Source organism: Sarcophilus harrisii, chromosome 1, assembly GCF_902635505.1.
Source record: "Sarcophilus harrisii chromosome 1, mSarHar1.11, whole genome shotgun sequence".
NCBI classification, from domain to species: domain Eukaryota; kingdom Metazoa; phylum Chordata; class Mammalia; order Dasyuromorphia; family Dasyuridae; genus Sarcophilus; species Sarcophilus harrisii.
The window spans coordinates 366,843,489-366,987,667 of NC_045426.1; the positions used below are offsets into that span (position 1 = coordinate 366,843,489).

The following is a 144,179-nucleotide window of genomic DNA, read 5'->3' on the forward strand; positions in this document are numbered from 1 at the left end:
TTAGAAACAGAGGGGATGTCCACATGTTGTGGTATATGAATATAATGGGATATTATTGTGCTATAAGAAATAGATGAGCAGATAGATTTCAGAAAAACCTGGAAAGACTTACATAAACTGATGCTGAGTACATTATATATAGTTAGTCAGGGTTAAGTGACTTGCCTAGGGACACACAACTGGGACGTGTCTGAGGACAAGTTTGAACTCAAGTCTTCCTGACTTCCATATATATAATAGCAACATTGTGCCATAATCAATTAGGATAACTTAGCTCTTCTCAGAATGTAATGATCTAAGACAATTCCAAAAGACTTGTGATGGAAAATGCTATCCACATCAAGAGAAAGAACTATAAAATCTGAGTGAAGATTAAAACATACTATTTTCACTTTTTTTCCCATGTGGTTTGTCCCTCTTGTTCCATTTCTTCTTTCACAGCATGACTTAATATGGAAACATTTTTAACGTCATTGCACATGTATAACAAATATCAGATTGCTTACCACCTCAGCAAGGGAGGTAGGGAAAGAAGAAATAGAATTTAGAACTCAAAATTTAAAACGTTGAAAAATTGTTTTAACATGAAATTGGAGAATAAAATATTTTTTATTTTAAGAAAACGAGAGTCATAGAAGAAAGAACTAGGAAAAAATGAGAGATGGAAGAAAGACTTGGATCTAATTGCTTAGGATATGATGTATCAAAGCTTATACAAACAATAGGCTTCTTGAAAATTGTTTTTGTTCAGTTGTGTCTAATTCATCATTAACCCCATTTGGGTCTTTTTCTCCCCCAAAATACATGAACAGTTTGCCATTTCCTTCTCTAGCTCACTTTACAGCTGAGGAACTGAGGCAGTCAGGGTTAAGTGACTTGCCCAAGATCACAGAGCTGGGACGTGTCTGAGGCCAAGTTTGAACTCAAGTCTTCCTGACTCCAAGCCTGATATTTTATCCACTGTGCTACCTAGCTGCCTCTGAAAACTAGAATGAATTAAAAAGAAGTTACTGATTCCATGAAACATCGAGAAATATGAAAACAAAGTCAAAAGACTAAAAGGAATACATAATCTTATTAAATTTTCTTATGCCTGATGTACAGAGTGAAATAGCTATTAAGAAAAAAGAATATACATATTCATGTTACAGTTTAGACAATCTTGGGATATTAAACATGGAAAGAATTTAGAAATTATCTGGTCCATGGCCTTACTTTCCAGATGAGAAGATAGAAAGTGACTTGTACAAAGTCATAGAATTAGAGGCAGAATTGGTACCAAAACCCAAGTCTCCTCCAAGTCAATAATCTTATCCACAATAGCTTTTCATCCTATCCAGAGGCTTCTCTGTCTCTCCTTCCTGACAGATGTTCAGCTGAATTTGATTTCTAATCCTGAGCTCAACATTCTATTAGAAGCAATCATTAAGAACTAGAGTTGGCCTGAGGTTTTTTCATCTCTCCTTCTGACAATTAAGAATCAGGACTTTGTCCCTGGCTCCTCCCTCACATTTCAAGAAAAATATGGCTGGGCTAAATTTTCTTCACTGAAGTACCAGTAGTAGTACTTACTTGCTCTGTATGTATTTAATACACTACCAAAGGTCAGAGTTTTCTAACCATTAGATAAGGATCTACAGGTAAGCCTGAAGTCTTACTTAGTATGTTAGCAAAGGTGTTTCAGTCAACAAATCTTTTTTCTGTGTCTTGCTGAAATTAAGAGTACTGGAATGGAGAACTGCAAGCTTTTCCCAATTCTACTTAAAGAACAGCCTTCTACTCCTACCCAGAAGGTGAAAAATAGATCTTCATAAAAAGACAGAGAACTTTTGCTAAAAACCCACCATCTCATCTTTAATTCAATTTTAATACTTATTAAAGGGTTTCTTTACTGCAAAATACTGTGCTGGGTGCTAGGAATACAAGACCAACTCAAAATAATCCTTGCATTCAAGAACTCAAAAGCTGAGTGAAACAAATTTTGGGGATAGGGGATTGTGAAAAGCTGCACCTAGTGCTTGAAAGATTCTAGGATAAAGTTTAGGTGGTGATAATCTTCTAATAACAAAAAATCAAGAGTTCCTTAAATGTAAGAGGTAAAGGCAATGATGCAACTAGGACTTAGCTATTAAAAAATCCTTTTTTTACAAGAAAGTGAAGTCCTTCAGTGGAAATAAGAAAGAAGGCTAGCAGATATCATATCTTAAGAAAACTAATGTAGAGCTTCAATTTTTTAATAAAGGAAAAAATTTAAATCTAGGTCTCCCTGGTCCATCTTCCACTTTGCCTTCCTTTCATAAATGTGCACTAAGTAGGAAAAAACAAACATAAAGTGCTCAAGAAAACAAAACTTTCAGATATCAAAAATGGTAGTGTTTTTCTTTTATTGATTTCCTCCAATTTATCCTGAATCTTGTCTGTACATAATTGTCTATATGATCTATATGTGATCTCTTCCATGAGCTCCTTGAGAATTTTTTCCTTTGGCTTTTTTTTTTTAATCCTTGATACTTAATACAGTATCTGACACAAAGTGGGCCCCAATAAATATCTTGTTGATTGACTGAAATAGAAGATTCTTTGACATTAAATAGGACCTAACTTGACATCTGGTAACAAAGAAATTAAGAAACTAAAAAACTAGATGTTGTTAATAAGGAAAAAGTCCAGGCTATTTTTGAAGTGTTACAATTTTTGCTTCAATAGCAAAAAGGAGTTATATAATTGCTCTCAGTGCTCTGGGAAGCAAAAACAGATTTCATCTCTAGCATCTGGAAATTAAGTGGAAGTGCCAAGTTCAATTCCCAGAAAGGTAAGGGACCAACATCTTATTAGAGTACCAATCCTGTTCTCTGTAACTTCTCTGTAGGCAATTTTAGGCTTTCAATGCCAAACAGAGCATTTTGTATTTGATCCTAAAAGCACAATTTATTGGGGAGGGGAGAGGGCGGCAGTAATATGATCAAACAAGAATCTTAGGAAAATTATTTGAGCAGCTGAATGAAGTAGAGTGAGAGAAGACTTGAAGCAAGAGGACTCACTAGATGTCTATTGTAGTAATCAAGGCATTAAGTGATGAGAGCCTGTACTAGAGTGATGGGAGTGACAGATCAGAAGAGGCATATTCACGAAATTTTGCAAAAGTGAAATCGCCAAATTTTGGGAGCAGTTTGGTTATGGCAGAGTGAAGGATAGTAATTAGTCCAGGATGTCTTTCAGACACAGGAAAGATGGTGTTGCCCTTTACAGTAATAGGGAAGGTAGGAGGAGAGAAAGGTTTAGGGGGAAAGTTCTATTTTGGACATATTGAATTTAAGTTTTCGCCTGGACATCTAATTTGAGATGTCTGAAAGGCAGGTGAAAATGTGAGACTGAAAGTCAGCAGAGAGTTGGAAATCTTGAATGCTAAAAAATAGTCATCAAAATTGGAGATACTGTATACACTACCCTATTATGTGAAGCAAGGGAGAAAAAAAACCTCAGACAAATATTATTGTTTAAATACACTCTATTTTATTTTGTCTTAAAATAGTTTAACCTTTATGCTACAGACTTATTTCAAAAAACAGAAGGTCTTATCTTGCACCAAAAAATATATATATAACACTCTGTTTTATTATTTTTTTCTCAAAGACCATTAAATACTAGATGGAAACAAGAACTAAATAATGAATGTAAAGAACCAAATTTCTTTTAAAACTAGAGTTGCACATTTTAAAACATTAATTCTAAGCAATGATTTGTCTTCACTGCATCAAGTTCCAAGTTCAAACTCCAGCAACAGTAGATCTGTTAAACCACCAAGTGCATTGGTTCCTAGCCATACAATGGCTAACATTTCACTTTCCTGGTGAGAGGAGCAAAAAAAAAAAAAAAAAAAAAGAAAGAAAGAAAGAAAGGGGCTTTGTTGCTGCCCTTTGCTCTTTAAAATATAAAACAAAAACAAACAATAACATTTCCTAACTATCCAGTGATTGTGGGTGTGTTTTTTAAAAGATCACTACCCTTTAAAATTTGTTAAAAGAATAAGAAATATGTAGTGTTTTAAATAAAATGGAAAACAAACCCAACAGCATGAGACTAAGATACGTGATTATTTTAAACTATAAACAGTGCACAATCTGAGGAAGTTTGGTTAGGGCGCAGTTGTTTTTATATATACATGGAAGTCACATCATATACATACTGGAAAACAGGAATTTAGGGGTTCTGCTTATTTATTTATTTTTAATAGGAAAGACTAAACTATGTCCTCAGTTCCCTCAGACACCTCATGAGATAGGAAAAAGCAGGTTAACTAACATATTGTTTTCCCTCTCAGTTACCTACAGTGCTAACTTGCTAAAAATGATGCACATTACTAAATTAGGAAATCAGGAAAAGATTTGTATTCACAATTGGTACAATGATACCAGCATTATGGGATGCTCAACTGCAAAGGAAAGGGGATCCATTTAATTTGGCCCCTTCAAATAAAATAAAAAGAAAAAAAAAATTAGCAGATACCAAAAAGCAGCAACTACATCTTACAGGGCATGATCATACAATACATAGGTCATTGGTTCAAATTCTAATTTATTTTTTAAGTTGGGATAGAAACCAATCTGTAGCCTACCTGTACCATTTAGCACAAAGATAACTCTGAAAAGAGAACTGTCTCTGTGATCTATTGCTTTGGGGAATTTTTCCTATGCTTTGTGCTACCAAATGAAAAATTCACATAAATAGAATCCCTTAAGAAGAAATTCCAAAAACCATCTAAATTGCTTTCTCACCATGGAATTTTGTAAAAATCAGAAGACTGCTTAAAAGTACATCTCCAGTCCTTAGGGGCTAGCATTGAAACAACTGGTGCCCAAAATCTCTGAAGAATCAGTATATAAAAAGATGGGCTCCAAATACAGTAGAAAAATGATTATAATGTTCATGACATTATCATCTCTCTCCTCTTCTTAATTCCTGGATCTCTATCTCCACTACTATTTTGTTTTGGAGACTATTGGAAAGTTTAGTCAGTTGGGATGTCTAAAGAGGGAAAGGGCAATGAGATTTGAAAGGTACCACTTGTTGATAGGACAAAAGTATAAAGAGCTTAGGGTCAGTTCAACTCTCCTTTTCTTACTTAAAAAAAAAAAAAAAAAAAAAATATATATATATATATATAATATATATACGTATATTACATATATATATATAAAAAAATACAAATGAGCCTCCCCTCCCCTCCCCCCCTTCACCCAAGGAAGCACAAACAGATGCTTATGTATTATGTATTATATACTTATATGCTATTTAGAGAATTTGTTGTAAATGGTTCAACAGTGTATTGTTTCTATGGCCCATTTATAAAGGACTACAGAAATAACTTTATTAAATAGAACTTTCTCTGTAAAGTATTTACTTCAAAGGAGTTTTACAGGTGTCTGAGACAATAAACAAATTTCAAGTGATATAGCATGACCCACCCTATATTCTTCAAGTTGGTTTCCTTGAAAACACAGATCAGGAATTGTGGATTCAGCTTGGCAAAATACTTTAAGCTAAGTAAATTAATAGCTTATAATAGCACAAAGTACTTAATAATGCCAAAATTAAATATGAACAGTCTGAGGACATTAATAACAGTCAGATTGGAATATAATTCTGTTTCGGCCTCATGTTTGGTCTTTGGTTTTGCCAAGAGGCCCATATACAAGGATAGAATTAAGCTTCATAAACTGGAATTATCTCAAAAGCCTGAATCTGAACTGATGGAAAACAAAAGCAAATAAAAAAATATCAGAGAAAGGTGCTGATCAAAGAATATGTGATCAAAAACACATCCCTGATGGAAGAGAGCATTTAAGAGCCCAAAAGTAGTAGAAAGGATTCACTAAGAAACTATGCTTTAGTAAAAACAAGTATTTTAATGTTGGACAAATAGGGTCAGGCAGACTATTCTGACTGTGCAGTTCTCATGCATGCTTTTATGATAAGCAGCAGCCACTGATGCATTAAGGGCTACAGGTTAAGTAGCTTATCAACAGATAAATTACCAAAAAACCAAAAAGGAAAGACTTAAGAAAAACATAATGAGGAGGTCATGAAAGCAACATCACTTTTCCTTACCTCTGTACATGATGTTGTTAACAAAGCTATTGCTTTCAAGAGATGTGAACAATAAGTGAAATAAATCCCAGATACCAAGTAGCTTAACAATGCCACAAAAACCTCAACTTTGGCATTTCCTGAATTTTCCTATATTTTTAATTATGTAAAATCTAGAATGTAGCATCATGTGCTTCTTATGGCATATATTATTATTTTTTTAAAGGTAGGAAGGAGAAAAATACCAAGCACACATCAGTTCGGCATCAGTTTTTGTAATTAGCGCTTATTGGCTATGCCCTACATGGAGAGACTTGCTATGAAAGAAGGCACTTAACACTCTTGCCAAATGCCATGCAAGCTTATGAGTTACTATAGCCCTCCCAACTTTGGCCTCTGTCTGTTTCAGGCCAATGTAATGGGTTCCCAGTTTCACCTTTATATATTTTCCAGTTATATTTGAGTAGACTAGAAAAAAAAGAAAAACCAATAGAATCAGAATGGAGATTTTTTTTTTCCATTGATACCAATCCTCCTCAGAAAAATATTATCCTGGAAGTTTCTACTAGTCAAGAAATTCTCGTTTTTCAGAATTAAAAGTTATTGCAAACAAGGAATCAACAGAAGTCAACCTAACAGCATTTGTGATCATAACATCAGAGCAAAATCATTCAAGTTGTGGCAAGTCACCAGTCAGGAGAGTAGTCAGGAAAGGGAGCAGAAAACTAAGTTAAGAGAGAAACAGTAATGCTCCTGTTTTCTGCTTCAAAGAACATGCTGTTAACACACATGTCCTACTGAGTGCCAATAATAGAACCTGACTGAGAAATGTGCAAATGCCCTGGGGCAAGAGGGCCAGTGGGAAGGAAAGGAAGAGCTGACCCTGTAGGGTATAATTTCACTCACAGAGAGAAAAATACAAGGCTCCAAAACCCCAGTTTAAATTCACCTTGTAATTAAACTAAAATTATTCTATCAGGAGTGAGGAAGGCAGAGCTGGATAGCATTTCCTCAGATTAATATTCACCGCATATAACTGCAGTTCTTTTTCCCATAAAATTCATCACTATCTCTCATTTTCCTAATGAAGGAGGGAAAGAATCCTTCATTTTCCTAAATGACTTTTAAAAGATAAAACCTCAGTGTTAGGGGTAATTCTCCACAAGTTTCAATTCCACAAATGCCAAGAGCAGAGCTTCTGAAGTTGAAGCAATGACAATGAACTTCTGTGCCAAAGAGAAAAAGGAAGGGTACAGTGGGGAAGAAACACAGTGACATCGTATTACAGTAGGTATTTGCGTCTGCTGTCTTCATCCAAGGTAAGATCAACTACTTCCGAGGGCGAAGACCAATTCTGCTGGGGAGTCACAGATGTCCATGATTGTGTTTGCCGGCTGCTAAAATATTGTAAGCCTGAGCCATCCTTCCATGAAGACACGCTCTGAATCACACCACCTCTAGGATGTACACACCTGCAGAAGAAATAACAAAAGCAAAGTTAATTCTGCAAATGTTTACTCTACATATTGTTGATGTACAATGATGTAGTCTCAGTTGTATTGGCTGATAATTTTACTACTATGACAAGTCTTATATGTATACTCATGTAATCCAAAATATATCATGTGTGTATTTAACAGATATGATTTAACATAGAAAGGTGAAAGATCACAATGCTGGACAAAAAATATACATGTGTATATTCAAAACTTCTGAACTGTCATAGCTCTGTCACTGGTCAACTGTCAGAATATGTCATATCATTTCTGGGGAGACCCATTCTTTTTTATAATTGAGGGGGATCTGGCAAGGAATGACAATTCTGTTCCCTTCTCATTCAAGGGGTGACTTATTTTTTGGTAAGTTTTTGTTTTAAATATAATTTCAGATACTTGGGCCAAAAGATACACTGGATAAATTATACTGTTAAAGGGGAAACAATTAAAATCATAAGAAAATTAAGAGCTAATATTAACTCAGCTTTGTACTCAAAAAACAGTGTCAGAGCAACAGAGGATGCATGCTCACCAATAATAATAATAACAACAATGATGATGACGATGATGATGATAATGATGATAACATTAACAACTACAATACCAATTTTGGTAATATGATTTAAAAGGCAATAACAGCAATACCATGACACAGATTAGATTTCTGTAATGCTCTTCTTCAGTGAATTTGCATAAGGAGTCAATTCCTAGTCCTAAAAAAACAAAGAATAAATATGGCATCTTTCTGCTCTATCACAGCCCATAGATTCTATGGGAGACTAGATCAATGGAGTCTTGATTTACTGAACTCTCAAAAAAGTTCAGGTTGGTGGGACAGAACTATCCATCGAGAAATTCCTTCAGAGGCTATTTGGGAGAAAAAGAATCATGAACAGCTTGGATTTCACATTCCTTGAAAGACTCTGTAAGTTTCCCAGGATGAAATACTGAGTCAGATATGAAGAGGGCAACTGGTGGAATCACCACCACTTGTGTCCTTCCATCTTAAGTACTGACTATCCCTAATTAAGCTTAAATGAGATCCAACAGGTGGCCTGACTAGTGAGAGCAGTGACCAGTGGCACTGGTTCTCAAAGCAGGGTTCCGAAGATGCTTAGACTATCTATATACAAAAAAGTAATGTTGGGGCTCTTGGAACTTTCAGTTCTGACTGAATACTATCAGCCCAATCTATTTTAGCAGAGCACTAATACTAAGGTAGTAACAACAACCAGGGATCAATGCCAGAATTGACTCTGTGAGTAATTATATTTTAGCCTGAATACCAGAACTTTAAGTTCCTGAAACAGGACTCTTGTTTCTTTTGGAGAATTAGCCTGAAAATTACTCCTCTGCCAATGGTTTACTATAGAACAATCTTCTCCTCCTTCCCCCAGTCAGAGCGATGGCATTATTTAAAATTGTTGCCAAGACACTGTTAACATCCTTTCTGAAATCAGTGATTTAGCTATGAACTTGAGAGTACCTATATTTTTAAAGATAATTCTACTAGAATCCAAGAAATCAGGGAACACAACATCAAATTAATCAGATTAAGTACTCCTAGTCTGACTGGCTAAGTCACAAAAGTTTTGATCTAAGAATCTTGACACTCTTTCAACCTAATGGTAGCTAAAAGTGTTGAATAAGGAAAGAGCAAGGAAATAATACAAGACTTAACAATGGATAAATGTGAAATTAAGAGGGAACTGTACAGGAGAAACATATGCTTGAAAACTGTGGAATATCAATGAAATAATAAAGAGATTTTTCCCTATAGTTTCACACAAAGAGTATCTGTTATTGGGATGACTGAATTCATACCAGAGATAGTTAAAAGCTTATAGAAAAAACAAAGAATACACAGAAAAGGAGTGGCAAGAAAGATAAATGCTGTGAAAGGCCAACTTAATAACAATCACAACTTTATGGGAACCTTAATATAAAAAGAAATTTTCATGTAGTTAGCATATTTCTTTGTGATGTAGATCCAAAGATCAAAGAGGGTCAAGGAGCTAACTGAAATGCACCAGTCCAATGATTACTTCTTCCCATCTCCCACAAGAAATGCCTAGTGTCTCAAAAGTCTGAGTGCTGTTTGAGCTTTAATGACTTAAAACTCTACTAAGATTTTTGGATCACTCTCTTTTTATTTGCATGTGACAAGAGGCGGGGGTAAGGAAAAAGCACAAGGCAATAAAACTTTTGAGTTCCACACTGACATATTAACTCACTTGACCAAAATAACCCAGAAAACTTTCTTTAAAATTTCCCCTATTTTAGAGAAACATAATCAACTTCATGTGCTTCATCCACTGGAATCAGATTTTTTTTTTTTAAATACAAGTTTCACAATGTTGAAAAGAAAAAAAAAAATGCAAGGAATCCCAGTTCAGATTAGCTAACTTATTTGTAGGAAATAATACCTTAAAAACCAGGCTTTTATGCACTTATTTAAAGACTATTTTACACTATTTTTGTGGTAATATTCCTTATTTACTTTTCCTTCTACAACACTAAGTAATTGCTTGTCATTTTATGGACATATTTCTGATCATGGCCTCCAAGTCTTCCAGTTTGCCTTCTTCAATTTTCACCATTTACCATTATTAGGTATCTTAACTTTTAGGAAGCCTTCAATTTATCATACAAAAGTTTTCCCATTTCCCTTCAATTATTTGGTTAAGAGCCTATGCTGTCATTAGTGTTGATGACTGAAGGTGCTAAAAGTCTGAGAGTAGACGCTAACTGCAATGGAAAGTTGCATAAAAGCATCTAGAAAAACTGATAGAGTTTAAGGAAGATGGGAAGGTTGGAATATCTCTTAACATGGCTCAGTGATATGAAACTCAACAGATTTTTCCTGCAACCATCTTATTACTGGTGCTAGTAAAACAGGAGTAAGACAATTTATATAAGCTTATTTCCTGGGGTCAGAAACTCATATATTTTATCAAAACAAGGCAGCAGACAAAACATCGAGCCCAATATATGGCTGATTAAGTTCCAGGCAACACTAGGAAAAATGATAATACTTTCATCCAATTAAAAGAAAAATCTTTAATTGTACCTTGATAATCTAAAAGATAATAAATATCTCATATTGAAAATAAGTTATCTATGAAACACTATATGGAAATGATGATGTTTGGATAAAGAAAAGAAATTCAATGCATCAACCATCAACACAAAGCAGCCATCAGCTTAGTTTCATTCAACTATTAGCTCAGAAAACATGCTTTCTAGTCTAGGACTACATAAAGGAAATGTGGAATCTAAATAAATATATCACAATTACAAATAAAAGAGCAAAGAAAGAGTTTAACATGCAAGGAAAATGAACTAATATATCAAATTTAAAAAACACAAACATCACAACCAAAATGACTCAATTCAAATACCAAAACACTTCCAAGGAGGAAACATGGCACCAAGCCCCCAGACTCAGAGCCACCACACCCCCCAAACACCACTCAAGAACAAAACCTGAGTTTCAGAAACCCTCAAAACTCCAGTAACAATGTGTAACATGAATAGGAAAGTACAATGAAAACAGGACGACTAAATCCAAACAAACATCTGACTGAGCATGCACATCAAACTAGAACAAAAAGATGTGGATCAAAACCTAAAACCTTTTTCCATGCGATAACCCTGCCAGAAGCCCATCAATACTTCATAACTGCAACCCTAGACCTGCAAGAGAAATAAATTCCAGATAAGATACAAGCAACCAAAAGGTCCAATTGTGACGCAACCAAAAAGAAAGCCTCCCCAATCCACTTCACTGCCCTTCAAGCTTCGTGTTTAATATGGAAAACACTGAAAATAAAGCAGGTTATAGGAATTGTGGAAGGCTTAAAGGAAGTAATCAATGAAAACATCCTGACAGCCCAAAGGGCTGTATCCACATGCATGTGCGTGGGTCAGTTAAAATGCCTTGGTTGTATTTTAAATGAAAAAAACAAAAACACAGCACCTCTGGTGAATGGGCTCTGAATGCCATATTGTTTTTAAGATGGATTAGCCATCTATAAGAAGAACAACATTTCTGCAGCAAATACATGTACAGATCAGAACTAAAGTCTCATTCTTTATATTCCAGGGTTTAAAAGAACAAAAGGGAATGTCCCCTGACAAAAGTGTTGTGAGATACATTGGCATTTTGCATTTACTCAATCATCTGACTTTATACAAAATCAAGACCACGTGTTTCTCACAATATACTTACAATCTATTAAATAAAGGAAAAAAAAAACCCATAGAAGTTACCAGGACTAGTAGAAATGAATGAACTTGTCTCTGATTTCCATAATTTTATAGAACTATTGTGATTTTTTTTCAATTTTTCCTGAGAGCCCTGATCTTCAGTTTAGCCAGTATAGGCAAATAGTGTTTAGGCATGGAAATAAAATAAGGTGTTATGATGGAAGGAGTATTGAAAAAGCAAAATAGAGGAAGAGAGACAGTTGAGATAATCTAGGTTTCTAGACATAGAAAACTATGGAGAAACAGCAGCCCCCAAGATAGAAATGAGTTATGGTAAGAAAGGGGAAAAAAATGGAAAATTAGGAAAGAGTAAAGGTAAGAATAGAGAGAGTACTATTTTTATTGGGAACTGAATAAATTAAAATTTGAAGTATTAGACAAGAGGAAGTCAACTAAGGGAATGTGTGTTGATGGTATAATTTATGGTAGTTCTGCCAATGTCATTCCAAATAACATAAAGAAGAAAGGAAATAATAGGGAAACTAAAATTTAAATAACAACAACAACAAAGATATTTAAGATGGAATTAGCTCAGCCTAAACAAGTCTGGATGGCTTGAAAGTGAGATTTTAAATACAGAAAAATTTTAGAAGGAATCATATAAAAATGAGAAAAAGAGGAACTCATTACAGTTAAATACTATAAAGATAATAGCTAAAAAGGCAAGAAAGATTAATATGAAAGAAACTGATGGGAAAGAATACAGTGATATGAAGAAAAAAATGATTAGTTCTAACTTCTCCCTAGTAAAGTCAAGTTATCAAGAAGGAGATACTAAAACATCATTAAAAAATGTTAAAAGAAAGAGGGTAAACCTAATGGGAAAATGTAAAATATGAACAAGAGAAACATGCCAGTTGAGAAAAAGAAAAGATAAGCAGATAATGGAGATATTTTAAAAGCCAAAATAGGGGAAACTACTACAAAAGAAATTCAGTATAAAATAAAAAAGAAGTGGCTAAAATCAAAGCCATTACTGACTGTCAGTAAATTGTACAATAGAATGCAATGGAGAAGGAGTGGTAAAGACAATAGAGTTCACAAAGGAAAAAAGAGTGAAAAAAACAAAACTTAGAGATGCTTAAAAAGCTAAGAATGAAGTGACAAAAAATAAGATAGGCAAAATACAAGTGCTAAAGCAATATGTAGAATCAAAGAGGATTCATGATGTCCTCTGAAGAATTCAGTCCTGGCCATCAAGGAGAAAATTCTATGTCAAACCCTAAATGCTGAAATTATAACTTCAGCAAAAGAAACCTCACTGCAGCAAGAAACTGATTTCTCTGAAAGATCAGTTCTACACTAGCTCTCATTGCATAGAGATCTCAAAAAAAATTATCTCCAATAAATGGAGATGATATATGTGATATTCCCTCTACTTCAAATTTATTTGAAACAAGAAGAGGAAACTAGATTAAGTTTTCTAGGCTTTTCTGAACATTCCAGATCTCTGTAAAAGCTTAGTGGGAACAAGTAAGCAAAGCCTACTATGTACCAGGCTAATTATGCTAAGTGCTTTACAAATATTAACTCATATATCAAGTGAAAAGTAATAGAAAATCAAGTTCTTGAGGACAGGGACAACTGCACTGTCTTTGTATACCCCAGCACCCAGCTGGCACAGAAATATGGCACTTAACCATAAAGGTTGGTGTAAAATAGAACAGACCTTTATTTTTATTATTTACTTTTTATGAAATATATTTGAGAGTTTAAAAGATATGTTTAAATTTTAACTATCAATATCAGTTAAAAGAAGGCAAAACTGAGTAATAAAATAAAAATGAAAAAAAAATGATGGTATTACTTCATTCATAAAAAAGAGAAGGTTGTAACATTCTCTCAGCTTTAAAAACTGGCCCTTTTGTTCAGTCACTTTAGTCATGTCCTTTAAGAACTGAAAATTAAGGGGGAAAACAGCAGCAATAATCCACAGAGATATACAGGGCATCCCAAAGGTATTGAATTTTAAAAGAAAGGCAACTGTATTAGTTGATCTGTCAAAAGGTACTATAGGCAAAGGCAAAATTGTACTATACTCCCAAACTTAGAAACTTCTGCATATTTAACCAAGAAACATCTCATTAGGAAGAAACAGTTGATAGACAATATCCACTACTCATGTAAATCAGACCATTTGGCCAGTCCTTTCCTAAATCTGTTTTCTTGGGAGAGAAGAATTTTAAAGTTAGGAAAAGGAGGTATTTGGCTTTAGGATTGTTTTTTTAACCCTACTAAAAAAAAAAAAAACCCTCAAAATTTAAATTGCAACAAAATTACCATCCTACCTTGCATGTTCCTGAACTCCCACAATCTCTACTTCACTGTCTGAAGAGGCAATATTAATCTCTTCATTGAGTTGTGCATTGCCAGAAGTTGTTTTGTCACTTGTAAGGAATCCTGGATCCAAATGACCTAGGAGAGGAGAAAAAAGCAAAGCACTATAATTTGACTTTTCACAAATAACAGAAATTTTTTGATAAAAATTTTTAATCCAATTTCAATCACAGAACCAGTTACTCAGTTAGAATAAATTGCAATGGTGCTTTAAAGTTTTTGAGGTTCAATTTAACTTGCTTTAAAAATATCCCTCAGGACAGCCGTATCTCTAAGTAGAAATTTGCCAAGGAAAATGTTGGATTGATTCTTTAAAAGAAAATAAAGTTCTAATCCTGAAAAATTTTAGTGGTGACAGGAAGAAACAGAATAATAATTAGAATTCATTACCAATGTTATACTAAAATACTTTGTGGAAGTCAAGATATTTACAAATTTTTCAAAAGAATGAACCCTTAGCAATACTGAAACAAACTCTACTAAGGAGGAAAGAAAGATTTCTTTGGTCTTTTACACATTTTCTAATGATAAATACTCATTTTTACATAGAACTTATAAGTTTTTGAAGAGCTTTCCTCAAATTCATCTCATGAGATCAGTAGCATTATTCAAGAAAACAAGAGTTCAGAGAGGTGATAAATTATAATTCCATGAGAATAGAGACTATGTCTTATCTAAATTTATTTTGCTCAGCACTTGCACAATACTTTTAACTCAAGTGATCTTTCTAAATTATGATGAAGCAAATAAGTTTGATTTTATGGCGTTTACTTAAGATTGCAAATAGAAGGGAAATTCAAAAGTAATGACCTTTCTTATTTGATCTAAGACTTGTAAGCTCATAATAATGTCTCCTTTTTCTGGCTAAATACCTATTAATAATAGCAGAGGTAACAAACAATTTTATGAAACTATAACTGAAATATGCATACTGATGAAATATCGATCGAAAAATGTGAAATTTTATGAAAAAAGTCTTCAGAACAAAATTCTAAAGCATTCAACCACAATAAATGCTCAAAGGCCACAATTAATAACTTTTTACTAGTAGCTGTATAAATGAATTATGCTTTGTACTCTTCAATTTTCCAAGGACAAGTGTCTATGGAATTAAGAAACACCAACAAAGGAGTAAAATCAATTCCTGGATTACCTCAAAGTACTTGGGTTTTCCAATTTGTCAAATTTGGCCATTATCACCTGCCACCTTTTTACCTTCACAGATCCATAGGATCTAAAACTTGGAAGAACTCTCCAGGGGTCAATTAGTTTAGCCTCTGTACACAAAAGAACCACCATTACAGCATGCTAAACAAGTCCATTCCAATTCTGGGCAGCTCTAATCATTAAAAAGCTTTTTTTCCTGACTTCAAGTTTAAATTTGCTTCTTTGAAACTCCTGCCCATCAATCCAGGGCCAAATAGATGAGGTCTAATCCTCCCCTACATGACAGTCCTTCAAATACAGGAAGCCAACAATCATACCCTTCCTGTGTTCTTTTTTCTTAAGTCTAAATATGCCTGCTTTAACCAATTTACATATAACATGATTTTAAGGACTTTCATCATCTTGATGGTCTTCCTCTTATCAATGTCCTCCTTTATAAAGAAAAAATTGCAACTTTTTGCTTAGTATGACTTATTTTTTTCTCCAAATTTCATTGCTTCAATCCTTTAGGAATCTTTTCAAAAGCTTCCTCCCAAAGGAAATTTCCTAATTAATTCCTAACTAATGCAGATCATAGAATTTTAGGTCAATATCTTTAGAACTGAGGCTAAAGAAATCGAGTGGCTTGTCTACTACCACATAATTCAACAAGGCTTTTTAAAAAACCTGATACTTAAGAAAAAAATTAATCATTAATCTGCAGATTTCTGTCCCCCATAAAGCTCTCCTTTGCCACAACTAACTAGTTAAGCAAAACAAATCAACAAATTAAGCATACCTGAAAATGTATGCCTTGTTCTATACTTCTAGTACATACAACCTCTCTATTTATTGAAAGGCAGGAACAATATTTTTAAGGCTTCACAACTTTTCCTCATCTAACTTCCCCATTGAATGACAAATGCTTTTCCTGAATTCTGCTATTCAGCCAAACTGGTCTTTTCTCTGTTCTTCACACAACATTTCATTTCCCAGCCTTTGCCCTGACTCATCCATCCCCAAAATATACTCCCTCCTCGTCTCTACCTCTTAGTCTTCTTTTCCATCGGATTAAACAGAGTTCAAGCTTCTATATGAACCCTTCCTGATGTTCCTTGTTAGTAAGTACCCTTCTTAAAATACTCTGTATTTAACTACTTTGTTTTTATTCTCTCTATATATGTGTATGTGTGTATATACATATATATATGTATATACACACATATACACACACACACACATATATATATAAAATTATTCATCCACTTATATCTCCTATTAAGAGTGCAAGCTCCTTAAGAGTAGGGATAGTTTCTTTCTCCATTGTGGTATTTCCAGTAGCTAACAGTACTTGGTCTTTAACAAATGTTTTCTGATGGAATGTCTACTATGTAGAAGAAAGTATGTGAGAGAAAAATGATACAAAAACAAACCTGGTCCCTGTCCTCAAGAAGCTAATAATCTAACACAGGGGTTCTTAACATTTTTTTACATCATGAACCCACTGACAATCTGGTGAAGTCTTTGGACACCTCAGAAAAATGTTTTTAAAAGCATAATAATTGCAAAGAGAACCAATTATATTAAAAGAAAGTTATTACTATTGTATTTTTAAAATACAAGTTTACAAACCCCAGATTGAAAACTCATTCTAATAAGTAGCATATACCCAATTATAATGCAAAACAACAAATATCTGAGGAATTACCAAGGTGCTATATTTTTGATATGATACTTAGGTGAAAAGGAATTCTTTCCTGTAGTCAAGGAAGGGAAAAGTGAAAAAAGACTGGCATTTTGAGTTGGACCTTAAAAAGCAGGCAGGATTTCAATAGACAATAAAAGAGAACACATTCCAATGTGTTCTCAAAGCAGACATGGACAGCTTCATGGCACAGCAGGATAAACCAAGCCTGGAAGATCCATCTTCCCAAGTTCAAATCTGCCTCAGACACTTACTAGCTGTGTGACCTTGGGCAAGTCACATTAAGTGACCTTTTTTATTTGCCTCAGTTCTTCATCTGGAAAATGAGCTTGAGAAGGAAATGACAAATCACTCTAGTATCTTTTCCATGAAACCTTAAATGGGGTCATGAAGAGTGACATCTGAAATAACTGAACACAAGAGTGCCAGATGCATTCAGGAGACAGAAAACCAGTCTTCTGTGTGATTGGAGTTTAGGACAATGATTTTAGGATTTAGAGCTAAAGAAGTCATAGGAAATAATGTAATCCCATGGTCTCATTTATATATGTGGAAACTGAAGCCTAGAGAAATTAAGGTCACATAGTTATTAAGTCACAAAGGGTTCAAATCTAATTCCTTTGATTCCAGATCTAGTAGTCTTTCCATTATATCACTCTATATATCAATGAGGGAGAAAAATCCACAAGGTTCATATTATGTATTAAAGAATTTGAATCCAAGTTCCCAAGTCCCCAAGTCCATCACACCTTCTACTTTATCAAGAAATATTTAAAAGTGTGGGTTAGAATCTGTAAGACTTGACAATTGACTGAATGTGATGGGCCAATGAGTAAGAGGAATACAAAGACAACTTCGAAGTTTTAGAAAAATTATGATGACATTAAAGGGAGTGGGAGAGAGGGAATTCAGGAAAAGGTTCCTAGGAAAAATTAATTTGAGTTCTGTGCCTCTTAAACTTGACAGGACACCTTGGCATTGATAGCAGCTAACAGGCACTAAGAAATTCAACTCTGGAGTTTGGGAGAGTGGTAAAGGCACTTTAGATTTGGGAATCAGAACAGCAACAACAGTAACTTAGGTCACATTTATATAGCATTTTAAGATATGCAAGCACTTAACACATATAGTCTTATGTGTTTTTCATGACAATCTTTGGGAAATTTGTGCTATTATCATCCCAATTTTGGGAATAAAAAAACAGAAGCTCCTGGTGGTAACGGTGATGGTAGTGGTTGTTTAGTGGCAATAGTAATAGTAGTAGCAGCAGCAGCGCGCGCATTTTGCATTTTATGGTTTTCAAAGTGCTTTACAATTCTTGTCTCATTTTTTCCTCACAACCTTATTATTATCTCCATGTTAACAGATGAGGAAACTGAAGCAAAAAGAGGTTAAGTAATTGGCCAGGGTCACATAGTAAGAATCTGATTTAGAATTTGAACTCATCTTCCTGGTTCTATCCACTATGATACCTAGTTTGCTACTACAACATAAAATGACTTTCCCAGAGAAATGAAAGTTGCTGCCACTGCCAAATGGTTCAATAACAGAAACAGATATGATTTTTTCAGCTGAACTAACACTAAGGATGTGTTTGTACATCAGCCTTCTCTTTCCTCTATACTTGCCAGCTGGCCCACTACAAGAGACCATCTGACTTGTCACTGTGCCATCCAGAACCTGGACCTTGCCATTTGTCCTGTTGTAGGGAAGGAGGGAGGAAAGCAGGCACATTATAAAACACCATGGAATATAAAACTAAGATTAAAATGGTTTACTTTATCAACTGAAATTCAGGCTTGGAAAACCTTTAATGTGACACAAAGGAAATTCTACTACTAATGTCAGGATCTTATAAAGGGATTAAGATTCATACTTCAAGATACCATGAAACTTACAGCTTCACTGAGAAAAGCATTTATTATTAACAGAATCCCAAGATTTGATTTGCCTACCACTTTCTGAGAAGCACTGAATAGTTTCCAGAAAGACCACTAAGTTACTGCCCTGAAAAACAACAAACAGGTTATAACGAACATGGACCCATTTGGCAACTCTTTCTCCTTGACTGTTCTTGCAAAAGAAAAATACAAGAAGAAAAGAATCTGACAATTCTTAGTGCTTTTACAACTGAATCTATTCACAGCAGGAAATGGTTATGGAAATTACTATTTGGTAGGATAATTTGGAGATTTAATTGGTCAATGATATTGTTAAACAGGGTCCTCTTTAATTTTCTTAATCTATTCAATGTTTACCTATTAAATACAGCTGTAAAAGTTAAATTATAATGATAGTGGCAAACCCAGCTTGAACACAAAAGACTACTCTTTTTGGAAACTAATATGCCATACTTTATCTATAACTGTGACTTTTTAATGATATTTGAAAAACATTATAACCTTTTAAGGAAATTTTATATCTCCCTATGTTCATTCAGCATAAATGCATTAATCAGTAAGTGCAAACTTTACCAAAACATACCCACTAATTCAACCCACCAAAAAAAAAAAAAAAAAAAATTGCGTCAGTATATAAAAATTGCAAATCAAAACTGCCACATTTGGTTCAGTTAATTGAACTTTTACAACTCAATAAAAATGATAATGGAAAAAGCAGGACTCTGTTCTTTTGTGGTTAGCATTTTTTTTTTATTTTTTAATCAAAGACAATCATCAACAAAATAAAATAAGGCAAAATTGAACAAGTGCTCGGAGATAGAAATGTGAAAACACAAATTTTATGGCAAATGCTGGGCCTTACAGACTAGAGTTATGAGCTAGTCTGCCACATTTCCAGCATTAAGGCAAGGAAGATGTGTTATATGATGATAAGGCAGCTGGGATCTGTTTCAGGCCTGTGGGATGCTGTTCTCCATAATGGGACATCAATCGTGTTCTTAAAGAGTCAGGGATGTAGCCCCACTCCCATCTGCTTTCAGCTGTTTGGAGCCACAGCCTAGAGGTTCTTCCTTTCACTGAGACTCTCCTAATGTCATGTTACAAATTTAAGGACTTTCTATGCAAGCTCTAATCTCCTCTGGCCTCTTTACTGGCTCCCTCGTAGTTTCATGAGAGCCCATTGGCAAATCAGATGTCTAGAGCAAGCAGGGAAGTCAAAAACTCTAAAATGTTCTCTGAGACACTGCCAGTGATGATGGTAGTCTTCTCCAGCTCTGATGCAAGAATCAGGCCTGCAGAGAAAGAAGTGTAAATACCACAATTATCATATATTAAACTGTATAACAAATCAAAAGGCTATATTTAGCTATGGTGGCAGTTGGCTGTCTCTGTTTAGTGTCTCTGCACTGCCCATATACATCTTTGAAAAGACAATTTTCCTAATTTATATAGTTGTCAGAAAATTCTAAATTTTAGTCCGCTCACAAGGGAACTTTTCAACTCACATAAAGAAGTCAGGACAGACAACTACTACAGAAAGAATACCATTAAAGAAGGGTAATTAGATTACATTGTGAAAATTATTTCTTCAAAAACAAAAATGATAAATGTAAATATATTGAGATTTTCAAGTCTACTAGGCAAGGACCAAACCTAATTTGCTAGATATCTTCTACATTCATTCCTTTTGGTTTCTTTAGACATCAAAAATTAAGAAAGCAATGATGGTTTTTTATTCCTGTAATATCCACTTTGCTTTATCATCACTTGGCCCAAAGCAGTAAAAATATTTAAAATGATATAATCTTTTGGTTTTTTAGTAAGAATTCTTTAAGAAGGAAATTCCTATATACTAGGCAAATAATTCTAGATATAAAATATATTTTTCTTCTCATAACTAACTGCATTATTCAAAACATTCACGTCATATCCTTTGATTTAAATTTTTTTAAAAAGCAAAATAATACCATTGTTATGCCTGAATCTATTAAACAACAACATCCAAAACATTTTAACTCAACACTTATCAGAAAGATCATTTCTCAAAATCACGTCATTCACAGAAAGTAGGCAATCAATCTGGAAAATATTTTGTGTTCCACTTTCATCTAAGTTAAACAAAAACCCCCAAAATGAAGTTAATATAGCCTACTGATACTTCCCAAAAACATGTTACAGAGAATTACTCCTCCAGATAATTAAAATCATCCACACTATTTTAAATATTAAGAATGTTATCAAAAATTAATGACTTGACTAAAACCATCTATCATTGGAATTGATTTACCATAGATCTAACTCTGGCCTAGAAATAAAAAAAATCTAATGTTAAAATCTCTATTCTACTACTAAATGGCTGTGACCAGAGGATAGCAAATCTTTGGGCCTTAATTTATTCATTTTTAAGAAGACAAACAATACTTGTCTTTTATTTCCCTTATACTAAAAATGTTGAGGGAATGAGAATATAAATAAATACACAAACACATACATACACACATGCAAAGTCTTGAATTCTTTTAAGAAAGGTTTCTGAATAAATTCAATTATCATAACAAAAAAGTGTGTCATTCTCTAAGTCTATCCAGGCTTTAAAAAAATGCATTCGGAAAGATTTTCATTCAGACTAATGTATTTAACTAGAGAGATTAATCCCCAGGCACAATGAAGAATCTACCCCAGTCAATTTACTACTGTTTTTAGTAACAGCAACAAGCAAGAAAAAGGAAGCAAATGGTAAATATAGTACCTGAAAGTTCCAATTCCTTTGATGACTAGTGGCTGGCCTGACTTCTACTTCATTTTCCTTAATTTGTTGATTTAGTTGTTCTGTCTTGGTTTCAGTGACGTCCACTTGGGTCCCAGAACATCAACTCTTTTATAAGAATGGGTAGGTTATTCTGACCTCACTGAGGTAATAACTATCTCAAATATGCTCCAATTTTAGGATTACAGGTATGCAATCCAAGTTGAAAGGTTTAGCCTGAGATATATGTTTTTTTTTAATTAAACTGAAATTTCAAAGAGTTTTTTGAAATAAAGGTTCACATTTGGATTATTTGATCCCACCACACCACCAGCTTTTTTAGATCCAGAATTACAAGGCAAATTAGGGACAAATATATAATATAAGTATCTTTACATTATAGCACAATAGATATAACACTTTCAAATTATTAATGCTGTTTTCTGTACCTCAACAATGTACTATCTGTTGGACAGGTACTATAAAAATGAGAAAATTTTGGTTCTAAAACGGGGGGTGGGGGGGGTTTGGGGGGGAGGTTTAAAGGAAGTGTGGACAAAGTTTGTTAAAATTGTTCATAAATGACCAAGTTCTCTGACCTAATCTAAACTTTACAAAAGAATTTATGTTGAATGATCATTGCAAATATTTAAACTAAAAACAATCTGAAGCTATCATTTGAATGTTAAACACAGATGTTGAATTCTTTAGTTTTAGTACAGATACATGAAAGAAAGCTCAAACTTAAGCTTAACTAAAAAGACTTAAGAGGAGGGAAATTATTAAATATTAGCAAGGAATTCCAGTTATATGAAATTCCAAATTAACAGTGGTGTTGGATTTTTTTTTAAGTATTAAAAGTATTCACCACAGAGTTCCTCTTAACTAACAGAGGAGGGAAAACTATATTAGGAACCACACACAATAAGAAATCATCCTTCAAATAACTGACCCAAAAGATTCAATTAAATTAACAATTTACATGACTGCATAAAGTAAAATATAAATAAACAAAATCCTGTGATTTCTTCTCATACTTAAGATAAAGGCAACAATGTCAATTACTTATACTTATGCAATGCTTTAAATTCTTCAAAGTGCTTTCTTATGTTACCTCAATGTTACAATATAATGACGTTAACATACTTATTACTAACCAGTCTACTGATGAATGCCCAAAGAAGCGAAGGTAACTTCCTTTAGGTTTCACAGTTCATAAGCAAAGACTCAGTACTAACCTCCAGACTGCTAGTCAAATGCTATTTCTAATAGTACCTCATAGTAAATCTCAATTTAAGTATAAAAGAGAAATTTAGAAGAGAAAACATTTCCAAATAAATTTTTTAAGAAAAAAAAATCTCTACAACAATCTTCTTTTGACCTCCTTTTACAATTCCTAAAAATTTCAATAGTAGAAAATATTTGATACAAAAGAGATGGTGTTCTAAACATATGATTATAAATTCATTATTTGGAACAATTTATTTCCCACATAAAACTATATTATAAATGATGACTGAGTTCCCAGGTTACCTACAAAAGCCTAGTTAGCTTATTCTTAAATAATGTGAATATATAATTTTAAAAATAGTAGAAATCAACAACAAATAAGTATAAAACATCAAGTATATGAAAGGCATTAAATTTGACACTAGAAAGGGCTACAAAGACAAAAATGACAAGAGACCCTGCCCTTGAGCTTACATTCTACAATACTGTTACATTAAGAACCTCTAGGCAAAATTGATTAACAAAGTTTTTTTTGTCTTAAATTCTGGTGCTTGAGAAAATTCATGCTTACTTTTAACGAGAAGGTACATTGAGAATTTTGAAGAGAATCTAAAAGAAGATTTCTAGAAAAGTTATAGAATTTAATGACATAGCTTCTTAAGTCTATCTTCATTCAAACCTTAGGAATTTTGTCTCTTTGACATCCCTAGTGATATCTCTACATAGCAACATTATCAAGTCACACAATTAGGATTTTTTTTCCTCCTTAATCCACAAATGAAAAAACAGGGAGAAAAAGAAGGGAGGTGGGTGAGTTTATGCGAAGTGGGGGTGGAGGTGCTATTCTTCTGAGATAGCCAGCCAAAAACTGGAAAAGAATAGCAGCAAAGAGTAAAGATGGAGAGATATATATTTATATATTTATATGAGAGAGGCTGCATGCAGGTGAATCTGTGGGAGGTGAAAGTTGGAAGAATTGAGGTCTAGTTATGAGCACAGAACACCAAATTAATAGAAAAGAGAACTGTCTATAGCAAGTAGCTCCTGGGCTTAAGAAATAATTGTCTCAGAATAGTTGATGTGGAGTTAGTATTCATAATTTGAGGATAAATGGCTTATCCCACATCACACAGAGGATAAGTGAAGGAGTCAGATAATTTGCTGCCATCACATTATTCTGGTGGAATTCCCAACAGCCTTCACAAATCTGACACAATACTATATCCTGGACAAACATTTGCCAGTTATTATAAAACACATCTTATCTGACCCATTCTGTCCTACAGGCAGGCTACAACTAAAAGGAAAACTACTGCCAGGACACATGCATGTTATGGCATCAGAGAAGTGGTTAAAGTTGACCAACCTGCCTCAGCATTCAGTTCCTCTAGAAGCCCGCTGGTCCTCCAGGTAGCTCCTGTGTCCTGGCTTCCTATAGAATTACTGTGTTCTTGAACTACTGCAGCCGCCAATAAATTGTCCACATTTACCACTTCTGGGTCAGAGTTGGTGTCAGATATATCATAATGAGCTACAACTGAAGGTCCATCTGGGAAAGAAAGAAAATGTATACTGTATCTATATATGGGGAGAAAAATATTCCTGGAAAAAAAAAAAAAAAACCAAAAGAGCTCTCTAAATGTCAGATTCCTTTTACTATCTTATTGTATTTGTAGTAGAAGAGTTGTCCTTCATAGAACTAAAATTTAAACAGAATATGATACAGGAGAGATATCCTAAGTTTACAAAGGTACATAATTTCAGAACAAGAAATAGCATTTACTCAAAGAAAAAAAGACATAATTGTACTAAACAACATTATATTAAATTCTTTTCACAATCCTAAAGAAAAAAAGTTTAAGAGTAAGAGGAATGATTCCACTCTGTAGAAGATAAATGTGAAAGTTTGTGGAGATTTTTAAAAGCATAAAGTTGATATAAACCATTAACTGAAATTAACTTTCAACAGATTATACTAATCAAAAGTTTAGCTTAGCAAGAAAAATAAGGAAATCTTTCTTACTTAATATTCATGGGGCATGTACAATGAAGTTTGAAATGTATGAAATTCCAGAAGCTTCTAAAACAAGGTGAACAAATACAACACAAGCAATTCATGACTGACTTATCTATTCCAAGCAATGCACTGTGACAACAGAATGTTTATAACATCTAAAATATAAATCTATTTTTTAAATCAATAAATCTTACAAAATCCATTATCAGGATTTTGTTTTGAAATGTTTATAATGGAGAATACATTGTGCAATTTTTTTTCTCTTTACTCAAAAGACAATTTATATTTTTCAGACAAATAATGAGTAATTTGTGAAATTAGGGAATGCAGCAAAAAAGAAATCATATTAAAAGATTTTCATATTTTTCATTCTGACTGACATTCCTGAAGAAGATTACTGAGGTACATTCTAAAGTGAGTATACTCATTCTAATGCAAAACTTCTTAAAGTGTGGGGCACAAGCCCACATGGGATCTACTAACTGAGTGGGGGCCACAAATAATGATTTATTATCAGTAAATGTTTGATTTGTATCCCTATTTTACATATCTATATATTTGGGGTCACATAAAAAATTTCTCAAGAGAAAAGGGATCACAAATGAAAAAATGTTTAATAAGTCCTGCTCTAAATGATATAGAGTATAGAATAACTCACCCTTCATGCTGATTGGCTGCATGCTAAAAAAGAAAAATAAAAACCGCTACTTTTAAGTCCTCTCAACAACAATGCCTAAACTAAAAATTTTCCTTAAAATAATAAGAAAAAAATAGATAATGAATTTAAGAGTTTGAAGTAGCTTCAGAGGTCACCTTATCAAATCTCTTCCTTTTGCAGATAAGGCTCTTAGGTTGAGACACTAACATTAAGAAGTCTGTCGCAGGTCACATATTAAGTAACAGAACCTATATTTGAATCCAGGTTCCTCTGATTCAAAAAGCAATGCTTTTTCCATTGTACTACTTGCTTCTAATTGTACAGAATCGTACAAATCTCAATCCCATCAAATTTAGAGTAAAGCAGTCATAAAAAGAATGCCATTTGTTACTAAAAGCAATATTAGCAAGTCTAAGAATGTCTCCATAAAGGACATTTTTCTGTCATCCCACAAATGGATATTGTAACAAACACTGACTTTTCAAAAAGGAATAAAGCCTCAGCTAATTATAGTAAAATATGACTCAAAAAGAAATTATGATTTAAAGATCAATATCCCATTTTAAAAATGAATTGGCACTGAAGGAAAAAGAAACAATGCTTTTTGTGCTCTTTGTTTCTCCAAAGTACCTACAGATTAATGAAATATGTTACAAACTTAAAAAGAAAAATTTAAACCTAATATGAAAGTAAATATATAATTAGATGCCAGCATATAAAGTGTAAACATGCCACAATATGAAATTCTGACGATTATGCTTAAAATCAATTTCTGATGATTTAGTAAGAAAATTCATCTTCACTCCCCAAAATGAAGGAGAATAATTTGAGCAGAGACCTTTTAATTAAATAGTTGAGGATATCCCATGATTTATTGAAGGGGATGCATGTTAGTCTAAATTAAAAAGACTGGATCATGATAATTTTTTAAAGAAAATAAAAGACCACTGTTTGATATTTTCCATAATTTTATCGTCAGAGTTCAAAGTGATAGATATGTATATACATGGATATACACACACACCATACATATATATCAACATGTGTGATCTTTAAAAAAAAAAAAAAAACACTTCAGTGCAGAAGATACGAGGGTCAAGTACAATATTGACTATTTGACAACATTTTTTTTTAAAGAATTCATTTTAAGTTAAAATATTTAGTTCCTTCAATGAACTTTTTTAGTGAATTAAATTTTTAACCATTTAAAACCATTAATCACTGAGGGAAAAAACTCATCAAAATTTAGAGCTAGAAATTTCAATTAGGTCTAAACAAAAAGTCATTATCAACTCAAAATGGACTTTAATTAAAATTATTTTATTATGTAATTGGTAGAAAATATTATATTAAAAAAGTAATTATCAGTCAAAGTCAAAATTGTACCACTCCTACATGTATAATCATGCAAAATATATAATAAATGTATATACATGCAGAGTGATATTTCTTATCACCTACCCATGGAAATAACTTGTGTGAAAGTCTTCTTCGGTAGGAAATACAAGCATAAACTTGTTATCTGTAGCTCCACTCTTGTATCTTCCACACTTCCAAACAGCACACCTTATAACTTAGCTTAAATTTAGTATATATTATAAACAAAAACAGCAACATTTTTTCATATTTCTGCATTCCATGACAGTAATAAATTTGATCACTAACCACATTTTTAGTTTTCAGAAAGCTCAAAAACAATGTGATCAATATTTTGTAATCCTCTAATAAAGGAAATTGCTTTTCAACATCCTCTGTCAGATATGAATTTTAAATTCATGGTTTTTGTGTTCTATGGACAAAGTAAACTTTATTGTCAAGGAATCTTAGCTTCATCACATTAAATCATTCATATTAAGGAATTAAATATCTAATAAAGTAATTTGTTTTCATAAAGGATATTTCCCCTCTGAAAAACGATTCTGAGACTACATTGGGGTTAAAGCAGTTTTAACTTGAGATATTTATGCTGTCAGCTTGAACCTACTCATGTAACTATATTAAATAATGAACAAATAATCTCTGTCCTATCATTTGATTACCTCTCTAAATAAGCTCTGTGTGTATGTATGTTTGGGATAGGTACAGGGGTGGGGAAAGAAAGGAAGATCAGGTTATCGCTGATGAGAGAAAAGATGATTTCAATTTTCATGAGATTGTCAACAAAGAAATATTCAAGGGAAGATTCACTAAGGTTTACTTGTCACTCTATGAAATCAATGATATATCTATTCCATCTCAATCTCTCCTATTTTGAATTTTAGCATCTGTTGTTACTTTGATTTTTTTAAAGCTTGTTTTTCCCCCTTATGTTCATTATCTATAAATTATTTTCAGTGAAGAAATGACCATCAACAAGATTATTGTTAAGAAAGGGATTGTTAAGTTTATCCAATTTTCTTGTTTCGTTTGTTCTTTGTTAAGAGGACTTTTAGATATTTTCTTACTGTTAATTATTCTTTATCAAAGAGAGAAAAGGGGAAGAGACAAAGGAAATAAAATAATTTTTATTCATTGACTTTTTAAAATAGCAATTAAAAAAAAAAAAAGCTTCTTGGAACAAAGGATGCCTAACTTTTCTAATAGCACAAGGCCTGAGGATCATCTATATACTTCTTTTTCTTTTCTTTCTTTTTTTTTTTTTTTTTGGCTGAGGTAATTGGGGTTAAGTGACTTGCCCAGAGTCACACAGCTAAGAAGTGTTAAGTATCTGAGTCCAAATTTGAACTCAGGCTTCAAGACTGGTGCTCTATCCACTGGGCCACCTAGCTGCCCTTATCATCTATATATTTCAATCATCCATTAGCATGGGAAAGAGAATTAAGTGATTTCTCATCAAGTATTTTAATTCCTGTAATTTTCCATCTTCATTTCCCCTATGAAATCACCAAAAACTTTATGATTCTCAAGCTTTTGTATCTTAATATTAGTACCTATTTTATTTTTTCTCTCAGTTTTGAGTTTTCACTGATCTAATACTATTCTTTCATAAAAGCTATTCTTAATAATAAAATATTTCCAAAATGTTCTTTCATATAAGTTTTTCTAATATCACAGACTTTACTCTTTTCCAATTATTGGCTTTCTTCTACAACATTCTTTTGACAGGATTTAATCAGTTAACTTTACATTCAGTCAGATCGGCCTATCCTTCATAAGGACATGAAAACCAGCTTGAATAAAGCAGAACAGAAATAAGAGCCTATTATCAATCTACCTTTACTTAGATATTCAATTCTTGAATAAAACCTTGGTTGTCAACTCTTTATTTCTCTTTTTATCTTCCTAATCAATGAGAATGATCTTTAGATTAAAGATTAAGTTAAATTGCAAAGGAATACATATCAGCTTTGATTTTTAAAAAGATAAATAGAATAAAAGCTGCTTCCCTAGGTAATGAATTCTCAATCACTGGAGGAGAGTCTTCAAGTAGAGAGTGAATTAACCTCTTGTCAGAAATATTGTTGAGTAAATTTCTACTATATATCTAACAGGTTGAATTAGATGACCTCTGAGGTCCTACAAACTCTGAGTTTATGGGTGTGCTACTTGAGAAAAGAGAACAAAGATTTAAGAAGGAATTAAGACCCAAAATAAATTGAGACTGAAGTAGTAATGCTCAATATGTTCAAGTCACCTGGCCTAGGACCATAAGGGACAGAAAAGACTCACTGATGTGAATACTATCTGTGAACTGTAGAGAAGAAAGGAGGCCATTTAGGATTAGAGTCAGAAAAGCATCCTAATTTTCAAAGACAAAGAAAGCTGATTATACAAAGTATATCAGCAAGCAAAAACAGTGGTTTCTGAAAAAATTCTAGAAAGCATTATTTCAAAGGGGGTGATTCATGAACAGTCATTAAAAGATGATTACTAAAAGTCAAAATATTAAGGATGTAATGTTAAAAAAAAATCTTGGTTTTGGTTTTTCCCCTGACATAACTAATAAACTAGTAAATCAAATGCAAAGACAATGCTTACCCGAGTTTCAACAAGGACAATTCTGTCATTATATCTTTATGGATAAGATAGAGATAAGTAGATGAAATAATAGTATTATAGCTAGATATATTCAAAACTGGCTGAATGACTAAATCCAGAGCGTTGATTAAAAGACATTAACCTAGAAGGAGCTCTCTAGTAGAGATTCATAGGGCTCTCTCTACTTGCTCGTTTCTGTTAAATAATTTTATCAATGAGTTAGAGGACGGTTTAGATCAAATTTATGAATTCTGGAATGTTGAAAAGAATGGCCAATGGAATGGATAATAAGATTGAGATCCAAAAACATCACAACAAACTGTAACAATAGTCTAGAACTACTAAGATGAAATATAACAAAGATGAATGTAAAATTCTTATATTTGGGTTAAAAAAATTAGCACAATAACAGAATGGGAAATGTATGGCTAAGCATTTGTGTTAATAAAGACCTGAGATTCTGGACAATTTCAAGAACATCAGTTAAAAAGAAAATCAACAACAAAAATGAAATCTTAGGCCACTAAGAAGTGGCCTTCTTCCACTTCTTAATGGAATTAAGTAGTGGAAGAGAAGTAAGCAAAAGAGGAAGAAGGCAAGTGTAATAAATATTGTATGATGTACTCTGGTAAGACCATCTTTAAATATCATGCTTGGTTCTTTTTTTTTTAGTAAAAAAATTATTTAATAAGTCAAAGTTGTCTCTTAGAAATTGGATTAGAGTGATGAAGGGAATTAAAATTGGGCTTTATTATCAAAATTGCAACATGACAATCAACTAAAGGAACTGGACGGAGTGATTGGAAAGGAGAAATCAATCAATAAACATTAAGCATCTACTATGTACCAGGTACTGTATTAAAAGGGGGGATACAAAAAGAGGCAAAAGGCAGAAACATAATCTGCCTTCAAATATCTAATGAATTATCATGCAGCAGTGGAAAACAAGGCCAGAAGTCAGTCACATAGGATCACCATAGAGAAGGGAAATTTTGTACCAACATGAAAGGTTTCCTAATAATTAGAAATCTATACAGCTGTAGTTGCTATCCTTATTCTAGATTCTCACGTCAAAATTCCACGTTGCCCCACTCCTTTCCAAAGTCACAAATTCTCCCATCTAAACCAGCAACTAACCCATAATCAACTAAAAGCAGGTGCAAGACTCTTCACTATTCTTCATTCACACTATTAAGTGTGGCAGGTCAGCAGGTTAAGGAGGTGAGTTCCTGACATATTGATACATATGGTTATTAATGTCTATATTATAATTTAATAAAGAATCCAGTATAGGTGATTATTTCTTCTGCTTCTGCTTCTCCTTCTTCTTGTTCTGCTGCTGCTACTTCTTGTTGCTGCTGCTTCCAGATATAAAATTGGTTCAACAGATTTTTTTTCCATTTAATATTTGCTGAGATTTGTGTATTTGCTATAATTCAGTATTATATACAAGACACATTGTTGGAGGGCACAAAGAAGATCAAGCCATATTTCTCTTTCTTAAAACTTACTATGAGGAAATGGATTTTGGAGTATCAAGGTACTAAATATACTTTTGGAACACAGATTGTTTATAAATTATTAATATCTGAAAACTGTCATTATAATTTTACTTTTACAAGAGGAATAAAATTTGGTAATAGTATTTATCACTATATATCAAAATATCAATTTACACAGGTCAAATTTTAAGTTTAGAAAACAAGAACTGGCATCGGAAGGAAAATGCATGTTTTTCTTTTCTATACATGTCATTACTGTCAAGAAAGAAAAAAATGAAAATAAAGGCCAATTTGGGAATAACTGATTTTTTAAAAGAAGAATTATATATACGAGGTCTTAAGGAGATGGAATAATATCAACTGAAGTCAATTAAACAAAAAAAGTAAAAGTCTACCATATACAGCAAAATAAACTTCTATGACAGATTTTGAAAATATACACAAAATCTGATGTGTATTTATTTTCTCAGAATTGCACCACAAAACTATTTTAGTAAAAAGTTAATAAACTATCATATGAACAGATATAAAGACAAGACTAGAGAAAAATGAAAGATAGCAAAATAATAGCTGGCTCCCCTAAACAATAACAACATTGACAGTAATATAGATAACATGGGGATTGAAATAAATCAATGTTCAATTTATTTTTCTACTTCACTAACCTTTTACTTGGAAGTGATATAAACTCATGTTAATTAAAGCCACTATAGGAATGAAGGGTTCTAAGGCAGGCATAGCTCTTCAGCTATGTATCACAATGACAAATTGGATCTACCAGTGAAATAACTGCCTAGAAAGAAGATTTTTTAAAACTGTTTTTACAGTTTTAAAGACTCATAGAACAATTTTAAATAAGCAAGAAAATACTGATAACTTTCAAGGTACTCTAAGTGAAAGAAGAAGCTGTAATTCTAATCTACTACTAATCAAGAAGTGATGAAAGGAAAAAGTAGAGAACTAAGTTTGATTTTCAAAAGAGGTGAGAGCATAACATAAAAGGTACCAGCAGATTCTAAAGTACTCTAATTATTTTGAAAGTCATATTTAAGTATTCAAGAGAATCTATCCTTAAATTGGATTTATACCTTGAAAAATTCATTCTTTTTAAACACATCCTGCTATTTCTGGAACAGAAAAGCTATTGAAGGAGGGAGTGGAAGACAAGGAAAGCTAGCAAAGGAAACTACATAGATGAAACAACTGACCAAAAAAGGTCTTAGAACTAGCTTAGAACAGGTCACACAGTATATTATGTCATAAAGTGCTTCTAAATTCACCTTATGCTAATTTAGATTTTACTCATCATAATTTTCAAGTCCCTCCTAAAAAAAAAGCTTGCTACATTATATTCACTTTTTTTTTTTGGGGGGGGGGGGGGGGCATTTACCAAATAATTTTATTTCCTATAGCCTGTCTTTGGTCAATCTACATTGAATGAAGGAAAAAAGTAATCCCTGCTCTCTTACAATATTTCTAATTCATTTGTTCCTTCATTATTGTCAGCTAGTGGAGTCAAAGACAGCTTCTATCATTTAAAGCCAAAGTAAATGTCCTTGTATACTTACTTTGTATTTAATTTATACTTTAACATATTTAACATGTATTGGTCAACCTGCTATCTGGGGGAGGAGATGGGGAGAAGGAGGGGAAAAACTGGAACAAAAGGTTTGGCAATTGTCAATGCTATAAAATTACCCATGCATATAACTTCTAAATAAAAAGCTATAATAAAAAAAAAAAAGTAAAATGTCTTTTTAGCATTAAGTAGCACAACTCTGAGTTTTCAAAACATGTATTACTATTAAGAAACTTCAATATTCAAGAATTGAATTAAAACCTATTACATAAAATACAATTTATGTTTAATTTGCTTCACAACTCAAGAACACAAGTATTTTAAAGCTGAACATATATTAGCTATTACCATAGGAATGAACTAAAATATAGAATATATTGCCCATTTTATAAATATAGTAACAAGAATCATTTAATCACATTTTATATTTATTTAGCTCTAAATTACAGTAGTTACAATTCAAATATACAAGGTTAGTTTGGCAAATAATACATACTGAAAATACAGTAAGAAGAATTTTAATAGTCCTGTAACATTCTCCCTAGAACATTAAAATTGAACTTCATTATTAGAAAAAACACTCCTGATAGTTCCTCCATTTTATATACATCTATTTTATGCTATAGTAACATTGCATTTAAATATCTTTCAATGAATGGATTCAAGTTTGATTTATGTTTCCCACTACCATTAATTTTTGTGAATTGGGGAATATTCAAAGAAAAGCCAAGAAAGGGAAATGTGTTCATAAATTCTAGATTAGATTAAGTCTAATTTTGCCTTATAATACTTATTCCAAAGACAATCTTCTCAGTTGCTTTTAAAGGAGATTGGAATACATTTTCAACAGAAATTCTTCTGTGTACCATTTCTGAAATACAAATTATTACAATTTAAACTGCCTGCCAGGGATTTTGATCCACATACAAAGTGTCCCAAAAGTCACAGTGCAATTTTAAGCTTTAATAGCTATGTATACATATAGTTTGGTGGCTTAGTGATTAGAGTACCACACTTGGGATAGGGAAGACCTGAGTTCAAATCCAGCCTTATTTGATACTTTCTAAGTTATGTGACTCTGGGCACTTAACCTTATTTGCCTCAGTTTTCTCATCCATAAAACAAGTTGGACCAAAAAAAGGTAAATTACTTCAGTCAAAAAAAACCCCATATGGGATCATGAAGAATTAGACACAATTAAGCAAAAACAAAAAATATATATTTAAAAGGGAGATGAAATGTGTGGAATTTGCATGAATTAACGAGATCTATTAGGCACAAAAATTTACCAACCATACCCTGTGCAAGGCACTCTCAAACTTTTTTTTTTTTTTTTAAATTTCTAGGTATGCAGCACAAGACAGCAGAAAGAAAACTGGATTTGAAATTAGAATACCTCATTTCAAATTCTACCACTGCCACTTCCTATCTGTGAAAGCAAGTCAATTAACTTCTCTAGTTTCTAAGTTGTAGAATGAAGATCAAGAATAGATGACCTAAGTAAGTACCATGAAGCTCCATATCTATGATTCTATGATCTGGTGATGGTACCTAACCCCTCCTACCATTACAAGTGTACTCTTCTCCAAGCAGACAATCTCAATATTGAATATGAAAATTCAGATTACAAAATAAAATGACATCAGACATTGTTCTGGGTTTTACAAAGGGATCTTCATAAACATTACTTTAAATCAAAAGACAAGAAACAAGCATTTAAGCACTAATCATATGCCAAGCACTTTAGCTGCCTCTAATTATAGTTTAAATAATTTCATGCATAAAATTTTGTTTCACACAATTTTTCAGAACTAAAACCCCTATGTAAAGTGAGGTATCCTACATCTGAAGATAGGCTAAATTTTTTATTAAACATTAGGAAACTGGAAATTTAGAGTAATATTACAAAATGAGTTAACAAAATTTATCCCCTGCTTGCAAGATGGAGAAAACTCATTAAGCCCAAAATTAAATTTCAATTCTTCATTTCTAAGAAATATATTTAAACAGGCTTGGGGATAAAAAATTTGGCATGGATAAAAAATTTGATCAAGGTATCATTCAAATTAATAAGAGCTATGTTTATATGAGCACAGATTTTAGCTCACATACAACAAAAAGCTCATAATTAAACCAATATATATTAAAACATTTTAAAATCTGTGTTCAATTAAATGATCAGGATCTATCAGATTGTGAATAACTTATTCCATGGTATAGTGAATATACTGTATAGGTCATAAAAAAGAATCTAGAGTAAAATCAATTAAGAAGTAGGCATGTTCTTCCTTCATATTTCTTATTAAACTTTCCATTACAATTTACAAATAAAATTTATCTCAAAATATATGATGTGTGAAATGAAATTAATTTATAGAAATATTTGGTTACAAAGAAAAAAAGTGTTAATTGGCTGTGTTTAAATACTTATTAGCTTGCTACTACAATGAAGCCTCTCAAAAAGTTTAAACTTTTAATCATCTACTCAGGAAATTTATTCATGCCAAATATATACCCAAAGGAACTCCTATTAAATTCAAGTAAACTAGCTTTGCTGGTCATCTGTCTCATCAAAAATACTATATTAAATTCAAATTTTTGGTTTTGGTACAAATTGGTTTTATATGAAGGAGAAACAAAATTTTTAGGAGGCTAGTTTTTGGTTTTATTGTGTGGGAATCTCACCAGTGAAGAAATTCCCTTTACCAATATACAGCATAAAGCAACTATGTACAAGGATTGTATTTTTGCCCTTTTTGCATCACCACCTGTGTGTATGTGTGTGTTTGTGTGTGCGTGCACACACATGCACTAATATCATATGTATATATCATTTTGCAAATGTTTGTTATTTCTTGATACAGGTAAATCTAAAAGTGATGGTCAAAGATTCTAAACCCCATGGGCATAATAAAATAGCTGAAGGACCAAAAAGTTGCATGAAAAAGTGTTCAACTTGTCCATATTTTAGGGCTGTTCTGTTGAACAGTCCAATTTTTCCAAAAGATCATGAGTTTAAAAAACAAAAAACAAAAAACACAATGCTGCTAGGTATAATGGAGGGATAATTTGTTTATTAATCTGAAAAGCCTCTAGAGGTGAAATGAAAACAAGGGATGCTTATCTGAAAACTTGGATGAAGTTGTCTAGGACCACATATTTTCCTTCTAGTGATCCAGAAGATAGCAAAATGATGAGTGACAGACAATATGGTCCTATCACTTTTGGCAAAACAAAATTCAGAAAAAGCGTTTTTACGTCATTAATGCTGAAGCTATACTTTATCTTTTTCTCCTTCAATGAGACAAGACTTGGAAGCCTTAATTTGGAATCTTCTATTTTATATTAGGAAATCCTTAGGACCCCACTAATTCAGGATTATTACTTTAAAATACTTTTTAGGCTAAAGCTCATTGCAATAAACTGTAAAGTATTATACAGACTTACGTCAGCAGCTTGTCCAGCAAGCTGCACTAATTTAGGTTAACATCTATATATACAAGATATAATTATAAAGCAATGAGATTAGAGTTTTAAACATCCAAGAGTTCAAACCCCTTAGCAAGAAGGGTTAGTAGAAAACTATCTTTATTTCAAAGATACTGTCACTGCCCAAAGCACATTTGATACATGATTCCAGAATTAGGGACAGTATGATTCAGAGAGAGAGAGAGAGGCAGGCCCCTTTACTTCATAGTCATATCCTTTTTCTAACCAAAGATAGTAGCTACTTCCAAATTCAAATCCAACTTTTAAAAATGCAGCTTTACCATCATTAAAGATATATAAAACAACACTATGAAGGCACTAAAGGCAAATTTCAGAGGGAGTTCTCAAGATGCTTTAAACATTAGTAAATTAAGTGTAGCGTCCCAAAGGGCCTCATTTATAAGGTAAACACTTAATTGGGTGAATGTTATTTGTTTTTAAAGAATTTATAGTCTCATTTTGTACTTGGGAATAAACGATATTTACTGACCACTACTTCAGGCTGCCATCATCCCTTCCCCACAAATGAACTATTGCTTATTATACACCAAAATTTTAAGTTACTGACACTCTTCTAAGGAAATATTTAATTCAAACTGGATAAACAAACAATACTTTTTAAAAGAGAAATAGAACAAGTATATGCTATATGTACTCAATAATATAAAATTTCCAATTTAATCAGCAAAAATTATGCAAAATAATTACTATAATTTGTAGAATTGTTCTTCAAAGAAAGATTTTTTAAAAATTAACAATTCCCTGAGAATAGCCTGTTGAAATCATGATTTCAAGTCTGATTTCAACTTTCTTATTTAACGTTTCTGAGGCTCAAGCTAAAAATCAAATTCAGAATTATAATTTGACAAATCTAACATATTCTGTGTGAAATTTAAGTTGAGCTACTAAGATATATTCAAAGGATTATCCCTCAAGTATTGTAGAAATCAACGTCTTTCAGAGTCATTTTGATTTGCTGTTTAAATGCTTTATTATATTAGATAGTTGATGTACTAGAATGTCTACATGGACCAAGCAGAAAGAAAATTGTGGCTTTTGTATTTGCGGGAAGTGGGGGGAGAAGAAGGAATTCACCATATCAGTATAAGGATACTTTGAAAAATTAGCAGCCCTGTCATTTCAACTTTTCCTCTCACATAAAACAAATTGCTACTATGTGAAACAACTGTGTCATAGATTTTTCCACTAAAATGCTCTTGAATTTTTAATGTATCCATAAAGGAGGAAAAGGAAAACTATACAAATAGGATTTTATTTGCAAATACTTCAAACAAACAAACAAAAACTGGATTAATTAAAAAGCTTTAAGGAAGGGGAGTTTTTCCCTACCGTCAGATATTAGAACTAACAATAAGAATTGGGCACATTTCTAATATTTATGAGAACATTCCCCAAAAAGAGGGATATAAAGGAAACAGAATCTAAATTACACTTTTATCATGTACTTAAAAGAAAATGTTTTCTTAGACAGTTAAATACTAGAGTAAATAATGAATCACTGAAGTAATCACATGTATTTTTCAAGTTTACAATTTGAAGTTATAATGATGTATAATAGGGTAAGCAGTTCCATCCCAATGGAAATATCAAGTGCAAATTCAAATAATGCAACCACTTCAAGAGGGTTCATTATTAGCATTGATAAGATGCCTGGTTGTATTTTAATTATAGGGCCACAGAAATACCCCACTGTGAATAATGAGGTAATGATAGGGACATTATTTCACTTTTATAATTCCTTAATAGTATTCGTGTACCACCAAAAAAACAAACAAACAAAAAAAAAAAACCATAAATGATCTCAGAAATAATATAATCATCCTTAGGAGAATGAGGAAAAGATCATGAGCTCCAGCATCTAGCCATATGAACATATGACAGAGAAAGTAAAAAACATTGAGCCTATAAAAAGACTTGGGACACACACACACACACACACACACACACACACACACAAAGTATATAAAGGGCTATCAGAAAATAGATGAGATTTGTTCTATTTGGCCACAGAAGACAGATAAGAGATGAATGGATAGATCACTGTATAGAGGAAAATTTACATTTGGTATAATGAAAAGCTTCCTAACAATCAGAACCGTCAATAAGGGGAATGGGCTGTCTTCTGGAGGTAGTAGATTCTCCCTCAATCATGAGTTCTTCAAGTGGACCATTGAGTATGTTGCAGATGGGATAATTAATTGTTCAGATTTGAATAATCCTGGCCACTTAGATTCTTCCGAGTTTGTTTTTCAAACCAATATTCCTTAAAACAGTAATATATTAAGACATATTGAAGGCACAATAAGCAAAATTGATCAGATTTTTAAAATTACATCAATTAAATGTTTTGGCTACAAAATTATGGTAATGCTAAACTTTTACATAAGAGGAAAAAGTCAAGACCTATTTTTGAAAGGTAAAAAGTTATAATGTTCTAGTGGAAGTAACCTTAACTATCAAGTGTTATAATTTTTTTTTAAGTCTCCTTTATCCTTTTGCAGTAAAACTTTCACTACTATTTCTAAACAATGTGTGGTAGGAACTTCACAGTACATATGTCTTTTTAATATAAAAAATATTATTCCTATTTAAAATGATAATTAAAAGAATTACTTATATTTAGAACACATTCCATCCATTCCATTTAACCATGTGCTTTCGAACAACAAAAAGAAACCAGATGAAGATACTCTATATTCAGTGATGCAAAGCTACTGTCCATTACAGATAAAATCGATCAATAAAAAAGTCAATATAATACTAACCACTACTTAATTGGTTCAAGTGTACATGCCAGCCTTTCTTTTGAAAGATGTTTAAATGTTTTTTTTTTTTTTAAATAAAAAGTATTTCTGGACATGCTTAATATACTAAACATTAGTTGATATACCAAAAAAAAAAAAATATAATAATAATCATTTAATTGTTTAAAGCAGTTTGTGCATATATGGAAAAATCAGTAGTGTTAGTTAACATGCTTTAAAAAAATAATTTGGTTTACATTTCTAAAAATTTATACATAATAAAATCTATTATATGCTTAAAAACTGAAGAGGGGAATAGGAAAACTTTCCTGAAAAATCTCAACATCATGTGAGGATAAATGAATTAAATTTTAGCCATTCAAAATCAGTTACATTTCTAAGTTTACTTATAACTATAAATACTTAAATGAGATACACAGAATAATTTTAGAGAAATGCCCATATAATTTCACTCAAAGAGATGTATAGACTACAGTAAAAAAAAAAAAAAAAAAAACATACTTAGATCTTATCATCAAAAATTATCCACAGGGGGAAGAGAAGAGAAGAGAAGAGAAGAGAAGAGAAGAGAAGAGAAGAGAAGAGAAGAGAAGAGAAGAGAAGAGAAGAGAAGAGAAGAGAAGAGAAGAAGAGAAGAGAAGAGAAGAGAAGAAGAGAAGAGAAGAGAGAGAAGAAGAGAAGAGAAGAGAAGAGAAGAGAAGAGAGAAGAGAAGAGAAGAGAAGAGAAGAGAAGAGAAGAGAAGAGAAGAGAAGAGAAGAGAAGAGAAGAGAAGAGAAGAGAAGAGAAGAGAAGAGAAGAGAAGAGAAGAGAAGAGAAGAGAAGAGAAGAGAAGAGAAGAGAAGAGAAGAGAAGAGAAGAGAAGAGAAGAGAAGAGAAGAGAGAAGAGAAGAGAGAGGAGAAGAGAGAGAGAGAAGAGAAGAGAAGAGAAGAGAAGAGAAGAGAAGAGAAGAGAAGAGAAGAGAAGAGAAGAGAAGAGGAAGAGAAGAGAAGAGAAGAGAAGAGAAGAGAAGAGAAGAGAAGAGAAGAGAAGAGAAGAGAAGAGAAGAGAGAAGAGAAGAGAAGAGAAGAGAAGAGAAGAGGAAGAGAAGAGAAGAGAAGAGAAGAGAAGAGAAGAGAAGAGAAGAGAAGAGAAGAGAAGAGAAGAGAAGAGAAGAGAAGAGAAGAGAAGAGAAGAGAAGAGAAGAGAAGAGAAGAGAAGAGAAGAGAAGAGAAGAGAAGAGAAGAGAAGAGAAGAGAAGAGAAGAGAAGAGAAGAGAAGAGAAGAGAAGAGAAGAGAAGAGAAGAGAAGAGAAGAAGAAGAGAAGAGAAAGAGAAGAGAAGAGAAGAGAGGAGAAGAGAAGAGAAGAGAAGAGAAGAGAAGGAGAAGAGAAGAGAATTTAATAGATCTTTCCGAAGGCTAATTAGAGAGAAGTTCTAGTCTACAAGAGACAACAGAAAGAAGAGAAATGACACGAGAACTAGAAGAGTCAATATGTCAAGTTTATTTCACATTGTCAAACAGTTTCATGTTCAAGACTGAAAGGAGTAATAAAGGAAAGAGATGAGAGAAGAGAATCAGCAAGAGAATGTACTAATGACACAACACAAAAACAACATTAAAACAGGAGAGACAAATAACTGAGTAGGAAGGAATTAAAATTTTCAGTTTAATCTTACACTACAATAAATGTCATTCTAATTTCAAGAAAATATTCTTGTCACACAGTATGTTGACAGGTCAAAACCTAAAAGAACAATAATGATCTACTGTAACACTCCAAGATAAATCCAGACTATTATCCTTAGACTGAAATATATAAGACATTTCCTCAAATCACAATTGCAACTTTATCATCCAATAAAATAATGTCCTTCGAAAATGGCACCAAGAGAAAAGAAAACTATTATAAAGGCCCAAAACAATTTAATCCTATTATATACTTTCTCCTGGAGGGGAAGGGGGAATCAATATTCTCAATGTGTCTCTTCATAAAAATCAGTATTTCTGAATCTTGTATATTAAGAGTAAATTCTATGAAGCATAATAATTTAAACTTGTGATAAACCATCCCAATTATCTTAATGTGTCCTACAGAAGTTGCAATATGTGTGTGTGTTTAGGTATGTATTTCTTTGAGTTACTAATTCCAAGTCTAATAAAATTAAATCCAAACAAAGGTCACCTAGCTAACTGACCCCTTCACTCAAAAGTGCCTATTAATAAATGATATTTTTACTTAGACTACTCTAAAAAGACTATAGAAAACATATGTATTTTACATCAAAGTACAATGGTGGTCAGTAAAAATTTAGTAACAGTTGCCTAGCTTCTGCTCTGAATTCTAAGTTGAAAATAAAAATTCATTTATGGACCAATATATGACACAATTTTTTTTTTTTTAAATAGAAGTCAAGGTTTTTGAAGGAAATGACTGTTATTTTATTCATTCATCTTTAAGCCTCGTAGAACACCTAATAGGTACTCAATATTTGCTGAATGAATTTAATGCTTTTTCTTTCATATGAATAATTAATTATATAGCAATGAAATTCATAAAAGACTATTTAATAAAAATGAGTAATTAAGTGTTACCTGGATTAATGGGACATCATATTGTCATGCACATTCATTATCTATACAAGCTTTGAGGTAAGATTATATTATATGATCTGTCAAATTGGAATAAGGAGGGGAATAAGGAAAGGAACAATGATATTTAAGGAAATTTAAATTGCAAATTGTAATTACAAACAGATAAACATGGAATTAGCAAATGCTCATAACTACATGGGGGCAAAGGGATTTCTTAAGTGTCAAAATTTGAAATAAAATTTTTGTATAATTTTGACATGCAAAATGCATACAGATGAATATTACTCCTATTATAGTATAATAAACATAACTGTAATGTTCCAAGAATATATAACAAGGATTCTAAAGTTATATCTAACAAAGCTTTGGTGATTTGGTTTTTTTTTTTGTTTGTTTTGAGCACATAAAAATTTCTTAAAATAAAACATTTATTATTATTGTAACTTAAAACATCAAAGGGGAAAACATCTCACAGGGAGAAAAGTATGTTTTTCTTAACATAATCCAAAGAAGCTTTTAGACTTGTTTTAAGTTTGTGACTGATTCAAATCATGCTCTGCAATATTTCCATTTTCTGAAAAGTTAGTTGGAAAATTGTTATTAAAAGTTGTTGGAAATTCTAATGTAGTATCAATATTTTGACAGCTCACATAAGAACTGAAGGGCTGCTGTGGAAGAACGTGGCTCTCAGGGATCTGTACAGATGCACCTGATTGAGTGGTAGGGGGAATTCTTTGGCCAACTAGTTGCATTTTAGGTTCCCTGGGTTCCAGTTGCTGCTTGCTTTCTTCCTCAGTGTCCAGGCGAGTTAGCTTTTCTATCCACATGCGAAATTTCTCCTCTGTCTGCCTCTGCATCTCGGCAAAGCAGTTCATGGCCTCTTCCAGGACATTGCCTATGCAGTTCCTATCCCACACGGTGCCCCTGTCAAGCAATCCTGGAATTTCCCTGGTCGCTCCTCCAGATCCCCCAGCACGACTGAAGCCAGCTTTAAAGACATTGAGGCCATTTGATAAGACATCATTAAGTCAGAACATTATATTTATTAAGACATGCTAACTCAGGAAAACAGCATAAACAATGCTAATGGCCAGGTGGATACAAAATTGATGAGTAAGTAGCCTGTAACCTTCAATTATCTGAAAGATTTAAGTACTTTAAAAGAAAAACAAATGGGTGGAGGGGGCACTAATATATCACTTTTTCAAAAATGGATGTGTATAAAATCTTTTTTCAACTAAAAGTGGCTTATATTTCTATTGCCACAATTAATGGATTTTGAAACTCTAAGTCTTTTTATCAAAAATAAATTTTAGATGTCTTCACAGTTAACAAATGTCCAAAGCAGCATGCAATATTTTTATGATTAAAAATTACTACCTTTCTTGACACTGCAGGATATCATTTAACTTATTACTAATTGGAACTTCAAGAATACCATATTTACTTTAAGAAGTCTGACCACAAGATAAAGATTAGACAAATAAAACCAAATGAACAGTTTAAAGAGTAAAGTGGATGTTTTTGTCTACATTTATTTCCAAAAGAATGCAGAGCAATGGAAGGGAGTGGAAAAGGGAGGCGGGGCAGCTGGAGAATGGAGATAATCTGCAAAGATAATTAGTTGTGGATGGCAATAAATACGTGTTAAGTCACAAAGGCCAAAAAGTAGGTGAAATCTGTCCTCATCTCTTAGATTCATATACACAATTTGCTATCAATTCTCTCATATTTTTGAGGGAAAAAATCTTTTGCATTCTTATATAATAAAACATTAAGAATAATTTGCTTTCTTTATGAATTATCTGTGCTTACACAAACAGGTGAGGAAAACAAGGAACTAGCACTAAAAAGATTAATGTCAAAAGAAATAAGTTAGCAAAAGACTTCTACCAAGTAGTTCCCAAGGGCTTGCAAATCTAAGACATTACCCAGATGTTATCACATAAAAGAATTCCCAATATCATTTAAATAAAGCATAATATTAAAGCAAAGGGTAAGGAAAAATTACCCAAAAGATATCTTTTTTTAAAATAACTATACAGATATAGGGGAAATCTTCATTTTTGTTTTTCTCTGGAAATCTTCTAGTACACATCACTATTTGGCTTCTCCAAAGCATTAAATTTTTTGAGTTCGGTCAAATTCTATCTTTTCCTCTCTGTGTATATATATTTTAAAGCCATATGAATTAAACATAAAAATTCTTTTCCAAGAACTGTCTTTGAGAGTCTAATTATAATCTAATTTACATTCAGGATTCTAAAAAGCAGCTCCTTAAACACAAGAAAATTGTCAAAGAAACTAACAACAGAATAAGGAACAATCTATTAATCAGACTATTTTTATAAAGAACTTTTGTTCCTCAAAGATAAACCTTTTATAAATGTGCATTATCATTATACTAATATTCACTATAAAATAGTTTATACTATCTTTTTTACAATTCTACAAATCAACTAATTAAAATATCCAGATAATCTGAAAAACTTGCCAAAATTACCCTTAAAAACAAACATCTTTTTTGGTAATTCAAATACAGGCAAGACACAATCTAGTTCTAGCTGTCCAGCAAATAATTAAGCCTTTGCACTAAGTAAACAGTTCTTACCTCTGTAATAATTTGTTGGCCCAATCATAAACACAGTTCTTAAGGACAAACATGTTTGGAATCTCAACCAGTAATTATTTACACTCCTAAATTAAAAGCCCATTATTCATAAACTATTTTAGAATCACTGAACATTTAGAATCATGCTGGAGTTTTAAAAACACATACTATCCCCTTTGACTATCAAGATCTTTTCTAAACAAGAAAAACTTAAAATAACAGCTATTTCTACTAAAAGATATGTTTAAAAGATTGCAAACAACAAAAGCCTCAAACAACCTGTCCTTGGTTTTGAAGCTGCACAAACACTCTACTGGACACAGCTGTTGACGAGGTTCTGTCAGCCTAGCCACATTTTTTCCAGCTTATCTGTATTTTTCATATTTTTGTATGAGCTCTTTCAGAGTGTATCCAAAATGCTTATATTTACAAATGGGACTTATAACAAACATTTGTCTTTAGGGCAAATAAGGCTTAATATTTCAATACTAAAAATCACACGGATTCGTCTTGGGAGCTCTGAGGTTTATCTATGTCAAAATAATAAGCACATCAAAAATAAATGCATGCTAGTAAAATGATTTCAGCAATGACATTATGATTTTGTTGAGGTGATTAATATTAAAGACCCACATGACTTAAGTTTTATAGTTAAAAAGCATAATCACAGACTAAACTGAATTCCCATTTACATTCTAAGTTATACAGTACTAGTATACACTGTATACTATTATACAGTATCTATACAGCATACAGAAGTACACTGCAGTATACAGAAAGAGACCTGAGTTCAAATCCTACCTCCAACAATTACCAACTTCATGACCGTAGTCATTTCACTTCCCTATGCCTCAATTTCTTCATCTATAAATAAGAATAAATACTTGCATTATCACCTCAAAGAGGTATTATAAGGAAAGCATTATGACAATCTTCTAGCATTATAAAAAATGTTATTATTATTATTTCTCTCATCTTTTAAGGATTTGCTTCTTAGTAATCACTACAAATACCACTGCATTATTCTAAAACTCACTACATGCCATTCTTATTCAATATGAACTGCAGTGAGTCAGAAAATGTATTCAGAGAAATGGAACCATACTTTTTATTTATTGATTTAAAATAGAAGTAATGAAGTTAATCCACTAGCAAAGCTATTAGAAAATAGAAACATATGAACTTGGCTTTTGCATTAGGTGCAGCAATAGGGAGAATTAGGTCATGCCTCACTATCTTTATAAGGACTTTGCCTTTTAAAAACCTGAAGAAAAAAAAAAAAACACAAAACTGCAGGGTAAATTATAGCTATCTTATGTCACAGAAGCAATTTATAACTCTGAAAACTATATATTTGATAAAATTAAAAGAATAAAAGTATCAGAAAGCCATCATAAGGACAAACTGAACTGCTGGACATAAGCAATAAAATTCACCAACAGAATGTATGAGGAAAGATTTTCATAGTTGTTATAAGGTGTTCCTTTTTTCTACTTGTAAAATCACTATTAAGTATAAAAAATTTAAAAATCACTTAGAGTAAGGGTTCTTTTCCTGGCATCTCCAACCTTGTTTAGGGAAAAGACAATGTATTTTTTTTTAAATATTCTGACAAAAGCATTTCAATGTAATTTGCTTCCTTTGTAATCCTATGCATTTATTTTTTACATTCAAACACATTCTAAGGAAGTCCATGATGGAAAAAAGATTAAGAATTCTTGATCTAAAGTCTACCTTATAACAACTCAAACATCTTTGCCTCTCTCTTGTATTTAAAGATTGGGCTTCATTTTTTTCAATTTAACCCACTTCCCAGTAGGAGCTCCAGGGTGACAATATATCAGAGAGAGCTCCCATAGGGAAACAAACCCCACTTACTCAATAGAGATAGTGAAACAGTGACAAATATTTCTAAAGACTCTGAAAAACTCATCTTTAATATGCATAACATTTTACAGGTGATACTATGTTTTATTCTTATAATCATTTATACAGCACTTTAATATGTATAAAGTGCTTTACAATCATTCTTGTTATGCAATATATATAGGTTTGGATCTTTATGAATTTAGCTAACCAATACGGTTTTCCTTTAAATAACTCATTTTACATCAGCAATATGCTGTTTTCTATCATGTGGAGGTAAACACACCCCAAACATCTTTTATAAAATTAGAAAGTAATAGTATGACTACCCATAAAAAATTTGGAAAACCAAAACTTCCCCCTCTTTAGGGTTGCAAAAACAAAGCTGAGATCAGATAAATGCTAAGTAAGCAGTTTGCAAAATATTCTGATCATGCTATAGAAGTCTCTTCAGAAAAGAAGATTCACCAATTAAGAAACTTTCAAGACCTAATCTCTCTTATTCCATGAATTATAAGGCTGCCTGTAATAGTTTTGCATACCCAATTATATGGTGGAGGCAGACTTAACAAATTATAGATCCTTACAACATGAAAGCTAATATCAACAGATTGGCTGAGAATTTTTAAAAGCTTAAAAGGTTTAAGGGGGAAATTTTGCAAAAACAATTTTTTAAATGAAATAAGTGACAGCTTCACATAGAAATAATGCACAACAAGAGCAACTAATCTTGTCATGCACTGAAATGTATATCAGAATCATAAAACATAAAAGGAACAAGCACTGTATTAAGCAGTAAGGGAGTTATGAGAAAACTCAGATAAAAGATGAACATGTTATTTCAGACACCATAAACTTAGTTGCAGCTGCATTATAATCAAACAAGGTGCCTATTCTTCAGGAGAAAGTTTTTAGTAATGAAGCTGTATAATGATTATTAAATCTAATCAATACTATAAAGCAATGATGGGAGTTCATTTAATGGGTTTACAGAGAAAAATATCTGTGAGAAATTCCGTGACTTAAAAAGTCTTGTCCCTATCATTTACCATTAAAATATTTTTGTTGATGTGCAAAAATGCACAAAAAACCTCAGAACAGGTTTGGTTTTTGTTTTGTTTTGTTTTTAATTGGCCATGTCTTGTTAATACACTGCAGTCTTCAAATTTACACAGAGCTGCAGTTCTCCTGGTTTTTCTCAAATGTCACTCATCTAACTGAGCCAGACAGCTGAGAAACGGTGTCAGGCGATTTACCGTTCAGTTTAAAAAACATCCTCTACCTGGTATCTCTGCAGTGACTGTCTTGCTGCTCCCTGAAACTTCTTCGTCATCATCTGACGAACTCGTGCTTGAGTCACAGGTCAGGTCACTATCACTGGTACTGCTGTCCTGCAGCAGGTTATACTTCTTGCGAGCTGCAAGCTCCCGCTTCTGCCTCAGTAGCCGGATTCTTTCTTTGTGCTTTTGGCTCCGGTGACCTTTAACCTTGGCAACTCGGCCATTTTGCTTATCACTGGACTGCCTGTTTTTCTTGGCAGCCATTGTTGATGTTTCACTTTCAGATCGGGACCGTCTAGACTTGCGACCAACAGCTGATCCAGACACACCAGAAGGATCTCCTTCTACAGTAGCTTCTGTCTGGGAGGGCTCGTTCTCTTCTGCAGAAGACAATGTATCTGAATCTGCTAGATGTCCACTGGAAGAAGGTGAAAGCATGCAATGATTAGAAGAGTCACTCTCATAAACTCGACCAGTTGTTGGTTTATCGCTTTCTGTAGATGCCAGTTGAGACTCTGAGGAGTCCCGTCTTAATTCCATCAGCAAGCAAGGCATTGATGAAAGAACTGCAGAATCACTCACACCATCTTTCTGAGAATGAGACTCTAGTTCTATAGGTCCATCTTCTGTCTGGACTGTTTCTTGTTTTTCAGACGTTTTTGGTGGGACAGTAGACTCACTAAGTTCTTCAACTTTTCCCACAGCCTCCTCCATCTTCATTTCAAAATCCTAAGCCTTTCCTAGATTTAGATCATGGGGCAGGGCTGGGGACTGGAAACTAGATCAAGGATTCAACAGGAAAGTGACCTGTACAAAAATAAACAAAAAAAGAAAGAAAGAAATCAATGAACAGAAATGGCATATTATTTACACAATAGAATGATAATAGTTTTCTGAATCAGATGACAGAATTAGCTAACTTTAGTTACCAAAGTAATGTATAACTGTTTGGGGTTTGTTTTGTTTTGTTTTTCTAATTCAGATCAGTTTTATTAATAGGAAAAAAATAACTTGGGTTCTGTTTTTTAATTAAAAATTTTGAAATTTGGTTATTTTGCATAAATAATAAAAAGGGAACAATGTTAGCAGATATAACTCTCATGTAAGAGATAAGCACAATATAATGGATACAGAGTTGGTTTCAGGGTTGGGAAAACATGGGTTAAGTGATGAGCTGATGCACCATGTTATACCACTTAGCCTCCAGTTTATCTTAAGTGCAATAAGATGGTTATATATAAGGAAACCTAGATTCATAGTTTTTAGAATGACAGGGACTTTAGGCCATTTAGTTCAACCCTCATTTTACACACAAAAACAAACATTAACCAAGTGACTTACCCAAAGTCACAATGACAATAAGGAGCAGTGTTTACATTTTAACTCGAGTCCTCAACTACAAATTCAGAACTTTTCACTACATTATGAAAAAAGTCTTTACATTAAAATTCTGAAAGATATTTTACAAACACAAACATATTATTACTGGGGACAGAGAATAATCTTAATATCTTTTAAAATCTTCAAGACACTAAAGTAAAAATCTTAATAACTAATTAACTGCTAATAGGATGTTGGAGACGTCCATTACTAACTTTGAAAAGGTAATATTATGTTAGGCAATTTCCAGTACAAGCACATAAATAAGCCCAGTGTGAAACAGAAAACATTAAGGTGAGTAGGTCACTAATATATACCTAATGAGGTATTTTCTGGTAGTTTAATTTAGAGCAAAGAGCAATTATAAAACATTTTAAAGAACAAGGTGGTTTGAGGAAGAAATCTTATTCTTCAATTTCAATTCCTCCTCCTAAATATGTTAAAAAAAGGAAAAAAATCTAAAACTGCCTTAATGCCCCTCCTCCACTTTCATAAATGCTTTCATCACCTTTCATTCAAATTTCTCAATAATGATAACAATAATAAATAGACAACATCAAGTTCATTGCCATATAAAGATTCAACAATTACAGGTATTCTAATATAATCTTAGAAAATGAGGAAGAAAAATATTAAACATTAGAATATGAAAACATTTTAATAAAAATTTCAATTCCTAGATAAGATCAATCCATTTATGAATGAGCAGAGCTTTTTACTGATTCTTATATGAAATAAATGACAATCTTTAATGATTCTTGTCTTAAAAAAATTATCCCCTAACTCTATGTAACATCCTTCAAAAACCAGCAGAGGGAGGAAGAGTTAATCTAATCATAAAAACAGACATACACAGTCCCCAGATTAGTCACCCCCAAATTTGTTTTCAATAATGAAGGTCAATTCCATAACTGCTACCAAGAAATCTTTTTTCTTCAATAAGGAAAATATTTCCAACCATTTAAAGAGTGGGAGTTTTACATTTTGAACAATGAGGAGAGGAGAAGGAGAAAATCAAATGTTTGGTTTGTTTTTAAGCAAGTTGATTTTCTAAGCAAACTACTCTAATGAAAAGAAATTTAAAACCTAAGGTAAAATTCAAAAGTGTAAAGGTAAAAATCAAAGCTATCATGAAAATGAAGATCTAGACTCTTTTCAATGTGTAACATATCAAATGTTTTTAATTTTTAGTTTTTTAATTTTAAAAAAGTAAAATTTTTAAAATTAAAATTATTCAAAAATTTCCTATAAATCATTAATATTTGGTTGGGGAAATAAAACACAAACACACACACATTTGTTCTCATTCTCCCTCTCAGCAAAAAAAGTAAGCTAAGAACAAATGTGAGAATATCCTCAGAAACTACAACAATGAAAAACAGTCTGACTGATTTTCACTGATAACTCTTTTAAAACAGGCAGCTTTAAAAAATAAATAAATAAATAAATAAAATAAAATAGGCAGCTTTTACCTAAGCTGTTCAAAACATCTTATAAATAAATGTTGACTGAGATAATATCATTGAGTTCTCACATTTACTATCAAAACAGATAGTCATGAAGCAAAAATAATCTATATCTCCAAGTTACACTCTAGAGTTTCCCCATCGTGTTCCAAAAACCTCTTTATCCTAAAGGCTCACTCCAGACCAGGCATTCACAAATTTAAAATAAACTCTAATTCTGCAGCCTCTATCTCTGATTGATAAGCTTCTTCCAGAACCTTCCCACAAAAGTGAGTTCCTACGCTAGCTACAACTTTATTGAATCTTTCCAGACTGTTCTCTGGATTTTCTCTACCATGACTTTTCTCATCCTTTCCCACTACTGCCTTCCACCTCTGCCTATAGGTGCCTGACTTAATAATTGCTATAACAAATAAATTTAATAATTATAAATTTCTAACTTCACCTAGATAGACTTCCTCTTCCCCCAGTTGTCTCCTAGATGTCAATCTATTTAGAATATTTAGAACAAATTTATTACAGTGAACTCTACCCAAGCATCAACTTTTTCCACTATTAACAAAGTTTGTCATAAAAGTTTCAAAATAATAGAAAATGGAAATATTTAAGAATCACTTAAGAATCAATTTCTTCTGAGCATCTAGTCTGGCAATCTGGCTTGATTCTCTTCATTTTACAAATGAGAAAACTGAAGCACAGAGAGGCTAGATGACTTGCTCAAAAGCACACAGGTAAGAAGTATCAGAGCAGAATTCAAACTCAGGTCATCAAGATCAAATTCTGTACCTTTTTCAGTGTAGAAAATAGAACTGAATTCGTTTTGAACTTAAACTAAGATATTATTTATATATCTGTATTTTGCTAATGAATTAAGCCAAATTGTCCTGGGTGGTGATTATTCTAGCCATTAGAGACTAGACAAGATGATGGCAGTAAAAAGACAACTTCTGATCAGGAAAAAAAAGTTTAACTCTCCAATTCAAATTTCAGAGTTAATTTGCAACTACTATGAAAAGCACTCACCATTCATTCCTTACAAATAAAAAATCAAAAAATCATAATAGAGAAGAAAAAACTCACATGTGCAAAAATGTTTGTAGCAGCTCTTTGTAGTGGCAAGGAACTGGACATTGAGTGGATATCCATAAGCTGGGGAAATGACTGAATAAGTTATGGTATATGAATGAAATGGAATATTATTGCTCTGTAAGAAATGATCAGCAGGCTGATTTCAGAAAGGCCTGAAGACTTACATGAACTGATTCTAAGTGAGTAGAATCAAGAGAACAATGCACACAAAGTATAAGATTATGTGATCAACTGTGATGGACTTGACTCTTCACACTAATGAAGTGATTCAAGAAAATTCCAATAAACCTGGGATGAAAAATGCTATCTGTATCCAGAGAAAGAACTATGAAAATTGAATATATATCAAAGCAGAGTATGTTTGCCGTTTTTCTTTGTTTGTTTTTTCCTTTCTCATGGTTTTTTCCCCCTCTTTTGGTCTGATTTTTCTTGCACAACATGACAAATATGGAAAAATGAGGCTGTATCACATACACACACATACACACACACACAAATAAAAGAATATTAGAATATTAATTAATTGAAGTTGTTCTTAGAAACATGAACTGAAACCAAAAAGAGTGACTAAAGAATTTATATAATCCAAACACTCTACCGTATGATTTCTTGAAACTACATTAAAATCAAAACCAAGCACTATTGTTCTGGTATGCCTACATACAAATGGAAATGCAGGAAAATCTCAATTATCCAAATTCAAACAGGATGAAAAATATGATAGAAGTATGAATAAGGAAGATATATTCCAATAATATTCTTAATTATCAGAAACACTGAAGAATGAAATAAAAGGAGTTTGTAGAGATAAATTCTAGGGTATCAGAAATAACAGAACAAAATTATTTAAAGCTAAATAAAGTTAATGACATAACTGATAAAAGTCCATTAACAGCATCTGTCTTGTTTTTTACAGACAGCTCAATAACCAATAGCTGAGGCAGGATTCTGGTGAAATGGTAGAATAGGTTAGTTAATTTCAAGCTCTCCCAATTTCCTCTACAAATATAACAAATTTGCGCCTCAGGGAGAACACAAACTGGTGAAAAATCAAGAAGACTTGGGTCAGAACAGGGGTCTTCCAGATACAATCTGAGAAGATCTGAAAAAATACTCCAGGTCAGGATTAACCTATCTGAAGTACAAACACTTCCAGCCTAGTTGCACAGAAATATCAAGTGGGGAGTCCTGGAACTATCTGGATATGGCTGGAGCCTCAGAAGGAACCACAGACTTTCACTTCCTGGACTGTTTGTAGAATCCAGATTTGTGCCCAAGAAGTCAAGTGAACCTCAGCTGATTGAGAACAAAAGGTCCAGCTGTGCTGCTGAGATGCAACCCTGGGCGAGAAGAAACTAGCACAAAGGGAGTGTACAAGCAGTGGGGCAGGGGCACTGCTGGCTGAGGGCACTTACAGGATGGAGGAGCTCTTGGTTTGGGATTCCTGGTCAGAGTGGAGAGTTGAAGGGAAGCTACAGACACCATACCCCCATTCCACAATTAGAGGTACTTACAACTAATACCTCTTATTTAAAAAAAAAAAAAAAAAAAAAAAAACTGGCAAAGAAAAAAGAACCCTACCATTGAAACATACTGTGAGAACAGAAAAGGCTGGGGTTCATCTTCAGAGGAGGACACTTTAATTAAAAAAAAGCTACTACCCCAAAGAGTAATATGAAATGGCTCTCTGCCCAGAGAGAATTCAAAGAACTCAAAAAAGAATTCAAAAATCAAATGAGAGACATTGATTAAAAAAAAAAAAAAAACTAAACAAGTAAACAAACAAACAAACAAAAAATCCGAGAAAAAGAAGACTATTAAAAAAAGTTAACCAACTAGAAAAGGAGATACAGAATCTCAAAAATGAAGATAATTCTTAGAATTTGGCAAGGGGAAGCCAGTGAAGTTATGAGAGACCAAGAAATAACAAAACAGATTATAAAGAATGAAAAAACAGAACAGAATGTGAAATGTAAGAAAAATGACAAATTTGAAAAACAGATCAAGAAGAAAAAAAATAGAAGAATTGGGCTGCCAGAAAGTTATGATCCAAAAAAAAAAAAAAAAAAATCTTGACATAATAATGCAGGAAATAATCCAAGAAAATTGTCATAATATAGATAGAACGTGAGGGGAGAGTACAAAGAGAAAAAATTTGCTAATCACCACCTTAAAGAGATCCTTTGTGGAAAACACACAGGAATATTATTGCAAAATTTTGAAACCCCCATATCAAGAGAAAATTTTGCAAGAAACTCAAATACACTGGAGCTACAATTAGAATTGTACAAGATTTTATTAGCAGCTATAATAAAAGACTGCAGATCCTGGAATCATATCTATCTACAATTACAAGGACTAGGCCTGTAGCCAAAAATATCATATCCAGCAAAATTATCTATAATTTTGAACGAGAAAAAATGAACCTTCAGAAATGAACTTGCAGATTTTCAGGCTTTTCTATCAAACAAACCCAAACTTAATAGAAAATTTAAAATATGAGAGCCAATATCAAAGATCAATTTCAAGGAACTCAACATGGACAAATTGTTTATGGGTTTTTTTTTAAACATAGGAAATGTATAGCATATGTTTAAGATTGACATCAACAATAAGGCAGGTCAAAAGAAAGATTGGGGCAGAGATAAGGCAAAAATAGTAATTATGTCATACAAATGAGGTTCAGAGAAAGAATAGACACGGGCATTAGAGAAGGCCCCTCCCCCCCTTGTTGTAGTTCTGAAAACCTACTCAGATCGGAAATGAGTTCAATAGGTAACACTACATAAACACCATGAAGTATAGCACTCTCCAAAATCTAAAAAGAAATAAGGGGGAAGGGATGGACGGAGAGAGACACAAAGGGTGAAGGAAGGAAGACAAGGGAGAGATCCTTGGGTAGGACAAGTTTAAGTACTAGTAAAAGAAGTTATGGACCAAAATTCAATTAGTCAACAAATATAGGAAAGGTGTGTGTATATGGGGTGTGTGTGTGTGTATGTATGTATGTATATATAAATATACCTTTTCTAAGTGCTCTAAATCACTATTGATCAAAGAAACGCAAATTAAAACAACTCTGAGATATCACTACACACCTCTCAGATTGGCTAAAATGACAAGAAAAGATGATGATGAATAGTGGAGTTGTGAACAGATCCAACCATTCTGAAGAGCAGTTTGAAACTATCAAACTGTGCATACTCTTTGATCCAGCAGTGTCTCTACTTAGGGTCTTTATCCCAAAGAGATCATAAAAACTGGAAAAGGATCCACATGTGCAAAACTGTTTGTGGTAGCCCATTTTGTAGTGGAAAAGAAACTGGAAATTGAATGGATGCCCATCAGTTGGAAAATGGCTGAATAAGTTATGGTATATGAATATTGTGGAATATTATTGTTCTGTAAGAAACAATCAGCAGGATGATTTCAGAGAGGCCGGAGAGACTTACATGAACTGATGCTAAGTAAAGTAAGTAGAACCAGAACATCATTGTATACAGCAACAAGAAGATTAGGCAATGATCAATTCTGATGGACATGGCTCTTTTCAACAATGAGATAATCTAGGCCAGTTCCAATGATCTATATATTTTTATAACTTTCTTTGTAGAAATGTTTTTTAAAGACACAGACTTAAATCAACTAATACCCTGAATAATATCCTGAAAAAAATGAGTTATCAGATAATATCAACATAATTTTGATGGTGGCAAAGAACTAATAACTAAGGGCATAACTACTAATTTGTGAATTATTGAACAAATTATGGTATGTGAATACGATGGAATATTATTGTATTGTAAGAAATTATGAAAATGATAGTTTTTTGGGAAAACCTGGGGAAATTGCTTCTACTAAATTTCCAACCGCTTATATAAGTCTAATTTAAGAGCATTACAGACCAAAAATTTAAAAGGCCCTCACAGGCTATCTAGTCACATTACTGCATAGATGTTATACTCATCTTTCTAGAATATTTTTATATCATTTTTCTTAACAAGTTTCTATGCCTAGTTCAAACTCATTAGCTCAGCATCTAAAGTCTTCTACTAAATGATCCCATGTTAACCCTTTCCATGTTCTACAATGAGAATGCTCCACTTCAGACCAGTTTACTATTCCCAATACATACCATGTTTATTACTCCAGGGGCTAGGATATGGTCTCTCCCACAATGCAACTTTTACAGCTCCTTTAAAGTTCAGAGCAAAATCTACTTAAAAATTCCATTTATCAAGATCATTTGACTTTTGCTTCTATCTTTTAAGAACATTTAATTTAGCATTACTTACAATGTAACAAACCTATCTATATGATCTCAGTGACATAAGTATTCCCCACATCAAAGGCATAACTCAGAAAAGATAGCACCAAAAAAGATAGTAAGCAGAACAGGTTTGCAGATGAATCTTTTAAGATACCACTAAGTGTGTTTCCTCTATTAATGTTGTTTCTCCTTTATTCCTTTTTTCTTTTCTTTCTTTTTTTTTTTTTTTTTTTTGGCTGAGGCAATTGGGGTTAAGTGACTTGCCCAGGGTCACACAGGTAGTAAGTGTTAAGAGTCTTGAGGCCAGATTTAAATTTAGGTCTTCCAACTTCAAGGCTGGTGCTCTATCCACTGCATTATCTAGCTGCCCCATTTGTCCTTTATTCCTGAAGAAGCCCCGAACATCAGAGAGGTGATGCCATGCATGATATGCAAGTGAAATGGACTTAAGTGAGAGAGGGCTGTGCAAAGTCAGCCAGCCTCACTATCTCACCATCTGGGGCCAGTGGCAAGATGTAAGGATATAAATCAGATTCAACCTCTAGGTTGAAACAGAACCACTGATAGCTATTGATAGCAGGTAGTAAACCCAGTTATTATTCATGCATCTAATCCAAGACTCATGAGAACACAAAGTATTTGTGTCAAAAGCACACTGTTTCTATGATCACTGATGATTTTATGATAGAAAATCAAAAGTCTAGGTGAATTAAGTTAGAAATAATTACCTCCAATTATTAAACTACATGTCATCTTAAGTTGAAAATGAGAAATAAAAAGGATGAGTTCTAATAAGGACCTACTTTCCAGTCAGTACCCATAAGGAAAAACATTTAATAAACTAAAAATAAAAACAGATATTCCACAAGGACAGCAAAAGTAGATCCTCAGCACCCCGCATTCAAGTTTCTATCTATTCCCTTTAGTTTTCCCACTCAATAAGTGTTTATTAATGTTGGTAATAAGCAGATGTAGTCTCCTGGGATATTTTGTTCTGCATTCTACTGCCAACCTACTGCTTTTTCAGGCTAGATTTTTGCTGTTGTCTTTTGTGACATGGTACTATCACAATAGCATTCTGACATGTATTCAACCCACAGAATCCAAAATTGAACTGTACTTTTAATCACTTTCCTTAGGATGTAATTCTATAAAATCTCTACATAAAAACTACTCACCAAGTCGCAATATAATAAAATACCCTATAGTATATTAAACTATAGGAGGCATAACTCTCATGCATGATGTTGCCTTGTATATGATCTAGAATACTTAGGATTTGGGTAGGGTTGACACTTTTAGATTAAAATTTTAAAACCACTAGAGCAGAGTAAAACTCCTTATTGCCAGATTAAAATGCTGAAAAGAGGGTCAATTTTCCTTTTTTTTATTTTTCTCTCAACCAGAAGTGACACAGAATATAATTATTTGAAGCTTTACTTTTTGTCTAACCTATCTTGAAGTGGTGGATTACAAAATACATAGTCGTGTTCCTTTACAACATAAGGAATGCAGATTAAAAAAATGAGAAGTTAGTGTTTTTTGATCTTCTTTAATGGTTTAGCTAGTTCTAATGGTCTTATGATGAAGAATGCCATCTGCACCCAGAGAGAGGACTGTGGAAACTGAGTATGGATCACAACATAGCATTTTCACTCTTTTTGTTGTTGTTTGCTTTTTTGTTTTCTTTCTCATTTTTTCCTTTTTGATTTGATTTTTCTTGTGCAGCATGGTATCTATGGAAATATGTATAGAAGAACTGCACATGTTTAATATATATTGGATTACTTGCCATCTAGAGAGAGGGTGAGGAGAAAGGAAGGAAAAAATTAGAATACAAGATTTTTGTAAGGGTAAATATTGAAAACTATCCATGTATATATTTTGAAAATACAAAACTTTAATTAAAAAAAAAGTCATAATACTGCAATAAGAGGGAGTATAAGATATGTATCTGCAGAACATCTGTGATAGTCCGTGAAGGTTTCAATATTGCTTATGAAGAACATGGCCAAAGATCATGATTTTTCCATAGCTAGACAATAGTGTTATAAGAAGGCTAAAATGTCTAACAGTGTGATCGTGTGATTACACAGGTGATGAAATTTGATCATGGGTTAATGAAATGAAGGACCTACTCTGGCATGGTGTATAGAATGCAATTAAAACTATGCATGTATGTCTGATTATCCATTGGGAATCAGTTTGTATTCAAATGTTGTTTAGGAATAATTTGATGACAGGTTGAAAAATTGGGGGGGAAAAGTTACTTTTAGTGAGAAGTGGTAAGAGCTTGATATAATCACTGTACAAAGATTAAAATTGTTATGGTGGTGATCATGACAATTTCAAATCATTAAAGAAACAAATCTATAAAAAAAATTGTAAAGAAAGAAAGAAAGAAAGAAAGAAAGAAAGAAAGAAAGAAAGAAAGAAAGAAAGAAAGAAAGAAAGAAAGAAAGAAAGAAAGATGTATGTGATGAATACAAAGAAGAATGGAAGCATAATGCAGAGTGAAACAAGCAGAGCCAAGAAACTAATTTTTCTCATCAAGACCAAATTGTTTTGACGATTATAGCTTTGTAGTATAGTCTGCGATTCGATACTATATTTGCATAGTCTCTCACTATTTTGAATTGTACTGGAAGTCCCTGACTAAGAGGAAAAACTGTGGCCAGACTAAGTGAACTGAAACATAAAGGAAATTAAGAAGAAATTGGAGCTGGAGACTGCAGATCACGAGCACCAAGTAATATTGATGAGACATCAAGAAGAGTTTCCAAAAATGGAGAAATTACATAACAAGGTGATGTAGAAATCAAACAACTGAGCTCAATTAGAGGAATGTAAACATATGAGGAAGAGAGAAGATAGTAACAGGAAAAAATGATGCAGGGGAAGCAGGATAATTTTAATTTCAATTCTTATTTGAAGGAGCAAGAGGTACAGATGGGTTAGATGGTTATAAAAGAAATTATGGATCTCCACAATAGAAAATCCTTATAAAATGTGAAATGTGACAACTCATGGCACAAAGGCTGTAGGGCCTGCTTCAATAATGCCAAACAGAAGCACAGGAGCAACCCCATCACCCAATGACCATTTTGGCCAGAGTGGTGCAATGTTTAGATTAGGAATAATGGATGGAAAACTGAGAAAATCACCTATTCCTCTCTGTAATTTCTTTCTACTTGATTTTATGAATGAAAAGAAGAATTATTAAACAAAGGATAAATGTTCAAATAAAACATAATATAATCTTGATTACATATTTCTAAAAATTCTGCATAAATAAAATTAATTTAGAGTATACAATAAAGGGAGCAGTAGAATGGAAAATAATCTTGGTATCAAATGTCTCTAGATAAGGATTCAGTAAGACATAAAACTAAAACCCATTTCCCAGGAGATAAGTAGTCAAAAGATATCAACAAGCAAAAAATTTGCAAATTACTAACAACAGTTTTCAAATAAAGAATTGCAAATTATTAACAAACAACAAGCAGTTTTCAAATAAAGAATTGCAAAGTATTAACAACTAACATGAAAGATTACATCAAGCTCAAAGGCAAATATGACACATGCAAATCAAACCAATCCTAGGATTTCATCACACACTAAGCAAACAAAGATAACAAAAGAGAAGAATAATCAATATTGGAGGGCTCATGGAAAGACTGGTACACTAAAACACTTTTTATAGAGCTGTAAACTCATACATCTATTCTACAAAGCAAATTGTGACAAGTAGATGACTATAACTATGGAATGGCTTAAAAAAAAACTGCTACATGAATGTAACAAAAGTATTACTTTCCTGATTGAAGATCAATGTTGTAAAATTATGAATAATTTAGTCTCAAAGAAAAGATAGAAAGACATCTCATTGTGGTCCATTTCAGAGGTAGAAGAGTACACAGGTAAGATCATTCGTGTGTGTGTGTGTGTGTGTGTGTGTGTGCATACACATATATATTCATCAATTTAACTGACTTTCTAAAATCTTCCTCTTTATTCTTTTAAGAAAAATTCGTTGTTATAAAAGAGGGCTTGGGGGGAGATTCAAAGGAAATTTAGGCAATAGAAAAGATATCAATAAAAACCTATTTTTCAAAGGAAATTAGATAGAATATGAAGATCAAAACTAGAAGAAATGCAGAAACAAAGTATTTGAGCACATGATATTCAATAAATAAAGACATTTTAATTGATTTGTATCCTGATAATAATGAAAGCAATCCACAATGTAGTTGTGGGATCTTGATGGGACAATCCCCTAGATTTTATTGCATACTTCCTCCATCAAGCACACAACAGGTGCTTAATTGAAGTATTCATCAGATCAAAAGCAAATCTATTGAAAAAAAAAATGACAATACATTCTACTAATTTTATCCATACTGTTATTTTCCTTCCAAGAGAATTATTAATAAAATGAGGTTTGATAACCATGCAACTTCTACAACTGTTAATATTTTCTAAATTTTATCTAAAAATCAGTTTAGAATTGAGATCAAAAGCTATATGGTTTGAATTTTTTTATGGGTAAGGAGTTAGTTTTCTCTACTATCTTTGAATTTTAAAAATTAAAATATATCTGCATAACAGAATTTATATTCCTCTAAAAAATTAAAGCTTTTCACGTAACAATTTTTAATCTGGTGCCCAAAGACACATAACCTGAGAATTCTGAACAAAGGGCATAGTCAAGAAAAATGATCAATATGACCTTGAACAATACATTAATACTGAAGCCTGGTGATTAGTCCTGTCTTAATGCTTGTTTTTATCCATTAGATACTTTTATAAGGAAATTTCTTTTAAAGCCCTTGGTTAAGCTGTTTTTCAACATACATACAAATAAGGCTTGTTTTTTGTTCCTAAATCACAATCCCTACATGAAAGTGAACTAAATCAGTCATTATTATGCCATCTGTAAGCCACTCTAACCCCAAATCCTTTAACAGGTACTTGGTAACCTTATTTAAATTCCCTTTAAAATGAATGACAGAAATCTGAGAACTGCACCTTCCTTCCTAAAATTATAAACATAAATTTAAAATTTTGGTAGTTAGAAGTTTATTTGGTTGCCACAAGCACATTTCTGTTAAAACCACAAGTTGGCACATGCATAGCCCATGAAATGTTGCTAACAGAATAGTTTCTTTGTGTGTGTGTGTGTGTGTGTGTGTGTGTGTATTAGACAATATAAACACAGGAGTGCTAACTTACACTAAGTTGCTCTTACTTCCAAGAAATCTGTCTCATGTCCCCATCTTTCCTCAACTGCTAAAATCTTTAACTTATCTGAATGAATTGGTTAATTTCAATGGCATCTCTCCAAATTTCTCATCACGTTATTAAACAAAACTCTGGTAAACAGAAAATTGCAAGGTTTCATTTAAAAATTAGCAGAACAACTTCGAAGGAGTTGTCATTGTGTTGAGATTAACTACAAAGCTATTTTTTGATCTTCAGAATTAACTAAAATAATATTTTCCAGGCACAGAAATTTTATTTGAAATTTCTTTGCCAATGCAGAATTAGTCCAAATTGAATACCTTATACAGGTTTTATCTAGTCTAGTTTTAAATGTCAGTTAAAGAACTTCCACTAATTTCCCTTAGGAGAGTACTGTACTGGTTGGAATGTAAGACACATTTCCCCCTAGGATTAACTGTTGTTATTCACATTTCAAGAGGTTGCTAAAGATATTGAAAGTTTTATTCCAGTGATTGAAAAGATCAATAAACAACAGTCTTCAACAGACATACTAAAATCAGGCTTTTGGTATGGGCCTTTTGGGTGTTTTTTTTTTTTTAAGACAAACTTTAAAAAAAAATTTTTTTTTTTTTTTTTTAAAAAGGTCTTTGCTCTTAAATAATGTATATTTGGAAATCAGGACACACAGATTCTCCCAGATAATTTTAGTAAAAAATCAAATGGGGTAGTAGATACAGAATTCCCCTGTTTCCATTAAGCTTTACTTGTCTTCCAAGTATGTAAACCTCAATGAAAGATCTCGCCCTTGAACTTCCATAGCTCATGGTGACTCATAAAAATGGCTCTATATTTTCTTTTCTATTTAGTTATTTTGCTTCCTTCCTTACAGGATTGGCAGTGACATCCTAGCTATGTGATCTTGAATAAATCACAACCATTCAGCTTCAAGAATTTTTTGGTTTTTTGGTCAACATGTTAGGGATAATCAGTCCAAGGATTACTTCTAAGGTACATTGTGAAAGCTATATAAAGCAAAAGAGTTACATGAGTGTGAATTATTATTATTATTATTACATACTTCAAAGAGAACCTCTAAATTTAAATTCCACATTCTAGCACACTAACATCTTTACAGCAGTCTCTGCTAAATTCTCCAGAGGAACTACCCAATCCCACGAATTTTTCTTTAGGTATTAAGAAATTCAATGCTTTGAAATAAATATAGAAGGAAAGGGAAAGAAAGGAGAATTAAGGGACAAAATGATTATAAGAAAACTATCTATAGACATTAATAAGTTGAAAAGAATGCTGAGATTTATGTTTTCAAGTTTGCCTAATCAAAGAAAATTTCTTTAATTTTTCTTGTCACAAAGTTTATAGAAAATTATATTCTTGTATTGAAAATACTTTGAAAATCAGGTGCATGTCTAATTTTTTTAAATACTTTAAATAAAATCTAAAAGTTAAGTTATACAAGAATAAGATATGGTCCTGGCCACAAATGTTCAGTCTAACTTGAGAGAACTTACTTAAATTATAATTGTACAATTTGCTTTTCTAGAATATGTTCCCTCACAAATTAGTTTCATTGAGATGACTTTATAGATTACAGTATTTGTTGATTTGCTTAATGTTGAAATATAGATAACCATTATTAGTCAATCTTCAGTGTTACTGAGTCAAACACGAGAAATATGGAGTTGGCTTCATTTCAATATTGTTTTCTGATTATTATTATTATTGTTATTATTATTTACATTAAAACCAAACCTAAACTTAAAAAAAAAGAATGATTCTATATGTATATATAAAAATTCATTAAGATTCTTACCATGTCAATAAGCATTTATTAATCCCGTTCTACCTGGGTCATGCACTGTGCCAAGTACTGGAGATTCAAAGAAAGAAAAAAAAAGGCATTGCTTAAAAAGAGCTCACTATTTAATGGGGGAAGACAATATGCAAATGCTTATGTATGAATAATATAAACAAGGAAAACTAGAGGTAATTAATAGAAAGAAGGAACTAGAATTTAGAAGGATCAAAAGAAAGGTGGCATAGAAAGTGGAATTTTAGATGAGGCCTAAAGAAAATATAAAAATCCAGGACATGGGAAATAAAAGAAAGAATTCCAGGCATGGGATACATCCAGTGAAAATATTCTGAATTAGAAGATGGGAGCATCCCATAGGAGGAACATCAAGGGGGATAGTGTCACTTGATCATAGAGTGAGTAGAAGAGAGTTAAGTGTAAAAAGATTGAAAAAGTAAGAAAGGAACGGGTTATAAAGGGCTTTAAAAGCCAAACAAATTTTATATTTGATCCTCAATACAACAGAGGGTCAATAAGCATTAAGGAGGAAAGGCATAATCATAGAAACGATAAAATGATCAGTTTGACAGCTGAGTGAAGGAGGATAGATTCAAGTGGGGGAGAAACTTGAAGCAGAGAGACCAACCAGAAAGTAAGCTATTTCAATTGTTTAGGCATGAAGAGATGAGGGCCTTGCACCAGAGTAATTGCACAGTTAAGAGTGACAGAAAAAAGAGAGGGCATATATAAGAGAGCTTATAAAGATAAAAATGATGGGTCTAAACCACTGGTAAACATAGACTGGTGAAAGATCAAGAGCACTTGGAATAGTACATTCCATAATTGCAGAAGCAGAGAGGCAGGAACACTGATGGCAACCAGCACTTTACAGGAAGGTAGAACTTTTGGTTTGGGGTTCCATATCAGAGAAAAGAGCTGAGCTGAAACTAAAAGGCATCATCTTCCCACACACACATAAACAGAGGTAGCTACACTAATACTCATAAAAATAAATAAATAAATAAAGCAGCAAAAAAGAAAGACCCCAACCATAGAAACTTACTATGGGAATAGGGAAGACTTGGATTCATCTTCAGAGGAGAATACTGAAGTTAAAAAAAAAAAGTTGCTTCTACCCCTTCCTTAGGGTAATTTTAAATGGCTCCCTGCCCAGAGAAAATTTATGTAGAAAAACTCAAAACAAATTTTTTTAATCAAATCAAAGATATTGAGGAAAAATTAAAAAATAAAAATCATCCAAGAAAAACAAGATTATGAAAAAAAGTTAACAGACTAATAAAGGAAATTCAAAGTCTAAAAGATGAAAATAACTCCTTGAAAATTAAAATTGGGCAAAGTGAAGCTATAAAAGACCCAGAAATAACAAAATAGCATATAACAAAATGAAAAAATAGAACAGAATGTGTATGTGAAACATAAGAAAAACAACTGACCTGAAAGGGGTGGCCAAAAAATAGAACCCTGACATTATAATGCAAGAAATAAACTAAGAAAATTGTCCTGGAGTGATAGAACAGGAGAGGAAAGTAGAAATAAAAAAAATCCACTGATCACAACCTAAAAGAGAGCCTTTGTGGAAAACAAAAATTTCAAAACCCCCAGGTCAAAGACAAAATTCTGCAAAAAACAAGGAAAAAACAATTCAAATATACTGGAGCTACAATTAGAATTGTACAGGATTTATTAGCATCCACAATAAAAAAAAACCGCAGGCCCTAGAATCAAAACTACTGACAATCAAAAGAAGTACAGCCTGGAGACAATATCTATATATACATTTCACATAGATCTGTGCTTAACTGTAGCCTACTCTGGGGGATAGTAGAAGCTACTACTGTAGAGGGAGAGAGAAGGGAGGGTAGGAGGGAAGAAGAGATGAAGGAATGGAAAAATAAAGTTAAAAAAAACTACACATCAGAGAACAAAAGAATAACCTATAAAAAAGCAAAGTAAAGATGGTCACCCATGATTATAATTTCTTCTACTATTATATATCCTTTCTTAGACTGGCAATCTATTGTTACATATTTTGAATTTTCCCTGATGTTCTATTGGGCACTTGACTTTTCTTAAGAATAAAATTAAATTAAGAGGGGGAGGGAGAAAAGAGAATGAAAATGCAAGGATGACACTCAGATTTTGATTCTGGATGGCAGGGAAGGCACCTCACACTAATCCAAAAGATTTGGAGGGAAAGGACCATGAGTTCAGATTTGGGCATGTTGAATTTAAGATGTCTATGGAATATCCAGTTCAAAATGTTCAAGAAGCAATTAAAGATGTGAAACTAGAAAATAAGGTCAGATAAAGATCAAATGAGTTAACCCTAAAAATGAAGGATTATGTGTTCATATTAATTTGGTGTGAGTGAAAAATAAACTATCTTATATAATGGTTATAACTCAACAAACTAAACTCTCAAAGAAATATTGGCAGTCAAAAAGCACTGTATTAACATCAATTTCCAACTGAAATGCAGCAGAATCAAGAGAAATGATTGGTGGTTATGCCAGGGTAGGGATCACATTTATTTAAGATCTTACCAACAAAACTTCTCAAAATCTCAATTTAGGAAAGGCAGACTCTTCTATTCAATATCTCTCAACCACTGCTGATTTAGCTGTTTCATCCTTCCTTGATTTAAGCAGTCATCCCCGACTACTAAATATAGAGTAATTGAGATCAAATCATCCAAGAGGACACATTAAGTAATGAAATAGCAGTACTTAGGGTAAATTAAGGCAACATGAACCAAAGAAACGAGAGAGAGAGAGAGAAAGTGAGTGTGTGTGTGTATGTAAACTGATGAAGCATCCTAACAGCCCAGAAAATAATCTATAGGTGTTACTATTCCTCCTAGTGCTAAGAGTTTTCAATGTCAGCACTAGCTCAGAATAACATGGTTCTATATATGAATTGGCCAAAAATAACAACAATAATCTAAACCCCTGAGAACTCTTAAGTTAGAAAATTCTATTTCAAATCATTATTAGATAAAAACCATATCCTTCCTTTCCCAAGCATTTTTCTAATACTATCAGAGTTTAAGTTGTAGGCTACAATTCAAAAGTGTGGCTTGCTGACACTCTTCACTTAATATTACCAGGCATACATATATACAGTATAAAGCTAAAGGAAAAAAACCTTCTTTTACTTGTATGCATCACTGGATAAGGCAAATAAGGATATGAATAATTTTTATTAAACATGCTTTTTAAAGCATTTTAAAATTAAACCTCAATTAAGAAAGATAAATGGGGATACCAGCATTAATTAATTGAGATATATGATTAACTAAGAGTTAACACACTACTTTGTCTATTATATTTGGAACCCTTTCTACAATTGTACTAACCTAACTTTGGAGGTGTAAGTGGATTCCACTTAAGTGGAATTGAGAAGATGTGAGGCCTTTTCAGAAAACTGACCCCTAATAGTTTGGGGCTATAGTTCCAGTGATGGGAAGACAGAGTATAGAGAGGTCCTCCTGACCTTGAGGTGCTTCTGTTCTAACAATGTGTCAGTGATTCTAAAGTTTTCTGGCTTTGGAATCGGTGATCTCCAGTCCCCCTGATCTTGGAGTGCTACTGTTCTGGCAATTTGTTGTAAAAATCTTCTGGTCTAGGAATATATTAATATTTCTTCCCTTAGATTTTAGGGAAGATATATTAATGATCTTGAAGGCCTCTGACTTTAGAATGCTATTATTCTAACAATCTGTCAACAAACAGACTGACAGATAATCTGCTGGTCAGTGATAACCAAGTTTCTAAAACAGTAATTAATAGATTACTCCTCAATTCTACCTTTGATTCATATAATTAGCATATCAGTGACCTGAAGAACTGGATACATTTGTCTTCTTTCTTTTGGTTCTTTGCTAAGTTCTTTTGAAACTTGGCCCACTTCAATTGGCATTATAATTACAATACATTTTGCCCACTGACTTGCCTGCAAATTCTCTTGAGACACCTCTCAACACCAATCTTTAGAGGTCTTCTGAACCTCAACACCAAGAAAACCCCTTTGCTTGTACCCTTGCTTAATCTCACACAAACATGCTGCTGTGTAATCTATAGTGCCCTTGTTCTTGTACCCTAAGAATGGAGTACCTAAGCCAGGAACATCTGGGGCCTAAGATATGATAAAGTATTAAAAAAAAAACCTACCCTGTTGCCTATCCTTTGCCTCACTTCACTAGATTTTGGTGAAGGCAATGCCCCTTTCCTGCAGGAACTGAATAAACTCCTTTGCTTTCTGTTCTGGCCCTGAGAAACATTTATTTGAATTATTTTGGGTTAGTGATCACTTCCCCACACTTTTCTAGGGGCTCGACTGGACTTGTGCTCTCTCACTGGCAAGTCTCTCATCATTCCCAAAGGCGCTTGCCTTGGGGGGGGGAGGGAGCAGCCCTTATAGTCTTTGGACTTGACGGGGGGGGGGGGGGGGAAGAATCCTACTATGAGGAAGTAGAAACCCAAAGAGATAGACTCCAAAAGAAGCTTCAATAGACTAAGAGAGAGAAAGCCCAGCAGGCTGGTGAGGATAAAAGCTGAAAGGGGGCCCTGAAAGGGGGCCCTGAAAGGGTCAGTGCCTAGTAAACCAAGCAGAACAGGGGCCCTGGGATCATTAGGAATCCAGCAACAGGGGCAGCACCTAGTAAACCCCTTCGACAAACTGAAGGAAGGGAGCAAGCCCTCTGTTGTACTAAATTTAGTATCGGCATATGAAACAAATTGAAAAATAAGAAGAAAATGATAAAATACTGCTGCTCCATATGGGAGAACACGACTAGGAGGAGGTATTATTTGGCCCAAGTATGGATCCTCCAAGGATTGGGTATGTCAAAAGTTAAATTCATATGTAAATGCTAAGGAGCCCTCTATGCCTCACTTTAGGAATTTGTGTTTGTGTGTGAGTCTGTCTTTTTCTCAGTCAGCTGAATTACAAAGTAAAAGAAATGTTTTTAATTTGTAATTTAAAAGAGTTTCTTTTGTGCATATTGATCGAAAGTAACTTGAATTTTTCTTAACTTTCAAGCTTCTCTCCCTAGAAGAGATCGGGAATGACCAGGACTGCTGCATGTGGACTTATGTCCAATCAAATTCTCCAAAGAATGGTAGACTTCCCCAAAACCCCATTTCTCTCTAATTGGGTCCCTATGTTCCCCAACCTCTAGAATTCCAACTTCTCAGAGGACTCTGGGTTCTGTAAAAGGGTATGGTCTATCACCACATGGCTTGGGGAAACACAGGGAAATCTCTTTTACACTTTAAAATCCCCCTTCCCAATACTTTAGTTCATAGAGAAGAGTACAAAATTTAGGGGGGTGGTAGGGGAGGATAAGCGCCATTGCCATTTTGCTCCTAGAGGCCTGTATCTCTATCTCAGGTTTCAAATAGTTTACTGCCATTTCAGAGATTTCAGGCAATCTAGGAAAATGAAGTTTTTGAGGGACAGAGGAGTTTTCTCTCAAAATTGTGACTTAAATTACTTTATGTTTGAATTTAAATGGTATATCATAGAATTACTTGCAATTGATGCATTTGGGAATAAGATCTTAGAAATATGTGTGCATTAATACTGTAGTATTGCTACTAGAATTTTAAATCTATTTGATTATGGTTATTAAAACAAAGTTCTCTTGTAACTTACCTAAAGGGGTCACATGTTTGTATCTCCTAATTAGATGAAGTATGTTGCTTTCTAAATTGTATATTGGGTAATTTGTAAAAATTATTAGCTAAGTTATTTTTAAAATTGTTTTATGAAATTTGATCCAAAGTTACTTAGATATTATGTATATTGTGAATCTTAAAGGTTTTTTTGTTTTTTTTTTAAAGAGGTGGTTTTAAAAACAAAGGACAAGAAAGAATGATTTGCAAAAGCAATCAATAGTTTGAATGGAACATCCTATTAGAATTTCACAAGCTAAAGTATTGATTTTTAAATAATTTTTTCTCAATTGGATGTATATGTTACAACTGAAAACTTGATGGTAAATTACATGAGATTTTCTATCCATTTTTGTGATAAGCTATGTTATATCTATTTGGCTATCACTTACAAAAACTGTGAAACTGCATGCCCTTAGCTGTCAGGATAGGTGCTGAGGGGGACTTAGCACCCTAAAAGAGTTAGTTATAAGAAGAGGACTTAGAAAGCATTGTAGAGTTAGGAGAGACATCTCATAGCATGGGGGAAGGAGAAAGATATGTTGGCTTGGAAAGGTGAAGGTAAATTTAGTTCACCCTTCCCCCATGCATATGGCTGCTTTTTAGAAGGAAGAAAACAAACCCACTCATTACAACTCACACCCTCCCCCTAACTTCTGCCACCCCCTTGCTGGTTAAATAAAATTACTTTAACATTAATTGCTTCTATTGTTTAAAGGAATAGCTTACATTTACATGAAATTAATAACTGAATGTTTCTTTTTATTTTTCAAGTCTGTGGTTATTTTAAGGCAAAGTCATTTATTTATGATGCTATATCAAAGGTTCAACCCTTAGCAATTCAAGGAACTTCTAAAAGAAGTTAGTTAGATTTCTGGTTAATTGCAAATTCTCTGAAAGTGGTTATTTCAAAACCCATTTAGCAAATTATCATTATAGTCTCATTGTTTAATGAGTATATTCTATAGCTTTCTTGCTCTATAGGCACATGGGATAGTTTAGGATTTAAAATCTAATTAGTGAAACTTGTTATTGAGATGAAATCTCTTGGGATTATAATTTATTGTTTTGAGTTTTGAATTTGGGAATGATTATCTGATAAATTATTAAGTTAGTAAACCACAATTTGAGAGCTGAATTGGCTAAAGTGGGATTGTTATTACATGACTGATTGTCAACTGTACTCTCAGACTGAGGCCCTGAAGGATCAATTTTGATGCTATTATAATTATACCCTTGCTTTTTTCTCTTAAAGCAAATTTCTATAATCAAAGTAAGTGGTCAATAGAAGTCATAAGCACAGATATTTGAATCTAATATTTTGCTGTTTTCGATCTGAAAATATGTACTCATTATATCTTATAATTAGGTAAATGAGTATTTGGCCTGGTCATTTATCTGTTGCTAGATATGTGTCTGTATGAAATAAGGTCTTTTAAGGACCTTATGTAAATGTAAAAACAATTAATACAAGTGTCTGTCTGTGGAATCTGATTTTATTGATTATTGAAACTTAAGCTGAAATATCTTTTGTATGATTTAGAGAAGAAGGTTTTAGTGTATTCATATTTTCTTAGAGGGATGTAATTTATGGAATGTTTTGTTAAGTCAATGGAAAAATTTATAGAAATCTGAGTGGTTTTTAAACACCTTCGGACCATATTCTAATCCCTAAGCCAAGCCAGTAGAATTTCTTAGGCTGCAAAGGCTCTTGAAAAATCTTTTTCCCTGGTCTCAGTCTAGGAGCCTAAGTGACTCCTGAAAGTGCCACTGAAACCCCCTTCTCTTGAAACCTGTTCAGAGGTATAGGGATACTTGTCTTTAAAAAAACATTTATGTGTGTATATATACTGGCAGAGGCTTTACACATATGCCTTATGTAAGAAGTTGAGTTGTGAGATCTGTGAAGAAAGAATTTTATGAATACCTCTATTATTCTGATGGGATTCCCCTTTCTGAAAACTGCTTTGGGGGTATAATGTAGTCTTTATTAAAAGAAATGATGCCTAACTATTTACAGAATCTTCAGGAAAGGTATAAGCACATCTCCCAAGAATGAGGGTTCTGATCTTTGTATTTGCTCTCGACTCAACCACTAGAACTTCAGTTAGCTCAAGCCCCTTCAAATGGGACACTGAAGGATGACTCAGCTCAATGTCCATTCTCAGCAGCATGACCCCATACCCTAAAAGACTTTGGGCTCCACTTGTCTGGGAAAGAACTGGAACTGATTGGTGAATGGACTTCAAACTACCCAGTGTCTGAGTGTAGGAGTCCATCAATTCTGTTAAGGGGGGAGGTTAATGCCATTCCCTGCTGCAATTGTATTTGGAACTTAAGATGGGGACACTGGGTTTTGAATATTAAAGCATTACATAAACAATTCAGTTTGATGCGTCAAATTATAGACTTATAGAGGTTTATCTAGCCTTGACAAGTAGGTACAATTGTGCCCTAATAGAGAAAGAAGTTTTTATGAACTGCATATCCAATTTTGAATAATGTTTAATTTGCTATAAGAGCTAGACATTTAGAAAATGCAGATCAAAGAGTAAGTTGGTTATACATGTGATAGGTATATTTCTCTTAGGAAGATTTGGAATCAAATTAAGGACTTAAGCAAGTGATAGACACCAAGCCTGGGAAGAACTGGTAAAATACTCTGTAAAAGAATTTGAACGAAAAACAGTTTCTGTGTCTGTGCTACATACAGGTTGCCTCATCTCCAGATAGTACCATTCCCTTTGAATATGGAAGTACATGAAAGTGAATTTCTTTTGTTCCCAAAATAACATTCCTGTGGAGAACTGTAACGCTTTATACTATTCCTTACCTCTGGAGATCAATCAACTTGCCTCCTAAAATCTAGGGTCTGTGGTAGAGTGTACCAAAGTCTAGAATGTAACTTGAGAGGAGCTCTGGCCATTTCTCAGATGAGCATACACTGAGCAAACCTTGAGGTGGAAGCAGCACTCTCAAACCTGCTTTGCCCAAGAACTGAGTAGACCTGTGCACTGATCCAATTGGCTATTCCTTTTACCTTGGCATTCGATGAAGTAAGAAAGACTGAATCAGGAAGAATAAAGTCAAGGATAGTAACTGATGGATTCAAGGATAGAAATCTAGATCTGGATTTGGGTCATTCCTACTCTGGTGAGTAAATATTATTGGATAAGTTACTCCAAGGAAGCAGTGAAGGGAATAACAGGTTAGATGCCATTAGCACAATGGCATGGCAAAATAGAATAACTCTAGAAAATGGCAGGAAGAGAAAAAACAAGTTAAAATTGGGAGTAATTCCACTCCTAGTACAGTCCTATCAAAAGAATTAGTAGAGAATTCAAGGATTAATTATGCATATGCATTATTATTTGCAGCCTAAGATCTTCTGTGTAAGGAGATCTGTGCAAGGGTGATACGTAAAAAATTTTAGCCAAATGTGAGGGGTTAGAAAAGGATGTGGAAACCAAACTATTAAAAAGAAAAAAGTGGGATTGTGGGAAATGGATGAGCATTACTTTTTCAGTTACAAAAACTAAATTAGAGAAATGAAACTTAAATTAGAAAACTGAAACTCATAAGGACATCAAGGAATAATCAAGCGTGGAATTTATTTTCTCTCAAAAGAATTTCTCTCTCAAAAGTCTCTGCTCCAAAGTATTCATGCCCTGTAACTTCTGTAATATCTAATTAATGGAGAACTGGGGATGAGAGCTCATAAGTCAAAAAGATAAAGGAAGTCCCAAAGGTGAAATAGCTATAGAAGTTGGAAAACTGTATCAGGATTGGTGTGAGAAGTCCTCAAATGGACACAAAAAGAGAAGGGATTAAGTGGAATGGAGAGGATATGAAGCCTTCTCAGAAAACTGATCCTGGCCAGAGTTTGGGGCTACACTTCCAGGAAAAAAAAACCCTTGCTTGTATCCTTGCTTAATCTCACACAAAAAAACTGCTTTGTAATTTATAGTTTCCCTGCTTTTGTACCCTGAAAGTGGAGTACAAAGTCAGGGATAGTTGAGGCCTAATATGTGATAAAGTTGTTTTAGGGTATAAAAAAAATCTACTCTACTGCCTGTTCTTTGCCTCACTTCACTAGATCTTAGTGAAGGTTATGCTCTTCTCCAGTAGAAATTGAATAAACTGCTTTCTGCCCTGGCCCTGAGAAACATCTATTTGAATTATTTTGGATTAATTGTCACTGTCCCATACATATTGATGAAAGTTCCAGTGAGAAAAGAGAAATGGTCAGTGAAGGGAGATGGAGACATTATACTGAATGCAGCCTGGCAAATTTGATGCTTTAAAAGTCTACTTGTCCTGAAAAAGGGGATAAGTGGGGAATGTGGAAGCCCTGCGGGGTACAACCAGTATTTATAGGAGAAGAAAAGCATGGATCCAGGAAGGATATTTCCAGGTAAATGGTAGGGTAGGAGGGGCAGGGAGGGGGAAGAAGAAGGTCAACAAAAGAGAGTATATAGAAAAATGGTAGATTATATATTTAGAAATGTGAGGGGGAGGGACTCTACCATCAAGCAATGTCCTCTCAGACATCTCCAATAATCAGCAATGTTCTGGAAATGATGCACAATGGTAAAGGGGAAGCTATGGAGGAATCTATGCTATATATGGCAGTGGCAGAAAATATCTAGAGGGAAAAGCCTGGAATAGGTATCAATACCTAAATGGATATAAAGAACAAAAGAGAAATAAGAGAGGAGCGAGAGTTCCAAATCATCAATAATGAGAGAAATGAAAATCAAAACAACTGAGAGATTTTACTTCACACCTTGCAAATTAGCAAAAATAGCAAAAAACAGAAAGACTATGTTGTAAGAATTGTAGAAAATAAGCACACTAATACATTATTAGTGGAGCTATTAAATATTATAAGCATTTTGGAATGCAATCTGGAATCATGCAAAGAAGATGCTAAAAATGTCCAATATGCTTTAGATTCTACTACTTTCTATTACTGAGCTTATACAAGGAAGCCACTCATGAGAAAAAAGTCCCCAAATCTTCTAAAATATTTATAGAAGCACTTTATGTGATAGCTAGAAATTAGGGGGAAAAAACAGATGCCTATTAGTCGAGGAATTGCTAAATACATTATGGCACATGAATGTGTAACGGAATATTAAAAATGATGTGTTATGAATCTGTAGAAAGAACTACAAGAACTGATGTATGGTAGGGGCATCTAGGTGGTGCAATGAACTGAAAAGCAGCCCTGGAGTCAGGAGGACCTGAATTCAAATCAAGACTCAAAACTTATTAGCAGTGTCATCCAGAACAAGTCACTTAACCCAATTGCCTTTAAAAAGAAACAACAACAACCAAAAAAACTAATATACAGAATAACTACAACAATGTAATTGGAAAAAACGATGCAGCAAAATACCAAAATTATATGTAACAAAATTATAAAAATCAAGTGGGTTAGAATGAAGAGATATGAGAAGACACACCCAATTTGTGTTCAGGGAGGTGTGAAATCAGTTGTTTTCAGATTTCTTTTCAATGGTATACTTTTTTTCCCCTCTCTAAAAAATTTTTTATAATTGAGAGAGAGGGACACACAGGGTACTACAGTGATGTAAGAAACTTAAATAATAATAGATAATAGAATAGAATAAAAGAATAGAAGACATGAAGATATTACAAATAAATTACTTAATAAATAGAAAAATAAATAAGTGGATAGATGAATGAGATCTACTGGGGGGCAAGACAAAACAGAGGCAGAGAATAACGTAGGTATCTATCTATCTATACCAATATCTTCTTCCCACAATCTACTTCTTAATGAAAAATCTGGCTTTCCCATAAAAATATCATATCCTTACCCTTTCTTATATTAATAAATCCTCTCATCTCACTAAAGTTTAGTAGCTGTATGAACATGGGAAAGTCACTTCACCTTTCTATGCCTCAGTTTTTTGTAAAGTCAGTCAGTCAATAAACATTTGTTAAGAGCCTACTATGCGTCAGGTATTATGCTAAGTGCTAGGGACACAAAAAGAAGCAAGAGATAGTCTCTACTCTTAAGGGGCTCACAATCTAATATAAGAGACAAAAGCAAACAAAGATGCCAAAACAAGTTATACACAGGACAAATAAGAAATAATTAACAGAAAGAAGGTTCTAGAATTAAGAGAAGTTGGAAAAAAGTTTCCTGTAGAAAATGGGATCTTGGTTGGGATTTAAAGGAGTCAGAGAAGCCAGTAAACTTAGGAAGGAAAACATTCAAGAGACTGGGGATAGCCTGAGAAAATAAGTGGCAGGAGAGTTAGAGAGTGTCTTGTTTATGGAACAGCTAGGAGACCAATGTTACTGGAACAATATTATGGAAGACTGGAAAAGTAGGAGGAGGCTGGAATCTGAAGAGTTTTGAATGCAAAATAGAATTTTAGTCTATGTTCTTGGAAGAAACAGAAAGTCAATAGCTTACTGAATAGAAGGTAACATGATCATACTGGCATTTTGAAAAAGTCACTTTAGAGATGGACTGGAGTGGACAGACACTTGAGGCAGGCAGACCAACCAACAGGCTATTGTTAATAATCCACCACTGAACTAATGTAGGCCTCATCAAAGTGATGCTAGTGTCACTGGAGACAAGGGGGAGCATTTGAGAGATGTCAGAAAGGGGAAACCAACAGGCCCTAGCATAAATTGGATATATAGAGATGGGGATAGTAAAGAGTAAAGAATGATACCTAGGTTGAGAGCCTAAAGGATTGGGAAGATAGTCTTGTCCTCTACAGTAAAAGAGAATTTAAAAGGAGGAATAGAGGAAGGATATTGAGTTCCATTTTGGACATGTTGAATTCAAGGTGTCTCTTGTAAATCTAGTTTGAGTTGTCCAAAATGGCAGTTGGAAAAATTAGACTGGCAGTCAGCAGAGAAGCTAAGGAAAAAAAGGCAGTTGAAAATCATCAAAATAGGGATAGCAATTAAAACCAAGGAATTGGTAAAATCAATAAGAAATAGTATAGAGCCATACCAACCAATCAAATTCCCAAGAAATTAATTTATAGAGCTAAAAAAAAATAATAACAGAGTTCATCTGGTCAAAAATTACAAGAGAATTAATGGGGGGCAAAAAGCAAATGAAGGTGGCCTAGCTATACCAGGCCTAAAACTATATTATAAAGCAGCGGTCATCAAAACCATTTGGTACTAGCTAAGAAATAGAGCAATTGATGAATGGAATAGGTTAGGTTCACAAGACAAAATAATCAATGACTATAGTCATCTAGTGTTTGAAAAATCTAAAGATCTCACTCAGCTTTTGGGATAAGAACTCATTATTTGACAAAAACTGTAGAAAAATTGTAATTGGAAACTAGGCATTTAGGGGAAAGGCATTGACCATTAACACCCCATACCAAGATAAGGTCAAAATGAGTTCATGGTTTAGACATCAGTGATATCATAAGTAAGTTAAAAGAATGAAGGATAGTTTCCCTCTCAGATCTGTGGAGAAGGAAGGAATTTATGGCCAAAGAAGAACTGGAGTACATTACTGAATACAAAACAGATAATTTTGATTATATTAAGTTTAAAAGTTTTTGTACAAACAAAACCAATACAGACAAGATTACAAGGGAAGCAATAAACTGGGGGTAAGGGGAAGGAGGGGGGAGGGGGGATTTATATTCAAGGGTTCTGATAAAGGCCTCATTTCTAAAATAGAGAATTGACTCAAATTTATATAAATAAAATATTTAGCAGGATGATTTCAGAAAGGCCTGAAGAGACTTACATGAACTGATGCTAAGTGAAGTGAGCAGAATCAGAAGATCATTTTATAATGGCAACAAAAAGTTTATATGATGATCTATTCTGATGAATGTGGCTATTTTCAACAATGAGAAGATTCAGGCCAGTTCCAATGGTCTATGATGAAGAGAGCCATCTGCATCCAGAGAGAGGACTGTGGTGACTGAGAGTGGATCACCACAAAGTATTTTCACTTCTGTTGTTGTTTACTTACATTTTGTTTTCTTTCTCATTTTTTCCTTTTTGATCTGATTTTTCTTGGGCAGCATAATTGTAGAAATATGTATAGAAGAATTGCACATATTTAACATATATTGAATTATTTGCCATCTAGGGGTATAGGAGGAAGGGAGGGAAATTTAGAACACAAGATTTTGTAAGGGTCAATATTGAAAAATTATCTACGCATATATTTTGAAAATAAAAAATTTTAACTAAAAAAAAATTAAATGATCAGCAGGATGATTTCAGAGAGGCCTGGAGAGACCTATATGAATTGATGCTAAGTGAAATGAGCAGAACCAAGAGATCATTATACACAGCAACAGCAAGATTATACAATGATCAATTCTGATGGTCATGGCTCACTTCAACAATGAAGTGATTCAGGTCAGTTCTAATGGTCTTGTGATGAAGAGAGCCATCTACACCCAGAGAGGACGGTGGGAACTGAGTGTGGATCACAATATAGTATTTTCACTCTTTTTGTTGTTTGCTTCCATTTTGTTTTCGTTCTTATTTTGTTTTCCTTTTTGATCTGATTTTTCTTGTGAAACAAGATAATTGTGGAGCTATGCAAAGAAGAATTGCACATGTTTAACATATATTGGATTACCTGCCATCTAGGGGAGGGGGTGGGGGGAAGGAAGGGAAAAAATTTAGAACACAAAATGAATATTGAAAATTATCCATGTATATATTTTAAAAAATAAAAAGCTTTAATTAAAAAAAAAGGGGGGGGGGGGGGGGGGGGGGGAGAGGAGGTCCAGGACAAGAGCCCTGTGAGACAAGACACTTATGTTTCAAGAATATTGAGCTGGATGAGGATCCAGCAAAGAAAACTAAGAGATCTGAAAAGTAGGAAGAGAAAGCAGAAAGTAGTATCCTGAAAAACAAGAGATGAGTTATCAAGGAGAAGAGGCTGATCAATAGTGTCAAAGGTTACAGAGAGGTAGAGCAGAATGAGGATGGAAAAAAAAAAACTACTGGTTTGGGCAATTAGATCTCTGGTAACTTTGGAAAAAGGAATTTTAGTGGAATGATGTGGTCAGAGGTAGATTGTAAGGGCTTGAGAAGAGAAAGTGGAAACACCTATTGTAGATAGCCTTTTCTAGTTTAGCTACAAAGAGCAGAAGAGATATAGTCTGATATAAAATAGGGATAAGATGAACATATGTCTACTCTGAGAGTTGTTGTAAAAATTAACCAAGAAAATATATGTAAAGCACTTCAAAGGAGCTATCATAATTATTACCATTAATGTCTAATTATTATTAATGTTATCATTATCATTCCAATGTTGAACCTACTTATAGAAAGACTAGTCCCTATTTTTCCAGCATCACTTAACAATCTCTTTAAGGATGTCTTCTTCAGCATCATCAGATTACATCCCAGCACTCATCTTCAATCATAGTCTTAGGTCACAGGAACAGGAAAAGGGAGAAGGGAACAAATATTTATTAAATACCTATTATGTGTCAGACACTGTACCAAGTGCTTTACAAATATTGCCTCATTTGATTTTTACAACAACCCTAAGAAAGTAGGTATTATTTTCCTCATTTTACAGTTGAGAAAACTGAAGCAGATATAAAGGTTAAGTAACGTGCCAAGAGCCACACAGCTAGAACTGTCTGAAACTGGATTTGAACTCAGGTTTTTCTGACCTGCCTCCAGGATGAAGAATGTATTTTTTTAAGCTTTTTATTTTCAAGACATATGTATGGATGATTTTTCAACACGGACCCTTGTATAACCTTGTGTTTCAGATTTTCCCCTCCTTCCCTCCCCTAGATGGCAAGCAATCAAATATGATATACATGTTAAAATATATGTTAAATCCAATGTGTAAGCATATTTATACAATTCTCTTGCTGCACAAGAAAAAGCAGGTCAAAAAGGAAAGAAAATGAGTAAGAAAACAAAATCCAAGTGAACAACAAAAAGTGAGAATGCTATGTTGTGATCCACACTCAGTTCCCATAATCCTCTCTCTGCATGTAAATGGCTCTCTTCATCACAAGATCATTTGAACTGGCATCAATTGCCATCTCATTGTTGGAAAGAGTCACGTTCATTAAAATTGATCATCCTATAATACTGATGTTTCCATGTACAATGATCGCCTGGTTCTGTTCATTTTACTTAGCATCAGTTCATGTAAGTCTCTGCAGGCCTTTCTAAAATCATCTTCCTGATCGTTTCTTATAGAATAATAATATTCCATAACATTCACATACCACAATGTATTCAGCCATTCTCCAACTGATGGGCATCCACTCAGTTTCCAGTTTCTTGCCACTATAAAAAGGGCTGCCACAAACATTTTTTGCACATGTGAGTCCCTTTCCCTCCTTTAAGATCTCTTTGGGATATAAGCCCAATAGAAACACTTCTGAATCAAAGGGTATGTACAGTTTGATAACTTTTTGAGCACAGTTCCAAATTGCTCTCCAGAATGGCTGGATCCGTTCACAGTTCCACCAACAATATATCAATGTCCCAGTTTTCCCACATCCCCTTCAACAATCGTCATTATCTCTTCCTGTCATCTCAATCAAACTGACAGGTATGTAGTGGTACCTCAGAGTTGCATTTCTCTGATCAATAGTGATTTAGAGATCACTTTTTATATGACTTTTTATATGACTAGATATGATTTTAATTTCTTCATCTGAAAATTGTCTGTTCATATCCTTTGACCATTTAGTAATTGGAGAATGGATTGAATTCTTACAAATTTGAGTCAATTCTCTATATATTTTAGAAATGAGGCTCTTATCAGGACCCTTAAATGTAAAAGTTTTCCCCATTTATTGCTTCCATGAAGGACGCATTTCAAAATGAATGTGACATAAAATAAATGATATTGATAAAAGTTTGGGGTTTTTTTAATTGTTTTCTGCTGAGACAATTGAAGTCAAGTACTTGCCCAGGGTCACACAGCTAGGAAGTGTTAAGTGTCTGAGATTGGATTTGAACTCAGGTCCTCCTGACTTCAGGGCTGGTGCTCTATACACTGTGCCACCTAGCTGACCCAATAAAAGTATTTTTAAAAGAGAAAAAGTTTGCTGATCTCATGTAGATCAATTTTTTTTTCCAAATTTACTTTATTTGAAGAAAACAGAATAAGCAAAAAGAAAAACAGAAAAGCAATACAAAACAAAAAGAGAACATTATCATGTGCCCAAAAGAACATCAGGGAAGATTCAAAATACATAACAACAAATACCAATTTAAATAGAAGAAATTATATGCATAAGTGTCCATCTTTTCTTTACTTCCTTGTAAACTGTTCTTTTCTCTGCTTTACACCTTATTTACTTTATTCTTTTTTCTTCCCTTCATTCTCCCCCCCAACACACCCAAACAGGCTATAGTTAAGAAAAGATATATTTATATAGAGAGATGTAGACACATACATACATAGACAGACTCTTACACACACATACTCCACATAGATGTTTCCTATCCCTGCTGACTCTTTCATTAAATTATGCACCATAATTTGGCTTACTAGTACTTAACCTCCCCCGATGCAGGGATCCCTCCCTTGTGTTTTTCCCTCTTTGCTTCCCCATCCCCCTCCACCGCTTATTTCTTCACAGATTTTGAAGAGTGCTAAGACCTTCATGATATTCATATATATGCATATATATGTGGTGTTGCCTATTGAACCCATTTCCGATGTGAGCAGGTTTTCCGAACTACAAGCCCTTCTCCCCTCTCCAATGCCTTTGTGTCTATTCTTCCTTTGCACCTCATTTGTATAACATGATTATAATTTTTACCTTTACTCCAACAAATTTTCTTTTGAGTTTGTCCTATTGATGTAAATCTTCAACATATTTCCCATGTAGGAAAAAACAAACATTTTGTCCATGTTTAAACAGTTTTTCCATGTTGAATTCCTTAAAACTACTCTTTGATACTGACTATTAATGTTAAATTTTTTGTTAAGTTCAGGTTTGATTGATAGGAAGTCCTGAAAATTGGAAAGTTGGCTTAATGCCCAATTTTTCTCACTTAAAATTATAAATAATTTTGCCGGATATTATATTTTTGGCTGCTGGTCTAGTTCTTTTGCTTGTCTGTAGCTATGATTCCAAGACCTGTGGTCTTTTATTGTAGCTGCTGATAAGTCTTGTAAAATTCTAATTGTAGCTCCAGTGTATTTAAATTCTTTTTTTCTTGTTTCTTGCAAAATTTTCTCTTTGACCTACAGATTTTGAAATTTGGCAATAATATTTCTATGTGTTTGCCATAAAGGATCTCTTTGAAATGGTGATTGGTGGATTTTTTTTCTATTTCTACTTTCCCCTAATGTTCCATCATTCCAGGACAATTTTCTACGATTATTTCCTACATTATTATGTCAAGGTTCTCTTTGGTCACAACTTTCCAGCTTTTCAATTACTCTTATATTTTCTCTTCTTATTCTGTTCTCCAGATTTGTTGTTTTTGTTATGAATTGTTTCACATTCTATTCCATTTTCTCATTCTTAAAATCTGTTTTGTCATTTCATGGTTTCTCATAGCTTCACTGGCTTTCCTTTGCCCAATTCTAATTTTCAAAGTATTATTTTCATCTTTGAGACTTTAAAATCTCCTTTCCTAATTGGTTCACGTTTTTATATAATCTTCTTGTTTTTCTTGGTTGGTTTTAATTTTTTTCTTTAGTTTTGCCTTTATGTCTCTCATTTAATTTTTGAATTCATTTTTGAGTTCTTTTATAAATTCTCTCTGGGCAGGAAGCCATTTCACATTAATCTTTGAGGACAAGATTTTTTCTCCCTAAAGTATCTTCCTCTGAAGATGAATCCTGATCTTCACTATTCCTATAATATATTTCAATGATGGGGTTCTTTCTTCTTCTGCTGGTTCATTTCTTTTAATAAGAGGTGTAAGTCTAAGCACCTCTAATCGCGGTTAGAGGGGGATTGCCTCAAACTTCCTTTCAACTCTTCCCTCTGACCAGGAACCCCAAACCAAGAGTTCCACCCTCTTGCAAGTGTCCACAGCCAGCAGTGTCTGCTGTTTCTGCACTAGCCTGATTCTGGTTCCTTCTCACCCAAGCCCACTTCTCAGCAGCACAGCTGAGCTTGGCATTCCAAATCACTCTGTTTTCCAGGACTCAAAACCTCCATGCATCAAAGTTCAGGAGGTGAAAGTCTCTGTGGTTCCTTTAAAGCTCCAGCCATAACCAGCTATTCTTGAGGAGTCCCCACTTGATATTTATACTTCAAACAAGTTAATCCTGGCCCAGAGTCTTCCTTTAGATCTTCACAAGTTTTATCAGGAGGACCCTTGTACTGCCCCAAGTCTTCTTGATTTTTCACCAATCTATATTCTTCCTGAGGTACAAATTAGTTATACTTGTGGGGAAATTGGTTGACCTTAAAATTTACCAACCTACTCCACCATCTTCCCAGAATCCTCCCTCTAGATCAATTTTTAAAAAGAAAAAAATCTCCAAGACAAATTTTACAGCCACTGAGCAAGTAAACACAAGGACCTATTAAAACTATTCACTCTCACACAAAAATACTCACTTACCCAAAATATGAACATTTGGATTACGTAAATATAAAGTTCCTTGCTTATATACAATTTCTCAAGTATTTGTAAAGCCAAGCACATAAAACTAATGCCCAGAGAACTGAAGTAGCTTGCCTATGACTGAATAGCTGGAGAGAAGGAGGACCAGGTTTTGCTACTGCCACCACATCATAGATGTTAAAATCAATACTAAACTGAAACACCTGAAAAATTAACTTCATTCCACCAGTATCTATGTATATAATTTGATGCCTAACCTGTTTTCTTCCTTTAGAACGCTGAAAGAAATCCTATTCCATATCATAAAGAAGGTAGTCACATTAGACATAGAATCATAGGATTTTAGAACTGATTTGATTTTGAAGTGTCAAATGGGAGATGTAGGTTCTAAGTAGGCACTTATATTACACAGATCTGTTAACAGATGTATACAGAGCTAGAAAGAGGACATCAGAGGCTAAGTGGGGAAAGGAGGTACAGGTCTCAGAAGGCACAGGATTAAAGGTGGAAGGAGCAGAGAAAGAAAAGAGGGTTGAGGAAAATAGGATGGAGACATACCCAGTAATTAATCGTAAATGTAAATGGGATGAACTCACCCATAAAACAGAAGAGGATAGCAGATTAGATTACATGATTTAGATGTAAATGATGATAATTTAAGCAAATTCAAGGAGCAAATTAGTTTACCTGTTAGATCTATGGATAAAGGAAGAGTTTATGACTAAATAAGAAATAGAGAGCACTATCAGATATAAAATTTGATAACTTTGATTGTATTATATTAAAAAGTTTTTGCACAAAAACTAATGCAGTTAAGATTAGAAGGAAAGCAAAAAATTAAGGGGGGGGGGATTTAAAGAAAGGTTCTCTAATAAAAATCTTTTTCACAAATATATAGAGAATATAGTCAAATGTATAAAAATAAGTGTTACTTCCCCAACTGAAAAATTGTCAAAGGAATGAAAGGATAGGAAATTAAGAAATCTAACCTATCCAGTCATGTGAAAAAATATCCTAAATCACTAATGATTAGAGAAAATGTAAATTTAAGTGACTCTAATAAACCACCCCACGTATATCAGATTAACTAATATGACAGAAAAGAAAAATGACAAATGTTAAAGGGGATATGGGAAAACTGAGACACTAAGCACTGCTGATGAATATGTGAACTGAGCCAATCATTTTGGAGAGCAATCTGGAACTAGATCTAAAGGACTATAAAAATGTGCATATCCTTTGACCCAGCAATACTACTGCTAGATCTCTACCTCAAAAAGATCAAAGAAAAAGGTTCTATCTGAGTTCAAATGTGACCTCAGACACTTAACACTTCCTAGCTGTGTGACCTTGAGCAAGTCACTTAACCCCAATTGCCTCAGCAAAACAAACAAAAAAAGAAAGAAAAAGAAAAAGGCCCTGTCCTATATGGACAAAAATGTATATTACATTTCCTTCTGTAGTAACAAAGAATTGAAAATTAATAGGATGTCCATCAATCGATGAATGGCTGAACAAGTTTTGCTATATGATGGAATACCATGGTGATATAAGAAATGAGAAAACCACTTTCAGAAAAATCTGGACTTACATGAACTGAAACACAGCTTACAGAACACTGTACACAGGAACAGCAATATTGTAAAGTGACCAACTGTACAATGACTTAGCTACTCCCAGAAATAAAATAATGTACAACAGTTTTGAAAGACTTAGGATGAAAAATGCTATACACCTCCAGAAAAAGAACTAATAAAGTCTGAATGCAGACCAAAGCATACTTTTATTTTTTACTATATTTTGCTTGATTTTTCCCCCCTTGGAGGTGGGAGAACATTGTGCTTTTTTTCATAACATGACTAATACAGAAATATGTTTTGCACGTGTATAATCCATATCAAATTGTTTGCCTTCTCAATGAATAGAAAAACAAAAACAGAAGGGAAAAAAATTTGCAACAAAATTTTTTTAAATTAATACTTAAAAATTGTTTTTTTTACTATAATTAGAAAAAATAAAACATTTTATAAAAAGAAAAAAAAGATGGGTATCAGGGTATGTGAAATACTTGAATGGCAGAGATACAGAAAGTATTTCAGAAGTCAGACTTAAGAAGAATCAGGGGTTGCCTGCATTAAAAACCAAAATTAATATCTAAGATTAAGAGCAGTTAATACTTCCTTTTAAAAAAAAAAAATCATCCCTGCAAAATAGTACTATTTGTACTTTTTGAAGCAAGTATCTTACTAATTTAAAGAATGTATAATTTATGATCCCATATTTATATCTGGACTTAACTACAGCTTATACAACTAGGCAAAAGTTAATGTATTCCTACAAAAGGAAAAATCCTCAGGGGATCAAATTAAGTCAAGAAAAAAGACTTCTTGACTGAAGCTGGGTGAAGTGAGCAAAACTAGGAGAACATTATACACTATAACACATCAAGATTACATGATGATCAGCTATGACAGATTTAGCTCTTCTCATCAATACACTGATTCAAAACAAGTCCAATAAATTTGGGATAGAAATACCATCTGCATCCAGAGAGAGAACTATGGAGACTGAAAGTGTATTGAAGCATACTATTTTCACCTTTCTATTTTGCTTATTTTTTCTTTCTCATGGTTTTTCCCTTTTGTCTGATTTTTCTTTCCAAACATGAATAATTGAGAAATATGTTAAAAATGACCGTATATCAGACTGCTTGTTGCCCTGGGGAAGGGGAGGTAGGTATCAAAAGGAAAGAGAAAAAAAAAATTGGAATTCAAAATCTTGTAAAAATGAATATTGAAAAAAAAAAAATATATATATATATATATAATTGGAAAAAAAATACTATTGAATTTTTTAAAATGGAAAAGAAAAGAAATACTTCTTGGATGAGCCAAGTCCTTAAAGAAGCACAACAATTAGAATGAATATTTGTGTTTAAATCTGAATATGGTTGTTAATTCAGTAAACTCAAAATATTTCAGGTAAAATAAAAAAATTAACCACTGAAGATCTGATTAGGTAATATACCACTATCTTATTGTCCAGCACAATTCTTCCCTGTTTCTATCTTGGTTAGATTATATTCCAGGCCAAGAATGATTGCTTTATCTTCTTCTAGGTACAATGTTTGGCTTAAACAACTGATAAATTAATGGTTTTATTTATAAGATCTTCTTCCCTAATTCTGTCATGAGCCTGATAGGGGAAGAGGAGAAAAAATAAAAGGAAAAAAACACAAGTCAGATATTTCCTTTCCAACTTAGTATCTTTAATCAATACAATGACCCACTACAATTCCAAAAGATTCATGATGAAAATTGCCATCGAGAGACAGAGAGAACACACGAGAACTGATGGGCCCAGAATAGAGACTTAAGCACATTTTTTTTTCATACATGTAATGAGTATTATATTTCATTCTAAATGGGGGAGAACAGGTATGAAGGGAGAGAGAGAATTTGGAATTGATAATAAAATTAAAATTTTATAATAAAGGAAAAAGAAGAAATCTAATTTCTTTTGCTCCTGTCCCTAATCTGAGACTGAGCTTAACTGGCTAGTAAATGCAAACTCAGTTAAAAAAACTACAATATATCTAGCTGACCAAAGCCCATTCTGCATATTTATCCATCCAAACAGCTTGCCATTCAATAACAAAAATCCCTCTCCCAAGAAGTTCTCCCTCTTTATATGCTGTTTCTTCTTACCAAAATATGGGATCTTTAAAGGCAAAGACTATCTGTATTCCAAGCACCAAAAGAGTTCTTGGCACACACCTGGTGCTTAAAAAATGATTTTTTCATTCATTTCTACTTAGGCATATGGTATTATAGTATAAAATTTTACAAAATGAAAAAATGTCAAGACAGTGTGGACAAAAACGTTGAAAGAAGCAAGCTTAAAAGATTTCCACATATTTATACCAGAAATGCAGGGCTGATTCAATAGTCAATCAAATAACTGACTATATCAATAACCAAACTAACAGAAATCATAAGATTATGTCAATAGATGCAGAAAAAGCATTTGACAAAATCCAATACCCATTCCTATTAAAAATACTGGAAAGAGAGGAATAAGTGGAGTTTTCCTTAAAATGATCAGTAGCATTTATCAGTAGCAAGCATCATAGATAATAGGGATAAATTAGAATCATTCCCAATCAGATCAGGGATGAAACCACTGGAGTTTACTATTTATGAGTAGGGAAAGTGGCACAAACAGACATGTTCTTTAGGAAGATCAGTTTGACAGCTGAGTGTAAGAAGATAGATTCAAGTGTGGGAAACACTTAAGGCAGAGAGACCAACTAGTAGGCTAATGTAATTGTCCAGGAATAAGGAGATGAAAGCTTTGCACCAGGGTGGTTGCATAATTACAATGTCAGAAAAGAAAAATTGATCCAATTTACTTGATTCAATTTGAAGAATTAAGGACTGATTCAATTTATGGAATGAGAGTAAAGAGACAAGAATGACACCCAAGAATTGATCCTAAATATCTAGAAGGATAGCAGTACACTCTCCACTTATGGGGAAGTGAGAAAAAGGATTCAGGAGAAAGATGAATTCAGGCTTGTACATGTTAAGTTCAAGACATTTGCAAGATGTTCAAGATGTTCTGAAAACAACTGAAGGTGTGAGACTGGAACTAAGACTAGAGATTGAAGTTGGATAAGCAAAACTGAAAGTTATCTGCATAGAAATAATAACTGAAAGCATGGGAGTTAATGAGATGACTAGGTAAAAGTATACAGAGGGAGAAAGAGCCTAGGGCAAAGCCACTTTAGTTAATGCCTTGTCAACTTAAGTTAAATAGAATACAGAATTGTAATTTTAAAAATAACAGATCCTTTTTTTCAGAGCAATATGAGAATGGAGTACATTCCAGGAATAGGGAATTGACTATGCAAAAACACAGTGACAGGAATTGGAATACTATCTGTAAGGAATAGAACAATCAGTTTTGCTGAATCACAGAATGCATGAAAGGGTATAAGTAAAGGTGACAAGGATGGAAAATGAGGAGGAAAGCAGGTTGTGTTAAATACTAAATTAAGAAGTTTATATTTGTTCCTAGAGCTAAGAAGGGAACAGTAATTTATTAAACAGAATGATAAGGTCAGACCTGTATAATAGGAATGTCATCTGGCAACTGTGTGGAAGATAAAAAGGAGATGTTTATTAAATAGAATAAGGTCAGACCTGTATAATAAGAATGTCATCTGGCAACTATGTGGTAGATAGAAGGAGAAGGGAAGGGCAGAAAGCAAGGAAACTAATTGGAAAACTTATAGTAGTCCAAGTGAGAGGTAGTAAGGGACTGAAATAGGATGGTGATTAGGTAAGTATAAAGAAAGGGTTGGATAAAAACAATAACTTTTTTATGTCAAGGAGGCATGTATCTCCTAATAATAACCCTAGAACAACAAAAATCCTGAAAATCATTCAGTAACTCGGAAGGAAAATAAAGATAAATGATATTTCTTATTTTATGCATGTACCTTGTTGATGAAATAATCTAAGTCCCTCAAGTGTAGGGACCAAATTTGATACCTTTAATATATTCCAACGGCCACAAACAAAGTCCTAACATCAATAAGAATGGCAAGTGTAGTGGAAATAAGAATGAAACTTGGAGTTAAGAAACTGGGATTTGAATTCTACTTTAGGCATTTAATAACTGCTGTGTGAAGATGGGCAAGTCACTTAACCTTTTCCAAGCCTTAGTTTTCTCATCTGCAAAATGAGGATAACAAGGTTTACCATACCTGATCCAGAGGGTTATAGTAAAAATCATTCAAATGAATGAATAAAGGATAAATCTAAAATACACTGCGAATAAACTTTAAAGCCTTACATAACTGGCAACTGTTATAAAGAAACACAATAAATATTTGTTGATGGTGATACATTAAGCACTGTTAAAACAGATGCTTTAACACAAATCTATTCACCTTTTTATATTCTCTTTTTGTAGTCAAAAATAATGCTGACCTATATTATTTAGTACATGGGGAAAAAATTAAGTATTTACTGCATTACTTTTGTTAGTGAACAGAAAACTTCTGTTAGAAAAGTCTTCTGTTTAGCAGAAAAGGTCAAAAGCTTATAGTCATCTCAGTGGCTCTGCCTCTAGATTTCCTGGATAAAACTTGTACTTTAACTGGGCCACCCCATCTTTATCTCTTGCTTCCCAGCAAGGTCTTTCAAGATGAGAATATCCTACGGAAGTTTCAGAGATAGAATATTATAAATACTCTGCAATAAAATAATCAGAACAATCTCAAAACCTTTCAAGGGTCATTTAATGATCAAGAGATCAGGTCTTTTGGCTAATTTGTCATCTAAAAGATCTTGATGAATAAACCAAATGTTGCAGCCACGTACAAGTTAAAAATATTTGGTTAATGTTTCCCTGCATGCTTGTATTCTTTCCAAAAAAAAAAGTAATTGACATTGTTAATGGAAGAGTCAAGATGGAGGATTAAAAGTAGCCAACCAACTAAACTCTCTCAGCCTTCCCCTCAAACAACTCAAATTAAATTTTGGAGTGGCAGAATCAACATAAGGTCAGGGCAAGAAACTTTTCCAACCTAAGATAATTTAAAAGGTTGGCAGGAAAAGTCTATAACCAGACCTTTGGAAGTTTGTCTGAAAGACATACAAGCAGCCACTGTTGACTCTTTACAGCAACAGAAGTTTTAAGAGTTCTCAATCCAGAAAACAGGAAAAGGAGTCAACCAACTGGTCAGAAAGAGATTATAGAGGACCCTTTCCTAGCATTGGATATCACTGGCAATAGTAACTCTATTGTCCATACACAATTCTAAGTCAAAGTCTCAAGGTTCCCAGGAACACTGGAAGTTGATCACAAAGGAGTAGGATTCCTGACCACAGCTTGAAAGCAAAGAGTTGTACTAGTGCTGGCAGTCCTTCCTGGCTAAAGACCAGAGTGCAGATCAAAACAGCAGCAACTATACCTCTTCCAGGATCACACCAACTTGGAAGAAGCAAAAACTTGCAGACCCTCAGAACTAATTCTGAAAATAGAAGTTGGCACAGTCCTACACTCACCCCCAGTCAGGCAGAGTCCAGCACATAAAGCTTAAAAGTCAAGAAATAGGCTAAAAAATGAGCAAACAACAAAAAAAGAATCTGACCCAAATAAGCTACTATAGTAGAAAGTAAGAGTAAGAAATAAATTCAAATAAAACAACAAGATGAAAACAGTCTCAAAAAACAACAATGTGAAAGTAGCTACCCAAGACCCTCAAAGAAAAATGTTAATTGAACCCAAACATTAAAAAAAAAAAAAAATTGGAAGAATTAAAGAACAGGATAAAAGTGGTACAAGAAAAATTGGGAAAAATGAGTGATGCAAGAAAATTATGAAAAGAGAATTAACAGCATGGTAAAAGAGGAACAAAAAAATACATAAGAAAATAACCTTAAAAACCAGACTTGACCAAATGGGGAAAGATGTACAAAAACCTATTGACAAGAAGACTTCTTTAAAAAGCAGAAATTTAATTTAAAAAAAAAAAGGCAAAAAAATTTTTTTCATGGAAGAAAAAAGTTCCTTAAAAATCTGAAGTGAAAGTTAATGACTCCATGAGACATCAAGCAACAATAAAACAAAGTTAAAAGAAGAAAAAAAAAAGGAAGAAAATCTTAAATATCTCATTAGAAAAAGAACTGACCAGGGATTAAAGAGATAATTTAAAATTATTGGACTACCTGAAAATTATGATCAAAGAAAGGAGCTAGACATATTTATTCCAGGAAATTATCAAGGAAAATTGCCCTCAATATCTTAGCTTCAGAAGACAAAAAAGAAATCAAAATAATCTATTTGTCCCTTTTGAGAGATTCCAAAATGAAAATTCTCAGAATATCTCTCAAGTCAAGGAAAAAATATTTCCAAGTAGCCAGAAAAAAAAAACAATTCAAAACTGTAGTATCACAGTCAGGATCACATAAGATTTAGCAGCTTCCACATTAAAGGAGGCTTAGAATATGATATTCTAGAAAACAAAAGCTAGAATTACAACTAAGAATAACCTACCCAGCAAAACTAAGTGTAATCTTTCAAGGGGAAAAAATGGATATTTAATGAAATAGAAGTCTTTCAAGCATTCGTAATAAAAAGACCAGCGCTGAATAGAAAATCTGACAATCAAACACAGGATTTAAGAGAAACATGAAAAGCTAAATAGGAAAGAGTAATCATAAGGGTTCCAATAAAGTTAAACTGTTTATATTTCTATGTGGAATTAAAGGTAGTTAAAAAGGAGTTTACATAGAAAGGGGTCATGAGTCTAAGTTGATTATATTGGAATGATCTCCAAAAAAATGAAAAGATGAAAAAAAGGGATGCACTGGGAGAAGGGGGAAAAGAGAGATTTGTTTTTAATTTTTTAATTAAAATCAATTAAATGAGACTTAATTTTCTCACATAAAAAAATGCAAAGAGCTTTTTACATAGTGGAAGAAATGGTGAGGGACAGCAGGCAATGCTTGAACCTCATTCTCATCTGAATTGGTTTAAAGAGGGAAATATAATACACACACACACACACACACACACACACACACACACACACACACACACACACTTGTTTATGTATAGAAACTTATCTTTCCCAAAAGGAAAACAAGGAAGGAAACACTTAAAGAGTAAGGGTGAGGGGAAGATAAGGCAAGACAGATAAGGAAGGCAGTGGTCAGAAGCAAAATAAGCTGACTGTTGAGGAGGCAACAGGATGAAAAGAGAGAGAACACAAGAAAAATGGTAGGGAGAGAAATACAATTAGTAATCATAACTGTGAATAAGAATGTGATAAGCACAAAACAGAAGCAGGACAGCAGAATAGATTGGATACTAGAATCCAACAGAAGGTTGTTTACAAGAGATACACTTGAAACAAAGATACGCACAGACTTAAAACATAGGGTAGGAACATTATATTTCATATGAACTTTAAAAAAAAAAAAAAGCTGGGGTAGTAATCATGATCTCAGACAAAACAATCATTTTGCCAAAATGTACCATAAACAATAAAATATATCAAAAAATGTTAAGGGCAAATTTCTCTGACAAATGGTTCATTTCTAGAGTATATAGGGAACTGACTCCAGTTTATAAAAATAAAGAGCCATTTCCCAATTGTAAATGATCAAAGGATATAAACAGCAATTATCAGAAGAAATCAAAGTGCCTATTGTTATATCAAAAAACTGTTCCAAATCACTATTGATTCTAGAGAAAAGCACATTAAAACAACTCTGAGGTACCAACTCATGTATCAAAAATGACAACTGCTACAGGGCATGAGGGGGAAACAGATACACTTAACAGTAAACTGATCCAACCATTCTGAAAAACGATTGGAAGCAGATTAAAAGGGCTATAAAATTGTGCATGCCTTTTGAGCCAGAAATATCACTATAAGATCTGGATTCCAAAGAGATCAAGGGAAAAAAAGGACTTATATGGACAAAAACAGAGCAACTCTTTTAGTGTTAGCAAAGAATTTGAAATCAAACAGGATGCTCATCAACTGGAGAATCCCTGAACAAGTTATTGCATATGCTTGTGATGAAGTACTACTGTGCTTTAAGAAACTACCAAGGGAATAGTTTCAGAAAAAAATGGCAAAACCTATATGAACTGATAAAAAAAAAAAAAAAAAAAAAAAAAAAGATCAATTGTTTAAGATTTCACTACTGTGATCAATACAATGATTCAAAAAATTTCCAAGATTCATGATGAAAAAATGCTTTCTACCTCCAAAAAGAGAACTGATGACCTCTCGGTGCAAATCAAAGTATAATTTTCTGTCTTTCTTTCTTTCTTTCTTTCTTTTTAATAGCCTTTTATTTATAGGTTATATGTATGGGTAACTTTACAGCATTGACAATTGCCAAACCTCTTGTTCCAATTTTTCCCCTCCTTTCTCCCATCCCCTCTCCCAGATGGCAGGATGACAAGTAGATGTTAAATATATTAAAATGTAAATTAGATACACAATAAGTATACATGACCAAACCGTTATTTTGCTGTACAAAAAGAATTGGACTCTGAAATATTGTACAATTAGCTTGTGAAGGAAATCAAAAATGCAGGTGGGGACTGGGAATTCAATGTAATGGTTCTTAGCCATCTCCCAGAGTTCTTTCACTGGGCGTAGCTGGTTCAGTTCATTACTGCTCTATTGGAACTGATTTGGTTCATCTCTTTGCTGAGGATGGCCAGGTCCATCAGAATTGGTCATCATATAGTACTGTTGTTGAAGTATATAATGATCTCCTGGCCCTGTTCGTTTCACTCAGTATCAGTTCGTCTAAGTCTCTCCAGGCCTTTCTGAAATCATCCTGTTGGTCATTTCTTACCGAACAATAATATTCCATAATATTCAGATATCACAATTTATTCAGCCATTCTCCAATTGATGGGCATCTACTCAGTTTCCAGTTTCTGGCCACTACAAAGAGAGCTGCCACAAACACAAAGTATTATTTTCAGATTTTCCTTTTCTTATTTCTTAAAAAACATAAGGCTAATATGGACATATGTTTTACATGATTTCACATGTATAATACCATATTGACTATCTTCTCAGTAGTTATGGGAAGGCAGTAGAAAGAAGGGAGAAAACTAAGAACTCAAAATTTAAAAAGAAAAGAATGGCAAAAATATTTTTAAATAGGTTCAACTTAAAGCTACTGCATAGTTTGAACAAAGGGCTAAAAATTACCATTATATAGTTATATATCACTTTATATATGTATGTTTGCAGGATGTTTTAATGATTTTTATTAGTCATTTATAAGAACTATTTCTTACTTATAAAAAGCTAAGTAGTAGGTAAATGATCAAGGAATATTTAGAATTGAGTTGAATAAAGATTGCCATTTATATAGGCTTTAAGGGTTTGGGATTTTTGCTTTTATGTATTGTTCTGTTTTGAGGGGTTTTTTGGCTTTAATGTTTTTACACAGTGTTTTACATCCATTAAGTCGTTTAATTGTCACAGCATCACTGCAAGATAAAGTCATCCTCATTTTCTTTTTCTTTTTTTTTGGGGGGGGGGGGGGGGGGGGCTGAGGCAATTGGGGTTAAGTGACTTGCCCAGGGTCACTATTAAGTATCTGAAACCAGATTTGAATTCAGGTCCTCCTGACGTCAGTGCTGGTGCTCTATACAAGTCATCCTCATTTTACTAAAGAGGAAACTAACATTGAAGACTACTTGACCTGCATCAAATTACATACCTAAGTTAAGTGGCAGGGATGAATTCAAACCCATAAAATTATTTCCTGTCTCCAAATCCACTTTTCATTATATCGCAATGTCTCTCACATTCCTATATATATATCTGACATTCATGGTAGTATATATCCTTCCTCCATCTAACAGGAAATTCAATGCAATTAAGTATTTATTGAGTCTTGTCCCTCCATCTCAGTGGAGAGACAAGACACACAAATTCTCGCTATCTCATCCAGCCTTAGGTTATAACAGACCTCAAGTCTCTCCTGTTTCTACTTTTTAATCAGTTCAAACTGACAAAGTCAAAATAATGCCTTTTAGGCATTCTTTTAAACAAAATATGGATTGAATAACTATGTATTTAAAGCAATAATCAAAAAAAAGCAATGCTCATTGGCAAGGAAAAAAACTTCATTATCTACACTTATTGAATTTTTCCCAAAATAGCTAAGCATCCAAAAGCTCTTTTAGTGGTTGCCAAGAAGTGTTCAATATATGTGACAATCAAAAACCATCATCACATTTTCTAATAATGAAGAAGAAATAGATACTTGACAATTAGGCCCACATTGTTCCAAGTTCTATTCAGATCCTATTAGACCACCCTAGAAGGAAAAAAAAAAAAACTTTAAAAGGAAAAGAGAATACCAAATTAAACATGAGATTCCTAAATCTTTACTAATATTGGTTATGCCAATAATTTCTACAACTATTCTAATTAAGTCTACAGGAACAAAGAAACAAATTGCTACAGGTGGTCAGTTAACATTTCCCAAAACAATGCCATTTATGGGCTTTCCCATCATACAGTTTCTTTAAGATATCAAGTACCTTTAACATATAGCTAACAACTCTTTAAACTAGCTCCTTCTCCCCACTCAAAGAAATCAAACTATATACCATACTATATTCTTGATTATATTCATAACTCACCCAATAAAAGATGTTACATGTTGATATGATATAGATAGAAAGATATTCCATTAGTGTATCAAATAATCTTATTGATTTAGGTCAGTAAAACAAAATATTTTTCCCTGAAACTTTTTGATTCATTCTATTAAATCCACTTAGAACATCTCCTTAAAATCGAAAAAAAAACAAACAAAAACAAATACAGGTATCATTTCTTTGATACTATTAATTTTTCAATTCCAGCAAAGGTATGAAAATTTTTTATTTAAAAAAAGGAAAATTAAGGCTTAAGAGAATCAGAATTGACAAGATTTTTATCTGCTTGGCAACCAATCATGGTAAATAATGAACATTATAATTAGGAGAGCTTTATGAGTCAATTTCAGTCAATTTCTTCATTTTTCATCTGGAAATTAAGATCTAAAGATTTTATAGAACCTGCCCTGTCAGGTCAAATTGTGGCAAACCTAATATTAAAACTTGATTTCTAGGTTTATGATTGATCTACATCTTTATCATTCAAGTACTATATACATATAATATCACAGTAAGCATGCTTATGAACGCTCTTCCAGTTTTCATTTAATCTAGTTTTAAAAGGCCTAAATATCAAGATTTTTAGCATTTAAGTTGTACTTAATATAATTCAGCATTTACCATAGTCAAAGTATATTAAACTTTTTAATGTTATTTAATAAGATTCTTTATATAATTATTAGTGGGTCTGCATTTAAAATTTCATCATGTTTACTTTCCTGAATTCAATTGATTTGAAAATAATATTTTTAGCATCTTAGATAACAAAAATTACAGTTCCAACACAGCAAAAGTACTTTTGCTAAGTAAAAGGTATTAATGAAATAGAAACTATTTGTTGGGACCTTCAAAAAAAAAGGGGGGGGAGGGAGGGAGGCAGCACTGTAGTAAGTAGAAACATTTATTCAGATTCTGTAAGTTTTCTTAGAACATAAAAATTTGTTTTCTTCTGAAGAAACAATGATTCTAAAAACCAGAATGCTTTTATCTTTAACCTTTAATACCTGTCACTTTTCCTTTCTTTTTTTCAATGACCTCTGTGATACTTCAGAACATAAGCTAAAGTAAACACGCATCTGTGACAGTCAGTCTCCAATTCAACCTACCACCTACACTCTCTCTTCCCTGCCTCTATCTTCTGGCACCAGGCTCTGCCAATTCTACTCATAGCTGCTAAGAAATAGTACCCAAGAAAGCCTTTTCACAAGAGCAAGAACAGAGAGTGCAGAGACAGATTGGGGGCTAAGAGCCAATTGTAAACCCAAGAAGATAAAACTGAAATAAAACAAGGCTTTCAAAACAGCATTCTGTGCCTACTTCCTGTGGGTTTCAGCAATTGTCACAGTGAGATTTTTAAAGTTATTCCACAATATTAGCTGAATTGGCTATCAAAATGGTATACTGTGACAAACTAGGAAGATTTTATAACAGTAATCCTCCAAGAAAATTAGCATATAATAATTATGATCTGATTTTATATTATGGATACATACTCACACATGTGTATATATATGTATGTATGTATGTGTGTGTGTATATACATACATACGTATCTATATACTGTATATAAAAACAAGGTTAGGAAAGATAAGAAACTAGAAAAATATTAATTTCATTTAATGAAAGTTAAAAGCATATTTTGAGAAAGGCAAATGGGGAGTGTGATAGGATTTCTTTTTTAAAACCATCAACATCTTTAAATGTCAAATTTTTCCTCTTTCACTGGAATTGATCATTACTACTCAATTTAATGTGGAAAAACCATTACAGAATGTGAGAACTTTAAAGAAAATCTAAATTCATGTAAAAAAAAACCTTCATTTTACAAATGAGGAAGCTGAAATCCTATAGCATAGAATTAGAAGTAAAAACGATCTTAACAAATTATCTTCATTTTACAGAGGAAGAAAATAAGAAATCAAGATGTGAAGTGATTTACCCAGTGTCACATCCAATAAATAGTTGGACTAACCCCCAGATATGACTGACCCCAAGTCAAGAACTAGCTCCACTATACCACCTAACTTTCTTCAGGTCACACAGCTAACTTGCAGTTCCAGGATTATGATCCAAGTTTTCTATCTCCAGATCTAACGCTTTTTCTCCATCATCACTCACTTTCCTCTAGTGATCTTAAGTATTGGGCTCTTTATTAATGAAAAAGTACTTCAAATAGGATCTAGTCTTATTTTTCCATATGACATCAAAAATAAATCCTGTAAAATCTGTTAATTGGGTGTGGAACTGTTTCCTGACAACTTATACAAGACAGGTGAAGTGCTTTTATGATTCACCTGATAATACGCAAATAATCAAGTTCTTCCCACCTACATGTGCAAAAATGTTAGTAGCAGCCTATTTTATAGTGGCAAGGAACTAGAAATTGAGTAAGTTATGGCATATGAATGTAATGAATATTATTTATTCTATAAGAAATAATGACCAAGCTGATTTCAGAAAAATCTGAAAGATTTACATGAAGTGATGCTAAGTAAAATGACCAGAATCAAGAGAGCACTGTACATGATAACAAGATTATGAGATGATCAACTCTGATAGACCTGGCTCATTTCAACAATGAAGTTGACTCAAAACAATTTCAATAGACTTGTGATGGAAAGTGCCATCCATATCCAGAAAGAGAACTATAAAGACTAAATGAATCAGAGGATAGTATTTACACCTTTGTGGTTGTTTATTGGGGGTTTTTCCTTTCTCACATTTTTTCTCTTTTTGATCTGTTTTTTTGTTTGCTTTTTGCTTAGTATGTCAAATATAGAAATATCTTTAGAAAAACTGCACACATTTAACCTATATCAGATTGCTTGCTGTCTTGGGGAAGGGAGAAAGGGAAAGAGAAGAAAAGTTTAGAACACAAGATTTTGCAAAGATAAATGTTGAAAACTATCTATGCACAAACTTGGAAAAATAAAATACCATTAAAGATAAATAACAATAATAATAATAATAATAATAATAATAATAATAATAATAATCAGGTCCTTGACTGACTTGACTTGAGATTTAAAACATTTTAGTTTGGTGATTGGGGACAAATAATGACTTCCCTGTACCTTATGTTATTTTGAAATATGTAATTTTTCAAAATAATGCTTTATTGATAATCAAATGCTATTATCAATGAAATTTCAGAATAAATTTCTTATTTAATACAGGATGCCATTACTTATTACATGTGATACTTCAAGGAGAGAAAGAATATGTTTATATATGTTTATTACTATCAGTATAGAGGCCTTCTGGTGAGGGAACTTAATCTACCAGTGCAGATCAGTAAATTGCCCTCCAATTTGTTAAAAAAAAAAAAGTTTATTCCATAATAGCATGATATCACTATAGATGGTATCGTCCCAGAACTTAAAAAAAAAAAAGGTAATTAACTCCTTTTTATCTACAAAATACCAACTTAAAAGACAATGGTATTGCTAGCCTAATAAGAACATGAACTTCTGAAAGTAAATGAGTTTTCAGATAGCTTTTTTGACTGACCAGTCTTATTCAGAACTGAATTTTTAAAAGGGGCTGATACACTTACAAGATGTAGCAGAAAGAAATTATTAGCTAAATACCTGCAACTTTGGGGTATAAGTAAATGAAACTAGCAGAAAGATTCATCCTTTAAGTAGCACTCTTCCTCAAATACTTCTCCCACCCAATCCCCAGGAGGAGCAGATGGGGGGCGGGGGAAGGGGGGGGATAAGGGACGGGGGAAACAAGGGGAGAACAACTATAAATAAGATTTGGCATAAAGAAATATAAAAGAAAAAAAGAAATATAAAAGACTAGGGATTGGGGAAAGATAAGATAAGAAGATGCATTAAAAAGGTAGATTTAATATGAAGATTTAAGGAATACCAGGATATTGATGGTAAAAAAAAAAAAAAAACTAAACTAAAACCATCACTATAGTTGAATGGACTTATACCCCAACTTTGGAAAATCCCAAGCTTGAACATAAACTATTATTCTACATTCATAGGAACAGCAGGCTTGCCTGCCAACCATTCTTCCACTGATACAAGCTCTATAAATAGGCCAAGTGTGATGATGGTCACTAGCAAAAACTTATATTACAGGCACTACTGCTATGTGTCTGGCTCAATATCAGGCTTTGAATAAGTTATCAGCTACATCAAATGGGATACAGAGAGTGGCTCATTTTAAATAAATCTTTGACTTATAGACTATATATTCCAAAAACCTACAAAGATTTGAAATAAACTGAAGCTGGAAGAGGAGGAAAAGAAATACAGTGAAGCTAAAAAGAAGCTTTTGAGACCCCCCACTGACAAATAATCTCATGTGAAAAGGGGAAGGGGAGGGGAAATGAGGCTCCAAAAGGAGAACCTAAGTATTATAGATCATTAGAAACAAAAGAAACTTGAGACCAAAAAGAGAGAAAATTAGTTCTATTTTAAATTGCAGCACTGTTAATATAAATTATTATGATAATAAAAGAATAAAAGAACTTAACAATGAAACCATCATAGTACATCAGAAATATTTAGATCACAGGTCACAGATTTTTAACAAGGATCCTGCATTAACCATTTTATTTTTAATAATCAGACCAAAGGTTCAAGAAAGAACAATGCCATCTCCATTAGAAGAAGCTAAATTACTACATACTGAGACAGATCTACAGGCCCAGAGATAAATGTTGCTGAATCTATCCACTATATCTGAGACCCATCGAAAACAACTAGCTAGACAGCAATATTGGGAAATCCTTAATGATAAAAGTGTTGATCTAAGAGCAGACTATTCATTATAGCTTAAACTCAAATAAATGTAGATAGGAAATTTAAGACACTATCAACATTTAATATAAAAATAAAATATCCCTGTTTTATTATGATCTGCATTCATACTCCTACTTCCCAAGACCTTTCTATAACATTGTCTTAGAGAATGCTGAATTTTGTCTACCTATCTAGTGAAAAATTAAGTAGCACTATCAACCACTTCTAGTCATTTTCTTTATCAAAATCGTTCTATTCCTTTGATGGATCATTACTAATCAAGTTCACAAAAATCTTCATTAATATTTTGCATACACCAAACTATAAACTTTTAGCAGACAATTTAGTCATTCTATAAAACCAATACTAAATTAATGACACTAAGATTTTAATTTCATGCAGTGGAGAAAGTAATCTGAAAATAAATCAGTAGTGACTGAAAGTTTGTTAAAATTCTTAGCAATTTCCCCTACGATTTAAATAACTAAAAAAGGGGAAATGAAATAATTATTCTTCAGTTACTTCAGTAACACAATATCTAAAAATGTTAGGAAAACCACAAGTCTAGATTTTACCAAAATATGGTTAGTTTTTAATTATACATTCATGTCCTAAACTTTCTCTTTCTCCTTCATTTTCACAAAATTATACCATTTGGGAACTAGAAGGATCCTAGTTGAACTCTCCCCTTTATTTTATTGATGTGGGAATCAGGAAGCCTATTCTACCCCAATAGGCTTTCTTCTTCAATAGTATTTATATTATTACTATTTTTTAACTTTTTATTTTTTATTTCTTTAATAAATTTATTTAATTTTTTAATTCACTAGCATGGTTTGTAATGCTAATGAGGAAGGAAAGAAAGGTCTTTCTTAAGAAAGATAATTTGAAATCTATGTAACGTTTAGTTCTATAAAGCCAGCATGACTACTACTGATAAATGAAAATTAATGACAGCAGAAAGACCAATTTTGAGACAGAGTCATTTCTTCTGATCAAAGACAGAGAAGCAAGTCTGAAGCAATACTCCAGTCTAATAACCACATGTTAATTGCTGTGTTAGGCACTCTAAAAATCAACAAGCCCTCTAAACTGAAGCTGTAAATGCTAACCAAAAGAAAATAAAGGGATACTCAACTTGTCACAGCAGTCGTTCTAATTTGACTTTGACACTCAGCAAAATCAGCAGCATCTTTTAAACTACACACACATTCATATATAATATATACATATGAGAGACTGACTACTCCTGAGGTCATCTTGCTTCTGATACATAGAGGCTGTATGTATTCATTCTAGGACAGCTTCCATTATGCTGGGAAACTCTCTAGGACTTTTAACAAATTGTAGGGCATTTACTGATCTGCGCTGGTAGATTAAGTTCCCTCACCAGAAGGCCTCTATACTGATAGTAATAAACATATATAAATATATTCTTTCTCTCCTTGAATTTTTTAAAAGTCTCACCTCAAATTTCTCATAGCACTTTGCCTTCTCATGCTACACAGACCTCTCTTTCTCTTCTTCATATTTATTCCATTATAATGCACTGATTAGTTATGTGTCTGTCTCTTCAACCCCACTCTAACAGAAGGGTATTGAAAGAAAGGTCCAGAATGGCTAAGCAAGAAACTATGAAATATCATTTTAACAAGAAGCAACAAATATGATGAATACAAAGAAGCATGGAAAAATTTACTAAATTGATGCAAAGTAAGGTAAGCAGAGTCAAGAAAATATAACTACAACCATATAAATGGAAAAAGTAAAAATCCCCAAATAACCAAAAATTAATATTACAAATTTATAAAGAATTAATGTTGTCCCAAAGAAAAGATAAGAGAAGACACCTATCCCAATTCCTTTGCAGAACTAAAGAGTCCATAACTATGGAGCAGGGCATATATTGTCAGACAGATAACATAAATACAGATATATGTTACATATACATATCATATATAATTACATAAACATATAATTATACAATTATATGTATATTATAGGTAGGTGGATTTTGCTGATTTCTCTTCTTTTCTTTTCCTTTAAAATAAGTCCTTGTTCATGCAATGATTGCAAGGAGAAATAAAGGGATAATTTAAGTGATATAAAAACAAATAAACATTTATTGTAACAAATAAAAAAAAAAGATTTGGTATTAGTCTATTCCCAGAGCCAGGGCTTTACACAATAATGATTTAATAAATATCCTCTGAATTGCACTGCAAGAAAAGTTTACATAGCCAAGAGAAACTAATACTCAGTTTCACTCTCATTCCTTTCTATCATGGCCCTGTGGGTTGAGTGTGAAACTGAATTCTACTTTTGCTAAGAACAACTTCCCACACAGAAACTGAAAATGAAGACAACTTATTTCAATTTTGTTCCATCACAACAGTACTAAGGATGGAGAAAAGGAAGATAGAATAATAACAAGGCACAGAGAAACTGAAAAAAATCATGAACAGACTAGAGTATGGAGATAAATTCCTAAAGAAATAGGATCTACTGAATGGCTTTAGTTTGATGCTCAAAAAAACAAAGAGAACTTGTCTACCTACAACCAGTACAATCCCAATAACCACAAGGTCTTTTTTAAAAGTCCAATCCAGAAAAGAATAAAAACAAAAAGGATTATATATTGATTTACCTTCAATTATTCACATATCACAGACTATCAGGGAGAGCAGGAATCTTAAAAAAAAACATCAAGTCCAACTCCTTCATTTTGCAGTTGACAACTACGGTAAAAGAACCTGTCCTAAGCCACATAGCAAACCTGCTGTAGCCATGGATCTCTTGAATGTTTTCACTACATAGAATTCTTCTTATATTAAAAAACACAGGACTTAAATTTGTGTCTCCAGAAAAAAAAAGATAATATTCCATTATAAGCATTAATATTTTTTAAAAAGTGAGTATTATCACACCCTTACTTAAAAAGATAAGAAATTGAGAAACAGCTAAATGACTGGCTGCAAAAATTACCACAATAAATATTAGTAATCCAAAATTCCCAAATTTAAAAATGAACTTCAGCTGCTACCCCAAGTCTTCTAAATACTCTGAGCTTGCTCAAAATTATGAAAGGGTTAGGAGTGAGAAAGGGGGAAAGGCAATGCAGGAAATCACTTTAAACAGGACTGCAGAAAATGTATCACTCCTTGAATTAGCAACTGTAAACACACAAACAAGTTATCAATCATTAACAAGGGGTTTGTCATCAAAGAAACAATGACAGTATCATCAAGAATAGGAAGAAAAATTCTGTAAAGAGTTTTATAGAGAATTCTGCCCTGAGAGTACTACATTAAATTAGAATGCATTAATCTTTAACTTTGGAGGAATTTAAAAAATCAGTAGCAATTCTAGTGTAGAGTATAAATTAACCATTAAAAATCATAAGATACTACACTATGAATTTAAAGTGGAGTCTACTTTCACAAAAATCCCTATTATCAAGATTAAGCAAATCCCAATAAATATGAATTTGTAAGAAACAAGGCTATAATGACTCAGACCAGTTCCAATGATCTTGTGATGAAGAGAGCCATCTATACACAGAGAGAAGACTGTGGAAACTGAGTGTAGTTCACAACATAGCATTTTCACTCTTTTTGTTATTGTTTGCTTGCATTTTATTTTCTTTCTCATTTTCTTTCCGGTTTGATTTGATTTTTCTTGTACAGTAAGAAAACTGTGTAAATATGTGTTTATATATTGGATTTTAAAATATTACATATATTGGACTACTTGCCATCTAGGAAAGGGGTGAGGGAAGAGGGGGAAAATTGGAACACAAGGCTTTGCAAGGATTGATGTCAAAGAATTATTCATGTATGTTTTGAAAAATAAAAAGCTTTAATAAAAATTTTTAAAAAAGAAACAAGGTTCCACTTTTCCTCAATATCCCTTGTTCTATAATTATTTATATACATACAATATCTTCCCCAGTACAATATATGCTCCTCCCTGGTAAGACCCATTTTTATCCCTATCACCAGATCCTAATACAGTGCCTTGCTTATTCACAATGTTTGTTGAATTGAAGGCCTGGAAAATGGTATTCTCATTTAAGAATTTCATTGTACTTAATCCTTCCAACATAAATTCCTTGAAAAATGAAAAATTGGAACTTAGTGTTTACACTGTCAATTCCTTCAAAAACTTATTTCTTTCTTCTTGTTCCACATATGATTTTGTAAACCTGAACTGAAAATTTCCTTCTACAACACAGAAGTACCAAGGCTTAGTGAATACTATGATCTTACAAATGCATGATACTTTAAAGTTTTAAAACCAATTTCATATACTCTGCCTCTTCTGATCCTCATTATAACTGTGAGATTGACAAATTTACACCTATGGATACAGGTTCAGAAGTTCAAGGTGACTTGCCAATATCCCATACCAAAAGCAGCACCACACCTTAAACTGGGGTCTTCGGTTCTTTGCTTTATAACTGTACAGCCACCAAAAAGCTAATGTTATACTAAAGTTTTTAACATGTAGAGGTAATATAGTGTTTGTGAATAGAATTGGACTTTGGAATAAGAAAGACTTGTTATCAAGTCAAACATAAGATACTGGCTGAGTGGGCAAGTCATTAAATATCTAAGTGCTACAGAAAGTTCTCCAAAACAGTAAATTACAGTGCTCTAGTCCAATGACCCAACCCATTTGATTGATAACTCAGTAGGTAAAAACTACTAGCCCAATAATTCACTATATTTACATACTGGCCTTAAGCACCAAATAATGCTTTAGCTTCACATCCTATTCAGCCATCCACTCAAGCCATCTAACCACCTATCAGCCACTGTATCCATCTATCCACCTCCCCAGAACAAAACTTATTACTATTATCCCTTATTGGAAGAACTGTTAAAATGGAAGCTCTTTGAGGACAGATATTTAAAAAAAAAAAAAAAAAAAAATTGTATCCTCAGCATTTAGCATAATGCCCAGCACATAGTAAACACCTAAAAAAATTGCTTTTTCATTCATGTATGCATGCATTTATCTGAATTGAATTGAATCTTAATTGAAAACAACTCCTCGCTGATTAAATTACAAGTCCTAATATTAACTTGAGCACATATTTATTTCTCTAATAGGGATAATGTGTAAAATTGGCTAGTCTATTTTGAAACAAAGTAATGTAGAAAACTATAAAATCTAAATTATTTTTAATTTTATTCAAAGTTTTCCTGAACTATACATATTACCATTTTGACCATATATAATTCTGATTTAGTATCCAAGTAACACAATCAACTGTAGGTCTACTAAAAATACTTGTTAAAACCCTAATAGGTTTAACAAACCTGGATTGCTGGAGTAACTCAGATTGGTGGAATAAGCAAGGCAGCATCATATTAGAAGGTTAATAACTTTCATCTTTAAAATTATCCCTGGAGGAGGTTGATTTACATTGCTGTTTCAAATTATGACACTAGATCCATGACATTACAAAATAATACAACCTGAGCAAAACTGCTATATATAGTTGTAATTAAATGGCCAGAGCTTGATAAAAAAAAGTCACTGGCACGATTTTTTTTTTCCTATTAAAAGATAACCAGGATTCATGAAGTCATGGGAGAGAAAATACATGAATACATTATTCTCCCTCTCCAACCTTCCTTTCTCTACAACAAAAACCAAACTCCCTACCCCCTCCCAAAATAACCACTATGTATGTATATCCAGGATGAAACAAAAGCGTAATATCTCCCCAGAAATCTCAAGAGTCAGAGATAAAGTCCCAAAGACAATATTGAGAATGAGGATACCTCCAACTGAACTGAAGTAGATGTGAAGAAAAGATGAGGCTACTATTCAAATCATATGGAAAAGCTTCCATTCTAGATGTCTGCTTCCACTGCCTTTTGAAAACTGCTAGGCACCAAGTCACTGCAAAAACCTGGCTCTGGAGGAAGCTTGGAATGAGTTATTCCTCAGTCCATTCAGGTTTCTGTTTAAAGTCCCAACCTGAACCCCTCTCCCCACCTACCCCCGCCCCCAATCCCAAGAGAAAATAGGGTTGTGTAACTGAGCTCCTCCAGCTGACCCCAAGACAAGGGAGGAAAGAAATAACTCCTGGTACCCAAAATTTTCCTCAAGGAGAGATTGGAAGGAAACCTTCCCCCTTGATTAGGTCCACCCCCCCCCCCCCCCGGCCCTGGTGCAGACTTTACTTTCTCCCCCCTCCCCCCCCAAAAAAAAGCGAAGGAAAAAAACCGGGGAAGAGCACGTGCCTCTTAATTCACGAAAAGTGAGGGGCGGCAGGTCCAGCCCTCGAGCTCCAAGACCCAAAGGAGCGGCTTTCCGGGCTGAGGAACCGCAAGTCTCTCAGACCTCCGGACGAGGTGGGACAGACACGGGGAGAACGTCATACTACCTGGGTCTCTCCAGCCCCAGTTATGCAAAACATCAGTTATGGGAAACAAACACACACACACTACACCCAACACAACACATTTCCGTCCCTCCCCAGGTGCAACAAACCGCCTCCTTACCTACTCCATCCCCCCTCGGGCGCCACGACGGCCCCAGTTATCAGCACATACACACGAGCACCCGCACACAACACCCATCCCGCACACGAGCACGCACACACCACACACACGGATTAGAGGCAGAAAACGCACACACAAGGCACAACACCCCCGCGCTACACACAAACGACGCAGGACACGCACACCACACACACGAGCGCACACTCATACCCCGGTTCCCCCCTCTCCCGGACACAGTCCCCTTCACAGCGGAGCCGCTCGGCCTTATACCGGGGCCGCTCCCGCCGCCCTCTGTCCAGCCGCTAGCCCGCCAAGCCCCAGGTCCGAGGTCGCCCGGCTCACCTGCGCTCTGCCGCGGCTCCTCTCGCGGTCCCCGGCTACCTGGCTCTCCCGGCCCGGGGCCCGGACGGACTGAATGGCTAGCTGGTCTGAGACTCTCTCCCGCCGCTCTGACACTTCTCTCGGCCCCAGTGGCGGCAGCTCCCGCCACCAATTCCTCCTTCCAGACGCAGACTCCCGGCGCAGCTAGGAGGCAGGAGCCGAGGCTCGACAACACGGGCACCGCCGCCGGGTCCTTCTCTCCTCCGCGCCGCCCGGAGAAAATGTCACCAGAGGCCGTTCCGCTCCGCTCCGCGCCTCACTTCCGCCCGGAACCACCGAGATTCCTCCGGGCAGCTAGAGCGACTACTGCACCAGAGGCCACTGGGGGAGGGAAGGAAGAAGGAAGCAAAAGGAGAGGCGGGGAAAGCGTCATAGCGCCCCCTTCTGGATTTACTTCAATGATCCTCCCGCTGCAGAGCCTGTCGCGCGCTAATCTCGGCTACCCTCGTCCTCTCTTCTCTCCCTACTTCGCGTTTTCCACTCTAACTTGCTCTAGATTCGGAGCAGAAATTAACGCCTGTCTCCTAAACTCTGCACAAAATTTACCTCCTCCTGGAAGGCTTCCCTGATTTACCCAATCGATTCGAGATCCATTCAATAACTTCAGCCAGCAGGGACCCCCCCCCCCCCCCCCCCGTCCCTCCCCCCCTCTCCGTCCCTTCACACACACATAAAATTCTACCTAATAGCCAACCAGTTATATTTATAAATTATATATATAAACAATAAGGGCATTTTTATGAATAAAGACCCTGGCTAATCGCTACAGGATAACCTACTGGTGTCAACTGAGAAGTATAAAAATGGTCCTCTCTCCAAAAAACAAAACTAAACTTCTAGTTCCTATTACTGATTCCTAAAATGTTAGAAATCCATTCTTTGATTCGAAACTTAATACCCTTTTAAAATGCAAATTACGGGAATAAAAACACTAATATCCTAGAGTGAATAAATTTTCAGCCCCCCCCCCTTTTTTTTTTTTAAATCAAGTATTCTTGAGAGAGGGGGAAAGAATATGAAAGTAATGGGCTCCTAACGAGGTCAGATGTGACAATAAGAAAAGCTCTGGGAATAAACTTCACCAGTTTCACAGTTTTCCCGAGAAAATAATCTTTGAGAGTTTCTCTGATAAAAGAGTGGTAGCCAAAATCTATAGGAAATTGACTGACATTATTAATCAGAGAAATGCAAATTAAGACAACTCTAAGATACCACTACACACCTGTCAGATTGGCTAAGATGACAGGAAAAAATAATGATGATTGTTGGAGGGGATGTGGGAAAACTGGGACATTGATTCATTGTTGGTGGAGTTGTGAACGAATCCAACCATTTTGGAGAGTAGTTTGGAACTATGCTCAAAAAGTTATCAAACTGTGCATACCCTTTGATCCAGCAGTGTTACTACTGGGATTATATCCCAAAGAGATTATAAAGAAGGGAAAGGGACCTGTATGTGCACGAATGTTTGTGGCAGCCCTTTTTGTAGTGGCTAGAAACTGAACTGAATGGATGTCCATCAGTTGGAGAATGGCTGAATAAATTGTGGTATATGAAAATTATGGAATATTACTGTTCTGTAAGAAATGACCAACAGGATGATTTCAGAAAGGCCTGGAGAGATTTACACGAACTGATGCTAAGTGAAATGAGCAGGACCAGGAGATCATTATATACTTCAACAACAATACTAGATGATGACCAGTCCTGACGGATCAGGCCATCCTCAGCAACGAGATCAACCAAATCATTTCTAATGGAGCAGTAATGAACTGAACTAGCTATACCCAGAAAAAGAACTCTGGGAGATGACTAAAAACCATTACATTGAATTCCCAGTCCCTATATTTATGCACACCTGCATCTTTGATTTCCTTCACAAGCTAATTGTACAATAATTTAGAGTCTGATTCTTTTTGTATAGCAAAATAATGTTTTGGTCATGTATACTTATTGTGTATCTAAGTTATATTTTAATATATTTAACATCTACTGGTCATCCTGCCATTTAGGGGAGGGGGTGGGGGGGGGTAAGAGGTGAAAAATTGGAACAAGAGGTTTGGCAATTGTTAATGCTGTAAAGTTACCCATGTATATATCCTGTAAATTAAAGGCTATTAAATAAAAAAAAAAAAAAAAAAAGGAAATTGACTGAAATATACTAAAATACAGCATTGTCCAAAAAAATCAGTGGTCAAAGGGTATTAAAAATAGGCAATTTTTGAAAGGAAGAAATCCAAGCTATTAACAACTATCTGGGAAAAAAAAAGTTTCAATTAATGGGTAGAGAAATACAAACTGAAACTCTGAGGCACACACACACACACATGAAATGATAACTGTTGGAGGGACTTCCTAAAGATAGAAACACAAATGTACTCTTTGAGATACTTGTCACTCTGGAAAATAATTTGGAACTACACTAGAAAAGTTAAAGAACTATGCATATACTTTGGTAGGTACAGTACGAGGCTTAATATTGCAAAGACAATAAATGTAAAGGAAGATTATAAATTCAAAAACAAAAACTGGAGACAAAGGGGTGATCATCAATTAAGAATACTAATATAATGAAAGATTATTACACCCAAGAAATAGTAAAAGGATGCTTTTCAGAGAAAGAAATCTGGGGAAAGCTGTATGAACTGATGCAAAGTAAACTCCTCAGAACCAGAACCATTTATACAATGATAAGACTCATCAAACATAATTTTGAGGGACAGTTAGGAGATGCAGTGGATAGAGCACCAGCCCTGAAGTCAGGAGGACCTGAGTTCAAATTTGATCTCAGACACTTAAAACTTCCTAGCTGTGTGATCCTGAGCAAGTCACTTAACCCCAATTGCCTTAGCAAAAAGAAAAATTATAATAATTTTGAAAAGGGTTAAGAATCCCATCTGATGCAATGACCAATCACAATTCCATAAGGACAATGATGAATCTAGCCACTATCTTAAAAAGGAGTGATGGACTTAAGGGTCAGAAGGACAGAGGCTTTTTAAGACATGGACATTCATATGAAAAAAATGCTCTAAATCACTATTGATTAGAAAAATGAAAATTAAGACAATTCTGAGATACAGCTTTATTTATACCTTTCACATTCACTAAGATGACAGGAAAAGATAATGACGAATGTTGGAGGGGATGTGGGAAAACTGGGACACTAATACATTATTGGTGGAACTGTGAACTGATCCAACCATTTTGGAGAACAATTTGGAATTATCCCCAAAAGCCTATCAGATTGTACATACACCCTTTGATCCAGCCATGTTTCTACTGGGCCTGTATCCCAAAGAGATCATAAAGGAGGGAAAAGGATTCACATGTGCAAAAATGTTTATAGCAGTCCTTTTTGTAGTTGCAAGTAACTGAAAACTGAGTGATCCCCATCAACTGGAAACTGACTGAATAAGTTATGGTATATGAATGTTATGGAATATTATTGTTCTATAAGAAATGACCAGCAGGATGATTTCAGAAAGGCCTGGAGAGACTTACATGAACTGATGCTAAGTGAAATGAGCAGAACCAGGAGATCATTGTACACAGCAACAACAAGATTATGTGATGATCAAGTGTGATGGACCTGATTCTTTTCAACAGTGAGGCCAATTCCCATAGATTTGTGATGAAGAGAGCCATCTGCATCCAGAGAGAGAACTGTGGGGACGGAGAGTGGATCACAATATAGTATTTTCATTCTTTTTGTTATTGTTTCCTTTCTTGTTTTTTTCTTTTTCATTTTTTTCCCTTCTTGATCTGATTTTTCTTGTGCAGCAAAATAAATGTGGAAATATATTGGGAAGAATTGCACATGTTTAACCTCTATTGGATTACTTACTGTCTAGGAGAGGAGGGAAGTGAAGAGGGAGGGAGAAAATTTTGGAACACAAGGTTTTGCAAAAATGAATGTTGAAAACTATCTTTGTATGTTCTTTGAAAAAATAAAAAGCTATTATCACAGAAAAAAAGACATGGACATTGTGCTTGACTAAATTTTTTTCAGCAATTTCTGACTTTGTTTTTGTTTTGTTTTGTTCTTTCAGTGAGGGAGAATGGGATGGTAAACAATAGAGAGGGGCTAATAATCCTGTTGCTAAACAGAAAAGAAAGAAAAGAGGATTATTGTATTTTTTTATGACTAGAATAAAATAGAAGGAAGTTCAGAACCACAGACAATCAGGATAGCAAAATGCCTGGCTTATAATAAGCAGTTAATAATTGCTTATTGACTAACAACTTTGAAAGTAACATATCACATTTATTATACAATTTTTTACTGTTTAGTATTTTATTTTTCCCTAGTTACATGTAAAAACAATTCCTAATATTCATTTTTAAAACTCTGAGTTCCATATTCTTTTCCTTCCTTCTTCCCCTACTCTACCCTCTCCATTGAGAATGCAAGCAAATCAACAATACATGTTATGCAAAACATTTCCATAATTCCATGTTGTGAAAGAAAATATAACACACACAGAAGTAAAAAATAAATTTGTTTTCATTTGCATTCAGACACCACTAGTTCTTTCTCTAGATATGGATAGCATTTTTCATCAAAAGTTCTTGAGAACTTTTGATCACTGTATTACTTAGATCATTGTATTACTGAGAATAAGTAAGTCATTCAGAGCTGATTCTCTTGCAATATTGCTGCTCCTTTGTACACAGTATATTTCACTTTGTATCAACTCATGGAAGTCTTTCTAGGTTTTTCTGAGAGCAACCTGCTTATCATTTCTTACAGTCCAATAGTATACCATTATAATCACATACCATAATTTATTCAGCCATTCCCCAAATGATGGGCATCCCCTCAATTTCCAATTCTTTGCCCCCAAATAAGAGCAGCTATAAATATTTTTCTGTACATGTAGGTCTTTTGACTGTTTGTTTGCTTTTTTATTTCTTTGGGGATACAGACCTAGTAGTGGCATTGTTAGATCAAAGGATAGGTGTAGTTTTATAGCTCTTTGAACATAGTTCCAAATTGCTCTACAGAATGATTGAATCAGTTCACAATTCCACTAACAATGCACTAAATATCGCCTTTTCCCCAGATCTCCTCCAACATTTTATCATTTTCCCTTTCTATCCAATTGGCCAATCTAATAGGTATGTAGTAGTAATTCAGAATTGTTTTAATTTGCATTTCTCCAATCAATAATGAATTAGAGAATTTTTTCATATGGCTATAAATAGCTACGATTATTTCAGCTAAAAACGGTTCTTATCTTTTGATCATTTATTAATTGAGTAATGGTTCTTATTATTATAAATTTTACCCCATTCTCTATGTTTGAGAAATTAGACCTTTATCAGAGAAACTTGCTTCAATTTTTTTTTTCACAATTACTCTTGCTAACTATATTTCCTCCCTGTTTATTCTTTTCTCTCTCTCCTTTCATCCTGTCCCTCTTCAAAAGTGCCTCTGACCAGCACCCCTTCCCAATGTACCTTCCTTTCCCCTTCTAGGATCCTTTTTCCCTCCTACTAACTTGTAAGGTAAGATAGATTTCTATACCCAAATGTTATTCCCTCTTTGAGCCAATTCTTGATGAGAGTAAGATTTATTTATTTGCCTTCACTTTCCTTTTCTTCCTACTATATAATTTTTAAAAGGATAAGCTAAGTAAGAGATGTGTAGTTTCACATTCAATTTTCTTTTTTCTGTCTCACTTAATATGTGGGTATTTATGTGTAGTTTTTTTTAAAGATTAAAAAAATTTCCAAAAGTCATCTCTGTATCCTTATTTAAAAAGACAGAAGGCACAGAGTAGTAAGTCCAAAAAGAAAGAGTTGATTATTTTTGCTGAATTTTTTTCCTCTTCTTCTTTTTTTTCCTTTAAAAATTGTTATATGGAATAGTTCCCTAGGAGAAAGGATACTGAGAGAAGTTCTAGTAATGTAGAAAACACATTCATAAATATTTTAAAAGACAAAAAAGAGGTCAGAAAAAAAAATTATTCACAATGGTACTGAAAACTGGGAGATACATTCATTTTCTACCACATTATGATACAAGAGAAATTCTGTGGTAGTATAAATCATATTAGACTGAGTATAAAGAGATTCAGGTTCTGAATCTGACTCCACTATTAGGAAGCAAGGTTATGAGTGCATTTGATCATTACTATTCTTAATTAGTCATTTAATTTAATGAACTTCAACTATCTTATCTGTAAAGTGAAGGAATGGATTGGAGTAAATGTGTTTACTCTCCCAGTAACATAGTCATTGCAAAAAAGAATGCTTGGCAGTTCAAATGATAACAGTTTACATTCATATAGAACATTAAGATTTACAAAGCATTTTCTTTAAAATAACCTTATGAAGTAAGGAGTGCAAGAATTATGACCTTTATTTTATGTACAGGAAAACTGAGGCACAGTGAGGTTCAAGGACTTGCCTGTGGTCCAGAGTTCTTTGCACTATACCCCATCTCACGCTGTACTGTACAGCATTGTAGCAGTAGTGAATAAATGCAAGTTACTATGGATAGATACATATGCATACATACATGTATTTGTATGTCATGTATGCATTTGTATATATAGTAGAGTGAACAGAGGGTCAATTTTAAATCAAGAAAACCTGGTCTAGTCCTGCTTGTATCATATTAGCAGTTTGACCATAACAAGTCACTTAAGTTCCCTGGATAGTTTTCTAAGACTATAAGTTGCAGAAAAGTTGGTAATCTTTACGGCATAGATGAAAGAATTCCTTCTCCCGGGGTAGGTTTCATATAACATGTACATATGGCACAATGCATAGAATTCTGGGCCTGGAATCAGAAAGACTCTTTTCGATGAGTTCAAATCTGACCTCAGACACTTATTGGCTGTGTGACCCCAGGCAAGTCACTTAACTCTGTTTGTTTCAGTTTTCTTAGCTAGAAAATGAACTAGAGAAGGAAATAGGAGCAAACCACTCCATTACCTTTCCCAAGAAATAGAGTCACCAAATGGGGTCACAGATATGACTGAAAAATGATTGAACAACAATATAGATACAGATACAGATATATAGATATGTATGCACATATATATATATAATATATATATATATGCATGTTATGGTTTTTTCTATGTGTATATAATCTATAATGTGTATAATACCACAAATTATGTAATGTCTATAATACATATATTATATGTGCATATTTCATATATATTTAACAAATATCTATTAGACTCAGATCATGTGTGCAATACTTCCATTGGGGATAAAAATAAAAGACATAATCCCTGACCTCAAAGAGTTTAATATCTAGTAAAAGAGACAAGAGTATGTTAAAATAAAGATAAGAATACACAATAATATGTGAGAAGTGCTACTGATGAGGATGAAGATGATGTTGAATTTATACTTCACTTCTTTAATTCAATTATAGAAAAACAGTTATTTTATCCACTTGGGCAATAGTCCACAGAACTTTAAATATAAAAGAATAATAACAGTGTGATAGGGCTTTGAAAACTGGTTAGCTAGCATCTTGGATTTGTAGTTTAGAGGAACAACCAATCTACTTTCAACTCTTAGAACAAATTGAAAGTATTCTAGTCTTTGACTTTAATTCCATTAATGAATGGAATTAAGTCATGCTTTAAAATTCTTAAAAGAATACACAGACTCTGAGAAAATCTAAAAGGAGAAAAGAAAGATCCCATGAGCTAAACAGCAGGAATAAGCCAAGTAAGCTGCTCCAGGCCCAGCCAGGACTTAACAAGCTAAGCAAGAAAGAAACATTGAGACAAGGCAATAAAAAAAAAGGAAAATTGAAACCAGAGTCATCTTCCTCCTTCTACAGTGGTCTAGGAACAGAAGACTAGGGCTGAAGCCAACATTTGTTAGGGCAGATCCAACAAAATGGTATGCTCTTTTCCCAACTTACCCTCCCTATATCTATCCTATAACAGAGATAAATATAAATTTAAATTAGTTTAGAGAATCAAATCTCTATCTAAATAGTCCCAAGTCAATTTCTATCTAATGCCAATGAAAAAAAGAAAAAGAAAGAAATAACAACAACAGTTGGGCGATTTGTTATATTTTACTGTTTACAAAGGACTTTAAACTTGCTATCTAATTTAGTCTTTACAGCAGACCTATAAAAGAAGTCATGCAAGTATTGTTGCCCCAAATTTACAAACAAGGAAATTGGACCTAGAAAGACTGAAAGATTTGTGATAGGTCAGAGAGCCAGTTAATCAAAGAGCCGAACGCATGCAAGATGTTTTATTCTAAATCAGTATTCTCTACATCATAGATCAGTATCTAGAATCCTGTGTCTCACCTAAGTATTTGTTGAATTGGTATCAAACTGAATGAGGAACTTAAGGAATTTTTTAAAAATTCTATTTGATTTAATAAATATTCATTAAATATCACTTTAGGTAAGCCACAGTTCTAGTCTTTCCTGAATCTCCCAGCAGTTAGTACAATCCCTAAAACTACTTGGTCTATTTTGTATATATTTTGTATATAATTATGTATACATACTGGTTGTCTCCCTGCTTTCAATAGAATGTAATCTCCTTGAAGACAGGAATTATTTCACTGTTGCCCTTGTATCCCTAGCAGTTAGTGCATCACCTGTTACATAATAAGCACTTAATAAATGTGTGTTGTGTACAAAAACATTTATAACAGCTATCTTTGTGGAGGCAAAGAATTGGAAATCAAAAGGATGCCCATCAAGTGGAAAATAACTGAACAAATTGTGGTATATGAATGTAATGATGAGCAGGCTAATTTCAGAAAACCTATGGAAAGACTTACTTGAACTGATGCTGAATGAAATGGGCAGAACCAGGATAACATTGTACCTATTAACAGCAACATTGTATAATGATCATCTATGATAGACTTAGCTCTTTTCAACAGTACAGTGATCTAAGATATTTCCAAATGATCCATGATGGATAATACTATTCACATTCAGAGAAAGAACTGTGGAGTCTGAAAACAGATCAAAGCATACTATTGTCATCTTTTTCCTTCTATTTGTTTTTCCACTTAGTTCTGATTCTACTTTCATAACATGACTAATGTGGAAATATTTAATATGATTGTACAAGTATAAACTATATCAGATTGCTTGCCATCTTGGTGAAGGAGAATGGAAGGGAGGGAGAGAGAAAATGAAAATTAAAATCTTATAAAAGCAAATGTTGAAAACTATCTTTACATGTAATTGGAAAAAATAAAATACTATTAAGTGTGGGGGGGATATAAAATGTATAAATTGATTGAAACAAAAACGGGTTGATACAGAACAGTCCCTGCACTCTAGTCATTCATATTAGAGTTGAAATCAAGGTTGAGGAATACTTAATGAACCCAACTAAGTAGAGCTAGAGAGGGAATGATGAATAAGAGGAATAAGATAAGAATCCTAAGAACATGTAAGGAGAAAAATGCCTTAGTAAGTAGTAGGATAAGGGAAAAAACTAAACTCAGCCCTGAGGAAAATTAGAATTCTGAAAGCCAGACTTGAAGAGAGAGTGACTGCATTATGTAGGAAATACAGGGCTAGACTTAAAGTTTAGGAATACTTAGGTTCAAATCTGCCTCCAACACATGCTAACTGTAAGACCTTAAGCAAGACACTATTAAAAGAACCCATAAAAAATATGATGAGAAATAACTTTATTCTTCTGACTCTCAAATTATTAATATCAAGTGATGCATAAAACAGGGAAACTAATACTTGCCAAAGGTGTTTGCCATTATCATAAAGATGTACAGCACAAAGATGTCCAAATAAAAGAGGTACTTCCTACAGAGGGGGAGGAGACCCTCTATATGTTCTGTGAATAGATATTTGTTGATCAAGCTCTAAAATATTGTAGAATCTCCTAAATCACTCTAAAGAGTTTTTTTTTTTTTCTGATGAAATTGGGGTTAAGTGACTTGCCCAAGATCACACAGCCAGGAGGTGTTAAGTGTCTAAGGTCAGATTTAAACTCAGATCCTCCTGACTTCAGGGCTGGTGCTCTATCCACTGCATCACCTAGCTGCTTCCTAAAGAGTTTTAACTACTACCCTCACAAGAAAAAAAAATGGATGAAGAATGCCTATTGCTCAGACAATGCTTAAACAGCTCATAAAGCTAGTCAGTCAGTACACATCTATTAAATTGAATAGAAGGAAGTGACTTGGCTGAATTGTCTTTGGAAAATTAAGCTTGGCCTTTAATTATACCAAGATTCTCCTTGAAACAAAGGCCTATCTTTTTAACATAAATATTTTTCCAGTGATGCTATATGGTTATGTATTATCAAGTATTACAGCCATAAAAGTAGTAAAGATGCAACTCACCCAAATAGCCATGGAGAGATGCATGTTGTGTGTGACAGATCAAATGATGTTACCAATAAGGAACCATATCCAAAAAACAGTGTAAGCAGATTCTTAGAGATGGATGACCAGAAGACTAAGTGACCAATTGAGTAGGGAAAGTTAGTATCCATGTGCTAGGATAATCATGTACTATCAATAGACCAATAGAAAAGCACCCAATATTTCACTGTCTACCATTCCTTCTGGCTCCCAAAGACTTGAGAGACAATTTGGACAGGAACTGAATAGCCTGAAGACATGTTGAAAAAAGTGGAATAAGAAGTGACTCATCAAAACTCTTGAGCAGGGACAAGGAGTGGCCAGATTTGATGCTAGGAACATTAATTTGGCAACTGAGTGAAAAAAATTGTTCTTTAAAAAAAGAAAGATCAATGGCAGGGAAACCAATTCATAGGCTATTACAATAGTGTAGGTATAGGGGCAATTAAGCACCGGGGAGATTTGTTACCAGGCTCAAAAATGAAATAGGGACAAAAACGTGTTCCAGAAGGAAGAAATAGATAAGAATTGAAAAGCATGAAGACATTGACTTGCACTCCCACCTGAATTTTCATGCTTGATCATTTTCATTTTCATGGCAAGATTCATGAGGTCTTAGGGAAATGATAGTGCCAAAGACCTGGAGAACCCTGTGGTTTGTGGGAAAACAGCCTCTGAAATAAGCTAAGAAGAAAGCAGGAAAGAATGGAAGTTAAAAGAGGCTTTCTGGCCCATATCAGGGCAGAGATATTGATTCTGTCAACAGAAAGAAATTAGTTCAAAATCAGGCTAAATGTCTATAGACTAATTAGCTTTCCATCTGTTCTATTGTGAGGAAGGTGTCAAAATCTCCCTAATTTTGCTTTGAAACCTTAATTAAGGGCAAAAAAATTTTTTTAATCAAATCAAATAACCAGCACTAAGTGTGAACAGGTTTTATTGGTTTACTTGAATCCATCAAAGTCATTGTGTAAAAGACTATCACACTCCAAATCACTTTGTATAAAAGAGAGAGACTATATCAAACATTAAAAAGAGTTTCTTACCCTATGAATTAGAGAAATTGAAAAAAACATGTAGCAAAGGGAGGACTGGGCTGTGGTAGACAAGGGAGATATGTAGAGAATCTAGCTCCACAGTCTTTCTGAAGAAGAGATTCCAGGTTAATGTGATACATTAGATAGAGTGTTAGGACAGGAATTAGGAAACTCTGAATTTAAATCTATCTTGGCACATACTAGCTGTGGTGATCCTAGGCAAGTCATTTAACCTCTATTTACCTCACTTTTCTCATCTGCAAAATGAGGATATTATTAATAGCATCTCCCTCACTGAGTTGATATGAGATATATAAATATTAGCTATTATTATCTAAGTCCCAAGAAAATGTTGTCTCTTTTCTCAACTTACCTGTTTATCCATAAATACTGCAATATAATCTGACATTTCATTATTCATATCTCCAAGAAAGTGGATTTTGCCACAAAACATAAAAATATCAGGATTCAACTATACACATCTTTCTATCTATCTATTATAATTGGATTTTGTACATGTCAGATCACCTAAGCTGGAGATACCCATGTAAGTAAGAGATGGCAAATGAAAAAAGACATTCTGTGCTCCCCTATCACATAGATGGGAGCTTTTTGTCACTGGCTGGTAGCCAGAAAAGGCTACCATTAGTATTTAAAACCATTAGTATTAGGCAGTCTCAGTCTGTCTGTCTGTCTGTCTCTGTCTTTGTGTGTGTGTGTGTGTGTGTGTGTGTGTGTGTGTCTCCTTGTCTCTCTCTCTTTCCCTCTGCCTTTTTCTCTCTCTGTCTGTCTCTCTGTCTTTCTCCGTCTCCGTCTCTCTCTCCCTGTCTCTCTCTCTGTCTCTGTCTTTCTGTGTGTGTGTGTGTGTGTGTGTGTGTGTGTGTGTCTGTCTGTCTGTCTCTGTCTCTCTCCCTCTCTCTGTATTTTTCTCTGTCTCTCTCCCTATCTCTGTGTCTGTCTCTGTGTCTCTGTCTGTCTCTATCTTTATCTTTCTCTCTGGGTGTGTCTGTTTTTGTCTCTCTGTCTCTGTGTCTTTTTGTCTGTCTGTCTGTCTCTCTCCTCAACATCAGAGGCCTTAAGCTAAGTTGGGTGAGGGAAGGAGCTACTTCCCCTTCTCCCTTTTTCAGCCTGTGGCCCTAAGAATTTGGGGGCTGAGTCTGCTTTGTTTATTCTTTTCAGTTCTAGGCACTGGCAGTGGAGACCTCAGAGACAGGATTCTAGAGCAGAGGTTGTTACCAGACCAACCAGGAATCCCTGAGAAGCTCATGTGCTGGGTCTCAAGCCCAAGGGGACTTTGGACTTGGAACTTGATGAGGCTGGGGAACTGAGGTAAGCTCTGAAGATAATCACCCTCTTCTACCCAGTCAGAATAGTGGGGGCGGGGGGGGGGGGGGGGGGGGGGGGGGGGGGGGGGGAGGGGGGGGGGGGGGGAAAGGGAGAGAAGAGAGTTGTGTCCCTTCCAGGTATTGGGGGAGGGGATGTTTGTGTGCTTTTTGTTATTATACATCTTTAAATATTCTTTTATAAAAAGTACTCTGACTGGTAAGGGTTAAATCGATCTACTGATCAAGAGACACCTATAATTAAGGAATGCAATCATTGGAGTCTTTAGCCAATGGCAAAGGCTAGACAATCTCCAACTTCACAAGAGAAAGCTCCTTGGAGAAAGATAAAATATAACAGAGCTGATCTTGGGGGTGAAGAGGGAGGGACACTGTAATTGTTGTTACATATGTATGTATATCGATATCTATATGTGTGTGTACATGTATATACATACACATACATGTATGTGTATTAGTTGAGGGGGAGTATATAAAATACCATTAGACAGAGAAATCAAACTGCTTAGACTTTATTTTTTTCTTTTTTTTTTTATTAAAGATTTTTATTTTCAAAACATATGCATGGATAATTTTTCAACATTGAAAAACCTCGTGTTCCAAATTTTCCCCTCCTTCCCTGTACCCCCTCCCCTAGATGGAAAGTAATTCAATATATGTTAAACATGTTGAATCCAATATATATATATATATATATATATATATATATGTGTGTGTGTGTGTGTGTGTGTATATATACATATTTATGCAATTATCTTGCTGCACAAGAAAAATCAGATCAAAAAGGAAAAAATGAGAAAGAAAACAAAATTCTGCTTAGATTTTAGAAAGTTTTCCTCATTAGAAGCTCAGAGCAATTTATGACATCTAAAAAGATATCTACCCTAAATCAGAAGAGGAAATCAAGTGGATCTGAGAGGACATTATACTCTAAGCTAGTTTATAGCAGATTAGGCAGCACAGCAGATGAATTGCCTCCAAGCACCCATCTTCCAACTTTTAAATCCAACCTCAGACACTTACCAGTTGTGGGACTCTGGACAAGTCAGTTAACCTGCCTGTCTCAATTTCTTCATCTATAAAATGAGCTGGAGAAGGAAATGGTGAATCCCTCCAGTATCTCTGCCAAGAAAACCCTAAAATAACAACAGCAATTGTTATGCTACGTTGCAAATGGCTTAGTCACTGGAGATAAATACTCTGAAAGATGATAGGTCCTTCTCTTTATAGAGATTAAGCAGCTGAGAGTGTTCTAGTCTTATGACTACAAATGTAAAAGTACCAGTTTTTCTAGCTCTTGAGACTTAATCTAAAAAAGATGGCAGAACCCATCTTTAGGCATGAATTATGCCCTCCCATGAGAATTGTTGATAAAATCCAGAAGAAAAAAGTAGAAAGGAGTAGATATATGATGCCATATCTAGGTTCAGACCCAGAAAACAAAAGTGTCCAGGGGGAAATAGGCCCAGTAACACTAGCTCAATAACATCCTGGCAAGTCAATAATGACTTGAGTTATTAATAATGAGTCAAAATCTTGAGTTGCTCCTTCCACATAAACTTTTACCATGTTTCCTACATGTGCATGACTAGTTTTACATGGTCACATGTGTTTCTTCTGTACATCTCTGAACATGATCCTTATTTTCTTCCACTCTTCTTACTTATGATGTGTTTTGTGAGAAAATATGCCCCAGGTTTACATGGGAAAATGTTCTATTGCTATGCCATGTCATTGAATGCCTCTGTTAATTAGGTCCTCTGGCTGACTGAAAGTTAAGCCACCTTGGTGGGGGCAGAAGACTTATCAGCTACAGTTTTGAGCATATGTAGATTCATAGAATACCTTGAACCTGGGTGGTCTCCCATTTGAGAAGAGAGATGACCAAGATTTACATAGGAAAATGTGATCAGGGCCCCAAATGGAGTGGTAGCATGGGAGATCCCCAAAGATACATTTACTGATTTCTGTAAGGCTCAGGGTTATGACATAAGGAAGTCTTATTCTCTCTCTACTAAATACAACAAAGTCAACAAGTCCCCATCCATAGGGTGGATGCAGAAAGTACAGCTTGTGGAGAAACAGTGGCCCAGATACCAGCTAGTTTCCCTTCTTGGATAACAAGGCTGAGGCAGTAGGGACCTTTAGTGACTATGTAGAAACTGACTGGCCAGCTGTCTATCCAGAAACTAAATACTACTCAGGGTTTTGGCTTAGTTTTCCACACAGGCTAGAATATACTCTGGGAAAGAGCTGGTTTCTTCTCTAGTTACTCTCAAACCCCTAGTACAAATCTAGTTCTATTTGAGAGCTGTATGAATTTAATTCTGGGGAAAATTTCAGAGATTCTTATTCCTGAAGCTGTATTGTCCACAGAGAGTCAGCAAGCACTATACCCATTGCCCTCTAATCTGAAGGATGTCTGCCTAGATAGTGACCTAAGTGAGTCCTTCACTCATATTTTTTCCTATTATTTCCTTTTTCTTCAAGTCTCGATGTTCTAGCCTTTAGAATAGAAAGTATAGTGTACTATATATAATACATAGATATAGATATAGATTAGATAGATAGATACCCTATATGTAGGATCAGGAAAGTTTTTATACCTGTGGTGTACACTGGATGCCCCGAGGGAGACTTTGCTTGGGCTCATGAACTATATTTGCTAGAGAGAAAGTCACATAGCCTGCAGAACTGTGCTATTGAAGGTACGGAGTGTGACTGCCACACCTAGAATCCACCAGCCAGTTACAACAAATAAAATCTTTCCATATCTGGATTTCAACACTTCTTCAAGCCTTACCCCACCACTTCTGGCCTAGGGTAGCAAAAATATTATCCCTGAAATTTAATTAAAATGGATAGCTCCAAGTTAATCTAATTACCAAATTGAGAGGAGGGAAGGGAATAAACATTCATATTGCATCAATTATGTGCCAAGCACTTTGCTAACTGCTTTTACAAATACTATCTTATTTGGTCTTCACAACAAAATGTGAAGTAGGTGCTGTTATTACTCAACTTTTACAGTTGGGGAAATAGATGCTAAGTGACTTGCCCAGGTTCACACAGCTAGTCTCTGAAGCTGGGGCTGAATTCAGATCTTCCTGCCTAGAAGTGTAGTGCTCTATCCAGGGTGCAAGGAAGCTACCTCAAATATAGCAATGTTTTCCCAATCTCTCTTTCATTCTCTCTCCCTCCCTCCCAACATCTTTCTCTCATTCTCTTTCTCTCACTCTCTCTCTCTCTCTCTCTCTCTCTCTCTCTCTCTCTCTCTTCTTCTCTCTCTCTCTCTCTGTCTTTCTCAATCTCTCTCTTCCTCTCTCTCACTCTCAATCTCTCTCTCTCAATCTCTTTCTTTCTCTCAATGTCTCTCTTCCTCTCTCTCTCTCTCTCTCTCTCTCTCTCTCTCTCTCTCTCTCTCTCTTTCCTTTGCCTTTCTTCAGCAGAGAACCTTCTTGGCCACCTCATCTCTCAATGTCCCATCTTTTGAAACATCTCTCTTTAGCTTTTATACTACATCAGTCTTGACTCTACAACCTACTTTCCACTACTTCTTTAACTCTTTTAATAGACTTTCTTTTTTCTACTATCTTCTACACAGGGAAATTCCTTCAAAAATGTTTTTTTTTTTTTAAAAAAAGACAGGTCTGGTGGTACCTACCTGCAACCCCTACTACTAGGAAGGCTGATAATGAATGGATAGCTTAGAGTTTTGAGTTGCAATATCCAAGCATGTATCCACACTAAGTTCGAACCAATACTGTGAAGCCCTGGGAATTAAGGGGTGGGAAAAAACCCAGGAAGGCAAAGGAGGGACAAATCAGGTTTCTCTGATTTCTTTATGATGTCACCCTTTATGTATAAGTCACCTATCCATTTGGAGTTTGTCTTAGTATATAGTGTGATATATCTATACCTGCTTCATTAGGATAGTGACAAAAAAAAATGTTGTATTTGCTTACATGCAAAGGAAGATGTGTCAATGAGAACAAGTCTCAAATAGAATTAAGGAGGAGGGAAGAATTAGAAGCAAAGAAATATAAGCAATTATTAGAAAACCTCAGGAGACCTGTCTTTTTCCTTAGATTAATTCTTAAAGATGCAATGTCTTGAGGTCACTATATTGAATTGTTCACAGTCAACAAATATTTATTAAGAGAAAGAGGGAATTGTAAATGAATCCACATTTACTACATATCAAGTATTATACTAATATGCTTTACAAATATTATCTCATTTATTCTTCACAAAAACTCGGTGAAGTAGTTGCTATTATAATTCCCAGTTTTACAATTCAGGAAACTGAGGCAAATAGAGTTTAAGTGATTTTTCTAGGTGTTACATAACAAGTGTCTGAGGCTAAATTTGAACTCAAGTTTTCCTGACTCTAAGCATAGCCCTCTATCTGCTGTGATATTCCAAATGCTTCTACTAAGTGTTTACTCTGTGCCAGGACATTTTAAATACAAAGAAATGCAAAAGAGCTCACATTCTAATGGAGGAAAAGGAGTATGACATGCAAACAACTATAAATATAGGACATATATATTAAGGTAAATTGGAAATAATTTCAGAGGGAAAGCATTAGCAATAAGTATGAAAAGCTTCTGGCAGAAATTGGGATTTTATTGCCAATTTGATGACATAAAAATCAGAAGACATTTATATGAAATTCCTAGCTACTTCCCAAGAGAAGGAAAACTCTCCAGTTTTGTGTTGAGATTTTAATGGTTGCTAGACAGAGCAGAGTCAAAGGTGCAATTGTTGTTGGAAGCACAAAGCCCACAGGATGACCCATGAAAGCTGGGATGCTGTATATGATGACTTGGTATTGTGTATATGGTCCATAAGCTACATCCATAAATAAATAATTTAGGTTTTTTTTGTTTTATTTTGTTTGTTTTTTTATGGTTTTGGTGTTGTTTTTTGTTTGGGTTTGATTTTTTTGTTGTGGTGTTTTGTTTTGTTTTGTTTTTTTGGAGGGAGGGTTGGTGAGGCAATTGGGGTTAAGTGACTTGTCTAGGGTCCCATAGCTATGTAGTGTCTGAGTCTGGATTTGAATTCAGGCCTCCTGATTCCAGGGCCGACACCTGATCCATCTAGCCCCACCTACATGATTCATTTAGCACCTGCTCTTCAACCTCTGATCTTAAAAAGCTTGGAGTACTGAGAGGTTAAGGGACTGACCCAGAGCTCTATCATTTCTGTCAGAAGTGGAAATTGAACCAAAATCTTTTGGCTTTCTATTTTCTATGCCATAATGACTATCCAGTATTGGCTTCCCACTATTGTGTTAGTTTTGATACTGGTTTTCCAAGTATCCGTCAGACTGACCATTGCAAAAGCCTGCTGACTGTGAAGACTGGATGAGGGTTTAGTTTCCACACAATTATAAAACTTAAATTAGAGAAATGCAGAGAAATTAAGCTTAAATCAGAGAAATGAAAATGAAACTTAAAGGTTATAAAACTTAGGGAGGGAAGCCATAAATTAGAATAAGAAACAGGTTATGAGATGTAATTAGGGGTGGGAAGATTAGGTTGTGATCTCTATAGTACCCAGTCACTGGAGAATCAGGGATTTTATTGTCAATTTGGTGGCCTAAAAAGCAAAGGACATTTACATGAAGTTCCTAGCTATCTCCCAAGAGAAGGAAAAGTCTCCAGTTTTATGTTGAGAGTTTAATGGTGCCAGAGAGAGCAAAATCAAAGGTACAATTGTTGGAAGCATCTATTGATTCCAAGTATGCTTCTTCTATGGGATACCCATTGTTGTAGTTGAATAATAAAATGGACTTTTAACTTAACCCTTCTGGAGTCCAGTAGAATTGTTTCTTACAACTGGGCTTCCTGTTTCATGTTTCTTCATTCAAGTCCTTCTTGTAGTTAACTATCAAAGTACTCTTCCTAAAGCAAAGGTCTATCTCTCTTTTCTCTTCCTCTTTTCCTTTCATTCTTTCACTCTCACCCTCCTTCCTTCCCTCTCTGTTTCCTTTCCTCCCTCTCTCTCCTTCCCCCCTTTCCTTTTTTCTCTGTCTCTTTCGGTCCCCCACCTCTATCCCTCTATCATTCTCTGTCTCTCTATCTCTTTCTCTCTCTGTCTCTCTCTGTCCCTCTTTCTCTCTGTCTCTGTGTATATCTTACTCTGTGTATGTCTCTGTGTCTCTGTACCTCTCTCTCTCTCTCTCTCTCTCTCTCTCTCTCTCTCTCTCTCTCTCTCTCTCTCTCTCTCTCTCTCTCTTTTCCTCTCTAGAAAGTTTGGAAAGGCTATTTTGTGCAGCTTGGCAGTAATTGCTCTGGGCACAGGGGAGGAAGAGAGATATATTTGGCAATGAAGGCCATATTAAAACAAAATATTTCAGTATTTTTAAAAATACAAAATAGTAATGAATACAGCAGATAGTAATCTGGACTTCAGTACCTGAACACACTAAAAAACTGCAATTCTTGTGTAAATCATCACAGGCGGATAGAAGGTAATATGGGCTAGGGACACTAAGGAAGTGCTGAATTCTGCATCTCAGGGAAGCCTTTTGGTGACTTCTCAGTGCCTGAGGAACAACAGGATCATCTGAACAGGAAATAGGGATAGGGTTAGGGTATTTTCACTGAAAAAGAGGGATGTAGGGAGTACCCAATAGAAAAGCTAGGTAACACTAAGAATAGATAACATCTACTGGTCATCCTGCCATCTGGAGAAGGGGGTGGGGGGAAGGAGGGGAAAAATTGGAACAAGAGGTTTAGCAATTGTCAATGCTATAAAGTTACCCATACATATAACCTGTAAATAAAAGGCTATTAAAATTAAAATTTTCAAAAAAACCCCAAAACACTAAGAATAGAGTGACAGGCCTTGAGTCAGTAAAACCTAGTTCAAATCTGGCTTCATAGCTGTGTGACTTTGGGCAAGTCTACTTAACCCTGTTTGTCTCAGTTTCCTTGTCTGTTAAAAAAAAAAAAACAAACTTGAAAAAGAAACTGGCAAATCACTCTAGTATTTTTGCTTAGAAAATCCCAAATGGGGTCACAAAGAGTCAGATATGGACAACAATACAACAGCGTGTACCCAATAGATGATGCACATGTAATACATCATTATGATTCTTAAGCTTTTAGATAGTGGTTCCAGAAATTTACTCTCTCTAAAGGATCATCTGAAAAAGCTATTAGTCAGCAATATCACTGTGTAATCTCAGACTGTGGGCCTCACCAAGGGTGATGGAAGAAATAAGTCTTGGCAGGTTGGGATGTATGTGGAAGCATTAATAAAAGAACCATTTTTGGTGTCATTTGTTAAGCAATTTGATTCTTTGTAGCAGAAATCTGCCCAATAGAATTTTAGCAATTTGAGTATATGTTCCCAATTGGTTCTTGGATTCTCTGCCATTTTTTAGCAACTCAAAATATATATGAACTACCTGAAGGTGTTAGTTTTTTTTTGGATGATCTCAATTAATCTGGAAATATGTTGGAAGAGTATGAGTGGCTACTGAAGATATTGGATTAGTGGATCTAAAGGTGACAAGGGCTATAAGCAGAAAGGAGAAATTTGGCCTTCTTCTTTGACATCTTTTAGAAGCTCTCTGGAATAAGAAATATGATCAGGTCTTTAAAGTCTTTACTGTCTCACACATTCACCAGTTTTGGCTTTTGCATGTTGAGATTAGGGGACTATCCCCATCCAGGGCCACCAAAATATTAAGGTTACAGGATGAAATGAGTATGGGAGTACCAGGCCACCAGAATGATGGGGCTAACCATTAAGTGATGGGGTATATCAAATCAAATATTTTGAGTTACAGGTTAGTGTCATGAGTCATCTCAAAGAAATTTGTAGGCTTAGACATCCTCCAAATCAAAGGGTAAAGATTTTATTACACTGATAAGAATAGGTTAAATCCTTAAGGATTTTTTTTTAAGGAAAGGGTATTTTTTTTTATCAACTTACAAGAAAAAAAGTTTCCTAGTGGAATTTACAGTTAACCAGGAGGAAGATTTTGGGGAAGGGGGGAGATTGACATTATAATTTGACTTTCTGATTGGATAAAGTAAAGATAGAGTTTTCATACAACTCCCCCTAAGGTGGCACTGCAATCAAAAGTCCATTTAATCAAAAGGCCCACTTAAGACTGGCATCATCAATGCCTTCTCCTGCTTGACTCTCCTCATGCATTATACTTTCTCTGCTAGTGTCTACTTAGATACCTTGGACCTCATCATACCAAAATCAGCTAAATTACCTGGTCATACTGATGGGGGTGAACCCTGAAACTGTGTTCCCTTTGATCTATAAAAGAAGGGAGATTTGCAGTCTCAGACTCCAAAAAGTCTGGGAAAGTATATGTTCTTAGACAAGTTAAGTGCCTTCATTCAATTGGAGTTCTTGCTCAAATCATCCTCCACTGATCTTTTGGGGGTAGTCTGATCCTCTTTAGGAAATTCCAGGCTCTGGAAAAAAGCCTTCAAAATGATTTTATTCAGTTGGAGATCTGGGCCTGTTGAGTAACTTGAAACTCCAAGATAAGTATCTAGGCCTGGGGACATTGACTCTCTTTTCAACTGGAACCGAGGCTCAGACTGCTATAAAGGACAATTCTGAACTCCAAATCTCTGCAGAAGTCCGAAATAGGATTATGCTTTGCCAAGGGGCCTCTCCTCTTGGTACAGCTGCCTGCCAGGATTCTTGCCCACTGTGAAGATAACCTTTGTTATCTCTCTGACAGGACCTTGCCACTGAAGAGTCTGTCTTCCTAGCAAAGCTGGCTTCTCAGTGCCAATAAAAATCCCTTTTGCCATTCAGACTTTTTGGGTCCATGAATTCTTTCATGTTGGACCTGCATCTCTGACCAGAGAGGATTCTCACATCAATTCTTTACCACTAGACCCACATCAATACTTTTGTAGCACAAAAGAGATGACTACCAAAAACCTATTCTATTTGACTAAACCCTTTTTCCTATCTCTACCCAACCCTCGAATTAAAATTAGTTTGGATACATCTCTTGACCCCTGACAAGCAAGCTGTGCTTTTAAGGGGCTACCTTGTTCATTTATAGATTTTTCTTACCCTAAAACTGTATTTTCCTTTTTTGTTATTCAGAATTCTTTCATCCTTTAAACCACATTTTTTTTTTTTCCTCCCTGAAATACACTTTTCTGCAGGATTGCCAGGGACTTATCTTTCCTTTCATCCTAACTTTGCTGTGAATTGCATTACTCCTTTCCAGCCCTTCCCTAGGCTCCTGGATCCTTTTCTCTGGTTTGGCTTTTCTTTCAAACCAGCCTTAGGAGAATAATAGGAAGGATTTTACTTCAGTGCCCTTAATCTCGATAGATCTAGATCTGCTTCTCTTCAAAAAGTGATTTAATACTCTGTTTTTGAGAATTCCCTTAAAGTAGGTGAGAGTCATCTTCCTCTCCCACATCATCTCCTCCAGTACCTATGGCAGCTCCACACATGGCAACCTTGCTAAAGTCATCCCTGAGGGATATGTTTGAATAGTAGAGAGGTAAGATAAGGTGAAATAACCCATGAAATGTACCATATTTTAAATAAGAGCTTCCTGGAAAACATAATAAGTATTATGGCTAATAGTTTTATTCTTTAAGACTTTGTCAATGAGTACTTATTAGTCTTTTGTCTTTTAAGGACTCAGCACAGTGGCTGGTACTATATAAATGTTAATTATTAATCATTAGCATTATATTATTATTATTTCTTTTGCCATTAAGTATTTCTTTTGTGTGGAGAAGAATAGCTTCCTATACCTAAACCTCTCTATTACCTTTTGGGAAAAATTTAGACATGAGCCAAAAATAAGCTCAAGGGGACATAAAGAGCCACAGACAGCTAGAAAAGAATCTGACCTCTCCCTTTAGAGCAGTGTTTCCCACACTTTTGATATATATGTACCCCTTCTATAATTTTCATAATGCTGAGTACCCCTTGTCAAAAAAAAAAAGGATGTATTTTAATAACAATCAAAATATATTTATTTTTCCTTTTTTTGGTACATACACAAAATAATAATAAATGAAAAATAAAATTATTTTTAATAAAATATTAATCCATGCCAGAAAGTCTGTCGCATTGGAAGAAGAGCAATTATTGGAATTGGCTTCAGATGGATTCTTGAAAAATAAACATAAGGAGTGTACTTTAACATCATTCTAGTTACAAATGCAACATGTGTATCCTGTTTTAACAGAAAAAGTTCTGAAATACATCTTGCCTTTTCCAACTTCATATTTATGTGAAGTTGCTTTTTCAGCATTTGTAGACATTAAATCAAAAAAAAGGAACAGACTACTGGACGTGGAGCCGCATCTCAGATTAAAATTAACAACCAGGGAACCAAATTACGACGATCTGTTATCTCAGCACAATTTCATCCTTCTATATAAAAATAATCAAAATCAGTGGGACTTACTAAAGCACATAACAAACCTTTCCTATAAAAAAAAATTGCACAAAAGTAAAAATACACAGGCGCCTGGAGAAGCCACTATTAAACGAAGTAAGTCGTCTCTGTAACAAAGTGCGGTATATTCACGACATGTCACACCGGACCATCTCACGCCTCACAAGATTGTCTTGACTTGACTCATGAGAACGTAGAATTAGGCGCAGCTAAGCACGGTGCAGTGCATATCCCCACCAAACTCCAGTGCAACAACGTACCCCCACCAAACTCTTCCCGTACCCTGGGGGTACATGTACCACACTTTGGGAAACATTGCTTTAGAGGAAAGACTTCCCCAGGACTAAATTGGGATTTTCCCTAAAGAATCAATAGATATGTGACTCTTTGTGGTCAAGGGTAAGCATCCCAGCTTTTCTTGGCCCAACAGCATCTGCTTTTATACATACAACTCCTTTCCCTTCTCATTTTTCTTTCTTATCTCTACAATTCTCTTTTCCTATTTCCCCACTTCCATTTCTTCCCTTCACCTCCCCTTTTCTTTCATCCTGCTTCCCTACTCTTTCCTCAAATTAATTTAATAAATTTTATCAAGTTCAGAGTCTATGCAAAGACAGAATACTCTTCTCTAAACAAACTTAAAATACAATTGGGGTGTCAAGGCATATACACAACTAATACAGGGATGGATAAGATATATACAAAGGAAAGATGCTATGAGAAATTTGAGATAATGTTTATTTGGTAAAGAGAAATCTCTGTCAAAGACAAAAAATGAAGGATCTTGGGAAGGAAAAAAGGAAAGGAAAGGAAAGGAAAGGAAAAAGGAAAGGAAAGGAAAGGAAAGGAAAAAGGAAAGGAAAAAGGAAAGGAAAGGAAAAAGGAAAGGAAAAAGGAAAGGAAAGGAAAAAGGAAAGGAAAGGAAAAAGGAAAGGAAAAAGGAAAGGAAAGGAAAAAGGAAAGGAAAGGAAAAAGGAAAGGAAAAAGGAAAGGAAAGGAAAAAGGAAAGGAAAAAGGAAAGGAAAGGAAAAAGGAAAGGAAAAAGGAAAGGAAAGGAAAAAGGAAAGGAAAAAGGAAAGGAAAGGAAAGGAAAGGAAAAAGGAAAGGAAAAAGGAAAGGAAAAAGGAAAGGAAAAAGGAAAGGAAAAAGGAAAGGAAAAAGGAAAGGAAAAGGAAAGGAAAGGAAAGGAAAAAGGAAAGGAAAAAGGAAAGGAAAGGAAAGGAAAGGAAAGGAAAGGAAAGGAAAGGAAAGGAAAGGAAAGGAAAGGAAAGGAAAGGAAAGGAAAGGAAAGGAGGAGAGAGAAAGGGAAGGAGGGAGGGAGGGAGGGAGGAAGGGAGGGAGGGAGAGAAGAAGGGACTTCTTTTTAATTTAATTATATTTGATTTTCATGTCTAAATTCTCTCCCTCCCTACCACCATCACCAGCACTTCCAATGAGAAAGCAAGAAAAAATAAAATCTCTTAGAAACATGTATAAACAAGCAGAACAAAATCCCCACATTGGCCAAGGGAGGGAAGCCCCAAATTAAAACCATAAGCCTCAATCTGACTCTGAGTTCCTCACCTCTCTATTTGCAAGTAGATTGCAAGTTTCATCATGTGTCCTCTGAAATTATGGTTGGTCATTTTGCTGATCAGTTATTGTCTTTCAAATCTTTTTGTTTTTCTAATGTTGTTATTGTATAACTTGTTTTCTTGGTACTACTCACCTCACTTTGTACCAATTCATACAAATCTTCCCAAATTTCTTTGAAATAATTCCTTTTATACTTTCTTATAACCCAGTAATATTCCATCATATTTAGATACCACAACTTGTTTAGCCATTCGCAAATCCAATTCTTTGCCATCACTGTAAGAGTTAATATATATGTATATATGTGTAGATATATGTATATATATGCACACACATACATTTTCACATATGTATATGTATAGATACATAGATGTAGATAGTAGACATGGGTTAGAATTACAGACCTAGTAGTGGTTATTACTGAGTCAAATGGTATGCAGAATTTGATAGTTTTTTAAGCATAGTTATCCATTGCTTTTTAAAATGATTAGATTAGCTCAACAATTTTACCAATAGTGAATTAATATACTGTTTTTCCCCAGACCTCCAGTATTTGTCATTTTCCTTTTTTATGCATCTTTGCCAAAATGATGTGTATACAGTGGTACCCCAGATTTTAAATTTTCATTTCTTTAATTATAAGTGATTTAGAGCATTTAAAAATGTTTCATTCCAGATTGAATTTCTTCCCCTGAAAACTATTCCTTTCCCTTGACCATTTATCAATTGAGGAATGGCTATTTCTCTCATAATTTTGAATCAGTTCTTTATATGTATATCTTAGAAAAGAGATCTTTATCAAAGAAACTTACTGCAAAAATTTTTTTCCCCAATTTTCTGACTCTCCTAATTTTATTTATTTTTTTTAAACATGTGCAATTCTTCTACATATATTTCCTTATTCGTCATGCTGGACAAGAAAAATCAGACCAAAAGGAAAAAAAAAAAAAAAAAAAAAAACATGAGAAAGAAAAAAATAAATAAGCAAACATACACCACCACCACCATCTAAAAAGGATGAACATTCTATGCTTTGATCCACTTTCAATCTCCATAGTTCTCTCTTTGGATGGTTCTTTCCATCCCAAGTTTATTGAAACTGCCTTGAATCACCTCATTTCAAAAAGAACCAAGTCCATCACAGTTGATCATCACATAATCTCATTGTTGCTGTGTACTTGTTCTCTTGGTTCTACTCACTTCACTTAGCATCAGTAAGTCTTTTCAGGTTTTTCTGAAATCATCCTGCTCGTTATTTCTTATAAAACAATAATATTTCATAACACTCATATATCATAACTTATTCAGTCATTGCCCAAATGATAGGCATCCACTCAGTTTCCAGCTCCTTGCCAACAGCCAACAAAAAGGGCTGTTACAAACATTTGTACATATGTGGATCCTTTCCCCTTTTTTATAATCTCCTTGATGAGGTTTAGATTTGGGGTACCCAAATGAAATTAGGGTTACTGGTGGTCCGGGAGTTAAATGAGGTCTACTGGCAGGTTCGAGGTTCAGGGAGTCAAATGGAGCTCCCCTGCAACCCCTTTGGATTCGGCGCAAGGGTAGGGAACTTTGGGGAACTCCTTTCTGGTGGTGCAAGAAGTTCCCTGTAAAGGAATTTATAGGCCTGAAAACCTAGATTGATAAAAGAGGTTTATTATGGGGATTGGACATAAGGTTAAAGCCTGGTTAAGGAAATGGGTGAGGGTAAGAAGAGAACACTGGAAACAGTATTCCAGTGGGCAGAAAGATCCTGGCTGTAAAGCGCACTGTCAAAGTCCATCTGCAAAAGCCTTAGTCGATGGAAGCTCATTATATTGCTTGTCTTGGTGGAGGTTGGGAAGCCCAAGCAGATCATTAGAATGGGGGCTGGGAGAGCCCAAGTTGGCTCAGATCCGATGGGGGCTGGGACATGCCTGGATCTCCTATTGGAATTCAAAGGGATGCTTTTGACCAGAATTTGTGAATCAAAGGTGCAGGCTTCCTGAACTGATAATGCATCAGCCAGGAGGGCCTGGGAGTAATCTGCACAAATCAATCTGAAAGGAATCACAAATCACTTTCTTAAAGGGACCACAACCCGCTTCATTCCTCACTCAAGCAGTTAAAACTTAAATTCATTTAAGAGAAAAAAAGACTTGGGGGGCAGGGTCTCTTATTGAGGCATAATTGAAGATTTTCTCCTTCAGGATTTTCAGAGTTTCAGGGTCCCCTCTTCATCTTCAGGATACAGACCCAGTAGAGATACTGCTGGATCAAAGAATATGCAATTTTATAGTCCTTTGAGCATAGTTTCAAATTGCTTTCCAGAATGGTTGGATCAGTTCACAGCTCCACCAGCAATGTGTTAGTGCCCGTTTTCCCATGTTCCCTCCAACATTTATCATTATCTTTTCCTATCATCTTGGCCAATCTGGCTTCTCCTAATTTTAACTAATTAAGTTTACTTATGCACAAACTTCTAAATTTTATGCAATCAAAATTGTCCATTTTACCTCCTATGAACCTCTTTATCCCTTATTGGTTATGAACTCTTCTCTTATTCACAGACCTGAGGATAATTTCTTCAATGCTTCTCTAGCTTAATTTTGATGTCACTATCTGTCTAAATCACACATTCATTTGAAGCTTGTCTTGGTGTATAGTGTGAAATGGTATTACATACCTAGTTTCTACCAAATAGCTTTCCAGCTTTCTCAAAGGTTACTCTATTTGCTTCTGTATATTGTTTATTAATTTGATCCACTAATATCTTTGTTTTGTATCCAGTACCAAATTGCTTGATTATGATTTGTAATCTAGTCTGAGATTTAATATTACTAAGTCCTCTTCTCTCTCACTTTTTTTTCATTAATTGCCTTGAAATTCTTAACCTTTTGCTCTTCCAGATGAATTTTGTAATTTCTTTCTAACTCCATAAACCACTCCTTAGGGAATTTGATTGACATTGAATATATAAATTAATTCAGGTAGAAATTAATTGCTGTGTATATCATGGCAGATATATTTTTATGATATTTTATACTATCTATAGTTACTTTAAATGGAATTTTTACCCCTTCTTGCTGAATTATACAGAAATATTGATGATTTGTATGGGCTTATTTAATATCCTCTAACACTGCAGAAGTTGTTTGATTCAATTAGCTTTTTAGTTGATTCTATAGGGTTCGCTAAGTAAACTATCTTATAAAAATACCAATTTTGTTTCTTCTTTGCCTATTCTTATTCCCTCAATTTCTTCCTTTTTTTTTTGTCTTATTATTCTAATTAGCATTTCTAATGGATATCTTTACTCCTGATCTTATTGGAAAGGTCTCTACCCTATCCATATTTCAAATACTTCAGACATGTGGTTTTGGATAGATCCCACTCACTGTATTAAAGAAAGTTTGATTTACTCTCATGCTTTAGTATTAACAGAACTGATTGTTACATCTTATCAAAAGCCTTTTCTACATCTATTGATATTTTACAATGTGTGTTGTTTCCATTGTTAATATAGTCAATTATGTTTGTAGTTTTAAAAAGAGCTAGGTACCTTCCTAGGTGATTAGAGCTCTGGGCCCATAGCCAAGAAGACCTAAGTCCAAATACTTTCTAACAATGTGACTCTGGGAGTTACTTAACATGTCTGATTTAACTTCCACAACTATGAAATGGTTGTAATAATAGCACCTGTAACCTAGAGTTGTTGTAAAGATCAAATAAAGTAATATTTGTAAAGTACTTAGCACAATATCTGGCTCTTAGCAGATACTAAAATAAATGCTTGTTTCCTTTTCTTTTCTTTCTATCATTGAAACATCTGGTATAAATCCAGCCTTGTTATAGCATACAATTTTTTGATATGTTGTTGTAATCATTTTACCAATATTTTGTTTAAAAATTTAAATCATTATTAGGGATATTAGTTTATAAATTTCTTTCTCTATTTTGATTCTCCCTTGTTTAAGTATCCAGACCATATTTATATTATGTAAGTAATTTGGTAGGGCTCCTTTTCCTATTTTTTTCCTAAACAGTTTATGAAGTATTAGAATTGTATTTTTTTTAAATAAGTTTTTTAATTGATATTTTTTCATATATCACCACAGTCTCCTATGTATTCTTCTCCTTCCTAGAAAGCCATCATATATGACAAATAATATGAAATTCATTATTCTTTAAATGTTTAATAAAATTTGACTATAAATTCATTTTGTCCCCATTTTTTTTCTTTTGGAATTTCATATATAGCTTGCTTAATTTCTTTTTCTAAGATGTAATTAAGTCCTCTATTTCTCATCTGTTTAAATTTTGTAAATGTTTATCTATTTCATTTAGATTGTCAGATTTAATGACATACAACTGAGGTAAAATTGTTCCTAATAATTTATTTTATTTCCTTTTCACTAATTGTGAAGAGGGATAGATTTCAATAGACAGATGGGAGAAAGACTCCATTCATGAAGGTATGTTGAAGGCAATACTGAAACAGAGTATAATAACATCAAAGTTTCAGAAGACATTTTTGAGCAAAGGATAGACATTATCAGAGTCATGCATTATGAAATTTACTCATGTAGCAATATGAAAGGATAAATTATTGCATTTATCAGGTATTAGAGTAGTGAATGGATATCAAATTTAGAATTATTTCTGCAACATCACAATAATTCTCTAAGGAAAAAAGAAATAAAGCTCTAAGCCCCTAATTTGTAGAAGGGAAGAAGAAAGGAGGATAGATGGCAGAAATATTGGGAGAATCTACAGAACTTGACAACTGATTGTATAGAGGAGTGGAGAAGAGTCAAAAAAGGAGTAAGTCCGGGTGTTTGGGACAATGTTAAATGTCTCAAAAGAAATAGAGAAGTTAGGAAGGAAAGAAAGATTTTCAAAGGAAGATGATGAAATCGATTTTGGATATGTTGAGCATGAAGTGCCAGTGGGATATCTAGGTGGACACTTAAAAATAGTTTTTTTGAAGCTATAGGGAAAGGTTGGGGGTGAAAATAGAGACTTCAGAGGATACAAAAAGGAAACTGGGCGTACAGATCTTATAATATAATGGAAATAAAGGTATAAATAACTAAAGCCAAAGGAGTAAATGTGATCACTTATGTATTGAGACAGAAGGCAGAGAATACTTTTAAGGGCCCCAGGGACAACAAAGGCATAAATAGCTTCTTTTCTTTTACCCTTCACTCCCTTTCTTTAACTTTTCCTCTCACTAGCCTCTGCCACCCTTATGCTATGCACCCTTAAAGACAGGTAGTATTTTCCCAGCACTGCTGAATGCTAGGAAAATAATAATTGGTTATTTATTAAGAAGTTTTTTTTCCCCCTATCAGGAAGAAGAGGAAAAGAATGAATTTCATTTGATAGGAGACTTAATTTTAATAGGTCAAGCTCTGGCCTACTACTCTTACCAAACACATTCCTTCAAAACCTCAATTATTCTCTGAAGGTAGCAAGTAGTGTATGCTTTCCAAATAACGTTGGTCTGAAATCAAGCCTCAGGATGGTCCTCAATCTCATCTTCCCCTTGGTCCTCCCAAAAGAAGAAATCTTCTTTTCCCTTCTCTGAAGGTAGCTACAGTGCTATGGAATGAATGCTGAATTAGAAGTTTGTGAGTCAGGTTCAAATCCTTACTCAGGCAAATCATTTCTCTTCTCACATTATTGTCTGTTTCATATGATCATAGATTAAGAGTAGGAATCTAATATCCTTATTTTACAGGAGAAAAGATTAATACACAGAGAGATTATATGGCTTGCCTAGGTTCACATAGTATAGAAGTCTTCCTGACTCCAAGTCCAGTGCTTTATCCAAAATGCCTTGAAGCACCTCAAAGCAAAGAACCTCAATGGAATCTAAATCCAAGATGTCCTGTTTCCAGAGTTTAACCATCTGTAAAAGGAAGAAGTCATACTCTAGGACTTCAAAGGTCCTTTCCATCTCTAGAATGGGCAGGGTACTAGACTTAGTCAAGAAGTCCTGGATTCAAATCTCATCTCAGACATTTACTAGCTGTGTGACCCTCCTGGCAAATCATTTAATCTTTCTGTGCCTAAATTTCTTCATTTTGAAAATGAGGGGATTGAACTGAATTATCTAAGATTCCTTCTCTTTAGCCTATGATCCCCAACTGTCATTTCTGCCTCAATCTTCTTTCATTTCATTCCCTCACCTCCAAATCCAGACTTAGAATGGTTTCACTGGGACTGTGACCTTGAGCTGCAAGCTCCAGATAGGCTAGAGAACAATAGCAAAGGAACTTTATTTACTTTGTGTCTTCGGTTCTCATACAGGAAACTGCCCATCCGCTTGAGCTAAAGAGCAGGCTGTCTCTGATCTACTCCCTCCCATTCATGTCACAACTATTTCTACAAATCTCATATGCCCTGGAGTTCTGAACAAGAATCCATACCTTACTCAAGTTATTTCACTCTTATTGTGCATTAGTTAAAAAAAGAAAATTGGGTGATCCCAAAGGGTCCTTCCAGATCTAACATTCTATCATAAACCCTAGACAAAATTATGAGAATTGTGATGGATGGGGGAACGCTTTAAAAAAAAAAAGGCATTCAAAACAGAAAACATATTAAGAGTTGTGTCTCTCTAAGAAACTCATCTGGACTTACTTAGTATACGCTAAATTTTGTATGGATACTTTTATTTAACTAACCTATAAATAGCTTGTATCCATGTAATAAAAGGCTATAAACTATTTCCAGACTGGGTATTTAGCTCCACATTATAAAATACTTTCATTTTACAATTACAAAGCCCTTTTAACTTTTAAAAGGCCTTTTTCTTCTATTACTACACTCTTCATGTGTCATACCTTTGATGTTCCCTTTCAACATTGTTTTTTCCTCTTTTAATCTACATCCATGTTTTGTATCCACCTGTCTTATGTTTCCATGGTCTTTCTCTCAGCTAGTTGTCATATAACCCTTACAAGAGGTGCTTAAGTTTAAATGGCAGCCACTGAACCAAAAGTATTTAAGATTCTAAGAAATGAATTAATAATGTGAGAGTAAAACAGCCAGTAGAGGACAATATCAGGGCCCCAATAAATCATAACATATAACAGATGGATTATTCTGTCCATATGTATGGTTAACTCTGGGAGGGAAATGGGGGAACCAGATGAAAAGTAGTTAACTTGGGAAGTTGTTAATATCTTTTCCTCTCCTCTTTCAAATCATTCCTCTTGGCCCAGAAATTAAAACCTTTTCTCACATTTCTTTTTCCCTTTTCCATTTTCTTTTCTTTCTTCTCTTAGGGATGAGATCATGAATGTTCTTTTTATCATCCAGCTGTACTTGGACATCTACTCCTTGACCTCACACTGTCCCATTTGGCCCGCACATGTCTTTCTTGCTATATTAATCAACTTTCCAATTGCTCATACCAACTAATACTGTTTGACTTGTCAGCTTTTCTCATCCATTTATATATATGAAATAGGCATTTTTTTCTTCTTTTTAATTTAAATGTATTCTTTCAACTAACAGGCATCAATTATCTCTCCTTTCCACCTTCTCTCGTTCAAAAAGAAAGGAAGAAAGGGGGAGAAAAAAAGAGAAAGTGAGAGAAAGAGATAGGGAAAAAAGAAAAAAAGGCAAGGAGAAGGGAGGGAAGGAAAGTACGAAGGAAGGAAAAAAGAAGAGGAAAAAAAAGAGAATGCTAAAACTAGGCATAGCCAAATGAAGCAAATTCCTCCACTCATCCTGACCCAAAATGTATATCTCATTCTGCTTTTTTGAATCTATCATCTCTCTCAACAGCTAGGTAGCATGCTTCATCTTGGATCCTCTGGAGTTATGGTTTCTCATTCCATCAGAGTTATAAAGTCTTTGGTTTTTTCTTTATAATATTATTTTTCTGATTCTGTTTACTTTGCTCTGCATACATTCATCTCAATTTTCTCTCAAATATTCTTATTTCTTATGATATAATAAAATTTGATTACATTTACATACCATAATTTATTTATCCATTTCCCAACAAATACCCCCTCAGTCTCCAATTTTTTGCTTCTCCTTCTCTTCCTCTTTTTTTGACCTTTTTGGGATATAGACTAGTAGTATTATCACAGGCTTAAGGGATATGCAATTTAGTGACTTTGAGAACTTATTTCCAAACTACTTTCCAGAATGGTTGCACAATTCAGTTCCATCAAAAACATACATTTGTGTGCCGGTTTTCCCACAGCTCCTCCAACATTTATCGTATTCCTTTCTTTGTCATTTTTTAAAAAGTAATACTTTTAGAAAAGAATGAACTTCTATTAATTTTCAATATTAAGCACTTAGTAAAACATTTGATTGATGATTGAACTAATCATCTCCTCTCTGGGAGTCTAGGGGAGATATTTTGCAGGAGTAAATAGGAATAGAATCAAATAAATGTTTCTGGTGGTTTCATGAACTGATTTGGCAATGGTGCTGTAATTTTTAAAAGATATTAGTAGATAACCAAACTTTTAAAGTATAAAACCCCAGCAATTATAAAAGTTAAACAAGTTAATCTGCAGTATTTTAATAGTAAAGCATAATTATTATTGTGCTTCAGTAAGCAGGTCAAATTAGGACTATAATTTGTAATATTCTCCCACAACCTTGCTGGGGTAAATGAACCCTGAGCTTATTTCCTTATCTGTAAAATAAAGGGATTGGACTAGATTTACCACTTTTAACCTCTGATAGGATCAGAGGGACATTCTATAAGCCTGTTTAATTCTCCAGTGGATCTGAGATCTCATAAATATGGACATTCCCTCCAAAGTGTAGAGAGCAACCCAATATATACCTGCCCACTTTCATCCATGCGATCCCATAATGCCAATATAGTCAGTCCACTCAATTTGCTAGGTACTTTTCTCACCTTTTGCTATTGTGTGGTCATCAGTGAGTTATGTGAGCTGTCCATCAGTTGTCTCTTGTTCCCATCATGTGACTGGTCTATCTTCTTATACATTTCTTTGACTCATACATTTCTTTGACAATATCCTTTCCATGGCTTGAATTTCATAATTTTCTACTTGCTACTTGCTTACACTCCTCATATTCCTCGCTGTTACCTTTTGGGCAATCCTCAGTTTCATATTTTTTGAGACTTAGTGTTCCATGAACCAAAGCCATACAACAACTTGGGGAAAATGCCTTTAAAAATGTCAGTTTCAGGAAAAAGCGAGATCTCTAAAGCATCTTTGCTACTTCCCAAAGACATCCAACTCCTGTTCAATTCTGGGCTCAGTGTACTGTACATTTGTAATGTCTTTATCAAATATATGTACTGATGGATGAACACTACACATTGTCCATGTTGCTGCATGTCATTTGGGTGATAAACAATATCCATCTATTTGGATGGAGGCAGACACTTTTTCCCATGTGGACATTAGACCAAACTCTCCAGGGTAACTGTGAACCCCATTTAGAAAGACTTGTTGTGATTAACACAATGTCCTCCTCAAATGGGAGCATCTGGAGGACCACATGATCTATTGAGTCTCTCTTCAACCTAGATCACTTATTAACCTGGGGTCTGTGAACTTATAAAATAATATGAAAACTGCATTTAAATATAATTGGTTCCCTCTGTAATCCCAAATATTTTACCTTAAGCATTTAAAAACATTCTGAGAAGGGATCCATAGAATTCACCAGACAGTCAAAGAGGTCTGTGACATAACTGTTATAGATTCTGCATTGGAAGGGCAGCTAGGTGGCTCAGTGGATAGAGCACTAGCCTTGAAATCAGGAGTACCCGAGTTCAAATCTGATCTCAGACACTTAACAATTCCTAGTTCTGTGACCCTGGACAAGTCACTTAACCTCAGTTGCCTCAGGGAAAAAAAAAAGGTACTACTAGACTATACACTGGAATTCTTCAGCTGAGAATGGTGAACACTTTTGGAGAGTATAAATTTTTCTCTTTTATGCCTTTGTTACTAATGATAAAAGAGTCATCATACAAACTTATCTCACTATATCTTTCCAAAAATCATGTATAAGTATACATTTACATGTAGAAAATTTACCAGATAAATGCCACAAAGATGGCAATTTGCTTTATTGAGGCAGATACTTTTTTATAGTTAACAAACAGTAAACATAATGGGGTATTCTATTCTTTCATTGTATTGCATGATGAAAAAAAATCTACTATAATAATAAAGCCAGTAGTCTGGCTGTTTTCTTCTATTATTCCCATCTAGGATGTCTGTGGTGTGTATGTATATGGTTCTCATGAATTTTTATGTAAGTCTGAAAATAAGTACATAGGTTAATATTTATTGATACCTTTAATTGTTTTGGATGGAAGAGAAGAGAGGCAATAAAAGCTATGTTTTTTTCCCTACACATTTGCTATCTTTCTATTCTTCAAATATTGTAACAATTGATACCTAGCTACCAGAGTCACAACCTTTTTTTGTGTCTTGAATTCCTTTCACAGTCTCATGAAACCTGTGGAACCTTTCTCAGAATAATCTGTTTAAATAAAAATAAAACACATAGGATTGTAAAGGAAACTGTAATCAAATACTGTTATCAAAATATTTTTTAAAAATCAGTTCACATATCCCAAGTTAAGAACTCTTATTATAGTGAGGTCCCCTAGACACTCCTTTTTGTGCATGATACTATATTGAGTCAAATCCTGAAATATTCCAGAATTTGAACATTTCAATGCCATCAAATTTGTGTCATCTCCAGCACATACCTCCTCTCTTTACACTTCAACTTATTCAGCTATTTTTCCTATCTTTGTTTTCTTTTCTGTACAATTTTGCTTCCTAAGAAACACATCTGGAATTATGTTAGAACTCAAATAAATATGTAATGCCACTATATTTGATGATAGAAAGTTTGTTATAAAAAGCCATCTTTTGTTTGCTTGTAATCCTTTTTCCAGTTTTGTCCTTAAATAGCCTTAGGCTGACTTGGCTCAGTCAGATGCCTCATCAAAGCTTTCTTTAAACTTGTTCCCCACTCCCACCTCCACTTGTTATATGAAGACATACTGCTCAAAATCTTCCACCTTCTTCCCCTGTACAATTTTTCTTACACACAATATTATATTCTAAAATCTTGTTGCTTTTGCCTGCCATATTTTTCTACTTGGTAAGTCAAATTTTTAAGATCCTTTTAAGGTTCTTATCTTCCTTGTGGCAAGTGATTAAAATTTCTATAAGAAATTGTCATAATTATTGTTGATCTTTGTTCCTTAATTGATTAAAATTCCACAGAAAATTTTTATAATATTGTTTTTTCTCTGATCATTTCCCATATTTTAGCTTTGAAATTTTGTTTAAATAGCTATGGTTGAAGTTGTGTAATTGTAATACATTTATTTAATGTCTATGCTTGCTTTTTAGGCCTAAGAAGTCAATGGTCAGTCTACTGACATCTGGTTTCAGAATGATTCTTATATCAGCAATCAATCATTTACTGCCCACTAAAATATAATTACTTTCATTTCTTCTTCCATTTGGTGTTTTATCATGTCTAGAGATTACTAATTTCTTTGTTTGTTTGTTTTAAATAAATTTGTATTGATATTTTGGGAGGAGATTTACATCATCCTACTTTCTCCCAGTATTCCTTCCCATTTCAGAGAGAAATTCCATGAATTAAATAGTATGGTTTTAAAAACAACAAAAAAAATAAAAACAAGTAAAAATTCATTATAACTGATCGATACACTGGAAAAGCCTAAAAAGAATTACAACGTGCAACTCTTGTATATCTCCCATCTCTGTAAAGAGATGAGTTGGGGGTAGGAGGTGGTATTTTCTCATATCACTTCTTTTGAGCCATGCTTGTAATTTAATTTTGTAACATTCATCTCTTTATTTTTCTTTATGTGCAAATGACCTTTCCATTTACATCATTTTAATCATTGGGTATAGTTTTTTGGCTCTGCTTACTTCACTCATAATCAGTTATGTAGATCTCTCCATGCTTCTCTGTATTTATCCCATCATTTCTTAAAAGATGGTATTAGTCCTTTCATTCATGTATTACAAAATATTTAACCATTTCCCAACCAATGGATAATAACTTCAATTGTTTTCTCCAAAAAAAACTTCATTTTTTTCTCAAAGATTTCTCATGATATACAGGAATAAGACTTATGTGAAGTCTGCAATTCTTTTGCCTCTCTCATTTCTTACTACTAAACTATATTTTTCTTTTTTTGATATTTAAATAGTTTATCATTTATTTTTAACATTTTTTCTTCTTAAATTGAGTTCCAAATTCTCTCCTTTCCTTCTACCCCCTCCCACACTCACTGAGAATATATCAATTATAAATGTAAACTGATGCAAAACATATTTTCATTATTAGCTATATTTCAAACAAGAACAAGAAAAATAAAATGAGAAAATTACACTGCAATCTGCACTCAAAGTTCATCAGTTCTCTTTCTGGTGGTGAACATTGTATTTTTTAAAATTATGAATCTTTTAAAATCATCTTGCATAACTGTATTGATCAGACTAGCCAAGTGTTTCAAAGTTGATTCTTATAGCAACACTGCTGTTACTGTACATAAAGATCTCCCAATACTTCTCACTTCAGTCTTTATCAATTCATATGTCTTGTCATATTCTTCTGAAACCGTTCCCAGTCATTTTTTATTGCACAATAGGACTCCATCACAATCATATATAACAAATTGTTTAGTCACTCCCCAGTTGAAGAGCATACCCTCAATTTCTAATTCTTAACTATCACGAAAAAGAGCTGTTGTAATATTGTACTTGTAATTCCTTTTGATTTCTATGGGAGTCAGACCCAGCAGTGGCACTGCTGGATCAAAGGGTATGCAGTTTGATAGCCTTTTGAGCTTAGTTCCAAATTGTTCTCCAGAATGGTTTGACCAGTTCACTACTCCAACCACAATTCATTAGTGTACTTATTTTTCCTCTCATCCTCTCTAGCATTTGTCATTTTCAATAAATGTGAAGTTGTGCCTCTAGCGTCTATTAATTTGCTTTATTCTAATCAAGTGATTTAGAGCAATTTTTTGATATGACTATAGCTAGCTCTGATTTCTTGTGAAAGCTGCCCTTTTCATTTGATCATTTGCAAATTGGGAAATGGCTCTTTATTTTATAAGTTTGACTTAGTTCTATTCTCAGCATATATTTGAGAAATGAGGTCTTTTTCAGAGAAACTTACTAAAAATTTTTTAGATATTTCATTCTCTTTGGTACCTTTTAGCAAAATGTAATTTTCCCCGATTATCTCTCTTAATTAGGTCTATGTTTTGCTTTTAGTATGTCTTGAATTTACTACCCCTGGTTTGTTTTTAAGTTCAGCTGAAACAAAGTATCATGTTCCAACCCTTTATTTTAACTTCATGAGTCTATTTCAAGTGTGTCTTTTGTAAACAATATATTATAGGGTTCTGATTTCTAATCTATTCTACTATCTGCTTCAGTTTTATGGGTGAGCTTTTCCCATTCCCATTCAGTTATGATTATTAAGTATTTCTCTCCATTCCATTTTTGTCTGTATCTTCTCTTTTTCCATCCTGTCCCCCCTCTAAAGTCTATTTTGCTTCTACAACTGCTTTCCTTAATCTCGCCTCTCTTTTATCATCCCCTCACCTTTTCTCTTTAATATTTTCTTTTTTTCCTATTTTTCCAATTGGGAAAGATAGATTTCAATATATAATTGTGTGTATATATATTCTTTCCTTTTAAACCTATCCTGATGAAAGTGTTCCTGTGTTGTCTGCCACCATTCCCCATTTCCCACTCCAATGTAAAGGTTTTTCCTTGCAAACTTCTTTT

General features: G+C 34.0%; 1 protein-coding gene across 6 annotated transcripts; it reads right to left on the minus strand.

Annotated features, from left to right (window-relative positions):
• Positions 1-5,221: 5,221 nt before the first annotated feature.
• Positions 5,222-105,689, minus strand: C1H18orf25 (chromosome 1 C18orf25 homolog). 6 transcript variants are annotated; one of them, XM_031945996.1, is made up of 6 exons: positions 105,608-105,689; positions 47,259-48,063; positions 24,284-24,466; positions 14,141-14,267; positions 11,219-11,279; positions 7,500-7,559 (listed from the first exon to the last, which is right to left on the minus strand). In XM_031945996.1, exons 2-5 carry the CDS (start codon positions 47,974-47,976, stop codon positions 11,252-11,254), a joined length of 1,056 nt encoding a protein of 351 aa, XP_031801856.1. In that variant the 5' UTR covers positions 47,977-48,063; positions 105,608-105,689; the 3' UTR covers positions 7,500-7,559; positions 11,219-11,251. The 6 variants fall into 6 exon arrangements, with proteins under 6 accessions (XP_031801853.1, XP_003759564.1, XP_031801857.1 ...); XM_031945993.1 differs by lacking the exon at positions 11,219-11,279 and having other exon boundaries at positions 5,222-7,559; XM_003759516.4 differs by lacking the exons at positions 11,219-11,279; positions 105,608-105,689 and adding an exon at positions 62,516-62,593 and having other exon boundaries at positions 5,222-7,559.
• Positions 105,690-144,179: the final 38,490 nt, after the last annotated feature.

Coding starts and splice junctions, on each gene's coding strand:
- C1H18orf25 (XM_031945993.1), bottom strand. CDS start 47,976: ATGAAGATGGAGGAGGCTGTGGGAAAAGTTGAAGAACTTAGTGAGTCT. Junction 24,467..47,258: donor AGTCACTGCAGAGATACCAG/GTAGAGGATGTT, acceptor TTTCTTTCCCAG/ATGGACCTTCAGTTGTAGCT. Junction 7,560..14,140: donor GGAGTTCAGGAACATGCAAG/GTAGGATGGTAA, acceptor TTTCTTCTGCAG/GTGTGTACATCCTAGAGGTG.